Source organism: Molossus molossus, unplaced genomic scaffold, assembly GCF_014108415.1.
Source record: "Molossus molossus isolate mMolMol1 unplaced genomic scaffold, mMolMol1.p scaffold_m16_p_30, whole genome shotgun sequence".
Lineage (NCBI taxonomy): Eukaryota > Metazoa > Chordata > Mammalia > Chiroptera > Molossidae > Molossus > Molossus molossus.
Window position 1 is genome coordinate 2,424,172 of NW_023425367.1, and position 144,179 is coordinate 2,568,350.

The 144,179-nt window shown below is 38.8% G+C and overlaps 2 protein-coding genes and 1 non-coding gene across 4 annotated transcripts in view; 2 read left to right on the forward strand and 1 right to left on the reverse strand.

The window, feature by feature from the left end:
* Nucleotides 1–12,655: 12,655 nt before the first annotated feature.
* Nucleotides 12,656–85,297, reverse strand: LOC118643109 (eukaryotic translation initiation factor 2 subunit 3, X-linked-like). Of its 2 annotated transcripts, none has more exons than XM_036281014.1 (12): nt 85,214–85,297; nt 84,623–84,686; nt 82,974–83,101; nt 82,762–82,883; nt 77,735–77,829; nt 74,886–75,044; nt 73,542–73,676; nt 66,744–66,838; nt 66,269–66,413; nt 44,470–44,639; nt 42,083–42,255; nt 12,656–12,752 (listed from the first exon to the last, which is right to left on the reverse strand). In XM_036281014.1, the coding sequence occupies exons 1-12, from the start codon at nt 85,280–85,282 to the stop codon at nt 12,668–12,670; spliced, it is 1,440 nt and encodes a 479-aa protein (XP_036136907.1). In that variant the 5' UTR covers nt 85,283–85,297; the 3' UTR covers nt 12,656–12,667. The 2 variants fall into 2 exon arrangements, with proteins under 2 accessions (XP_036136907.1, XP_036136908.1); XM_036281015.1 differs by lacking the exon at nt 12,656–12,752 and adding an exon at nt 27,240–27,355.
* Nucleotides 74,300–74,407, forward strand: LOC118643116. Its single transcript, XR_004961961.1, has one exon. It is a non-coding gene; the product is annotated as a U6 spliceosomal RNA (small nuclear RNA).
* A 58,009-nt stretch (nt 85,298–143,306) lies between the features above and the next one.
* The window catches only part of LOC118643106 (eukaryotic translation initiation factor 1A, Y-chromosomal-like), a 44,797-nt gene continuing 43,924 nt past the window's right edge, over nt 143,307–144,179 (forward strand). Inside the window, exon 1 of the mRNA XM_036280998.1 lies at nt 143,307–143,463. Within this exon, the coding sequence (XP_036136891.1) occupies nt 143,448–143,463 (16 nt within the window). The 5' untranslated portion in view covers nt 143,307–143,447. The remainder of the gene's footprint in view (nt 143,464–144,179) is intronic.

Here is a 144,179-nt window from a genome sequence, read left to right on the forward strand (position 1 = left end):
ACTCATGAATCCATAAAAATCCTAGAAGAAAATGTAGGCAACCAAATTTCAGACATCATACGCAACAGAAGTTTTAACGATACATCTCCTAAGGCCACAGAAACACAGGAGAAAATGAACACATTGGACTATATCAAACTCAAAATCTTTTGCACAGCAAAAGATACAATCCTCAAAATAAAAAGGCAACCCACTGTATGGGAGAGCATAGATTCCAATGATATATCAGATAAGGGGTTAATTTCCAATATATATGAGTGCTTATGCAACTCAACAAAAAGAAGACAAAGAACCCAATTAAAATATAGTCAGAGGAACTAAATAGACACCTCTCCAAACAGGACATACAAATGGCTAAGGGACATATGAAGAAATGCTCAACATGACTAATCATCAGAGAGATGCAAGTTAAAACAACGAGGTGTCACTTCAAACCTGTCAGAATGGCCACCATCAACAAATCATCAAACAACAAGTGTTGTTGAAGGTGTGGAGAAAAGGGGACTCTAGTGCACTGCTGGTGGGAATGCAGACTGGTTCAGCCACTATGGAAGACAATATGGTGTTACCTCAAAAAATTAAAAATTGAACTTCCATTTGACCCAGTGATCCCACTTCTAGGAATATATCCTAAGAAGCCTGAAACACCAACCAGAAAGAATACATGTACCCCCATGTTTGTAGCAGCACTATTTACAATAGCTAAGATCTGGAAACAGCCCAAGTGTCCATTAATAGACGAATGAATAAAAAAGCTGTGGTACATATACACAATGGAGTACTATGCAGGTATAGAAAGAAGGATCTCCTATTCTTTGAGACAACACGGAGGGACCTGGAAAGTGTTATCCTAAGTGACACAAGCCAAACAGACAAAGACAATTATCATATGATCTCACTTATTTGTGGAATATAATGAACATAACACTCTGAGAAATAGGGTATACCCAGAGATGTGGAAGTGGGGTATAGACTGACAACACTCAGAAGAGAGAGTGGTGTGAAGAGAAAAGAGATAAACCACAGAACTTATATGCATGTATGCATAACCAATGGACATGGACAACAAAGCTGGGGAAGGGGCGGGAGAGATGTGGAGGAGGGTGTCAATGGGGTAAAAAAGGAGAAATATCTGTTACAAAAATAAAATTAAAAATAAAAATAAATAAATAAATAAATAAATAAATAAATAAATAAATAAATAAATAAAAGCTAAGGCTTGTGTGATCTGGGCGATGAATGCCAGGCCATTGTCACACCTCATGGCTAAAAGGAGGCCAAATTGGTAAACAATTTTTTTCTTTTTTTAAAATCCTCACCCAAGGACATTTTTCCATTTTTTTGTTCAGATAAAGTGGGAGGGAAAGAGAAGAAGAGAGAGAGAGAAAAACATCAATGAGAATGGGACACATCGAGTGATCCTACGTCTAGGAATATATCCTATACCACACGACCAACAAGGGTTGGGAACAAACTGCAAAGTACATGCCCTTAGAGGGAGCTGAACCCAGGTGTCTCTGGACTGCAGGTCAACACTCTAATGGCTGAGCCAAACTGGCCAGGGCAGAAAACTCTTTCTAATGTTAGTTTCTTAGCTATTGTCTGAGCTGTCTCAGATTCAGTCAGGAAGTCTTCTGTCCAACCTGAAAAAGTGTCAATAAAACAAGGAGGTATTTGTAGCCAAACTTTCCTGGAACTATTTCAGTAGTCTATTTCCTAATGTTCCCCTGGGTTCAGTTTGTGTCATCAAATCTCCAATTGAGCATTTCCTTGTGGTTTTGTATTTATTTGAGCATAAATAGGAGGGCAGGCCACAGTTTGCTTGGCCTAATAGTAAAGTTGGAATGTAATAATCTTGATGAAGAAGTTCAATGTATTTAGTTCCCCCTAGGAGGGTACTCTACTGAGTCTTAAAAATAAGTCTCATCATAGTGCCTCAGGTAATACAATTTGCTGGAAGTATATACCAACCAGAAGAGTTTATGTTCCCTTCTAGCTTAATTCTGAGTTCCTTTTTCCTCTGCTGTATAAGAGTGAACTTTAGGGAGATTTAGTGGCGTTAGCACAGGTAAAATCTGGAGAAGTCCCACTGGTTTTGGTCAGTCTCTCTTGCGGTCCAATCTGCAAAAACAGTTCCCTGGGCCATCGGGTCATTGGTTATCTGATGTCCTTTATAGTAAATAATGGCAACCGTTTGAGGCAACCAGATTACAGCTTTGTTTTTAATTTCTATTCCCTCTGAGGTGAGGAGTCCCCATTCCTGATACAGGGCCGCATGTACATGAGCAGAAGCAAATGCATATCTACTGTCAGTATAAATGTTTGTAGTCTTTTCCCTAATGTAAGGTTTATATTAAGGCTATAAATTCAGCCATCTGTGCAGAAGTCCCATGTCTCAAACTCTGTGCCCAGGGTACCTTATCTGGTGTTATCACATTAGCTCCTGAATATCTGGTGCTGTTTGACATGAAGCTGTTCCCGTCTGTGTAGAGATCAGCATCTGGGTCCAGCCAGGGTGTGTCTCTGAGATCCATTTGAAGACTAGTTAAGGAGTTCAGGACCTCGAGGCAGTTTTTAATAGGTTCTGCTGAGTCATCATCAGGCAGCAAGATGGCAGGGTTTAGGGCAGTATTCTTTAGAAATTTAATTTTGGGGGGTTTAATAAGACTACTTAATTTGGACAGTTCTGGCATCGGACATCCATTGTTCAGGGGGACTCCTGAGTAGGGTTTCAAAAGCATCGGGTGCTACAACTTGTAAATCTTGTCTTAGGGTCAGCATAGAGGCTTCCTTAGTGAGCAGGGCTATAGATGCTATGGCCCTTAAGCAGTGTGGCCACCAGAAGCCACTGGGTCTAGTCTCTTAGATAGATAGGCCACTGGACTTTTCCAGGGACCAAGGGCCTGTGTGAGTACTCCTTTAGCAATTCCCCTAGTTCTCAGAGACAAATACCTGGAACAGCTTATTGAGGTTAGGTAGGGTTAGGGCTGGGGCACTTTTAGTTCTTGGAAAGCTTAAGTTTCAGTTTCAAACCATATTAAATTGTCTGTTTTTCCCCCTGTACTGATGTATAGGAGCTTTGCAATTTCTGCAAATTGAGGTATCCAGAGGCGGCAGTACCCAATTGCTCCTAGAAATTCCCAGACCTATTTCTTTGTCTGTGGTCAAGTTATTTTCAGAATGGCCTCAAAGCAGCTTGTAGAAAGGAACCATTTTCCTCCTCGCAGTTCACAGCCTAGACAGGTGGCATTCTCAGTACATAACTGAGTTTTCTCTCAAAACTCTCAAACTTCTGTAATTTCCTACTAAGTCTGGGGCCAATTGGGTAATAGAAGCAATATTAATAGTTTTCCTATTATCAGTGGCTGCTGGTAACCAGCCAGTAAGCTTCCATCAAACACTCTAAGAGAAGTGGAGGGGGATTCCTCCTACTGCTGGACAGTTTTGCTTACCTTAAACAAGTTGTTAGTGTTTTTTTTGTTTGTTTCTGGGTTTTTTTCAGTTGTTCCCCAGATGCCCTATAATAGAGTCAGGAAATATTGTTTGAGAGACTCCTTGTCTTGGGGATGAGGGTAGCTAGTGACAGAGATGGTCAGGATCAGAGGTGTGTTCTCCATCTGACCTGAGAACAGCCCTTAGGCATCTAAATGCTTCTCGATAGATTCTATCCCTTTCTTCAGAGGTGAAAAGGACATGCAGAAGCTGCTGACAATTATCTCAAGTAGGCTGGTGGGTGTGAAACACAGTTTCTAACAGAGAATAATCCTTGGGGTTAGTCAGAGAAAGAGTGGTTTTGTTGTTTCCAATTATATAGGTCTTAGTAGAGAAGGGGACATTTATTATAAAAGGCCACTAGACAACAGAGTAATAAGTAATTCAGAGGCCAGCACATCAATAGTCAAACAGCTTTCCTGGGAGAATGTTAAAAGCCTTGCAGAGAGGTGTTCAGCCCTCACTGCCAAAAAGCCAATACATTCAAATACATCCACATCCATTCATATATTCCATACATAGACCCTTTCATACATAGGGGGCTGCAACAGCTGAGGCTTTGAGAGAAGCCTTTTTCACTGGCAAGGAAGGAGAAAGTGGCAAAGAATCATCTTTTTAAATTCTTATATGTCAATTTACCTACCTTCTATCATTCATATGTCTTAAATCTTTATTATTTCTATAATTGCCTTTCATAATCCTTTCTCAGGTGGAGACCCAAAGTACATCAGAGGTATCATTTAAGCTATGCTATAGTAACTATAGCTCAAATCCATTTTTCCCTTATTACATGTGAGTAAATTGTAGCACCATGAAAGAAAAAACTTTCTGTTAAACCAAAAGGAGCTTGATCTTCAGGCTTCTGGGGCTTAATCATGTTATTTCTTTAAATAATCCAATATGAGTTTACCAAATATCTTATATTATATTCCCCTTGAGAGTGAGGACGGTGTTTGTATAAGCCATAGCATTAGCAGAGACCTACATATAAGAGGCATTTATGCATCTCCTAAGGAAACAAATAATCATTCTTAGTAGTGTGTATGTTCTTGCATTTGGAGTTTGTTTTCCCCTTACCCATATTCCCGTGGGGAAATAAACAGACTTGTATTAAGCAATCTGCATTGATTTGGTTTCCTTTCATAAGAAGAGAAAACAAATCTTTGAGGAATTCCAGGTCCTAGTGGAATGACTCAAAGATAATTACAGGTCAAAAAAAAGTTTCTTAAAATTCTAATCCTGGGAAGGCTGTCAAACATATTTGACCAAAAGATTATATAGTACTATTATAAAACCGTATTTAATTATTTATTCATTTAAAGTGATAACAAGAGATGTTAAACATAAACATAGGTCAGTGAAACTTTAGGTTTTATGATTAAGAAAATGTCTCTTTAATGAATCAAGTATCTGATTAAAATAATATGGAATCATTTTAATAATATACATAACTTTTGCTTCCCAGGCAAATGTTGGGGGAAAAAACTTTTTTCCTTTTAACAGGCTAAAAAAAGAACCAAATAAATTCTATATTAATATACTTTAGGTTCATGTATCTTATTAAATTTATTATTTATCTTATTTGTGATTTCTTTCTAAGATTTCTCTTAACAAATCTTTTAACTTTTATTAACCTTTTTATCCATCCAGAAATAACCAGTTTTAGAATAATTTTCTTTCAAAGAATATATATATATATATATATATATATATATATATATATATTATATCTTCTCTCTTCAAAACCATATAATTTCTTTCTAACTTAATCTGAACTTTTAAATCTTAGCAATGTTGATTTTTGTTTTTTCTTCTTCTGTGCCAAGGAATTAACATTCCTCAAATTGGCAAATAAACTCATAGTTTCAATAGACATTTTTGAATCAACAGATTATTAACAGATCCAAATCCATCCTCTAGCTTTTCTGTAATAACAACCCAAAGTAGGCAAACTCGGGTCAATTAACATTTTAGTATATCCTCAAGGGGGTCCTGAAGGACAAAATATAATTTCCTCAGCGGACTGGGAGGAGTTACTGCTTTTCAGGGCAGACTGAGGCATTGTTAACAAAACTGTTTTTTCTTTCTTTTGAACTTCTGGACACTGACATTTCTTAATATGATTGGGTTTGTCTGTAGTTATATCAATCCAAATATCAATATATAGCATTTGATCCAGGTGTCCAGGGCTCCTGTACATTTTCTGATGGACCGTAAAAGCCAACTGCAAATTGAAACTAACTTTGGGTGGCCAATTAACCCCATAGGAAGGTCATTCCAGTTCACATAGGGTCTGTAAGGTCCCAGAGCTTACCAGGACATTATAGCTTTTTGTCCAAGCTTTGAAATCTTTAAAATTATGCAGTAGGCATTGCAATGAAGTTTTTGTACCGGTTGGCTTTGGCCCATGACAACAAAGGGAAGTGCAATCAAACCACAGCAGACAATCAGGAGGGCCAATAAACAAACAGAAAAACAAACAAACACAGCTAAAACCAAAGTTACTGAAACCAAAAAACAGAACTGACAACTGACTGAAGTTACAGAACTGACTGAAGTTCCCTGCAACCCCTCACTAAGAAACGTTGCTGAAGAAGTAATGCTGCATCCAGCCTTCCTCCTTGCCATTGAAAGGTGCCCAACAGAATAGAAAACAGTACTCACCGGTGAGATTCCAGATAATTTCAGACACTCTCTCAGAATTCAATTTAGAGCAGAACTTGAGATCAGGCTAGGGAAACTGGGAGGGCAGGCTTAGTCCTGAGGCAGAGGAAACATCCCTCAGAGGCTTTCCCCCAAACCAGCCCCCCTTGCAGTTTTAATTGCTGGCCTAGTTGTCTGGTCTGGGGCTTCCCTATAAGGGAAGAATTTCACTGGGGCCTCCAAATGTTGTACTGTAAGAGAACCAAGAGACCACCAGAGCCAAATTAAAACCAAATAGAGAGCAAAGCCAACTGGCAACTGATCCCAAGTTCTCAGAGATCAGCCTCGACTTTCAGCTACTTTTTATTTTATAGGGAGCTTGTTACAAACTTCTGCAACTGTCATTTCTTGGTGGCCTTGAAGGAGAGCAAGCAAGCAAGTACAAAAAGACAAAGGCAGTTAGTAAAAAGCAGGAGGGAACAAAGGTGGGAGGGAGCTGAGGTAGAAGGGAACTAGGTAAATTGGGTCATCATACATCTATCCTGCTATTCATTCTATTTTCTAAGTTCAAAAACTAACAAATTGGCTTAGAGGACCAATTCATTGAGTACCAGGTAAGCTGGTACTTCCTCGTTTAACTCTGAGAGCTTCATAGTTGGCCTTTTGTATTGTTTAATGAGGGCGAGGTGATATGAGCAGGCCAGTACACTGTATAGGGAACTTAATATAAAGAGTGCATGACTGGAAGCTTCTTTGAGTGTCAGGGAGTGAATAGGGAGTGACTACAAAAGTCCAGAACACTACTGTAGACTATAATACTGTATGCTTACCTACATTCAATTTATATGTTCCCTTTTTTCCTACTTTTCTGAGAGTTTTTATCATAAATGCATTCTTGATTTTGTCTAATGCTTCTTCTACATCTCTTGATGTGATCATGTGATTTTTAGTCATTTGACAAGGTATATAATCTTTTTTCTTTTTTACTTAATTATAATTAATTAACTTTTGTTACAGATGTTTCTCCTTTTCCCCCCACTGATTCCCCCCTTCCTCTCCCTCCCCACCCTGTCCTCACTTTGTTGTCCATGTCCACTGTTCATGCATACATGCATATACATTCTGTGGTTTATCTCTCCCCTCCACCTCCTCTTCTGGGGATTGTCAGTCTGTAGCCCACTTCCACGTCTCTGGGACTACCCTGTTCCTCAGACTGTAATGTTCATTATATTCCACAATAAGTGAGATCATGTGATATTTGTCTTTCTCTGCTTGGCTTGCTTCACTTAGGATGGTACTCTCCAGGTCCCTCCATGTCATCTCAAAGCATAAGAGATCTTTTTTTCTTACAGCTGCATAGTACTCCATTGTGTATATGTACCACAGCTTTTTTATCCATTTGTCTACTGATGGACACTTGGGTTGTGTCCAGATCTTAGCTATTGTAAATAGTGCTGCTACAAACATGGGGGTACATATATTCTTTCTGATTAGTGTTTCAGGCTTCTTAGGGAAGGTATATAATCTTTTTGATGTTTTGCTGAATTTGGCTTGCAAATTATTTTGTTGAGGGCTTTTGCATTTATGTTCATCAGAAATATTCACCTATAATTTTTTCTGTAATGTCTTTGTCTGATTTTAAAATCAAGGTAAGGCTGGCATCCTGAAAGGCACTTAGGAGTGTTCCCCTCCCTTCAACTCTTTGAAATATTTTGAGGATAGGTGTTACTTCTTGTTTTGGTAAAATTCACCTGTGAAGCCATCTAGTTGAGGATTATGCTTTCTTGAGAGTATTTATCATTTTTTTTTTACTACTGAATTTCATTAGTAGTTACCTGTGATTGAATTTGTTTTCTCTCTATTTGTCTCTATTATAGACTTTATTTGAAAATCTACTTTGCCTAGTATAAGTATTGCTACCCAGCTTTTTCTATTTGTTTGCATGAAATATCTTTTTTACTTTTAGTCTCCGTGGGTTTTTTTTGTTTGTTACATTCTAGGTGGGACTCTCATTCACTGAATGTATACAAGTATTGTTTATACATTCAGCTACCATATGCCTTTTGATTAGAACATTTAATACATTTAAATTTGAAGTTATTATTGATAAGTACATATTTATTGGTATTTTATTTTTTATATTTATATTTCTCTTTTCTTCTTTTTTTTTAAACTTTGTTAAGATTGCAAAGGTGAAAGAGGGAGGCTGGGAGCCCAGGGACAGCAATGGTCTTAGCTGTGAGCAGTGCTTTCAAGGCCTAAACTGGCTCCACAGCCCAGAGAGCTGGGACAGAGGCTAAAATAGCAACTCACCATGGGCTTTGGCAGAGGGAGGCAGACTGAACTGGAACTGTGTGGGGACAGTTGAGATTTGGAGGGTGCTTAGAACTTTTGATGAGTTGCAGCCACACAGGACGGTGGCCATCTTACTCCTTCCCAGGGCTCTGGGGAGAGAGGGCAGCCCCTCCCAAGGAGATGCAGCCCCAGCCAGGTGAGCCATTGAAATGAAAATTGAGGCTTGTTAACAACCAGCATTTGCCTCACCCTCCAGAAATCCCTTACACTGAAGGAGGGAGTTTTTCATTCAACTGAAAACCCAGTCTCCTCAAGTAACCTGACTAATAGTCTCCAGATAAAAAGCTAGAGGATAACTAAACCTGGGCTTGCAATTCTACTCAGGAAAGTAAGACTTGACAGTGGTATTTAATGTGGGTCCTCCCACGCGTATCCAACCTAGTAGAGGGAGCCACAAACAGCAGAACACCAACACCCACAGGGAAAATTTGGCAGGCTCCCAAACCCACTGAGATAGCCAAAATGGTGAAACAGAGAAACAAATCTCAAGTGAAAGAACAAGAGACCTCTTCTTCTTCTTAAAGAAGTCTCTTTAACATTTCTTATAGTACTGGTTTGGTGGTGATGAACCCCTTTAGCTACTCTTTATCTGGAAAGCTCTTTATTTATTCTTCATTTCTATGTATTTATTTAGCTATTTTAAGTGTTATTTGATTTTTAAAATTGATTTTAGAGAAATGGGGAGGGAGGGAGGGAGGGATGGAGGGAGGGAGGGAGGGAGGGAGAGAGAGAATAGAAAAACCTGACTGGTTGCCTTCAATATACATCCTGACTAGGGTTTGAATATGTACCTTGGTATGTGCCCTAACAAGGAATCAAACCTGCCTCCTTTCAGTGTACAAGATGATGATTCAACTAACTGAGTCACACTGCCTAGGACTCTTCTTCAATTTTAAGAAAAAATTGCTACTTGCTGGGTAGTTTTGGCTGTAAATTTTTGCTTTTCATCACTCTGCATATCTTGTGCTAATCTCTTTCATTCTGGAATATTTCTGATGAGAGATCAGTTGATAGTCTTATGGGAGGATCTCCTTTGTAGTTAACCATCTCTTGCCATTTCCAATATTCTCTCCTTTTAACCATTTGTATTTAATTGTGATACGTCTTGATGTGGGGCTCTTTGGGTTCATCTTGATAAGGGCTCTCTGCACTTTCTGGACTTTTTCCTTTTTCCACAAGGCTATAAAAGTTTTGTCATTATTTTTTCAAACAAGTTTACAACCCCTTGTTCTTTCTCTTCTCCTGTGGAACCCCTAAGATGAGGATGTTGTTACACAGCCAGAATTATGGAAAGTTTTCTTTAGCACTGGAACCCTAGGCTGGGCTTGACATTGACCCAGGGTGCCCTTAAACTATTTTTCTTTAAACACAATTTTTTTTTTCTGTTGCTGCTCTAGGTTTCGCTTCCTTAGATTTCAAAATATTGATTTTATGTTCTGCTTCATCTCCTCTACTGTTTTTTTTTCTAGTAAATTCTTCATTTCAGGCACTGTTTTCTTCATTTCTGACTGATCAATTTTTATGTTCTCTATTTCCTTTTTGTTGTTAATCCTCATCTGAAGAATTTTTCCCATTGATTTTTTAGATAGAGTGGGAGAAAAGGAGGGAGGGAGAGACAGAGATGTGAGACACATTGATTGGTTGCCACTCTCATGACCCCAAGCAGGCTGGGGATCAAACATGAACCCAGGTACATTTGATTCAAAATCAAACCTGAGAACCCTTTTGTTTGGTGGGCTGATGATCTAACTGCTGAGCAAAAACTGTCCAGGGTTCTATATCCTTTTTAAGTTTTCAATCTCGTTGTGAAGATCTTACTAAGCCACTCTATTTTCTCCTAAGTGACTGAGCATGCTTATAACCAGTATTCTGAAACTCTACATGTAGTAGATTGCTTGTTTCCATTTTATTTAGTTCTTTTTGTGGAGTTTTGCTATGTCCTTTCACCTGGGAACCTGTTTTATGACTTCTCATTTCAGTTGCCTCCCTATGCTTGTTTTCTGTGTTGTAGGTATAGCTGAGATGTCTATTGGTTTTTGTAGAGAAGTCTTAAATTGTATTTGTCTTATGTAGCCCAGGGTTTCAGCCTCCCAGTCACCCCAGGCACATGCTTCCAGGTGCAGCCCCCACCACATTGGCTGTGTTCATCCTCGTGATGTAGTTGAAACTTTATTGCTGTTGGCATGTCAGTGGGAGGGATTTATACCCAAGCCAGTTGGCTGTGAGAATGGCTGAAACACCATTGAGGACCTACTGTATAGGGGATAAACCCACAGAGCAGGACTTACTTTAGCGAGGTTTCTGGTGCCTGCTGAGTCCACCTCTTTTTTTTTTTTTTTATCCTCACCCGGAGGACATTTTTCCATTTTTTTGCTCAGGTAAAGTGGGAGGGAGAGAGAGGAACAGAGAGAGAGAGAGAGAAACATCGATGTGAAAGGAACACATCGAGTGGCTGCCACCCCGCACAACTGACCAGGGCCGGGGACAAACTGCAACAAGGTACATGCCCTTAGCGGGAACAGAACCCGGGTCTCTCAGGACCACAGGCCGATGCTCCTAACCGCTGAGCCAAACCGGCCAGGGCGAGTCCACCTCTTGAATGTGTCAAGTTGTGTTGGTGGTTCGTGTTTTGGTGTGTTCTGAATCTGTTTCAACGTTGCACTGGCTCCAGATGTCTGAGGAGGTGCAGGCCAAAATCAGCCATGACATGTGTTCTGCCCTATGACACACAGTATGAGCTACAGAGTAACTGTGATGTCTTGTACTTATGCTGAGCTTGGAGGTGCCTGGGAGAGGCCAAGATGCAATCCAAGGCTGACTGCCATCAATGCAGGACCTGGGGACACGTAAAAGAGATATGGGCATAGCAATGCCAGATGCTGCTTGTTTGGAGGTTTTGAACCTTGAAGTATTTAGAAAAGTCCAAAGAATGAGTCAAGACTTGTATGGAAGTGCCACTGGAAATGGCTTGGGTGAGCTGACAAGTTGGGTGGAGCAGGATTTCATGAAATCACCAGGAAGCTTCAAATAGTGTTAGCTAAGTTGATAGAAACCAATATGATGCCTACCAGTAGGCTTTCAGGCATTGATCTCAGCAAAAAAACTATGCCAGCACCCTCATCTGGGAGAAGATAATTCTTCAGCTTTTGCCCTGAAGCCAGACAATTCATCTCTTCTATATAAGACCATGGATGCTTTGGAGCTCCTGCCCCACCACTGGAGCTCAAGGAGGTGAATCTGAGTAGGTCCATGTGTGAGCCCTTCAAGAGGAATGCCTGGGACTCTAGAGGCTCCGTGTCTCACTCAGTCAGAAGTTATGGGGACCTCTCTTTCCTGGCATTGGAACCTTGGGTTTGGGGGCCAAGAGAGGTTTGAGACCTCTTCTACACAAGGGCACATCAATAGCAAAGATCTCTGTCAGTGTGTAACTCCCCACAACTGTGTGTGGGCCTAGGCCTTTTGACATCTTTTCCTTTCCTATATTCTTAATTATAAACTTTCTGTGCAGCTACATTCTCAGGCAATTCATAGGTAATTTCAAAACCCCACAGAAAATCAATAAAATTAGAGGACTTGAACAAAAATAAAACTGAAAAGTTATACACAAAATACTCCACTCCAAACAATATGATAGATATTCTTCTCAATAGTGCATACAACATCCTCTAGGATAGACTACAAATATTAAACATTTAAAATTATTGAAACTATTGAACTATAATAGTTTACTTATTTATTTTTTTTACCCTCACCCAAGTACATTTTTCCATTTTTTGTTCAGATAGAGTGGGAGGGAGAGAAAGGAAGAGAGTGAGAAACATCAACATGAAAGGGACACATCGAGTGTTGCCACCTGCATGACCCATCCAGGCTGGGGACAAACTGCAACCGGGGTATGCGCCCTTAGCAGAAACCAAACCCGGATCTCTCTGGACTGCAGGCTGACTATAACCGCTGAGTCAAACCTGGCCAGGGCAGAATTACACGTCGTTAATTTTTATCCTTTTAAAACATTTTGAGCGTGTGTTTGTTTATTTAAAGATCATAGCTTAAGACCTGTCCTTGTGCAATCTGCAAGAATGCATATTCTATTTTTGGGTGGTATGTTGCAGAGATATCTGTTAAATCTAGTTGGTTTATGGAATTATACACATTTTCTACTTACCAGTTCTAGTCATTACTTGAAGAGATAGCGAAGTCTCCAAATGTGGAACAATTTCTTACCTAGGTTTCGTCCATTTTGCTGCCTGTATTTTTGTTTCCTGTAGTTAGGGCCTATATATATAATACTTATTATATAGAATTTAGCAAAGCCATTGATTAGAGAACATTTTCTAGCTTTAAAGGCCTACATTATTTATTTATTTATGAATTTTTTATTTATTTTTTTTGTTACACATATTATACCTTTTTACCCATTGTACCACAACCCCACCCAACCTCCATCCCATCCCCGACTTAGTTGTCAGTCCATTGGTAATGCATACATGCATATAGTTCTGTGGTTTATCTCTTCCCACCCCCCCCACCCCCCTCTTATGAGGGAGTCATGCTGTGCCATACTTCCATGTTCTGGGTCTACTGTATTCCTCAGACTGTGTATGTCATATATTCCGTATATAAGTGAGATCATGTGGTATTTGTCTTTTTTCTGCTTGGCTTTCTTTCACTTAGGATAATACTTTCCAGGTCCCTCCATGTTGTCTCAAAGGATAAGAGATCTTTCTTTCTTACCGCTGCATCGTACTACATTGTGTATATGTACCCAGCTTTTTATCCATTCGTCTCCTGGTGGCACTTGGGCGGGTTCCAGACCTTAGCTATTGTAAATAGTGCTGCTATGAACATGGGGGTACATATTCTTCCTGATTGGTGTTTCAGGATTCTTCGGGTATATTCCCAGCAGTGGGATCACTGGGTCAAATGGAAGTTCAATTTTAATTTTGAGGTAACACCATTGTTTTCCATAGCGGCTGCACCAGTCTGCATTCCCACCAGCAGTGTACTAGAGTCCCCTTTTCTCCACACCCTCGCTAACACTGTGTTTAATGATTTGTTGATGGCGGCCATTCTGACAGGTGTGAGGTGATACCTCATTGTTGTTTTAATTTGCACTCTCTGATGATTAGTGATGTTGAGCATTTCTTCATATGTCCTTTGGTAAAGGCTAAGTTATAAATTCCTCAAAGCATAACTTAAATTTATACCTTCATGGTATAAAAAGAGCAAATCTATCCCTAGGATGTCAGAGCAAAGAAAATAACAAAGTAGAGCAGAAATATTATAAAGAGAATAAAACAAGAGAAACCAGTTAAATAAAAGTGTCTCTCTGAGAGATCAATATATCAAGTCCTGGCTGTGTGGCTCAGAGAGTTGGAGCATTGTCTGTTACACCAAAAAGGGTCATATTTGATATCCGGCACATACCTAGGTTTCATGTTAGATGCCCAGTCAGGGTTGTATATGAGAGGCAACTGGTATGTCTTTCTCACATTGATATTTCTCTCTATCTTTCTACCTTCTCTGTCTCTAAAAAATCAGTAAAAAATAAATAAATAAACTCAGGTGAGGATTTAAAAAAATTAACAAAGCTTTAGGTAGACTCACTGAAATAAAAAAAAAGTTCAACTGATGAAAACAGAAATGAAAAGGGGGACATCATACAACCTTCTCAAAATTTTTCAATAATGGGAGAAGGAAACACTTCATAATTTATAACATAATGATATACCATAAAACCAAAGACAAGCAAAGATACAAAAAAATCACTTATCCCTGATAAATACAGATGCAAAATCCTCCATAATTACACTCATGATAACTTATATTCATCCAAGGAACTTAAGACTGAAACAAGATATGGAACCAATCTATGGTACAAACCACACAGTTCTTGGTCTGAAATATGTTCCTGATAAAATTCATGTTAAAAGTCATAATATAACCTCAGAATATAACTGTATTTTGATGAGGGTATTTAAAGAGGCAATGTGCGCATAATTAGTCATTGGGTGGGACCTAATCCAATGAATGGTGCCCTTATAAGAAGGAAAACTTGGACACGAAATACCAGAGACACACACATAGAGGAAAGATCTTGGAGAAAGTAATCATGTGGCCTCAGGAGAAACCAATCTGCCAATGTCTGGATCTTGGACTTTCAGCTACTGGAACGATAAAGAAATAAATTGTGTTGCTAAGACACTGATTGTGGTGCTTATATGGCAGCCTCAGAAAACTAATACAGTATTAAATCAATTACACACCAACTATATCACATTAACAGAATAAAAAAATACAAGATCATCTGAATATATGCAGAAACACAAAATTCAACACCCTTTCATCGTAGAAACATTCAAGAAAGAAAATACTTAACTTCATAAAGAAAAATTTTAAAAACAAAAACACTAACATATTTAGTGGCAAAAAATGGGGGTAAAATCCTTATAAGATTAAGCATAGAAAAAGAATTTACTCTTATAATTTATATTTAACAATGTACGGGAATTTCTACTTAATTAATACAAAGCTCTAATAATTAGATAATAATAAATAAATGACATCTAGATTAAAAAATGTAAACTTTATTAGAAGATGACATAACTTTATACTCAGAAAATCATAAGAAATCCTTTACAAATCTATTATAGTTCTGAAGTTAGTTGAGGAAGACCAATACAAAAAATCTATTATACTTCTACTGGCTAGTAATAAAATACCCAAATATAGAATTAAGAAAAACAATTCCATTTACAATAACCACTGGAACTATTTTACAGAAATTTAATAAAAGAGTCATAAAGATTATATCCTGAACACTGCAAATCATTTTTGAATAAAATTAAGATCTAGATAACTTAAAAATCATCTCAAAATTACATTCATGAATTAGAACTTAACATTGTTAAAATAATACTTAAATGGATCTACACACTGAATGTAATGCTTATCACAATCCAATTCCAATTTCTTTGAAGAAATTGACAAGTTGTAGTCTAAAATTTTATGGAACTACAGGGACCCAGAGTAGCTATACAATATTGAAGAAAAATGAGGCAGAACAGTCTTGGTTTCAAAACTTACTACAAGCAATGGTAAGTAGGCAGTGGGGTACAGGCACAAGAAAAACATAAAATGTCAGGCAGGTATGTTTTATATGTGTAATCTGGAGGAATGATAACTACTACTGAGTACAGCAATAATGCCATGTATCTATGGGAGTACAGGATCACACAATAGAGAAAGAAAAGACTTTTAGGAAATGATGCAGAGCCCAGCCAGTGTGGCTCAGTGGTTTGAGCGTCGACCCATGCACCAAGAGGTAGCCGGTTCGATTCCTGGTCAGGACATATGCCAGGTAGTGGGCCTGGTTCCAGTAGGGGGGATGCAAGAGATGGCCAATCAATGTTCTCTCTCATCAATGTTTTTATCTCTCTCTCCCTCTCCTTTCTTCTGGCTCTAAAAATAAAGGGAAAAATAGTAAAACAAATGATACTGAGACCCTGATATCCAAAAGAAAAGGAATTGTTCGAGTCTTATATCACATTACATCTAAAAAAATCAACTCAGATGAATAACAACCTTAGATGTAGGCACTAAAACTTAAGTTTTCAAAACTTTGTCTTTTTGTAGAGGATTCTCAGACCTGACCCCAAAAGCATATTACAAAAACAGTATTTAGACCTTCATTCAATCAAAACCTTTGTGTGTCCAAAACACTGAGAAAGTGAAAGTATTCAAATATATAAAGAATTTATAAACTCAGTAATAATATTAATTAATGATAAAGGAAAAAATGATCTAAATTTACATTTTTCCAAAGAAGACAATCATGTGGCCAATAAGCACATCAAAAGATACTAACATCATAAATATATGATAGAAATGGAAGTCAGAAACCACAATAAAGCATAACATATAAAAGCCAGACTAAAGTGTGTGCGAGCATTAGGGACGATAAAGTCTGCAGTTCCTCAAATGATTAAAATAGTATTGTATGACCAAACAATTCCCCTGCTAGATATATAGCTAAAAAAATTAAACATAGCCACCTAAAAAAATGTTATGTAAATATATAAAGCAGCATTATTTAAAATTGTCAAAGGCGGGAAACAATCCAAATGTCTAACAATGGCAAATGGATAAATATAACATTTTGTATCTATATCATGAACTATTTGGCCATAAAAAAAAAAAAAAAAGGAAGCATGACATATGCTACAATATAGATGAAGAACAAAAATATCTGAGTGACCCTGGCCGGTTGGGCTCAGCAGTTAGAGCATCAGTTTACGGTCCTGAGAGACCAGGTTTATTATCCACTAGGGCACGTACCTCAGTTGCAGTTTGTTCCTGACCCTGGTTGGATCGTGTGGGTGGCAACCAGTCCCTTTCATATCAATGTTTTCTCTCTCTCTCTCTCACTCTCTCCCCCACTCTGTCTGACAAAAAATAAAAATGTCTCTGGGAGGAAAAAATAGACTTTAAAAACAATATGAATAGGAAGACGGTGGCGGGCAGGACCAGAAGGAGTGTGTGAGAGAGTGTGAGTGCATGTAAAGGTGGATGACCAAACCCCAGCAATGCAGAGACATGGAGCAGAAAGTTCGTGTCCGCTGTACGAAGCCTTTCAGGGTGGTTCTTGATGCATTGCCAGGGAGGTCCTACCATTTTGGAAGATACCAGGTCTTCCCTGGGAGGAGGGCAGTGGGAGCGACTAGGGCCCAGCACCACGAGCCTTCCCATCACACCTGGCACCACTGAACCAGTAAACACTGTGTCAAGACAAACTGGTGCATAGTAGTGGAGTTCCCAAGGTGACAGTCATGGGAGCTATGGACAGCCAGGAGCCCAGTACCGTCCCCCATAGTTAGCAGCTCGAACAGAGTCCAGATACACCCCCTGCAACAAAGGCTGGGGAGCAGAATTCCATCCCAGGCAACAGAAGCACAGACCAGCAGCTGAGACTCATCCCCCAAAACTACAGCAAAAGCTGAGCTTGGAGTTGAGCCCCATGGGGCATGCAGCACTCCCCAGCCGCCAGCAGCGGGACCTGGGGCTCCACCAGAGGTCCAAGTAGCCCACAAGAGCAGTGGGGAAGCCGGAGCCCAAGAAAGACTGGTGTGATCTAGCTGCCCGCCCGCGGGAACTGCAGGGTGCGGGGGGTTACCAGAGAGGTTCTGTGCATCCCAGCAGGGACTGTGCTATACAGTTACTCATGGGACGTGCAGGGTGCTGAAGCACCAGAGTGTTAAGAATGAGGTGGAACGGGCGGTGCAAGGTCTCTAGAAGTGCAGGTTTATTGGGAATCAGCCCTACCGAACTACCTCTAAGGAGAGTAGCAACCGCTTTTACAGATTAGGGCTTTTTAAACTCAGGGTTGGGGGAGTGGTCGTTTAGCCAAGGAGACATCGTCATCTTTGATTGGTCGGGCCTGGGGTCTCACCAGTTCTTGATTGGTCAGAGGCTGGGGTCTCCTGAAACTTGTTTTCTTGTCGAGCCACTGTTTGCAGTTTTGGGTGGGTTAGGGTGGCTCCATCATTCTGTTCCGCCTGACTGAAGTGATCTGTTTTGGTTTTCTGGAATGAGAGACTTAGGGAAGGTTTTAAACGATAAGAGTGATGGGTTTGGTTTCTTGGAATGAGAGGTTTAGGGCAGTATATATGGAAGTTAAGAGCTAACACAGAGAGGGCCTGTGCGACCACAGCAGGAACTGTGAGATCTAGTTACTCAGGAACTGTGAGATCTAGTTACTCGCGGGACCTGTGAGGTGCTGAAGCACCATAGAGGTTCAATGTGCACTGCCAACCAACTTGGTGAATTTGGATTTACCAGTCTAAATACAAAGCTGGTAAACCAACAGTTATCCTGAACTGCAAACATACCTCGCACAATAATCTGGCCCAAAACAACCTTGTTAAGGGGCCCAAAAACATTGGCAAATTCTTGGTCCAGAGTGGGAGCCAAGGCACGAGAGGAAGGAGGGCAGAGGTCTATGGTTGTGTCCCAATGATCCCAGCAGCTTCTTTAATGCACATTCTAGCCAGCAAGCACAGACTATTGATGGGTCTTGGACTTTCTTGTGGGCTTTGTGTGAGGGTCAATGGTATATGGGAGACAGGAAATGCGATTTTTTGCAAAGGTGGGTGTTTGTGAATCAATGTAGTTATATTCAAATATTAAATACAGAGTGTTTTTGCCTTGGCCAGTTTGGCTCAGTGGTTAGAGAGCCTGCGGTCCAGAGAGACCCGGGTTCGGTTCCAGCTAAAGGCATGTACCTCGGTTGCAGTTTGTCCCCAGCCCTGGTTGGGTGGTGTGGGTGGCAGCCATTCCATGTGTGCCTTTCATGTCCATGTTTCTCTCCTCTGTCTCTTCCTCTCTCTCCCTCCCACTCTATCTGAACAAAAACAACAACAAACAAAAAAAAATGGACAAATGTCTTTGGGTGAGGATAAAAAATGGTGAGTGGCTCTGGCCATGTAGCTCAGTTGTTTAGAGCATCATCCCATACGTCAATGTTGTGATTTGATCTCCAGAAAGGACACATAAGAATACATTATGTGTACTCTTTCATACATTAAGTGGAACAACCCTTCTTCTCTCTCTCTAAAGAATCATAATAATTTTTTTTAAATGCTGGGAACATGGTCGCAGGCAGAACCAGAGCAAGGAGGAGTGTGTGAGAGGGTGAGCGAATATTAGTGGGTGTGAGTGTGGGTGAGCAACTGTGCAACAGTGTGGGAACTTAAGGGCAGTAAGTTCTGGTGGTGTGAACGTGGAAGCACCCAGCTGCCACTATATGCTGCTTGACAGAGTACTTCTCCTGATCTGGGCTGGAAGACTCTGGCATTTTGGAAGATTCCCTGGGTTCCTTTCTAGATGAAGGCAGAGGGGAGCCGCTAGGGTCCAGGACCTAGTGTGGCCTAAAAGCCACCAGTATGCCTTGCACCATCAGACCCGTGACCCCAGCTGTGCCAATGATGGCCAGTGCACAGTAGCAATGCGGTCAAGGCACCTGCTCCCAGAAGCAACAGCAGGGCCTGGAGGCCCCAGCAGCTATAGCAGTGAGACCAGGAGCCAAGCACCATCCCCAACAGCAACAGCAGTGGCTGGCTGGAGATTGGAGTCCCATCCCCAACAGCAGCGGAGCTCAGGAGATGAGACCTGCCCAGGGGAGTGGCAGCAGTAACATGAATACAGAAAAAAACAGCACAAGGCAACAGCAGGACCTGGAGACGTGCACACCCCAGCAGTGCACCAGCTGGACCCACACACGCCAGAAGTGCCTATGATGACAGATGAATATGAGCCACTAAAGGTCAATCCTCCAAGACCCTCAGTAGTTGAGAGGTGCCATGTATCAGAACAGACTGGAGGCATATCAGTCTTATTTGATACACAATGACCTGCCTACACATCCCAACACACCCTACCTGGCCCAAAACCATCAGACTGCTTAAATGATGAGATAAAGAAAACAGCCCTTCTCCCCCCAAAATAAGAAGGAATCATCAGAAAATGAATTACGTGAAATGGTGGAAAGCAGTTTGTCAGAAAAAGAATTCAAAGTAGCCCGGCTACATTCCCACTCAGGGCACATGCCCGGGCTGTGGGCTCAATTCCCAACAGAGGGCATGCAGGAGGCAGCTAATTGATATTTCTATCTCACATCAATGTTTCTCTATTCTTTCCCCTTCTCTCTGTAAAAAATCAATAAAAACATAATTCAAAAAAAAAAAATTCAAACAATGGTTTTAAGGGTTGCTCAAAGAACTTAATGAGAAACAAGAAACTGAATGAGAACTTATATCAACTTTAAAAGAGAAGCTAGGAATAAAAATCAAGTGGAAATAAAGAATGACATAGCGGATATAAAAAATACCTTGGAAGGAATCAATAATAAATTAGAAAAAGCTGAAGACTGAATCAGTGAGTTAGAAGAAAAAGTAGAAAAACATAACCAATTAGAGCAGCAAATGAAAAAAAGTAGAAAGCAAGAGGAGAGCTTATGGAAGCTTTGGGAAAACACAAAATGTAACAATATTTGCATCACAGGAGTACCAGAAGGAGAAGAATCAAAGAGTTAAGCCCTGGCCGGTTTGGCTCAGCTGTTAGAGCATCAGCCTGCGGTCCCGAGAGACCCAGGTTCGGTTCCCACTAAGGGCATGTACCTTGGTTGCAGTTTGTCCCCGGCCCTGGTCGGTCGTGCGGGTGGCAGCCACTCAATGTGTCCCTTTCACATCGATGTTTCTCTCCCTCTCTCTCTCCCTCTCTCTCTCTTCCTCTCTCTTCCTCCCAATCTCTACCTGAACAAAAAAATGTCTTCGGGTGAGGATTAAAAAAAAAAGAGTTAAGAGAACCTGTTTGAAGAAATGAGAAAACTTCTCTGTCCTGGTGAAAGAACAAGTCATACAAGTCCAGGAAACACAGAGAGTTTCACTCAAGATGAACCTCAAAAACCCAAATCTAGACACACCATAATTATAATGACAAAGAAAGAATCTTAGGGCATCGGCAGCAAGATAGAAAGTTACCCACAAGGGAGATCCCACTGAACTGTGAGCTGATTTCTTAAGAGACAATGCAAGCCAGAAGGGAGTAGCATGAACTATAAAAAGTAAATTCAAAGAAAGAGTCAGAATCCAAGACTACTCTATTTCAGCAAGGCTATCATTCAAATTGAAGGTGAAATAAAGAGCTTTGCAAACAAAAAGGCTAAAGGAATTTACTACCACCAAACCAGCACTGAAAGAAATGCTAATGGGACTGTTTATAAGGAAAGAAGAAACCAGGAGCAAGAGAGGAACACAGGCATGAATAAAATGGCAACCAGTAACTACCTATTAATAATAACTTTAAATGTAAATGGCTCAAATGCTCCAATCAAAAGACTTAGAGACGCTGATTGAATAAGAAAACATGACCCATTTATATGCTGTCTACAAGAGACCAAACTCAGAACAAAGATTCACAAGATAAAAGTGAAGGGATGGAATAAAATTTTCCACAGAAATGAGAATGAAAAGAAAGCAATACACATATTTGATGACTAGATTTCAAAATGAAGTCCATAATGAGACAAAGGACATCATATATTAAAAAATTATTCCAAAAAGAGAATGTAACCTGGCTAAACATATATGCACTGAATACAGGAGCACCAAGATATATTTAAAAACCTCTGGGGACTTCAAAGTAGAGATCAACAGCAATACAATCATAGGAGGGGACTTGAACACCCTAGTGGCATCATGGGATAGATCTTACAGACAAAAAATTAACAAGGAAACCATGGCCCAAAATGGCATACTAGTTCAGCTGGATTTAATTGGTATTAACAGAAATTTCACCCTAAAGCTACAGGAATATACATTTTTCTTAAGTGCACATGGGACATTTTCAAAGAGAGACCACATTAGGACACAAACTAAGTCTCTACGGGTTTAAGAAGAATTAAATCATATCAAGCATCTTCTCGAATCACAATGGCATGAAACTAGAAGTCAATTACAATAAAAACACTCAAAACCATTCAAACACGGAGGCTAAGTACTATGTTGTTAAAGAATGAATAGGTTACCAAGTCAAGGAAAAAAAAAAATTTCCTCAAAACTAGTGTAAATGAACACAAAGAACAACATCTATGGAACACAATGAAAGCAGTCCTGAGAGGGAAGATAATAGCCATATAGGCCTATCTCAAGAAACAAAAATTCTAACAAACTATCTGAACTGCCCAGCCGAGGTGGCTCAGTGGTTGAGTGTAGACCCATGCAACAAGGTCACCAGTTTGATTCCTGGTCAGGGCACATGCCCATGTTGTGGGCCCAATACCCGGGGGGGCGCGCGCATGTAAGAGATGGCCAGTTGATGTTCTCTTCATTGATGTTTCTCTCTCTCCTATCCTCTCCCAGAAATCAATAAAGAAAAATAAAAACATAAAAAATAAATAATACAAGGATGTGGAGAAAAGGGGACTCTAGTACACTGCTGAAGGGGATGCACACTGGTGCAGCCACTGTGGAAAACAATGTGTTTCCTTTAAAAATTAAATTGAGCTGCCATTTGACCACTCAGTGATCCCACTTCTAGGAATGTACCCTAAGAAGCTTAAACACCAGTCAGAAAGAATGTATGCACTCCTATGTTCACAGCAGAGCTCTTTAGCGAAGATTTGTAAACCGCCCGAGTGCCCATCAGCAGATGAGTGGATGGAACACTATTCAGCTGTAAGAAAAATCTCTTATTCTTTGAGAAGACATGGAGAGACCTGAAGAGTATTATGATAAGCAAAACAAGCCAATGAGAGAAAGACAAAAACATATGATTTCATTTGTGGACTATAAAGTATAAAATAAGCTGATGAACAAAACAGACCCAGATACATAGAAGTAGGGTACGGACTGACAAACCTCACAAGAGAGGGTAATTTGTGGGAGCGAGATAAACTTCAGAACTTATATGCATATATGCATAACCAAAGGACACAGACAACAGTATAAATACAGGGGGGTGGGGCTGGAGTGGGGAGGTTGGTGTCAAAGGAGGGTATCTATAATGAAAAAATATGAATAAATTTATTAGAAATAAAATACAATAAAATAAATGCTGTCTTGGCAGGTGTGGCTCAGTTGATTGGAGCATTTTTTGTTACATCAAGGGGTTGCAGGTTCGATTGCCATTGAGGTTGTGGATTTGATCCCCAGTTCAGGTACCTACAGGAGACAACTGATCCATGTTTCTGTCTCACATCAATTTTCTCTTTGTTTCTCCCTTCCTCTCTCTCTAAAATCAATAAAAAATATATGTATTTTAAAAAATACTACCATTTCTACACAAACTTGCCCAAAATGCTGAACACAGTACACTCCTCAACGAATTTTAAGAAGTCAACATAACTCAGATTAAAACAAGATTGTCACAGAAAAAGCAAACTACAGACCCTCAACATTTTTTTTAGCAAAACAAAGCCAACAATATATTTACATCAAATGGTCTCTTCCAGGAAAAACAAAAATAAAAGTAAAAAAGAAAGAAAAGGGAAATCAGTACAAGGGCTAGATTAATAGTAAACAAAAATCAATCAACATAATTTAATAACTAACAAACTAAAACAAAATCCTCTGAATAGATGAAAATTCTCAGCAAACTGGAATTAAAGCAAACTTAACCTAAGTTTACTCTAAACAATTATTTGACTTACAAACACTATTCCTCATCCCACTTCTCCTCTCAATACTTCAAATTCCACATGGAGTAGATTTAGTTTTCCATTAAAAAGAGCACATTTTCTAAGATCTTGCTTTTTGAACAATTAATGGACACTCAATACATAAACAGATGGTTACGCTGTTTAAATAAAATCACTTTCTGTAAAAGGAGCAGAAATATTACCTCTAGTTTAGATACATATAGTATAAGAACAAGCACATTTTAAACAAATTTTTTTTTTTTTTTTTGTACATGTCCTTAGCAGAAACCAAATCTGGGACTCTCTGGTCCACCAGCCAATACTCCAACCGCATAGCAACCAAGCACAATTTAAACTGCCACTCCTGATGTAGAAAGGTCAATGACAGTATAACTTATCTTTACTTTTCTACTATTACAACTAATTCTAGTTTTAGATTTCTTTGCAACATTTAAAAGAAAAATAAAATAAGTCTCTACTTGGTGAAATTTAATCAACTTCCATGCTTAAATCCAAATAATTATCACCGCTCTTGCTACTACCAAAAATAGTTTCCATTAACCTTCTGTTTTGGGATCTTTTGTTCACTTCTTTACCCATATGAGCCCTAAAGATGGTCACATAGTATATGTCAGAAACAAGCCAACAGTGACATACTGTACAGAAAACATCATCCAAAGTACTATTTGAAGTACATGCATGCTTTTCCTTTTTTATTCTCACCCGAGGATATTTTTCCATTGATTTTCAGATAGAGTGGGAGGGAGGAAGAGAGGAAGAGAAAGAAACATCCACGTGAGAGAGACACATCTATTGGTTGTCTCCCGCATAATGCCAACAAGGGGCTGGGATAGAAAATCACAACCAAAGTTTGTGCCCTTGACTAAACTGAACCTGTGACTCTTTGGTCTGATGTATGATTTTTTCAGTGAGAAAGTATTAATAAAATAAAAGCTGGTGTTTTTTGTTTTGTTTTGTTTTTTTAACCCCATCTACTTAGCCTTTAAAATTACTCCCTTCTGACAGCCCATTCAATTTTCAAGATTTAGACCCTTAGATGGCTATAAAAACATCACAAAATTGTTCCAAAGATTTTTACATAAAACTAAATTTAGAAGAATTACATTTTCTTCAATGCTTCTCTCCCTCCTACATCAATGGAAGAATGTTAAAAGATTTAAGGCCTGGCTAGTTTGGCTCAGTGTTTAGAGTGTCAGCCTGCATACCAGAGTTGCCAATTTGGTTCTGATCAGGAGGCAAGTACCTCAGTTGAGCTGTGATTCCCAGGCCCTGACTGGGGTCATGTGGGAAGCAACCAATCAATGTTGTCTCTTTCCCATGGATGTTTCTCTCTCTCTCACTCCCTCCCTCTCTGAGGTTAAATGGGAAAATATCCTAGGGTGAGGATTAAAAAAAAAAAAAAAAAAAATATTTAAAAATGTTTTAAATGTTCTCCAATTACATTATTTTGGTCTAAGTTCTACTTCAAATAAAGTTTATGATCTATAGAATCATATCTGACTTACTGATAAAGAACCAATGACATATATCCTGTGGAAACCAAACAACTTTCCACACAAAAAAGAATGAATTGTGGCTAAGATTACAGGTGTAACCAAAGGCCAAAGATCAAAAGATATGCTAGGCAGGTAATAACCAGTAACGCTAGTTTAGCTATATCAATAGTAGATATTGTTTACTAGTCAAAAACAAACATTTTTCAGACAAACATTTCTTCATGACAATAGTGAGTTTGTCCAACTCACTCTGTGCTTACTCTCAATTTTATAGCAAAGACTGATATAACTAGAGGAAAATTTATGGAGGAAGACCTTAACAGTATTAGAACAGACAGTAATACAATAAACAGAAAAAATAATAAAAGGCCAGGAAAACACAAGCAAAAAAGGTCAGGAAGAATCTTTTGAATGACACATTTATGAAGCTGTATCTCATTGGCATGAAACACCTAGAAAATAGACTCTCCAAGAGAGGCAGTGTAACTTCATGGTTTAGGGTACAAACTATGGACCAGATTACCTAGGTTTAAATTTAAGCTGTTACTTATTAGCTGTAAGACTTGGGCAAGTTTAACTTCTTTGTACCTCAGTTCCTTCAAAGGTAAAGTGGTGATAACAGTATCTAGCTCAGTGAGATTTTGTGACTAACTATAAATAACATTTAACAGTGTGAAGCACAAGATCTCAATAAGTACTAAATAGGTGTTTTGTTTTTTTGTTTTTTTTTCCCGGGCACAGGTAGTTTTCATATGAAATTTATGGAAGTGCTCTACTGACTGAAAATTTGTTTAAATTGTTTAAATGCATTTTTCTGGGACAATAAAACCATGTTTTTGTTCTTATATTTATGAACCACACATGCCCAATAGCCCAGATGTTAACATGTCTTTGCGCCTTATGGTATTAAAAACTGGCTAGTTAATGAGCAAGTCAGGTGTGAGTGGATTCAATATATGAGGGCTAAGAAAAAAAACATCATTAAATACAATTATAATTTAGTTCCCTTGGCAAATGGTTATAACATCAGTACCTTGGTCTTCTGCTAGCTCCTATTTTCTCCAGATGCAAATTAATATAATATGCCAATACTGACAATTATTAATAACAACAAGTAATTAAGAACAAAGACAAAAGTATTTGCAACTTGACAGTAGAAAACATTACTAGTACTAGAATCTACATTACAACCATATCAATTAAACAGTTAAGATACAACATAAAATAAGGCTCAGAAAGATGCTCATTGCTTTTCTAGAATTTTTTTTTGGTAAATTATATTCTTCAAAGGGAAAACTGCTGCGTTTCAGGAAAATCCAGTAAAAAATAAGGATAGCCCTGGCCTGTGTAGCTCTGTTGGTTGGGTGTCATCCTGTGCAACAGAAGATGGCCGGTTCAATTCCTGGTCAGGGCACGTGCAGGATTTGCGGGTTTAGCACCTGGTTGAATCAACCAATTGATATAAAAAAGAAATATAGTGAAGGTAAAGTAAAACTGTTCTGAGCTTCCTATGATCCAGTCTAGGAAAGAGAGAAGTTTGTCCATGTAAGTGAATTCTCATGTTCTAAAGGATAATTTAATTTAAGCCTATTCATTTTTGTCCTAGATTTTAGAGAAGGCAACCTAATATATGCAGTAAAAGGAAGCTGGTTTTCAGGATATTTTGTGTCAAGTTTATACAGATTCAAGAGACCTTTATGTCTGAAAAAACTCAAAGACAAATCATGAAAAAATAAGAAGAAAACTTTATTTTAAACAAGTTCAGTTGTATGTGTGCTATGAACAGAGGATGTTTGTAATATGGTTTATTTCAAACCTGAATTAATGTACAAATTTTATACTGTTTAGCAATGATTAATTTCTGCTAAAATGTGGGTTAAATCCATCAACATACCAATTTTAATATTTATTGTAGATCTTAGATTTATTCTAATAATATAAACTAAATTTTCTCACACACACAAAAAGGAACAAACTTATAGCTTCTAAAGTAATAATATGTAAATATATTCTCCAGTATTGGTTTGCTACATCCCTAGTTTGGTAAGAAAAACTTGACTTCACCCAAATGTATTTTTTAACTGATATCCTTCAGTCATCATCTACTGTTGGCTTCATGGTTATTCCTCTTCTTATCTGACCCCAACCAATTAAACTGCAATATGAAAATAAAAGAAACAATAAATTTTAAATCAATCTAATTAGTATTACCACAAAATGTTGATATAACTGATTTTACTGAGGTATTGTTTAAATTAAAACTTTTCCCCATAACACATTCCTCTATAAAGACAAGTTCATATTCTCTCCTTAAATGATAGAGATTTTGGCCAGAATGAATAACAAGAAAAGTAAACAAAAAGTTGTGGTCATACATGTGCTCCTCTTTAAAAAATATACCTACCCAATTTAGAATCAACAATTAAGAACACTTTAGGTCACCCATTTCAACAGATTATAAAGCTTCAAAGTGAAATACGTAAAGGACTAGAACATATAGACTAGAAAAAGCTTACCTGAATAGAAATAATAATGTCCATTCTATACAATGACCAGAGTAGACTGCTACCTTAGCTTCTATAATAAAACCCATCTAAATATGTGGGGGGAGGGGAACCCCCAAAACTGTGATTCTAAACTATATAACAGGAGAAGGAAAATTAGCAACAATGAGGTACTTGCAGGTTACTGGCCCTTATTTTCCCACAGATACATCAAGTAACATATTGACAAAAGTAGTTTGGTTGATCTGTAGCAACTAAACAAATGCCAATCAAGAAGAAGCCACACTCAAATGAGAAGGAAATTCTGTGGCATTTTGCATACCCAGTATAGCATAGCCAAGAGGAAGCCAACCAATTCTCAATTCCTCCCATGATATAGAGCAAAAAAGTAAAATTTATTTTCAAAATTCTGGCTCGTCTGTGAGCTGCTCTACAGATTAGTTTCAGTCTTGCCTGACTCAGAGTGCTGAGAGAGTCATGCCATAGTTGCATATTGGGATGCAGACTATTAAAAGTAGTGGTGCACTTCCATGATAAGGGAAAGCTTCAGAGGGACTGAAGACCACCAGACAAAATAGATTATGAACAGAGAAATACAGTACAACCGGTTCAAAAAATAAGCAAGGTGACACTTATGGAAATTAAGAGATTTAAAGCATCTGAGTATATCAAAATTGAAAGACAGACCATACAACTCCAGGGAAGACAGAACTGGATGGAGAAGACCGATAAACCTTCATTCTTTGATTAGTGAAGGTCTCTTCCTGCATACAGTCAGTCTACAAAGGCTGCAAAACATGGCTGTTTCATGGCTGAGTTGAAATATTCAATTCAAAGTAAAATATCATAAGGCATACAAAATTAAGGAGAAATATGTTCCATTCAAAATAACACATAAGTCTCCAAAAACTAAACTTAAAGAAAATACAAAGGCTTTGGACTCATTTCAGAAATACTTTACAGCAACTGCTTTAAACATACTCAAAGAGTTAAAGGAGAATACGGATACCTAAAGAAAATGAGAAAAGCAATATATAATCAAAATGAGAATTAAACATATAAGTTATAAAAAACTAAAGAGACATTCTGGAGCTAAAAATAGAGGTACATTTAAAAATCTTACAAGAATAAAAGGGCAGACTGAAACAATATTAGAAAATAACAGACCCTAAATACAGATCACTTGAGTCTTAGAAGCAAAAGAAAAGAGAATGAAGAAAGGTGAATATCAACTGAAAAACTTATAGACACCTCCTTTGAAGAAATAATGATACATTTCCCCAAAGTGAAGAAATGAGTAAGTTCAAGAAGCTCATAAAACTCCAACTAGATAACCCCCACAGAAAAACTCATTAAGTCATGGCTGGTGTTGCTCCATGGTTAGTGTTGGTCAGCACACCAAAAGGTTGTGGGTTTGATTCCCAGCCAGCCCCTGTTAAAGGCAACCAGTCCAATCGATGTCTTTCTAACATCCATGTCTCTCTCATTCTCTCTCTCCCTCCATTTTACTCTCTAAAAATCAATGGAAAAAATATCCCTCAGCAAGGGTTAACAAAAAAAATAACTATATCAAAACACATTCTGATCTGTCTAAAGTCAAAGACAAATAGAGACTTTGAAATAGTATGAAAAAATATCAGTATATACTAACAGTCTAAGTCATAAGTTTTGAAAAAAAACCCAGAAAAATGTATTTTCATCCAATATTTAAAAATTGCCAATAGTTCAACTGCTTAATATAAGGTAGCCAGGCACCGCCAGTGTGAGGTGGAAAGAAACCGAAGAGCCAAACAGCCGAATACGTAGAAATCAGGCTTTATGGGTACACTCTGGGCGGGTTCACAGACTCCGGGGGTCGAGTCCTAGAAGCCGCGCCCAATGCTGGGGTCTGTGATTTTTATATCTGCGCCTAAGGCAGCAGGAATTTGTTGTTAGGACTAGGTCCTGAGGGGCTACACATGAGAGTCCCTGGAATGTGAATCTATTATCCCAGGGCAAACAGTTCCTGGACTAGGACAGGAGAATGGGACAGGAATTGATCTATGAGTTCGGGGCAAACAGTTCCTGAAACAGGGTGGGAGTTTAGGTTGGGTATGCGAGGTAATGGCTGAACAGTTTGCCTGGTGCCAGTTCCCAGGCTATCGGACCGTTAGAAAACTAAATATACAAGGTAAAGGAGTTTCAATAAGATTCTCAATAATACCTTACAGGAAAAAGTACAGTGAACATTATATTCAAAGTGTTGAAAGAAATAATACCTGTCAATCAAGAACCCTATATCTAGAAAAAGTATTTTCAAAATTGGAGACAAAAAACCCCACAAAACAAAACGTTTTTGCTCAGTGCTTAACATCGTCAGCGCACTAACCAAAGGGTCACAGGTTTGATTCCGGTCATGGGAACATACCTGAATTGTAGGTATAATCCCCAGTCCGTCAAGCTTGTGCAAGAGGCAAGCATTCCATATGTCTTTCTCACATCTCTCTTCCCTTCTACTCTATCTAAAGAATTAATAAATAAATGAATAATAAATGAATAAATAAATAAATGAATAGATAAATAAATAAATAAACAAACATATCCTCAAATGAGAAATAAAAATAAGGATAATTAGAGAATCTACAAATACAAGCATATCTCATTTTACTATATTTCAGATGCTGTGTTTTTCACAATTTAAAGTTGTGTAGCAGTCCTGCACTGAGCAAGTATCTCAGCACTGCTCATTTATCTATGTCACATTTTGGTAATCCTGACATTATTTCACACTTCTTTATAATTATCATATATGTGTCTGGCCGGTGTGGCCCAGTGGATTGAGCATCGTCCCATGGATTGAGACATCCTGGTTAGATTCCTGTCAAGGCACATGGTTGGGTTTTGGGGAAGTGCAAGAGGTAGCCAATTAATGTTTCTCTCTCTTGCTCAAAAAAAAAAAAAAAAATCAATGTAATTATCATGTATGTTATGGTGATTTGTATGACCAGTTGTTTTAATGTTAATATTGTAACTGTTTTGGGCACCATAAACTGCACCAACATAAGACAATGAGCTTTTTGTATAAATGCTGTGTGTGTGTTTGACCAACCCACCCTTCCACACAGTCTCTCTCCCTCTTCTCAAATCTCTACATTACTTAAAAAACAACGATATTAAAATTAGGCCACTTACTAACTCTACATTGACTTTTAAGTGTTCAAGAAAAAAAGTGAATTGCTGCAGCAAATTTACTAATGCCTTATATTAAGAAATTGCCACAGCTCACCAACTTCAGCACCCACCATCCTGATCAGTCAGGAGTCATAACTTAGAGGCAGGACCCTCTACCCTCAAAAGACATTATAACTCACTTAAGCCTCACATGATCGTTACCAATGAATTATCTTTAAATAAGGCACACACATTATGTATTTAAGACACAATTCTACTGCACACTTAACAGTCTACAGTAGAGTATAAACACTGAGACACCAAAAATTCATGTGACTCACTTTACTCTGATATTTGCTTTATTGTAGTGGTCAGTATTGAACTGAACCCTCAGTAACTCCAAAGTATGTTTGCATAGGGGAATTAAACATAATTGTTAATAAACAAGAAGGCCAAAGAAAACCCCAGAAAAATTAGAAAACATCTTGAGAGAAATGAAAAAAGAAAAAAAAAAACTAAATGTACCAAAATGCATGGGTAGCTTGTGTGGAAAACAGTATATGTGTAATTCTGAATGAATTATAAACAGAATTATGTTATGACCCAAATCTGGGTATATAACCACCTCCAAAATTGAGAATAGCAATATGAGCTGATACAGATATTTGTACACCCGTATTCATAGCAGCATCAAGCACAATAGCCAAAAGTGGAAGAAATTAAGAGAACATAAAAATGGGGGATTCCAAAATGGCGGCAGAGTCAGTGGAAGCTCTACAGACCATCTCCCAGGACCAAACTGGAATTACAATAAAAATGAAAACAAATTGTCAAGAAAAAGCAACAGAAAAGCAGCTTGGGAGGACCAAATAACCAGGGACACTGAATCAACCCTGGGAAAATTGTGGAGTTGCGAGAGGTGGGCTGGGAGCACGGGGACATCAGTGGCCTTAGCTGTCAGCAATGCCACTGGGGTTAAACTCCCAAGCCCGCTCCACTGCGCAGAGGGCTGGGACAGAGTGATAAAATATCCACAGCCACTCACCATGGGCTCTTGCAGAGGGAGGGTGGACTGAACTGGAACTGTGTGGGGACACTCAGGATTTGGAGGGTGCTCCAACTATTGCTGAGTGTTGGCCAGGCAGGATGGTAGCCGTCTTACTCCTTCCCAAGGCTCTATGGAGAGGTGGAAGGTTCTCCCTTTAAGATTCAACCCAACTTAGTGGGCAATTGAAATGCAAATTGAACTGTAATAACAACCAGCATCAGTCTCACCTTTAAGAAATCCCTGTATCATGAAGGAGGGTGTTTATCATTCAACTGTGAACCCAAGGCTCTTCAAGTAACTGCGACTAACAGCCTCCAGGCAAAAAGCTAGAGGATAACTGAACCCTTCCTGGGCTTGCGTAAGACTTCACAGTGATGTTTAACGTGGACACACTCAGGCTCATCCAAAACCAGTAGAGGGAGCCATATACAGCAGAACACCAACACATACAGAAAAAACTTAGCAAACTCCAAAACCCATTGAGATAGCTAAAATAGTGGAAAAAAAGGAAAAAATCAAAATGAAAGAGCAAGAGACCTCCACCGAAGATGAAATAGATAAAATGCAGTTGAGCAAGTTAATGGAACTAGAATTCAGAGCCATGATCTTCAGGAAGCTCAACAGCATGAGTAAAGACATCAACATCATAAGTTAAGACAGAAATATTGACAATCAATCAACTGGAAATTAAATACCACCCAGAAGAAACAAAGAATAAGAGCAGAAATAAAGAACACATTAAAAGGACTAAAAAGTAGAGTAGAAGTAGCAGAGGACCGCATCAGTGAATTAGAAGACAGGGTAGAAAAAAACGACCAGAAAACCAAAAAGAAAAAACAATTAGAATATAGGAGGACAGCTTAAGAGAAGTGTAGGACAACTGAAAAACGTAATAATATCTGCATCACAGGAATCCATAGAAAAGAAGAAAATGAGCAAGGGTTAGAGAATATATTTGAAGAAATAGTGACAGAAAACTTCCCCAATTTGGTAGAGAAAGAAGGCATTCAAGTTCAAGAAGCACAGAGAGCCCCAACAAAGGAGAACCCAAACAGGCCCACACCAAGACACATAGTAATTAAAATGCCAAGAATTAAAGACAGAGAGAATCCTAAAGGTAGCAAGAGATAAGCTACAGGTTACCTACAAAGGAAACCCCATAAGACCATCAGCTGCCTTCTCACAAGAAACACTACAGGCCAGAAGGGAGTAGCATGAAGTAATCAAGGTCATGAAAAACAAGCATTTCAATCAACCCCATAAGACTATCAGCTGACTTCTCACAAGAAACATTACAGGACAGAAGAGAGTGGCCGGAAGTAATCAAGGTCATGAAAAACAAGCATTTGAATCCAAGACTACTCTACCCAGCAAGGCTGTCATTCAAAATAGAAGGTCAAATAAAGAGCTTCCCAGACAAAAAAAGGCTAAGGGAATGCATTAGCACCAAACCAGCACTGCAAGAAATGTTAAAAGGACTACTGTAATTAGAAGAAATAGGAAAAATATATATAACCACACTAAAGAAAAATGGCAATAAATAAGTATATATCAATAATTACCTTAAATATAAATGGATTGAATGCTCCAATAAATAGACATAGAGTAGCTGATTGGTTAAGAATGCATGACTCGTCTATATGTTGTTTACAAGAGACCCACTTCACAACAAAAGACTCACATAGGTTGAAAGTGAAGTGATAAAAAAAAATTTGCAAGCAAAGAGAAATGAAAAAAAGCTGGGGTAGCAATACTCATATCTGATAAAATAGATTTCAAAATGAAGGCCATAAGTAGACATGGTACTACATGGTACTGAAAGAATCTATGCAACAGGAAGGTATAACCTTGGTAAACAATATAGGAGCATCAATATATATTAAAAGTCTTTTGAAGGAATTCATAGGATAAATTGATAGCAATACAATCTAAGGGGAATTCAGTACCCCACTGACATCACTGGATAGATCTTCTAGACAAAAAATTAACAAGGAAACAGAGACTCTAAATAAAGAGCTAGATCAAATGGATTTAATAAATATCTATAATTACATCCCAAAACTGCAGAATTCACATTCTTCTCAAGTGCCCATGGGACATTCTTAAAGATAGACCACATGTTAGGACACAAACTAAGTCTCTACAAGTTCAAGATGATTGAAATCATATCAAGCATCTTGTCTGATCACAATGGCATGCAAGTAGAAATCAACAGCAACAAGAACATGAAGAGACATTCAAACACATGGAGGGTAAATAGCATGTTATTGAACAATGAATGGGTTATCGAGTAGATTATGAAAGAAATTTAAAAGTTCCTGGAAATCAATAAAAATGAACACACAACAACATCTATGGGATGCAGCGAACGCAATTCTGAGAGGAAATATCATAGAACTATAGGCCCACCTTAAGAAACAAAAATAGAAAAAAAATGGCGGCAGAGTGAATGGAGCTACACAGACCATCTCCCAGGACCAAACTGGATTCACAAGGAAAATAAAGGCAAATCGTCAGTAAGGGGCAACCGAAAGACACTATGGAGGACCACATAAACAGGGACACCGACTCAATCCTGGTAGGCTTGCAAGGACACGAGACGGGGCCGGGGGCCCACTGTCCGCAGAGGCCTGGGTGGAGACCGGGGGATTCAGTGGCGGGAATTGATGCTAAAGACTCCTCTGCGACCCTGCACAAGTCCTGCGAACTCTCCTGCCTCCCAAACCCTCGGCTGGTGCCACACGGACGTGCTGGGGCCAGGGAACTCGGAGGCAGCAGCAGAAGTTGCTGATAAAGCCTCCGCTGTGATCCCGCCCAGTCCTGCGAACCCTGCTGCCTGCTAAGCCCTCGGCCGGTGCCGCAGGGGCTGGCACGGACTGTCTCCGACTAGGGGACATGGCGGGACGCTGCTACCCAGGCTGACTCCTGTGAACTCTGCGTGCTAAGCCCTCGGCTGGTGCCGCAGAGGCTCGAGGGGACCAGGGGACTCTGCTGGAAGCTGCTGCCACCCCGGCAGTATCCCGATACAGCGGCTCAGTCCTGGGGATTCTGCTGAGTGCAAAACCCTCTGCTGGTGCCACAGCCGTGGCCGCCCTTGGCAGGAAGCAGCGCTCTCGGGTTAAAAGTCCCAGGTGGCTCCATGACGCAGAGTCTAGACAGAGGCTAAATTGGCAGCAGCCACTCACCTTGAGCTTCAGCAGAGGGAAGGCAGGACTGCAACTGTGTGGGGACACTCTGATTTTGGAGGGTGCTAAGAGATTTCCCTGAGTGCAGCCACACAGGACTGTGGTCATTTTACTCCTTCCCAGGGCCCTAGGGAGAGGCCAGGCGGAGGCCCCTCCCTCAGAGATTCAATCCCACCTGGTGGCCATTTAAATGCTAATTGAGGCCCATTAACAACCAACAGCAGACCCAACCTCTTACACTGAGCACCTGAGGGAGTTTACCAGGCAACTCAGAAACCAAGGGTCCTCAGGTAAACTCTACTAATAGCCTCCAGGCAAAAAAAAAAAAAAAAAAAAAAAAAGCTAGAGGATAACTACTATTCCCTGGGCCAGCAACACTAACCAGAAAAACTAAGACTTGAAGGTGGTGTTTAAAGTGGGTCCTCCCTGGCTCATCCAAACCCAGGGGAGGGAACCACAAACAGCAGAACACCAACACCCACAGGGAAAATTTGGCAGACTCCAAAGCCCACTGTGATAGCCAAAATGGTGAAAAACAGAAACAAAAGCGAAATGAAAGAACATGAGACCCCTACGGAAGATGAGATAAATGAGGTGCAGTTAAGCAAGTTAACAGAACTAGAATTTAGAGCCATGATGTTGAGGAAGCACAATAGCATGTGTAAGGATATGAGCACATGAGTAAAGACATAGAAATGTTGAAAATCAAGCAGTTACAAAAACAAACAGGAAGAAATGAAGAATGACATATCAGAAATGAACAACACATTGGAAAGTCTAAAAAAGCAGAATAGGGGAAGCTAAGGACCAGATCAGTGAATTAGAAGACAGGCTAGAAAATATCAACCAATCAAAACCAAAAGAAAAAAACGCTTAAAAACCAGGAAGACAGCTTAAGAGGACTGTGGGACAGCTGGATACAGAATAATATTTGCATCATAGGAGTCCCCGAAGAAGAAGAAAATGAGCAAGGGTTAGAGAATATATTCAAAGAAATAGTGACAGAAAACTTCCCTAATTTGGTGAAGGAAGGAGGCATTCAAGTTCAAGAAGCACAGAGAGCCCCAAGTAAGAACAACCCAAACAGGCCCACACCAAGACACATAGTAATCAAACTGCCACAAATTAAAGACAAAGAGAGAATCCTAAAGTAGCAAGAGATAAGCAACAGGTTATCTACAAAGTAAACCCCATAAGACTCTCACCTGACGTCTCACAAGAAACACTACAGGCAAGAAGGGAATGGCATGAAGTAATCAAGGTCATGAAAAACAAGAATCTGAATCCAAGACTACTCTACCCAGCAAGGCTATCATTCAAAATAGAAGGTCAAATAAAGAGCTTCCCAGACAAAAAAAGGCTAAGGGAATACACTAGCACCAAACCAGCACTGCAAGAAATGTTAAAAGGACTGCTGTAATTACCAGGAGAAATAGGAAGAAAAATAGAACCACACTAAACAAGTACATATCAATAATAACCTTAAATGTAAATGGACTGAATGCTCCCATAAAAAGACACAGAGTAGCTGATAGGATAAGTAAGCATGACTCACCTATATGTTGTTTACAAGAGACCCACAACACAACAAAAGACTCACAAAGATTGAAAGTGAATGGATGGAAAAAAATCTTTCAAGCAAACGAAAAAGAAAAAAAAGCTGGGGTAGCAATAATCATATCTGATAAAATAGATTTCAGAATGAAGTCCATAATTAGAGACAAAGAAGGCCACTACTTAATATTGAAAGGATCTATCCAACAAGAAGATATAACCTTGATTAACATATATGCACCTAATATAGGAGCACCAAAATATATTAAAAAACTTCTGGAGGACTTCAAAGGAGAAATCGATAGCAATACAATCATAGCAGGAGACTTCAACACCCGACTGACATCGCTGGAAAGATCCTCTAGACAAAAAATTAGCAAGGAAATAGAGACTCTAAATGACGCACTAGAACAAATGGATTTAATAGATATCTACAGAGAACTACACCCCAAAACTACAGAATTCACATTCTTCTCAAGTGTACATGCAACATTCTCAAAGGTAGACCACATGTTAGGGCACAAACTAAGTCTCTACAAGTTCAAGAAGATAGAAATTATATCAAGCATCTTCTCAGATTACAATGGCATGAAACTAGAAATCAATTGCAAGAAGAACATACAAAGACATTTGAACACATGGACGCTAAATAGTATGTTATTAAACAATGAATAGGTCACTGAGGAGATCGAGGAAGAAATCAAAAACTTCCTGGAAACCAATGAAAATGAACACACGACAACACAAAAACTATGGGATGCAGCGAAAGCAGTTCTGAGAGGGAAGTTCATAGCACTACAGGCCTACCTCAAAAAAAGAAGAAAAATCTCTAATAGACTATCTAACCTCACAACTTAAAGAACTAGAGTGCAAACAAAAAGAAAACCCCAGAGCAAGTAGAAGGAAGGAAATAGTAAGGATAAGAGCAGAAATAAATGACATAGAGACCAAAAAACAATTCAAAGGATCAATGAAACAAACAGCTGGTTATTCGAAAAGATAAACAAGATTGATGGACCCTTAGCTAGACTCATCAAGAAACAAAGAGAGAGAATCCAAATACACAGAATCAGAAATGAAGGAGGAGAGATAATAACTGAAACCACAGAAATACAAAAGATCGTTAACAACTACTATGAACAATTATATGGCAACAAATTCGACAATCTAAGCAAAATGGACAAATTTCTAGACACACTGTCTCCCAAAACTGGATCAGGAAGAGATAGAAAACTTGAACAGACAAATAACAACAGAAAAAATTGAAGATGTAATCATGACTCTCCCAGCAAACAAATGCCCAAGCCCGGATGGCTTCACGGGGGAGTTTTACCGAACATTCAAAGAAGAACTAATACCCATCTCCTCAAACTATTTCAAAAAATTCAAGAAGAAGGAAGACTTCCAAACTCGGTTTATGAAGCCAGCATAATTCTAATTCCACAACCATAAAAAGACACAACAAAGAAAGAACACTCCAGGCCAATATCCCTGATGAACACAGATGCCAAAATCCTGAACAAAATACTAGCAAATCGGATCCAGCAGTACACCAAAAAAATTATCCACCATGACCAAGTGGGGTTCATACCAGGGATGCAAGGCTGGCACACTATGCGCAAATCCATAAATGTGATACACCACTTAAATAAAATGAAGAAAAAAACCACATGATAATATCAATAGATGCTGAAAAAGCCTTTGACAAAAATCCAGCATCCATTTCTGATAAAAACGCTCAGCAGTGTGGGAATAGAGGGATCATATCTAGACAAAATAAAGGCCATATATGAAAGACATACAGCCAACATCATACTCAATGAGCTAAAACTAAAAGCATTTCCCTTAAGACAGGAACAAGACAGGGATGCCCACTTTCACCACTCCTATTTAACATAGTACAGGAAGTCTTAGCCACAGCAATCAGACAGGAAGAAAAAATAAAAGGGATCCAAACTGGAAAGGAGGAAGTAAAATTGTCATTATTTGCAGATGACATGATACTATACATAGAAAATACCAAAGACTCCATCAAAAGTTTACTAGACTTAATAAATGAATTTGGCAAAGTAGCAGGATACAAAATTAACGTCAAGAAATCAATGGCATTCTTATACACCAATGATGAACTCACAGAAAGAGAAACTAAGAAAAAAATCCCATTTACCATTGCGGCAAAAAAATTAAGATACCTAGGAATAAACTTAACCAAAGAAATAAAAGACCTATTCGCAGAAAATTACAGGTCATTGAAAAAAGAAATAAAGGAAGATATAAAAGAGTGCAAGCACATACCCTGTTCATGGATTGGGAGAATTAACATCATTAAAATGTCCATATTATAGATTCAACGCAATCCCCATCAAAATACCAACAGCATACTTCACAGAATTAGAACAATTATTTCAAAAGTTCATATGGAACCAAAAAAGGCCTCGAAGAGCCACAGAAATCTTGAAAAGGAAGAACAAAGTTGGAGGGATCACAATACCAGATTTCAGGTTATACTCCAAGGCCACTGTAATCAAAACAGCATGGTACTGGCACAAGAACAGGCATATAGACCAGTGGAACAAAACAGAGAACCCAGAAATGGACCCAAGGCAATATGCTCAATTAATATTTGACAACGGTGGCAAGAGCATACAGTGGAGTAAGGACAGCCTCTTTAATAAATGGTGCTGGGAAAATTGGACAGCTACTTGCCGAAAAATGAAACTAGACCATCAACTTACACCCTACACGAGAATAAACTCAAAATGCATAAAAGACTTAAATGTAACTCATGAATCCATAAAAATCCTAGAAGAGACTGTAGGCAACAAAATTTCAGACTTCATACGCAGCAGAATTTTTACTGGCACATCACCTAAGGCAATATAAAGAAAGGAGAAAATGAACACATGGGCTTACATCAAACTCAAAATCTTCTGCACAGCAAAAGATACAATCATCAAAACAGAAAGGCTACCCACTGTATGGGAGAGCATCATTGCCAATGATATATCAGATAAGGGGTAATTTGCAATATATATAAAGTGCTCATATAATTCCACAAAAGGAAGACAAAGAATCCACTTAAAAAATGGGCAGAGAAACTGAATAGACACCTCTCCAAACAGGACATACAAATGGCTAAGAAACATATGAAGAAATACTCATCATCACTAATCATCAGAGAGATGCAAATTAAAACAACAATGAGGTATCACCTCACACCTGTCAGCATGGCCGCCATCAACAAATCATCAAACAGCCCTGGCCAGTTTGGCTCAGCGGTTAAAGCGTTGGCCTGCGGTCCGGAGAGACCTGGGTTTGGTTCCCGCTAAGGGCACGTATTTCGGTTGCCATTCGTCCCCGGCCCTGGTTGGTCGTGCGGGTGGCAGCCACTCGATGTGTCCCTTCACGTTGATGTTTCTCTCTCTCTCTCCCTTCCTCTTTCTCCCTCCCACTCTATCTGTACAAAACAAATGGAAAAATATCCTCGGATGAGGATAATAAAACAAAAAAAAAACAACAACAAGTGTTGGCGAGGGTGTGGAGAAAAGGGGACTCTAGTACACTGCTGGTGGGAATGCAGACTGGTGCAGCCACTATGGAAAACAATATGGTGTTACTTCAAAAAATTAAAAATTGAACTTCCATTTGACCCAGTGATCCCACTTCTAGGAATATACCCTAAGAAGGCTGAATCACCAATCAGAAAGAATATATGTATCCCCGTGTTTGTAGCAGCACTATTTACAACAGCTAAGATCTGGAAACAGCCCAAATGTCCAAAAGTAGACTAATGAATAAACAAGCTGTGGTACATACACCTAATGGAGTACTATGCAGGTGTAGAAAGACGACATGAAGGGACCTGGAGAATATTATTTTAAGTCAAAAATGCCGTGCAGAGAAAGTATCATATTATCTCACTTATTTGTAGACTATTATGAACATAAAAGTCTGAAGAATGGGGCAGTCCCAGAGATGTGGAAGCGGGGTACAGACTGATAATCTCCAGAAGAGGGGGTTGTGGGGGAGAGATAAAATACAAAACTCATATGCATGAACAATGAAAATGGACAACAAAGCTGGGGACAGGGCGGGGAAGGATGGGGAGGGGGGAATCAGTAGAGGAAAAAGGAGAAACATCTGTAACAGAAAATAAAGAAATAAATAAACAGAAATAAAACAAACAAAAAAAATAAGTAAATAAATAAGGCAAAGGGAATATCAAATGATAAATGTTGAGAAGTGGCAGAATTAGAAGTAAATCAATATTTTGCTATCCTAGTCAGTTCAGGCAAGAATAATCAAGTAAAAAATAGAGAAACAGTTTGGTAAGATGCAGACCATTTATACAGTACAAAGGGTTGTTGCTATAGATTGCTTTTTTTTTAAATTTATCCTCACCCGAAGACATTTTTTTCCATTTTTTGCACAGATAGAGTGGGAGGGAGAGAGAGGAAGAGAGAGAGAGAGAGAGAAACATCGATGTGAAAGGGACACATCAAGTGGCTGCCACCCGCACGACCAACCAGGGCTGGGGACAAACTGCAACCGAGGCACATGACCTTATCAGGAACCGAACCCAGGTCTCTCCGGACCGCAGGCCGATGCTCTAACCGCTGAGCCAAACCGGCCTGGGCTAGATTGCTTTTTTAAGTGTATAAATGTAACCTTAAAACAACAGAGGAAACAGATCGAATGTATAAACAAAATTAACCTAACCAGTTAGGTTCAGCCTGTTACTGTATGCCTCTGAATGTGATTCCAGATATGAACACAATATGTATCACTAAAATAGCATCTCTGCCCTAGAATACATAGCCTCAATGAATATGAGAGAATATCAGACAAACTAATTGAGAAACATTCCACAAATTAACTGGCTTGTATTGTTTAAATGTCAATTCATTTTAAAGAAATGAAAGAAAACTTAAGGAAGTACAATTTTAAAAAAGAGAGCACAGAAATATAAAAAAAAAAATGAAATGGATGATCTGTGGCTAAGGCAAAAGAAACCAGGACAATATAAAGATTAAACAACAAGCCTAGGATATAGAGCATAGGTTTTACTATTTTATCAATGTTAATGTAACCCACTCAGTGGTTTAACAACAAAAAACCCTAATATTTTATACTTAGTTATGTGTATATGGACGAAAATATAGTAAGTCAAACAAAACTAAAATATTATTTTGAATAGACTATGTCTGAGATTAAAGAAAGGACAAAGCAATAGGTGAAGAAAAAGTAAACTGTGGCTTAATCAGGGTTTGAAATATAGATTTCAGTTATCCAAATATACAACTGAGAGTTAAACCATGAAAACTGTAATTCAAAGAAAAGTGTGTGAGTGCACACATGCACATACACCATCAAGACCTAGTACACTACAAGAACATATGTTGTTTTTCTTGATTAAACGCTGGCAAAGCTGACAAACTTACCGCCAATGTTTCTCAACTCTTCGGCTAAGGGCAATTTTCTCTCCCACTTCGGTGCACACAGGATTAGTGAGTACTATTTTGCCCAAATCGGCCTTAACTGCGCTAACTCTGCCTCCTGTTGACAGGGATCCTACGTTCATCATAAGCACTTCATTCTTACACAGCTTTTGCACCTAGGGAAATAAATTAGAAAAAAATAAACCCAAAATGGAGACAATCTTTCCAATATAAACTAAGAATTTAACAAATACTCCTGGATTTAAGTAATCTATAAAGAAACAAAATAAAATTCTGCAGAAGTTACATTGTAATGGGATTTGAAGTATAATTATTTTGCAGGTGTCAAAACAAAAGGTTTAACACTCAATGAATATATCAAGGTATATGTGTACTTTGTAGGTCTTACTCTACGATAAGTCCCAAAATATAAAATACATCAAAATATAAAATACGTTAATCAATGAAACTTAAATTTTTGAAGGGTTTACAAAATTTGCTCAAAGATAATACTTCATTAATTAAGTGGTTCTAGAGCTCTAATTTCATTCATGTGACATAAATAAAGTACTTAAACTTTCTGACCTCTATAAATTAGGGTAACACCTACTACTAAATAATTACTAACTGCTATACTGCTTCAGATACCTCAGTGTTTTCACTACAAGTCAGACTAAGAAAAATAAATCTTCCTTAAAGAAACTCCAGAAAACAGGGGAGATAAATTTAAGTTTTAAAAACACACTTAACTCATATTCAAAACAATTTCTTTGTTATTGTTTTTTTGTTATTCTTCACCCAAGGTTATGTTTTTTCCATCGATTAAATTTTAAAGTGGAAAAGAGGAAGGGGGAAACAGAGGGGGTATTGGTTGCCTCCTGGGACACACCTTGGCATTAAGCTGTAAGTGTAGACAAAAGTAATAATCAGTACAGCAGTTAATTATTTAGTAGTAGGTGTTACCCTATTTTAGAGACCAGAAAGTTTAAGTACCTTGTTTATGACACATGAACGGAATTAGAGCTCTAGAACCACTTAATTATTTAATTACTGTCTTTGAGGAAATCTTTTAAACCTTTCAAAAATTTAAGTTTCTTGATTAATGTATTCTGTATCTCGGAGCTTATTTAAGAATACAATCTTGAGTAAATCACTGATTAATCTATGCTATACTTAGTAGCTTATTTTACAGTAAGACCTTAAGTATTCATTGTGTATTAAACCTTTTGCTTTGACACCTGCAGAATATTTATATTTCAAATTCCATTACAACACTGATGTGTCTTTCTCACATCAGGATTTCTCTCTCTCTCTCCCCCCACCCTGCTTCCCTTCTACTCTGTCTAAAAAAGTCAATTAAAAAATATCCTCCACTAACATTAACAATAAATGATGATGATGATGATGAACTACTTTGAAAACTGATAAAATGGTGTTTGCACATCTAAAATGTTGGTTAACTGTCACCGAATTGATATATAAAAATGTTACACATCTATACTGTCAATACGGGTGCTTATTTCCATTTATGTTTATCAACAAATTCTTAAGTCTTTTCTAAAAATCACATGTATGCTAGAAATAGTGTTTATAATATATACCCCAAACACATATAAATTCATTTTTCACCAAAAAATATCAAATTCACCTAAAACCACAAAAGACCTTGAATAGCCAACACAATCTTGAGACCAAAAAACAGTGAAGCCAGAGGTATCAACCTCTGACTTCAAAGTATACTACAAAGTGACAATAATCAAAACAGTATAGTATAGGCAGAAAAAATGACACACAAACCAATGAAACAGAATTAAGCATAGAAACAAACCCACATGTATAAGGAAAAATACAATTTGTAACAAAGGAGCCCAAAACACACAATGGAGAAAACAAAGCCTCTTCACTAAATGGAGCTGGGAAAATTAGGAAATGACATGCACAGGATGACACTTGACTACTGTTTGTCTCCATATACGTTATGCTATATGAAGTAAGTCAGATGAAAAAGAACAAAAATTATTTCACTTATGTGTTGAATATAAAACAAAAAATAACATATGAACAAACAAATTAGAAATGGTGGTTACAAGAGGGCAGAAGGGAAGGGAAGTGAGAGGGAGACAAAGAGTAAAAGATATCAAATGTGGTGACTGAAGGAGATTTACACTCAGGGTTGTGAGCACATGATAGTACAGATATTTTGTAATAATAAAGCTATACACCCCAAATTTATGTTACTCCAATAAGTTTAGTAAGAAAACTCTGACTTTAAGCCTGGTTGCCATATAGAAAATTTCAAATTATTCACCTTGTCCTTTAATTTTAAGAGAATGAAACAAAACTGATTAAAACATCATACTTTGGGTTTTTGAATGATAAAAAGCACTTACCTTTGCTGCTTTTTTGTCCCCTTCTGTGCGCACACCAAGAAGCCGTCTAAGTAGAAAATATGAGATTTCCAATTCTGTGAAGATCTCTGGTAAAGTTCCAACTGCACCAACCACCTGCCCCACCATTCTGTCAGCACGGCACAAAGTGGGGTCAATTTTTGTTCCAACTCCTGATTATAAATAAGATATATTTCTAAGTTTTTATTTCTTAAAATACTGTATTGATTTGACTGACTTTACCTTTGCAAAGATTCTCTTGATTACACTAGAAGTGCAAATGAGATGAGATGTCTGTCTCACTCTAAATGAATTTCATTTAGTAAGATATTCTATCTTAATACAGGTTGAAAGACATAAATTTCATGATTAATTTGCAGAAATAAACTGGTTACTGTTATTGGTCATTGGCAGTATACAAGTGTCAACCAAGAAAAATAACTACCAAGGACTCCTGGACACAAAATTGAAACATAAAGTCTAGCAGCCATTCTAAAGAGGGACCTCACATGAAAACTGCATTTCAAGAAGCCTGAACTAAACTGCTTGCCTATACTGTGTTGCTGCCATCTAAGCCAGTTCTTACAAAGGAGTTCCTGTTTCAAATAACAGGATTGGGCGTTCCCTGTCCAACTGGAGCACAGTTATATCCCAATTAGGATTTTCACCAACCAATCAGGACAAGTGCTTTTTAGACCAATAAAACACAACAAGAATTTCAAGTCCTCATTTCCATAAGGACAAATCAATGAGGTACAGGGCGTTTTCCTTCTATACAAGTCACTTCCCTTTAGCTCAGCAACTGCATTTTTCTTGTTCAGCTGTCTACCCAGCTGGGAACAATGAAGGTGTGTCACCAGAGCAGAACAGAAGAGCAAGGTGGAGCTGTCTAGATAGAGAAGGGCCCTGACTGTGGGAAGCTAGCAGAAGCCAAGCAGTACAATTGAGAGGTAACTACTGATCTTCCACAGCCAACTAAATAAAGTATCCTTCTTTACCTCACCCATATTTGGAATTCTAATTTGTGTAGCACTGGTACCAACAATATCATGACACAGTGTTGGCATTACATTATTCTACTTACCTGTTTGTATAATGGTACAATAAAGAGTTGCATAAACATATTTCCTGTTTTCTTTGAATTTTTTATTTATTAATTTGTTTCTATTACAGATGTTCCTCATTTTCCCCCATTGACACCCTCCTCCCCTTCCTACCCACCCCACCCCCAGGTTTGTTGTCCATGTTCACTGGTCTGCTTACATTCATGTAATTTTGTGGTTTATCTCTCCCCACCTAAACCACCTCCTCTGAGGCTTGTCAGTCTGTACCCCACCTCTACATCTCTGGGTTAATTTTGTTCAACAGTTTGTTTAGTTCACTATATTCCACAAATAAGAGAGATCATGTGATATTTGTGTTTCTCTGCTTGGCTTGTTTCTCTTAGGAGAATATTCTCCAGGTCCTTCCATGCCATCTCAAATGATAAGAGACTTTTCTTTCTTACAGCTGCATAGTATTCCATTGTGTACAAGTACCACAGCTTTTTAATCTACTGATGGATACTTGGTCTGTTTCCAAATCTTAGCTATTGTAAATAACACTGCTGTGAACATAGGGGTACATATATTCTTTCTGACTGGCGTTTCAGGTTTCTCAGAGTATATTCCTACAAATGGGATCACTGGGTCAAATGGCAGTTCAATTTTTAATTTTTTGAGGTAACATCATATTGTTTTCCATAGTGGTTGCGCCAGTCTGCCTTCCCACCAGCAGTGTACTACAGTCCCCTTATCTTCATACCCTTGTCAACACCTGTTGTTTGATTTGTTGATGGCAGCCATTCTGACAGGTGTGAGGTGCTACCTCACTGTTGTTTTAATTTGGATGTTTCTGATGATTAGTGATGTTGAGCATTTCTTCATGTCTCTTAGCCATTTGTGCTTTTTGGTATTTCCTAAATTTCTTAATTAAAAAACAAAACAAAACACCTAGGCATGGTGGCTCAGTTGCTTGGAGCATCATGCCATACACCAAAAGGTTGCGAGTCTGATTTCTGGCCAGGACACATACCTAGGATTGTTCATTCCATCCCCAGTAAGGGTGTGTACGAGAGGCAACAGACTGATATATCTCTCACATCGATGATTTTTTTCTCTCTCTCCCTCGCTCACTCTCTAAAATCAACAAATAGCCCTGGCCGGTTTGGCTCAGCGGTTAGAGCATCGGTCTGCGGTCCAGAGAGACACGGGTTCGGTTCCTGCTAAGGGCATGTACCTCAGCAGTTGCAGTTTGTCCCTGGCCCTGATTGGGTCATGCAGGTGGCAACTACTCAATGTGTCTCTTTCACGTTGATGTTTCTCTCTCTCTCCTGCCTCTATCTGAACAAAAAATGGAAAAAATGTCCTTGGGTGAGGATAAATAAATAAATAAATAAATAAATAAAATCAACAAATATATCCTCAGGTGAGGGTAAAAAAATCAGATTCCAAAAATAAAAGCAAATTGTGTACAGGAAAGTCTTATGATAAAATATAATAGATGATGTAAACATAGATCAAAAAGATGATGTTAGTAAAACAGCAGAGTTAAAAGCCCTCCATAACTCCTTGCTCCGGAAAAACAAACTGTCAAAATCACTTTCAAAGCTCTGAAATTTATCCAAAGACTTGCAGCAGTATGTGGCGTATTTATTTAAATTTTTAAAAAAAGGCCCTGGCCAGTCTGGCTCAGCGGTTAGAGCGTCGGTCTGCGGTCCGGAGAGACCCGGGTTTGGTTCCCGCTAAGGGCATGTACTTCGGTTGCAGTTTGTCCCCGGCCCTGGTTGGTCGTGCGGGTGGCAGCCACTCAATGTGTCCCTTCACGTCGACGTTTCTCTCTCTCTCTCCTTCCTCTCTCCCCCTCCCACTCTATCTGTACAAAAAATGGAAAATATCCTTGGGTGAGGATTAAAAAAAAAAAAAAAAAGGAAGGTATTAGATCTCCAGTAAGAACAGCAAGTTTTGTTACTTTTTAACTTGCCGCAGTCCCATTCCTTTTTACCAGCTCTGTGGTAGTTTTGTATATAACATAAATTTATGGTAAAAACCAACAGGCTGGCAGTCACTATAGTGGGCAGAATAGGAGTAGAGTTTTTTTTGTTTTTTTTTTTTATCCTTACCCAAGGAGATTTTTATTTTCAGACAGAGCAGAAGGGAAAAGAGGGGAGAAGAGAGAGAGACACATTGACTGGCTGCCACCCACATGACCCCAACCAGGCTGGGAACAAACTGCAACTGAGGTACATACCCTTAGAGGGAACCAAATCCTTGTCTACGGGCTGATTCTCTAACTACTGAGACAAACCGGTCAGGGTGGGATAGAGGTTCTTTAAAGTATTCCATGAGAATTACCATTTGATTTTTCTGATGTTCTCTAGAAGATTTCACTTTGAAAGCTGTCTGAATCCGCAGTGTGAAAAGTCTTTAACTCCGAGAATTAAAGGATAATAGCTAGAGAAAACAAGAAACTAATCAAAATTCTTTTAAAAGAGAGATTCCAAAATGGCGGCGGAGTGAATGGAGCTACACAGACCATCTCACAGGACCAAACTGGAATTACAAATAAATTAAAGACAAATCATCAGGAAAAAGCAACAGAAAAGCAGCTTGAGAGGACCATGTGTACCATGGACACTGACTCGATCATGGTAAAATTGAGGAGGCACGAGAGGTGGGCTGGGAGCCCACTCTACTCCTATTCTGCCCACTATAGTGACTGCCCACTATAGTGACTGCCAAAATGGTGAAACAAAGAAACAAATCCCAAATGAAATAACAAGAGATGAGATAAATAAAATGCAGTTAGGCAAGTTAACAGAGGTAGAATTCAGAGCCATGATCTTGAGAAAGATCAACAGCATGTGTGAGGACATGAGCACCATGAGTAAAGACATAAAAACACTTAAAATCAACCAACTGGAAATTAAAAATGGAGGAGGAGGAGGAGGAGGAGGAGGAGGAAGAGGAGGAGATGATAGCAGAAATTAACACATTGGAAAGACTAAACATCAGAATAGAGGAAGCAGAGGACCTGATCAGTGAATCAGAAGACAGGGTAGAAAAAAATCAATCAAGCAGAAAAAAACGATTAAAAAACAAGAAAAAGCATCATAAAAGTATCCAAATTAGAAGAAAAGGAACAAGGGTTAGAGAACATATTTGAAGAAATAGTGACAGAAAACTTTCCTAATTTGGTGAAGGAAGACATTCAAGTTCAAGAAGCACAGAGAGCCCAAAGTAAGAAGAACCCAAAACAGACCCACACCAAAACACAATGAAGCACTAGACCAAATGAATTTAATAGGTATCTACCGAGAATTACACCCCAAAACTACAGAATTCACATTCTTCTCAAGTGTACATGGGACATTCTCAAAAACAGACCAGATGTTAGGACACAAGGCAAGTTCATTAAAGTTCAAGAAGACTGAAATCATATCAAGCATCTTGTCAGATCACAATGGCATGAAACTAGAAATCAACTGCAACAAGAACATGCAAAGACATGGAGGCTAAATAGCATGTTATTAAACAATAAATGGGTTACTGAGGAGATCAAGGAAGATATTAAAAAATTATAAAAAGAAAAAATTTAAAAAAAAATCTTTGGATGTCCATGGGAGCTTTGAAAAGCCTGATACTTTTCTACAAATATGGAAGATAATATGCATTTGTAGGGCTGAACATACGCTCAGAAAAAAACTTAGCTTTAAGATGTCACTTCTAATTGGCCTTAAGCTGGAACAGCAGGAGAAAGTAGAGTTGTTTACTGTCTGGGTGAGTGTTGAATACATGCATCAAAATACACATAGAGTAATGACTGGAAGACTTATTATTTCTAGACATTAAATAAATCTCTTTCTATTCAATCACTAGCTGAGCACTAGGCTAACCAAGCATACCCTACAGTGGGCACATACACAAAAGGGACTTTACTGAATTGATTCACAAACTCACTAAATAAAGAATAACTAGTAGAAAAAGTACCAAAAACCTTTAGGAGAGAAGAAAATCAAGTTTCCAAAATAGCCATACCGTATAATTTAAAAAGATGTTTTCAACAAAATTTTTGAGACACCCAAGGTAGTAAGTATGGCCATTTATAATAGTGGTTCTCAACTTTCCTAATGTTGTTACCCTTTATAATACAGTACCTCATGTTGTGGTGACCCCCAACCATAAAATTATTTCTTTGCTACTTAATAACTGTAATTTTGCTACTGTTATAAATTGTCCTTGGAAATACGTGTTTTTTGTTGGTCTTAAACAATCCCTGTGAAAGAGTTGTTCGACACCCAAAGGGGTTGCAACCACAGGTTGAGAACCGCTGCTTTATAGAAACAAAAGTAATTCAAAAATTTCTGTCCAAGAGATACTAGAGACACTTACTAAACAAACACTTTATGCCAGCATATTTTAAATGTGTTCTAAGGATTAAAGAAAACTATTTCAGAAGAACCAAAAGGAAGTATTAGAATGATTTTTCTACCATAAATGTCCATATAGAAAGTATAAGAGAATCAAATAAAAACATTCCAGAGTAAAAGAGTATAATTAAAATAAATACTTTAGTTAAAATAAAATAGTTGAAATAAATGCTCAATAGCAGATTGGAGAGCAGAAACATTCAAGGTGCAAGACTCCATTTAAAATAATGTATTTTCTTTGCTTTTTGCTTTGTTTTTTTATCCTTACCAGAGAACATTTTTGCATTTATCCTCAGGTAAGAGTGGGAGGGAGAGAGAGGGGAAGAGAGAGAGACATCAATGTGAGAGAGACACATCAACCGGTTTCCATCAACAGAACCCCAAACGGGGCCAGGGACAAACTGCAACCGAGGTGCATGCCCTTTGTGGAAACCAAACCAGGTCTCTCAAAACCACACCAGGTCTCTCGAAACCACAGGCCGACACTCTATCTGCTGAGCCAAACCAGCCAGGGCTCTCTTATTTTTCTTTCTGGTTCATCTGTGTGTTTTTTTTCCCGTTTTCAGTTTTAAACTTTTTTTTTCTTTTCCTATTCTATATTTTATTTCATTCATTATTACTTCTTAAAAATTGATATTGTGCCCTGGCCGGTTTGGCTCAGAGGTTAGAGCGTCGGCCTGCGGTCCAGAGAGACCCGGGTTCGGTTCCCGCTAAGGGCGCGTACTTCGGTTGCAGTTTGTCCCCGGCCCTGGTTGGTCGTGCGGGTGGCAGCCACTCGATGTGTCCCTTCACATCGATGTTTCTCTCTCTCCTTCCTCTCTCTCCCTCCCACTCTATCTGTACAAAAAATGGAAAATATCCTCGGGTGAGGATAAAAAAAAAAAAAAAAAAAAAAATTGATATTGTGCCGAGACTGGTCTGGCTTGTGATCAGCGTGCTGCCCACAGATCAGAATACGGCTTCAATTCCCAGTGAAGGGCACATACTCCAAATGCCGGTTTGATGCCTTTTCAGGTTGAGTCATGCAGGTAATAATCAACAAACACTATCTCTCTCCCTTTTCCCCTCCCTCCCACGCTATCTAAAAATCAACGGAAAAATATCCTCAGATGAAAAATAAAAAAATGTCCGTTTCATTTTATTATATTTTTCTTTCCTTTCTAATGATAGTTTTCTCTTTTCTCTTCTGTCTTTTCTTTCACAGTCTATTCATAATCTCATTATCTTCTTTAACTCATTTAGTTTTTGTTTTTTAGCATCCTTTTTATTTTCTTATTCTTTTTTGGTTACTGGTTTGTTTTTATCCTCATGTTGTTTATCATTTGGTCATGTTTTGCTCTATCAATACCTGTATAATAGCTGAAATGATCGGTTGAGCCTCATAGTCAACTGGCAAAAGGGTTGAGCGCACCCACAAATGGGACAAGAGCAACCAAGACCCAATTAAAGCAGTACAGTCCACACAACACACAGAAGGGACATCCTTCAACATCCACCTCAAGAGATTAAGGAGAGTTAACCACTAGGTGCCACAGGACACCTACTACAAAAGTCCACTTACTAAGACTGGGAGTCACAGAAGTGCAATGAAAAACATAGAGACAAACACAAAAAGACAATTGAAACTGGGAAACAAAAAAGTCTCAAATAAAAATACTGGAGGAATCTCAAGAAAAAGAGCTAAATGAAATGGAGGCAATTTACCAGAAATAGAACATAAAGTAACAGTTTTAAGACTGCTCAATACCATGAGAAAAGAACAACTGAAATGAAGTAAAACATATCTGAAATAAAAAATACTGGAAAGGTCCAGCCAGTTTGGCTCAGTGGTTTAGTGTCATCCCACGCACCAAGAGGTCACCGATTCAATTCCTGGTCAGGACACATGCCCAGGTTGTGGGCCTGATCCCCAATGGGGGGGCTTGTAGGAGGCAGCCAGTCGATGTTCTCTTTCATGCCTCAGTTTTTTCTCCTGCTCACTTCTCTCTGCAAAATCAGTGAAGAAAAAAAAAATTCAAAAATACTGGAAAGAATAATCAGTAGGTTAGAGGAAGCAGAATTTTAAAGCTGCAAATTATAAGAAAAGGTGTGAAAAAAAATCATTTAGAGTCCTGGCTGGACTGGCTCAGTGGTCAGAACGTCGGCCTGTGGTCCAGAGACCCGGATTTGTTTCCCACTAAGAGAACATACCTCGGGTGCAGTTTGTCCCTGACCCTGGCTGGGTCGTGAGGGAGGCAGCCACTCGATGTGTCCCTTTCATGTTGATGTTTCTCTCTCCCTCTCTTCCTCTCTCTCCCTCCCACTCTATCTGAACAGAAAATGAAAAAATGTCCTCGACTAAGGATAAAAAAAAGTCAATTAGAGAATCAAAAAGAAAAAGGATGAAAAAGCAGGAAAGTCTAAGGGAACTTTGGAATAACAAATAAACAAACAAACAAAAAAACCCGTAACAACACCCACATCATAGGGGTACCAAAAGGAGAAGAAATTGAGCAAGGGCTAGAAATCATGTTTGAAGAAATAATAGCAGAAAAACTTCCCTAACCTAGTGAAGACAAAAGTCACAGTAGTTCAGGAAGCAGAAGAGAATCCCAATCAAGATGAACACAAAGTGACCTACAGCAAGGCACATCATAATTAAAATGGCAGAGGTTAAAGACACTGACAGAATCTTAAAGGCAGCAAATGAAAGAGACAGTCAGTTTCAAGGGAGTTCCCATAAGGCTGTCAGTGTCAAGAAAAACACTACAGTATAGAAGGGAGGTGCATGAAAATTAATTTCTTTCCAAAGTAGTGAAAAGAAGGAACCAAAACCAAGACTACTCTGTCTCGCAGGGCTATCATTAAAAGTTAAAGGTGAGCCCTGGACGATTTGGTTCAGCAGTTAAAGCGTTGGCCCATGGATCAGAGAGATCTGCAGTTTGTCCCCGGACCCAGGTGGGGTCCTTTCGGTAGCAGCCACTCAATGTGTCTCTCTCACACTGATGTTTCTCTCTCTCTCTCTTTCTCCCTCTCTCACTCCCACTCTATATGAAGATAGATGCAAAAAAAAAAAGGTGAAATGAACTTTTCAAACAAAAAAAGCTAAAGGGGCTTACTACCCCCAAACCTGCATTACAGATGTTTAAGGGACTGCTTTAAAAATAAGAAATAGAGCATAACATAGATACAAAGACAAACATATCAATAAATAGGTACCTATCAATAGTAACCTTAAATGTAAATGGATGAAATTATACAAACAAAAAGCACGAGGTGACTGAAAGGAAAATAAATTATGTATATATGCTGTCTATAAGAGATTCACCAAAGAACAAACACAGGATGAAAATAAAAGGACGGAATACAATTTTCCATGCAAATATGAAACAAACAAAAATAACTGGGTAGCAATACTTTTATCTGACCAAACAGACTACAAAACAGAGGCTATAATAAGAGGTAAATATGTCACTACATATTATTAAAGGGACTGATGTGAAAAGAAGATACAACCCTGGTAAACACCCAATATAGGGGCACCTAAATATATAGAAACACCATGGAGTGTTTGGACAATCGATGGGAGAAATTAACACAATAACTGTCATAGTAGGGGAGTTTAAACCCCACTGTTACTAACAGATAGACCTTCCAAACAAAAAATATTCAACAAAAAACTGAGACCTTAAGTAACACACTAGATCAGATGGATTTAATTGATATTTACAAAACATTTCTTCCCAAAGCAGCATGTGGAACATTCTCAAAGGTAGACCACATACTAGGAAACAAAATAAAACTTAACAAATTCATGAAGATTGAAATCTTATCAAGGATCTTCTCAGATCATAGAGCCATAAGAACAGAAATCAACTCTAATAGAAAAACTCAAGAATATTCAAACACATGGAGACTAAATAGCATTTAACTAAAAAATGAATGTGTTGACAATGAGATCAGTGGGGAATAAAAAACATCCTGGAAAAACATAAAAATAATCACACAACAACCCAAAATCTATGGAACACAGTGAAGTACTCTATGAGAAAAGTTCATAGCATTATAGGCCTACCTCAAGAAACAAAATATCTCTAATGAACAATCAAATCCTATACCTAAAACAACTAGAAAAAACAATAAGAAAAGCCCAGAATATGCAGCAGGAAGAAAATAATAAAGACCAGAGTAAAAATAAAAAACACAGCACAAAGGATCAATGAAATCAAGAGCTGGTTCTTTGTTTGATTCACGATTGATGAATCTTTAGCTGTATTCATCAAGAAACAAAGAAAGAGAACCAAAATAAATAAAATCAGCAATGAAACAAGTAACAACTGACACCACAGAAATACAAAGGACTGTAATAAAATAACTGTAAATTATATACCAACTAAATAAACAACCTGGGTGAAATGAATAAATTCCTAAAAAATATACAATCTTACAAAACTAAATGAGGAAGAATCAGAAAACCTGAGATCTTCAGATAAAGATCGCAGCGGGCAGGACCGAAGGGAGAGTGAGTGTGTGAGAGAGTGAGCGAGAGTGTGAGTGGACGCAAAGGTGGATGACCAAACCCGAGCAGTGCAGAGCTACGGAGCAGAAGGTTCCTGTGCTGTAGACAGGAGCAGCCGGCTACCACGGTAAGCAGCCCTTCAGGGCGCTTCTCCCTGCACGGAGGGATGAGAGGGGGACGACCCACCATTTTGAAAGATCGCGGGTCTTCCCTGGGAGGAAGCAGTGGGAGCGGCTACGGCCCAGAAACCTAAGCCCACCATTGCACCTGGCACCATCAGACCAGTGGACACCCTGTCAACACAGACCGGCACACAGCAGCGGAGCTCCCAAGGCACTGGTTGTGGAAGCTGCAGACAACCCGCAGCCCAGCACATCCCCCATAGTACCAGCCTGATCAGAGTTGAGATGTACCCCAAGCAACAGAGGCTGGGGAACAGACATCCATCCCTAGGCAACAGAAGCACAGAACAGCTGATGTAACCCATCCCCCAAAACTAAAGGCAAAGCTGAGCAGGAGTTGGGTCCCACGGGGCAGCAGCACTTCCCAGCTGCCAGCGGCAGGACCTGGGGCTCCACAGAGGCCTGTGCGGTCCAGTAGCTCACAAGTGCAGAAGGAAGCCCAAGCCCTAGAGAGACTGGTGCGATCCAGCTGCCCGCTCTCTGGAACTGCAGGGTGCAGGAGACCAGAGAGGCCTGTGCCACCCAGCAGAAACTCTGCAATCCAGTTTCCCCTGGGACCTGCAGGGTGCTAAAGCAGCAGAGAGGCCTGTGATACTCAGCAGGGACTGCGCGATCTAGTTACCCAGAGGACCTGTGGGGTGCTGAAGCACCAGAGAGGCCTGAGCAACCCAGCAGAGACTGTGCCACCCAGTTTCCTGCGGGACCTGCGAAGTGCTGAAGCACCAGAGAGGCCTGTGCCAACCAGCAGGGACTGCATGATGTAGTTACACGAGGCATGTGGGGTGCAAAAGCAACACAGAGGACTGTGTGACCTAACAGGGACTGTGTGATCCAGTTACCTGGGATCTGCTCGGTGCAGGGGCACCAGAAAGGCCTGTGCAACCCAGCTGCACACAAGATAGGCTTAGAGGATATGCAAAGGAGGTGAAGTGAATAGAAGCCACACAGATGATCTCCCAAGACCAAACTGGAATTACAACTAAAATAAAGACAAATCCTCAGAAAAAAGCAACAGAATAACAAAAGGACAGGACCATATAAACAGGGATACTGGCAGAACACCGGGGCTACATTCCAAGGCACTGAGTGAGACTACAAGCACCAGGAAAAAGCTAGAGGCTAACTGAACCTTTCCTGGGCTTGCAAATCTACCCAGAAAAGTAAGACTTGACAGTGGTGTTTAATTTGCCCCCGCCCCCTGCCCTGTCTCATCCAAACCCATTAGAGGAAGCCACCAACACCGCAGGAAAAATTTGGCAGGCTCCAAATGTGATAGCCAAAATGGTGAGACACAGAAACAAAAGTCAAATGAAAGAACAAGAGACCTCTACTGAAGATGAGATAAATGTGGAGCAGTTAAGCAAGTTAACATAACTAGAATTCAGAGCCATGATCTTGAGGAAGCTCAACAGCATGTGTAAGGACATAAGCTCAATGAGTAAAGACATAGAAATGTTGAAAATCAACCAGCTGGAAATTAAAAACCACCATGAAGAAATGAAGAATGACATAGCACAAATAAAGAATACATGGGATGGACTAATCAGCAGAGTAGGGGAAGATGAGGACCAGATCAGTGAATTAAAAGACAGAGTAGAAAAAAAATCAACCAATCAGAAAACTAAAAGGAAAAAATAATTAAAAAACAAGAAGTTAGGCCCTGGCCAGTTTGGCTCAGCGGTTAGAGCGTCGGCCTGCGGTCCTTAGAGACCCGGGTTCAGTTCCCGCAGAGGGCGCGTACCTCGGTTGCAGTTTGTCCCCGGCCCTGGTCGGTTGTGCGGGTGGCAGCCACTCGATGTGTTCCTTTCACATTGATGTTTCTCTCTCTCTCTCTCTCTCTTCCTCTCTCTCCCTCCCACTCTACCTGAACAAAAAATGGAAAAATGTCCTCGGTGAGGATAAAAAAAAAAAGAAAAGAAAAGAAAAAATACAAGAAGTTAGGTTAAGAGAACTGTGGGACAACTGGAAACATACTAATATTTGAATCACATAAGTCCCTGAAGAGTAAGAAAATGGGCAAAGGTTAGAGAATATATTTGAAGAAATAATGATAAGAAACTTTCCTAACTTAGTGAAGGAAGAAGGCATTCAAATTCAAGAAGCACAGAGAGGCCCAAGTAAGAAGAACCCAAACAGGCCCACACCAAGACACATAGTAACTAAAATGCCAAAAATTAATGACAAAGAGAAAATTCTAAAGGCAGAAAGAGGTAAGGAACAGGTGACCTGCAAAGGAAACACCATAACACTCTTAGCTTACTTCTCAACAGAAACACTACAGGCCAGAAGGGAGTGGCATGAAGTAATCATGGTCATGAAAAACAAGGATCTGAATCCAAGACTACTCTATTCAGCAAGGCTATCATTCAAAATAGAATGTCAAATAAACAGGTTTCCACACAAAAAAAGGCTAAGGGTATATATTAACACCCAAGCAGCACTGCAAGATATGCGAAAAGGACTGCTGTAATTAGAAGAAATAGGAAGAAAAATAGAACCACACTAAAAACAAAAATGGGAATACATAAGTATATATAAATTATCACCTTAAATGTGAATGGTTTGAATGCTCCGATAAAAAGACACAGAGTACCTGACTGCATAAGAGAGCATGACTCATCTATATGTTGTTTACAAGAGATCCACTTCACAACAAAAGACACACATAGGTTGAAAGTGAAGGGATGGGAAAAACTCTTTCAAGCAAACGAAAAGCAAAAAAAAGTTGCAGTAGTAATACTCATATTTGATAGAGTAGTTTTCAAAATGAAGACCATAACTAGAGACAAACAAGGCCACTACATAATATTGAAAGAATGTATCCAACAGAAAGATATAACTTTGGGAAACATATGCACCCAACATGGGAGCACCAACATATATTAAAAATCTTTTGGAGGACTTCAAAGGAGATATTGACAGGAATACAATCATAGTAGGGGACTTCAACACCCCGCTGACATCACTGGATAGATATTTTGGACAAAAAATTAACAAGGAAACACAGACCACAAATGAAGAGCTAGAGCAAATGGATGTAATAGATGTCTACAGAGAATTACACCCCAAAACTGCAGAATCAACATTCCTCTCAAGTGCACATGGCACATTCTCAAAGATAGACCACATGTTAGGACACAACCTAAGTCTCCACAAGTTCAAGAAGACTGAAATCATATCAAGCATCTTCTCAGATCACAATGGCATGAAACTAGAAATCAACTGTAACAAGAACATAAAAAACATCTGAAAACATGGAGGCTAAATAGCATGTTATTGAACAATTAACGGGTTACCATGAAGATCAAGAAAGAAATTAAAAACTTCCATTAAAATGAACACACAACACAAAATCTATGGGATGCAGTGGAAGCAGATCTGAGAAAAAGTTCATAGCATCGCCCTGGCCAGTTTGGCTCAGCGGTTAGAGCGTCCACTTGCGGTCCGGAGAGACCCGGGTTCGGTTCCCACTAAGGGCATGTACCTCGGTTGCAGTTTGTCCCTGGCCCTATTTGGTCGTGCGGGTGGCAGCCATTCGATGTGTCCCTTTCACATCGATGTTTCCCTCTCTGTCTCTTCCTCTCTCTCACTCCCACTCTTTCTGTACAAAAAAAAAAAAAAAAGTTCATAGCATCAAAGGCCTACATCAAGAAGCAAGAAAAATTTCTAACAGGATATCTAACCTCACAATGTAAAGAACTAGAAAGCAAAGAAAAAAAAACCAAAACCCCAGAGCAAGTAGAAGAAAGGAAATAGTAAAGATCAGAGCAGAAATGAATGACATGGAGACCAAAAAACAATTCAAAGGATCAATAAAAAAAGAGCTGGTTTTTCGAAAAGATAAGCAAGATTGAGAGAACCCAAATACACAAAATCAAAAAAGGAAAGAGAAATAACTGATACCACAAAAATACAACAGATTGTTGTTTTTGGTTTTTTTTTATCCTCACCCGAGGACATTTTTCCATTTTTTGTTCAGGTAGAGTGGGAGGAAGAGAGAGGAACAGAGAGAGAGAGAGAAACATCGATGTGAAAGGAACACATCGAGTGGCTGCCACCCGCACAACCAACCAGGGCCGGGGACAAACTGCAACCGAGGTACGAGCCCTTAGCGGGAACCGAACCCGGGTCCCTCAGGACCGCAGGCCGACGCTCTAACCACTGAGCCAAACTGGCCAGGGCAGATTGTTAACAAATATTATAAACAATTATACGGCAAAAAATTCGACTAAGAAAATGGACAAATTTCTATAAACACATAGTCTCCCAAAACTGAACCGGAAAGAGACAGAAAATATGAACAGACCAATAACAAGAGAAGAAATTTAAAATGCATTCAAGACTCTCCCAGCAAACAAAAGCCCAGGCCTAGACCGCTTCACTGGGGAATTTTACCAAACATTCAGAGAACTAAGACCCATTCTCCTCAAACTATTTCAAACAATTCAACAAGAAGGAAGACTTCCAAACTCGTTTTATGAAGCCAGCATAATTCTAATTCCAAAACCAGAAAAAGACATGTAGGAAGAAAACTACAGGCTGATGTCCCTGATGAACATAGAGGCCAATATCCTGAACAAAATACTAGCAAATTGGATCCAACAATACATCAAAAAATTATCCACCATGACCAAGTAGGAGTCATCCCAGGGATGCAAGGCAGGTACAATATTCGCAAATCAATAAATGTGATACACCACATAAATAAAATGAAGAATAAAAACCACATGATCACATCAACAGATGCCGAAACAGCCTTCGACAAAATCCAGCATCCATTTCTGATAACAACGCTCACCAATGTGGGAATAGAGGGATCATATCTTGACATAATAAAGGCCATATATGAAAGACCTACAGCCAACATCATACTCAATGAGCTAAAACTAAAAGCATTTCCCTTAAGAACAGGAACAAGGCAAGGATGCCCACTTTCGCCACTCTTATTTAACATAGTACAGGAAGTCTTAGCCACAGCAATCAGACAGGAAGAAAAAATAAAAGGGATCCCAACTGGAAAGGAGGAAGTGAAACTGTCATTATTTGCAGATGACATGATACTATACATAGAAAATCCCAAAGACTCCATCAAAAGTTTACTAGACTTAACAAATGAATTTGGCAAAGTAGCAGGATACAAAATTAACATGAAGAAATCTATGGCATTCTTATACACCAATGAATAACTACTTAAAGAAAAACTAAAAAAAAATCCCATTTACCATTGCAGCAAAAAATTAAGATACCTAAGAATAAACTTAACCAAAGAAATAAAGGACCTATTCACAGAAAACTATAGGTCACTGAAGAAAAAGAGAGAGAGATCTAAAAAAGTGGAAGCACATACCTTGTTCATGAATTACAAGAATCAATATTATTGAAATGTCCATACTACCCAAAGCAATCTATAGATTCAATGCAATCCCCATCAAAATACCAACAACATCCTTCATAGAACTAGAACAAATACTTCAAGTTCATTTGGAACCAAAAAGGACCTTGAATAGTCACAGCAATCAGGTACTGGCAAGAGAACAGACATATAGACCAGTGGAATAGAACAGAGAACCCGGAAATGGACACAAAGCAATATGCTAATATTTGACAAAGGTCGCAAGAGCATACAGTGGAGTAAAGACAGCCTCTTTAATAAATGGTGTTGGGAAAACTGGACAGCTACATGCAAAAAAATGAAACTAGACCATCAACTTACACCATACACAAGAATAAACTCAAAATGAATAAAAGACTTAAATGTGACTCATGAATCCATAAAAATCCTGGAAGAAAATGTAGGCAACATAATTTTCACTGATACGCAGAATTTTCACTGACACATCACCGAATGCAACAGAAACAAAGGAGAAGATGGACACATGGAACTACATCAAACTCTAAAGCTTCTGCACAGCAGAAGATACAATCATCAAAATGGAAAGGCTACCCACTGTATGGGAGAGCATAATTGCCAATGATATATCAGATAAAGGGTAATTTCCAATTTATATAGAGTGCTCATACAACTCAACAGAAGGGAGACAAAGAACACAATTAAAAAATGGGCAGAGGAACTAAATAGACACCTCTCCAAACAGGACATACAAATGGCCAAGAGACATAAAGAATTGCTCAATATCACTAATCATCAGAGAGATGCAAATTAAAACAACCTCATGCCTGTCAGAATGGCTGCCATCAACAAATCATCAAACCGGCTGCCATCAACAAATCATCAAACAACAAATGTTGGCAAAGGTGTAGAGAAAAGGGGACTGTAGGACATTGCTGGTGGGAATGCAGACTGGTGCAGCCACTATGGAAAACACTATGGTGTTACCCCAAAAAATTAAAAATTGAACTTCCATTTGACCCAGTGATCTCACCTCTAGGAATATACCCTACAAAGCCTGAAACACCAATCAGAAAGAATTTATGTACCCCCATATTCATAGCAGCACTATTTACAATAAGATCTGAAAACAGCCCAAATGTCCATCAGTAGACGAATGGATAAAGAAGCTGTGGTACATATACACAATGGAATACTATGCAGTGGTAAGAAAGATCTCTTATCCTTTGAGATGACGTGCAGGGACCTGGAAAGTATTATCCTAAGAGAAACAAGCCAAGCAGAGAAAGACAAATATCACATGATCTCACTTATTTGTGCAATATAACAAACATAACAGTCTGAGGAATGGGGCAGTGTGGAAGTGGGGTACAGACTGACAATCTCCTGAAGGGGAGATTGGGGGGGGAGAGATAAACCACAGAACTTATGTGCATGTATGTATGAACAATGGACATGGATAAGAAAGGTAGGGACAGGGTGGTGGAGGGGGGAATCAGAGAGTGAAAAGGGAAACATCTGTAACAAAAATAAATTAATTAATTAAAAAAAAAACCTGAATAGAGAGATAATAAGAAAATTAAAACAATATAATAATAATAATAATCATCATCATCAAACATCCTGGACCCAAATGGCTTCCTAGGTGAATTTTACCGAACAGTCAAAGAAGGACTAATATCAATCCGTTTCCAAGTATTCCGAAAAATTCAAAAGGAAGAAAGACTTTTTTTTTTAATCCTCATCCGAACACATTTTTTTATTCAGATATAGTGGGAGGGAGAGAGAGAGAGAGATAGAGAAACATTGATGTGAAAGGGACACATCTAGTGGTTGCCACCTGCACAACCCAACCAGAGCCGGGGACAAACTGCAACTGAGGTACGTGCCCTTAGCGGAAACTGAACCCAGGTCTCTCTGGACTGCAGGCTGACGCTCTAACCACTGAGCAAAACTGGCCAGGGCAAGACTTCTGTTTTTTAATGAAATCAGCATTTTTCTTCTAAAACCAGATGAAGAACAAGAAAGAAAGAAAATTATAGATCAATATCTCTGATGAACATAGATGTTAAAGTCCTAAACAAATATTAACTAACCAGATCCAGCAATGCATTAAGAATGATGGTACACCATGACCAAGTGGGATGTATTCCGGGAATGCAAGTCTGGTACAATACCCATATATCAATAAACATGAAACACTGCAAAAACAAAATTAAGAAATCACATTAACCCAGAAAGCATTTGACAAAATTCAGCACCCATTTAAGATAAAAACTCTCAACAAAGTAAAAATGGAGGGATCATACTTCAACATAAAAAAGGCCATATGTGAAAAATCTACAGCCAACATCATACTCAAAGGGCAAAAACTAAAAGTGTTTCCTTAAAGGTCAGGAACAAGACAGGGATTCTGCACTCTTTCTCACTACAATTCTGGAAGTTCTGGTCTGAGTCAACTCAAGCCAAGTGATGTGATATGACGTGACAAGACAAGAAAATAAAATAAAATGTATCAAAATTGTCCTGGCTAGTTTGGCTCAGTGATAGTGTTGGCCTGTGAACCAATGAGTCCTGGGTTCAGTTTCAGCCACAGGCATGTACCTAGGTTGCAGTTCATCCCTGGCCCTGGTCAGGGTCATGAGGGAGGCAACCAGCTGAGGTGTCCCTCTCACGTTGATGTTTATCTCTTTCTCCCTTTCTTTCTCTCTCTCTACCTGAAGATAAATAGAAAAATATCTTCAGTTGAGGATAAAAAATATATATATATCAAAATTGTAAAGGTAAAAGTAAAACTGTCCTCCTAAATGACATACTATTGTACACAGAAAAGCCTTAAGACTTTACCAAAGAACTACTAGATTTAATAAATGAATATGGCAAAGTTTCAGGCTACAAAATTAACATCCAGACATAGAAGGCAAAGGTTTTATACACTAATAATGAAGTCTTGGAAAGAAAAAGTAAAAACACAATCCATTTACCAATTGCCACAATAATAAAGAAGATACCTAGGAATAAACTTAATTGAGGAGGAAAAAGACCTATACTCGGAAAACTGTAAGACATTGAAGAAAGAAAACAGGAAAATACAAACAAGTGGACAAATATACCATGTCAAGGACTAGAAGAATTAACATCATTAAATTGTGTATACTACTCAAACAAATCTATAGATTCAATGCAATCCTTATTAAAATACCAATAGCATATTTAAAGATGTAAAAGAAATAATCCAAAAATTTGTATGTAACTATAAAAGAGACTGAATAGCCTTAGCAATCATGAGAAATAAAAGAGCAAAGTTGAAAGGATGACAATACCATATATGAAACTAACTATAAAGCCACTACAATCTTAGCCTGGTATTGGCACAAGCGGCAAGAGCATAAAATAGAGTAAAAAGAGTTCCTTCAATAAATGGTGTAGGTAAAATTGGACAGGTACATGCAAAATAATGAAATTAGATCACCAGCCCTGGCCGGTTTGGCTCAGCGGTTGGAGCGTCGAACTGCGGTACAGAGAGACCCGGGTTCGGTTCCCGCTAAGGGCACGTACCTCGGCTGCAGTTTATCCCCGGCCCTGGTTGGTCGTGCGGGTGGCAGCCACTCGATGTGTCCCTTTCACATTGATGTTTCTCTCTTTCTCTCTTCCTCTCTCTCCCTCCCACTCTATCTGAACAAAAAATGGAGAAATGTCCTCGGGTGAGGATAAAAAAAAGAAAAAAGAAAAAAAGAAATTAGATCACCAACTCACACCATATACAAGAATAAACTAAAAATGGAAAGTAGACATATATAAGTCACAAAACCATAAAGTCCTAGAATAAAAATAGGCAGTAAAATCTCAGACATTTCATGTAGTATTTCTTTCCGTATAACCTGGGGCAAGGGAAACAAAGGAAAAAATAAACAAAAGGGACTATATCAAACTAAAAAGCTTCTCTCTATGGCAGCAGAAACCTGGCTGTTTTGGCTCATTGGGTTGGAGTATTATTCTGTATACAAACTGCAGCAGGTTCAATTTCTGGTCAGGGCACATACACTGGTTGTGGGTTCCAAGACCAGTCAGGGTGAGTGCAGGAGGCAACCAATTGATGCCTCTCTTTGTCTCCCCACTTATCTTCTCAAAAATCAATAAGAAAAAACAAAAAAGTGCCCTGGCCGGTTTGGCTCAGCGGTTAGAGCGTCGGCCTGCGGTCCGGAGAGACACGGGTTCGGTTCCCGCTAAGGGCACATTCTCCAGTTGCAGTGTGTCCCCGGCCCTGGTTGGTCGTGTGGGTGGCAGCCACTCGATGTGTCCCTTCACATTGATGTTTCTCTCTCTCTCTCCCTTCCTCTCTCTCCCTCCCACTCTATCTGTACAAAAAATGGAAAAATATCCTCGGGTGAGGATAAAAAAACAAAACAAAACAAACAAACAAAAAAAAAAACAAAAAAGAAACCCACTGTATGGGAGAACATATCTGCCAATGATAATATGTGATAAGGGATTAATTTCCAGAATAACTTATACAACTCAACACTAGAAAGACAAAAAATCCAATTTAAAAAAGTGGGCAAAGGACCTCATTAGACACTTCTTCAAAGAGGATATGCAGATGGCCAACAGACATGTAAAAGTGTTCAAACTCACTAATAATCAGGAGATGCAAATTAAAACGACAATGAGGTATTACCTCACATGTACTCTATTGGCTGCCATCAATAAATCAAACAAGTGTAGTCAAAGATGTGATGTAGCCTCCATAAAAAACAGTATGGAGATTCCTCAAAAAATTAAAAATGTAACTGTCTTTTGATCCAGTGATCCCACTTCTGGGAATATACCCTAAGAATCCTGAAACACCAATCAGAAAGAAATGTATACACATTCATAGCAGCATTATTTATAACAGCCAAGAAGTGGAAACAGTCCAAGTGCCCATCAGAAGATGAATGAATAAAAAAGATGTGGCACACATTTATGCAATGGAATACTATGCCATTATAATAGAGAAGGAACCCTTAGTCTTTGTGACAGCATGGATGGATCTGGAGATTATTTCGTTAAATAAAATAAGCCAGTCAGAGAATGATAAATATCACATGATCCCACTTATATGTAGAGTATAATCAACAAAACAGGTCCAGAGGCTTGGATGCATGGAACAGATGAATAGATTTCGAGGGAAAAGCATTGGAGAGGACAGGAAGAGAGTAACCAAATAACTTATATGCATCTTTGCATAGCCCATGGACACACACAATAATGTGGTAAAGGCCTGAGGTGGGTAAGGGTAGAAAAGTGGGGGATACCTCTAATATTGTCAACCAAAAAGAAAACCACAACCAAATTGTTAAAAAACAGGAGAGATACCATTAAAAATGCACAAAGGGGGCCTCATTATTATTTACAACTGTGGGCCTCACAAAATGAGATAACATTTCAAAATACTCTAAAATATGGCTTAAAAAAAAAAAAATTTTTCTTTACCTAACATTTTCTTCTTTAATCTTAAGGAAAAGGATAACCGAACCTCTCACAAAATCTTAACTTTTCCTGAATATTGATAGTAAACTTAATAGTAAGAAAAAATCCATTTTATTGATATAAGTAGTATTTTGGGGTAACTTAACATTTGTAAAAATTTACATAAAATGGAAACAAAAATAATGTAAATAAAAGTACAGTGACAGCGCTGGCAGGTGTGACTCAGTTGTTTGGGCACTGTCCTGTGCACCAGAAGGTTGTTGCTTAGATTCCCAGTTGGGAACCTGGGCTCAGTATGTATTGTATGGAAAAGGCAGTTGACTGATGCTTCACTCTCACATCAATGTTTCTCTCTCTCCCTTTTCCTTCCTCTTTAAAAAAAAAATCAATAAAAACATTTAAAAAAAAAGAGTACAGTGATATACATTAAATCCTAAATCATAAAACTTAGTTATTGCTGAACTTACTCTATATGAGAAAACAAAACATTCCTTATACATAAAAGTATTTCTCTTTCTTTCTTTCTTTCTTTCTTTTTTTTTTTTTTGTGGTGGTACATGTCCCTAGTGGAAACTGAACCCGGGACTCTCTGGTCCACAGGGCGCTGCTCAACCTCTGAGCCAAACTGGCCAGGGGAATAACAGTATTTCTTAGACAAACTTATAAAGTCACTTAGTACTTTAAAATTAAAAAGTTACCTATATACATCTATCTGTACATCATACTCCTCCATACTGAATTAAAATAACTAACTAGAGACAGTCTTAGATAATATTTTTCAAACAAAAAGATGACCAGACACCAATAAAAGTTTATGGATGAAAGTTTCGTACCAATTAGACCCCCTGGAGCAGCATATTGAAGATCATTTTGTTCTGCAAAGAGTGATACAATTTTGGAAAAGATTGGTCTACACATAAGGTTTCCTTCACTATCTTTGGAAACAATACCAGGTCTCACTTCTATCTCCTGGCCCACCTGAAACATATAAGTAAGTAATTAAAATACTTGGAACAATACAATTACTATTTATGGATAAATAGTTGTAATCGGTAGATTGTTACAGGGAAAAGAAATTTCTACTTGAAACAGTAATTTCAAGCATTACTTTAAAAAGGATGAAAATAGAAAGACAGTATAAAGTGACAACCACTCGAATATTAACCAATCACCTTAAAAAATCTACAACTTTGATGAGACATACTGAACTATAAAATAGTAAACAAAACTATATATACACAAAAGCTAGTTTTTAATCTTACTTTATTATACTTTTGTTCTGGTTAAAGAGTTTAAAAATCAGTTTACCTTTAATACTCCTTTTAAAATACTGCCACCAGCCACACCACCATTAAGGTCATCAACCTCACAGCCAGGCTTATTGACATCAAAAGACCTAATAACTGAGAAGGGAATAGGGAAAAAGGGGAGGAAACCATGAAGCTCATCCTGTTATTTTAATTAGAGAAATATTTATTCAATTATATTTTCTACAAGAGTAACCACTTAAGATCTATATCTTAGAGCTGAGTTTTTGGGGAAATATTCCAATGCTTATTGTAGTCTTAATTAGAGAGGAAAATTGAAAACAGTAATCATTACATGATATGGTTATGCTCTACTTATACTATGAAGTACAATGTAATTATTATAAAAAAACATAAATACTGTATGCATGTAATCATGTGAAGGGATGACTGTTCTAGTCCAAGCTATTCCGGCTCTATTCATGTTGAGTTCTCACCCATAGCCTCAGATAACTCAGAATATGACAATTTGAAGGCAGGGCCTTTAAAAGATAATTGAGTCCTGACCATTGTGGTTCAGTGGTTAGAGCATCAGCCTGTGCACTAAAGGGTCACTGATCTGATTCGCAGTTAAGGGCATGTACCTGGGTTGCAGGTTCGATCCAAGTCCCAATCAGTGAGTGTGTGGGAAGCAACCAATGTGTCTCTCTCACATCAATGTTTCTCTCTCTCTGTCTCTCTTTCCATCTCCCTCCCTCTCTTTTACTCTAAAAATCAATGAAAAAAAAGGTCCTTGGGTGAGGATTCACTCACATACACACACACGTGCGCAAGAAATACCATGTAAAGACAAAACATCACATGGCCTCCTGCAAGCCAAAAGAGGCCTCTGGAGAAATCCAATCTGCCAACACCCTGATCTTAAGTTTCCATAACTGTAATGAAATAAAGTTGTTGTTTAAAATACCCATAATGTGGTATTTTATGGCAAACAAATGCAGTGACTCTAAATACTATTAAGAAAAAAATTATTTTCCAGGGTACAATACAACTTTCATTTAAAATGCAATGTACAGATAAATATATGTTTATATAATTACATAAACAAAAAGAGCTACAGGAAAACATGTTTGCAACAGTGTTGTAGGACAAAAATTTTTCTTTATAAACATCTAATGTGACTTCTGTATTAAAAATTTATTTTGGCCCTGGCCACTTTGGCTCAGAGGTTAGAGCGTCGGCCTGCGGTCCGGAGAGACCCGGGTTCGGTTCCCACTAAGGGCGCATACTTCGGTTGCAGTTTGTCCCTGGTCCTGGTTGGTCGTGCGGGTGGCAGCCACTCGATGTGTCCCTTCACGTCGATGTTTCTCTCTCTCTCTCCCTTCCTCTCTCTCTCCCTCCCACTCTAGCTGTACAAAAAATGGAAAAATATCCTCGGGTGAAGATAAAAAAAAAAAAATTTATTTTGAAAACTACAAAATAATTCAAGGACTATGTAACCTTAAGGAAAACAGTGATTCTTAAGAGATTTGCATCATAATCATCCAATAAAACATTTCCCATAAAAACACACAGTAGTCCCACCCTGACCAGTGGGTTCAGCAATTAGAATGGACCAAAGAGTCTTGGGTTCGATTCCAGTCAAGGGCACGTACCTCAGTTGTGGTTCCAGCCCCGGCTAGAAGGGTTGTGCAAGAGGCAACCAATCAGTGTGTCTTTCTCATAGCTCTCTCTCTCCTTCCCTCCCTCCTACTCTATCTGAAGATGAATGCAAAAATATCCTCAGGTGAGATTTAAAAACAGAAAATAAAAAACACAGTACTCTTAGATGAAAATCTAAAAAAACTGAAGGTTGGTTTGAAAAAGGCTCTGACAAACTTGCTTTTAAGAATCCCAAAATAAGGATAATGAAACAAAGAGCTGGTTTTTCTAAAAGATAAACAAGATTAATGGACACTTAGACAGACTCACCAAGAAACAAAGAGAGAGAACCCACATACACAAAATCAGAAATGAAAGAGAAGTAACAACTGACACCACAAAAATACAAAAGATCGTTAACAACTACTATGAACAATTATATGCCAACAAATTCACCAATCTAAGCGAAAATTGCTAGAAACACAGTCTCCCAAAATTGGACCCGGAAAAGAGAGAAAACTTGAACAGACCAGTAATAACTAAGGAAGATGTAATCAAGACTCTCCCAGCATATAAAAGCCCAGGCCCAGATGGCTTCACGGGGGAGTTTTACCGAACATTCAAAGAAGAACTAATACCCATTCTCCTCAAACTATTTCAAAAAATTCAAGAAGGAAGAAGACTTCCAAACTTGTTTTAGGAAGCCAGCATAATTCTAATTCCAAAACCAGAAAAAGATATGTAGAAAGAAAACTACAGGCCGATATCCCTGATGAACACAGATGCCAAAATCCTGAACAAAATACTAGCAAATCGGATCCAGCAATACACTAAAAAAATTATCCTCCATGACCAAGTGGGATTCATCCCAGGGGTGGCAAGGCAGGTACAATATTTGCAAATCAATAAGAGTGATACACCACATAAATAAAATGAAGAATAAAAACCACACGATCAGATCAACAGATGCCGAAAAAGCCTCTGACAAAATCTAGCATCCATTTTTGATAACAACGCTCACCAATGTGGGAATAGAGAAATCATATCTTGACATAATAAAAGCCATAATATATTAAAGATCTACAGCCAACATCATACTCAATGAGTTAAAACTAAAAGCATTTCCCTTAAGAACAGGAACAAGGCAAGGATGCCCACTTTCGCCACTCTTATTTAACATAGTAATGGAAGTCTTAGCCACAGCAATCAGACAGGAAGAAAAAATAAAAGGGATCCCAATTGGAAAGGAGGAAGTGAAACTGTCATTATTTGCAGATGACATGATACTATACAGAGAAAATACCAAAGAGTCCATCAAAAGTTTACTAGACTTAACAAATGAATTTGGCAAAGTAGCAGAATACAAAATTAACATCAAGAAATCGATGGCATTCTTATACACCAATGATGAACTCACAGAAAGAGAAACTAAAAAAACAATCCCACTTACCACTGCGGCAAAAAAAATTACGATACCTAGGAATAAACTTAACCAAAGAAATAAAGGACCTATTCGCAGAAAACTACTGGGCAATGAAAAAAGAAATAGAGAAAGATATAAAAAGTGGAAACACAAAACTTGTTCATGGATCACAAGAATCAATATCATTAAAATGTCCATACTACCCAAAGCAATCTATAGCAATCCTCATCAAAATTCCAACGATATACTTCACAGAACTAGAACAAATACATCAAAAGTTCCTATGAAACCCAAAAAGACCTTAAATAGCCACAGCATTATTGAAAAAGAGGAACAAAATAGGAGGGATCGCATGACAAGATTTCAGGTTATAGTACAAAGCCACTGTAATCAAAACAGCCTGGTACTGGCACAAGAACAGGCATATGGACCAATGGAACAGAACACAGAACCCATAAATGGACCAGGCAATATGCTCATTTAATATTTAACAGTGGAGTAAAGACAGCCTCTTTAATAAATGGTGTTGGGAAAATTGGACAGCTACATGCAAAAAAAAAAAAAAAATGAAACCATCAATTTACACCATATACAAGAATAAACTCAAAATGAATAAAATGTGACTCAAGAATACATTAAAACCCTAGAAGAAACTGTAGGCAACAGAATTTCAGACATTATACACAGCAGAACTTTCACTGACACATCACCTAAGGCAACAGAAACAAAGGAGAAAATGAACACATGGGACTACATCAAATTCAAAAGCTTCTGCACAGCAAAACGTACAATCATCAAAATGGAAAGGCAACACACTGTATGGGAGAGCATCATTGCCAATGATATAACAGATAAAGGGCTAATTTCCAATATATAGAGAGTGCTCATACAACTCAACAGAAGGGAGACAAAGAATACAATTAATAAATGGGCAGAGGAACGAAATAGACATCTCTCCAAACAGGACATACAAATGGCTAAGAGACATATGAAGAAATGCTCAACATCACTAATCATCAGAGAAATGCAAACAACGAGGTATCACCCCATACCTGTCAAAATGACCGCCATCATCAAATCATCAAACAAGTGTTGGCGAGGGTGTGGAGAAAAGGGGACTCTAGTACACTGTTGGTGGGAATGCAGACTGATGCAGCCACTATGGAAAACAATATAGTGTTACCTCAAAAAAGTAAAAATTGAACTTCCATTTGACCCAGTGATCCCACTTCTAGGAAGGAATATACCCTAAGAAGCCTGAAACACCAATCAGAAAGAATTTATGTACCCCCATATTCATAGCAGCACTATTTACAATAAGATCTGGAAACAGCCCAAATGTCCATCAGTAGACGAATGGATAAAAAAGCTGTGGTACATACACACAATAGAGTATTATGCAGCTGTAAGAAAGACAGATCCTCATATCCTCTGAGACAACATGGAGGGATTTGGAAAGTGTCATCCTAAGCAAAACAAGCCAAAGAGAGAAAGACAAGTATCATATGATGTCACTTATTTGTGGAATATAATGAACATAACAGTCTGAGTAATGGGTTAGTCCCAGAGACTTGGAAGTGGGGTACAGACTGACAATCCCCAGAAGAGGGGGTGGTGGGGGAAAAGATAAACCACAGAACTTATATGCATGTATGTATGAACAATGGACAAGGACAACAAAGCTGGGGATAGGGTGAGGAGGAAGAGGGAAGGGGAAAAAAAAAGAAACATCTGTAACAAAAATAAATATATTAATTTAAAAAAAAAATAAAGAATCCCAAAGCAGTCTCAAAGTAGTCTGGCCGGTGTGGCTCAAAGGTTAAGCATCGACCCATGCAGCAAGAGGTCACTGGTTCAATTCCTGGCCAGGACATATGCCCAAATTTTGGGCTCAATCACCTCTAGGAGGCAGCAGCCAATTGATGTTCTCTCTTATTGATGTTTCTCACTCTCTCTCTCTCTCTCCCTCCCTTTCATTTCCTCTCTCTCTAAAATCAATAAAGAAAAAAAAAAAAGAAGAATTTCAAACTAGCTTGGCCGGTGTGGCTCAGTGGCTGAGTGTCAACCCATGCACCAAGAGGTCGCTATTTGGTTCGATTCCGGATCAGGGCACATGCCCAGGTTGTGGGCCAGATCCCCAGTAGGGGGCATGCAGGAGGCAGCCCATTGATGTTCTCTCTCATCCATGTTTCTCTCTCTCTTTCTCCTTCTCTCTAAAATCAATACAGATGGTGGGACCTGGAGAGTATTACCGTTAAGTGAAATAAGAGAAAGACAAATATCACATGGTCTCACTTATTTGTGGAATATAATGAACAAAACAAGCTGATGAACAAAACAGACCAAGAGACACAGAAGCAGGGTACAAACTGACAAATCTAGATGAGGAGGGTTGAAGGGAGAGAAGGAAGAGATAAACCAAAAAACTTATATGCATGTATGTGTAACCATGAACAAAGACAATGCCAGGGGTGGGAGACTGGATTGGGAGGAGGGTGTCAATGGGGAAAAAGAAGAAACATTTGTAACAAAAATATTGGTACTGAAAAATTAGGATAAAAGAAACATAAAAATCATTTGCATATTAGTCCTAAAATTCTGTTTCTGATTAAAACATTCTCTCTCATTAAGAATATTTTATGCTGATTCACTCTGCCTCCACTTTCAAATCCTCGGTAGGCAGCTGCTCCTGTCCCAGTGCAGGAACCTTCTGCTCCCCGTTGTCCCTGCACTGCTCGGGTTTGGTCATCCACCTTCATGTCCACTCACACTCTCTCACACACTAACCCTCCCTCTGGTCCTGCCCGCTGCCATCTTCTCAATATTAATTTCTTGATTTTATTTCTTCCTTGTATGTCCTTGGTTATATTTAGCATTCACTAGTAAAAATGTAAAATTCTTAGTAAAAAGAGGGAAAGGGAAAATAAAAAGAATACTTTATGCCTTTCCAGCGGTTGACAACCTTGCCACGACAATATGCCTCTTACTAAGGATTTCCTTTATCCCTCTCCAGAAGAGAAGAGGAAACACAAGAAAATGATCCAAGTGCAGAGCCCCGATTCCTACTTCATGGATGTGAGATGCCCAGGGTGCTACAAAATCACCACCGTCTTCAGCCATGCACAAATAGTTTGTTCCACTGTTCCACTGTTCTCTCTCAGCCAAAAGGAGGAAAAGCAAGGCTTACAGAAGGATGGTCCTTCCCAATAAACACATTTTGGATAACATAAATAAAAAATACTTTATTACTGCAATCTTGATCACACAGTATATCATAAACAACAAAAAAAAGTTAATGTTCATATTTTATTCAGGATTCTGTTTCTCATCCAATTTTCCACTGCCAAAACAACCCTGAAATTTATCTTTTTTTTTATCCTCTCCTGAGGACATTTTTCCATTTTTCATTCAGATAGAGTTGGGAAGAGAGAGAGAGAGAGAGAGAGATATTTGCGTGAAAGGGAGTGGCTGCCTCCCGCAGGACCCAACCAGGGCTGGGGACACACTGCAACCAATGTCAGCTCCCTGGACCATAAGCTGACACTTTTAACTGATGAGCCAAACCGGCCAGGGCGAATTTATCTTAATATACACAATTTCATTTTTCACTAGGTTCAAAATGACATGTTCATGTTGTGCTTGGTTTTCATAAACTCATTCTCTATTTTAAAATTTAAAAAGGTATCTTAAGATTGTAGTATATATTATCACCTAAGTGCAAAGATACACCTTTATAAGTAAATCAACAATGTGGGAAGAGTCAACAACTGAAAGTCAGTACGTTAAAGAACTTACCAATTAGTCGTGGTTCTGAGGTAAAGTCTCTTAAAGGTACTGGAATTTTCTTTACAATATACTCACAGACAACTTCAATATTATATTTCAACTGAGCTGAAATTGGAATAATGGAAGCTCCTTCTGCCACTGTTCCTATACAACAAAATTCAGAAAAATAAAAATTCTACAAATTGTGCTGCACATGTTACATAAAATAACTTAAGACTATTAAAACAGCAACATATAAAAAGTAATTGTTCTGTTTCGAAAGATTACAATATTTTGTGTTTCCTTCTAAAATTGAACACTCTAAAGTTAGATTAATATTTATAATAAAATAAAACTGTTAAAAAAATAAATATTTGCATTACTAGGAAAAAATTTTGATAGCTCAAAAGATTTCCAATAAAGTACCTGATACCCCAATACACATCAAGAGAAAATTACAGACCCACTGCTAATCAAAAATTCCTACCAAACACAAATTTGCTTTTTATGAATTAAAAGTCAAACAAGTTAGTCCACGAAGTTGACCAAACTGAAAAAAAGATCTTATGTTGTACACTTTCTTTTCTACACCATGTAATGTAGCGAACAGAGCCAGTATTTCTAACAACTAAAATAAAAAAACAAGACACTGTATACATGAAAGAACTCATCGCTGGTTTCAGTTCTGGAAATAGGCAGACATTGAGAAGATTCAAAATAATTAGAAAGCAAAAAATATGTCGTATTCACTTCACTATCATTGGTAAGATATTATAAACATCTAATTGGCACTCGCTTTGGTAGTACATATACTAAAAATGAAACAGTAAAGAGAAGATTAGCGTGCACACTATGAAAAGGATGAAATGCACATTTGTGACGTTTTCCACATATTTATTATCTGATAAAAAATTTGTTATATTGTACTTTTAAAAAGCAATGTTTTTAAAAACCAATGCAACTGTTAATGTTAGTAGAATATAACTTTTCTAGGTAATATGGTTTTTGTGTTCAGAAACATTTCACTCCTATCAAATGGCTAAAAGCAAGAAAGCTGTTAAGTAGTTCAGAGAAATAATAGGGTTTACAACTCATAAATCCAGTCTAACGTTTTCTGGATTAACTCTGACCAGTTTGTCTCAGTGGTAGAGCGATGGAGCAAATAGAAGGGTCTCAGGCTTGATTACCAGTCAAGGGCATGTACCTGGGTTGCCAATCATTGTGTCCCTCTCACATCCATGTTTCTCTCTCTTTCCCTCCTTCCCTCCCTCACTATCTAAAAATCAATGGTAAAATATCTACATTAACAAAACAAAAAAGATTAAATGCCTCTCAAAGTGATTCTTACATTTATTAAATATTATACCTTCTTACCTTGTACAAATGCAAGAATCTGTTCATCCTGTTCTTTAGCCTGACTTTCTTTTACTAAATCTATTTTATTTTGTAGAATCAAAATATGTTTCAGTTTCATAATTTCTATGGCAGCCAGGTGTTCAGAAGTCTGAGGTTGAGGACAAGATTCATTACCAGCTATATCGATGATGAAAAATAAAAAATAAATTAAATAAGACGTGTAATAAAAATTAGCTGGTATCTATTTAATAGAATTTTTTTTGGCTTTTAAAAAAAAATCTTTACAGTTGAAAGTATTTCAGATGTTTCTTCTGTTTTCACCATTGACACCCTACTCCCCACTCCTGTTCTCTCTGCCTTCACCACACTGTTGTCTTGTGCCCATTGGTTATGCATATATTCATATAAGTTCTTTGTTTTATCTTTCACCTCCTAGCCCCTTTCCCTCTGAGGTTTGTCAATCCGTTCCCTACTTTCATGTCTCTGGATCTATTCTGTTCATCAGCTTATTTTTGTTCATTATATTCCACAAAGAAGTAATTTCATGTGATACTTGTCTTCTCTGCCTGGCTCTAATAAATTTTGGATGTCTTTCTCAAAGCCCTGGTTACCACTACCAAGTGTTGTTTTTTTTTATGTCCTTTATACTCCATCTTGGTGGATTCTCCCAGTCTTTTAAACTCCTATTCCTAGTCCTGAGCACAATGCTAAGAATAATGAAATGTGGCCTCTTTCAAGTCTACTCACAGCTTTTATTCAGGCATAACACATATTCTTCTGGTTTATCCAGTCTTTAGGATTCAATGTCACTTCATTATCATTGGTAATGATTCTGGCCCTGTCCAGCTCCACAATATTTCTGGCACTGTCCAGCTCCACAATATTTCAGAGGGAAAGTTGCTTAATATAATCTAATTTATAATTACTCAAGCCTAAGAATGTAGATCACAAAGATGGCCCCTAATGATCCCCATTCACATCCTTGTGAAATGCTTCCCTTTAATATGGAATAGGTCTAATAATTTAATTTCAAAGAAAAAAATACTGCAAAGTGATGAGATGTCATTTCTCAAGTTACAGAGGCTCTGGGTTCCAACTTGAAAGCTCTTTGTCTCTGTTAAAACAGGTGTTATGACAAAAGGACAGTTGGGCAATTTATGGAGGCCCATATGAGGACGAATAAATGTTTAAGCCTCCAAAGTGGAGGGACCTTTCTTCTCTCAAGTGAATATTTATAATATCATTTGTGGGCCATACAAAACTAGCAAGTTAAAAATTAGCCTGCTATATTTGGTCAGGCTAATTTGGTGAGGCATGTAATGTTAGCCAGTACAGATATTATAAGCCTTATAGGGTCCACCTGTATAAAAGCAGATTCTTCAATCCCAGATAAATCCTGACAAAACTACTGTCTGATTACTGTAACCTAAGTCCTTCGGCCAGATACAAGAAAACTCCCGTGTCACAGAAATAGTAATTAAATGTTAGCTATTCTACGTTATTAGTTTCTGCCATTCCTTGTTTTACAGTTATTTACTAACAAAGGGGAAAAACACTATCTTAAAAAAGAGTTATATAAAGAAGTATGTTTTATTTAGTACCCCAATGATTATTTTCCCCAAGTTGTAATTTGTACCATGTACAATCAAAAAAGTACAATCTGTGTAGTAAAGCATCTGGCCTGGCTCAAAAAGGATCTAGCAGTTGGCCTTGGGGTTCTTAAAGATAAACCATATACTCTCTGATAGGAAAGTCTTTACTCAGGGCAAGGCTGACTACACCAGAGTTAGTATGGCTATCATACTTGTCTTTGAATAGAGGCTAGCCGAAATAGAAAGAGCAATATGATTTTAGAGGGAGAGATTGGGAACATGAGGTCTTAGTCCTTTAGGGACCAAACCTATCAATCGAACACTCTCTCACCTATGACTATATAATGCAACCTCAATTAAAACTCTGCATACTGACACTCAGGTGAGATTCCCTGATTGGCAATGTCTAATGTGTAATGTTACATACTGAAACTGAGAGTAATCCCTGCCTCCCCAGAGAGAGGACAATAAAAAACTACATGTTTTTAACTCCTGGACTCTACCCTTTGCATCTCTTCCCTTAGCTGACTTTAACCTGCATCCTTTTTCTGTAATAAATCGTAACTGTGAGCATTCAGCTTTCAGTGAGGTCAGTCAAATGATCAAACCTAATGATGATTTGAAGAACTCACTGAACTTGTAGTGGGTGTCAGAGGTACAGGTAATCTTGTTTGAAGACAGCACCTCTAATTTTACATTTAACCCCAAACTCCATGTAACCTCCAATAACAAAATCTCTTAACTTAAATATAGCAGAAAACATAACCCTAGCTTTGAAAGCATCCATGCAGGCTTTGACTTTAGTTTTTCATACAAATGAGATCTGTATCTAGAGAAAACCACGATGTGGGTATTGCTGTGGATAGCCCAGAGATATTAAAAATTAACTACCCTCCCATACTTCTATATTAAAAATTCTGGCCCTGGCCGGTTTGGCTCAGCAGTTGGAGCATCAGACTGCGGACTAGAGAGTCCCAGATTCAGTTCCCAATAGGGGCATGTACCAAAAAAAAAAAAAAAAAAATTCTAAAGAGAAACAATAGTAAATATGCACTGTTGAATATATAACTATATATACTGCATACTACATTTGAATTCTCAAGATATCAGCTCAAGGTTCACCTGCCTTATTAGTATTTTATAGGCAGATACAGATGTTAATTTGGATGACCTGTTACTTCCCATGTATGACCAGTAAAAACCCTAGTTATCTTTAAATATTTCATCTTAGATTGACTTTGCACTGAGTTTTCAAACAAGTCTGATATTATTTACCTATCAACAGAAGAGCTGCATCCATCACTGCTGCACCATTCAGCATAGTAGCCATCAAAATATCATGGCCAGGACAATCAACAAAGGAAACATGTCTAACAATCAAGATATAACAGATTTCAGGACAATTATACTTAAATATATAGACTTCTTAAAGTTAAACCACCACAGAAGTAATTAATCTTGCTCTAAAGTAGCTATAAAGCTTGATGGTTCAAAAATTTTGAAGTCAGATTACCAGTTAAAATTAAATTATTTCAAAACCATTACAAAGCAGATAAAAATTTGCTATGAGAAAAGACTGTAAAATTATCTAAAGATAAGACTCTAGTCAACTTGGGAAAACACTCAAATCCAAGGAAAATTAAATATAAACTTTATAAAATGTATACTAATTAACTAGAGAACTGTTTAGTTTCTTACCATATTATGCTCTTCATGTATTTTTGTCCATGTTCTAGTTGGAACATTTCTTTTCTTTTTATTTATTTTATTGATTTTTAGAGAGAAAGGGAGAGGGAGAAACATTAATGAGAGAAAACATTGACTGGCCACCTCCTGCTTTCCCCTCACTGGGGATTTGGCCCACAATCTGGGCATGTGCCCTGACCGGGAATCTAACTGGCGACCTCTTGATGCACGAGTCAACGCTCAACCACTGAGCCACACTGGCTGAACAGAACATTTATTTTTTAACTGTTGGATTTTTCTGTGTTCTTTAAATATTTCAGTCCTTTATTGGAGATGTGATTTGCAACTATTGCCTATTCCTCTGTAGATTATTTTTAGAACTTTTCCCCCCACAAATATGCTTTTATTGATTTTAGGAAGAAAGAAATAGAAACATTGATGAGAGAGAAATCGACTGGCTGCCTCCTGCATGCCCCCCACTGGGGTTGTGGCCCACAAGCTGAGTATCTGCCTTGACAGGGAATCAAATCAGTGACCTCTTGGTGCATGGGTTGATGCTCAACCACTGAGCAATACCAGCTGGGTGCATTTTCTTCTAAAAGATAGCTTTAATTGATCCATTTAATACTGAAATGTGTGTATATTTTAATTATGCACTCAAAATGTATGAGAATACACAAATATCGAATAAAAAGTGTATTTTTTAAATATAAGATGCCAGGTTTAAACCTATATTTTTTTTGCCCTGGCCGTTTTGGCTCAGTGGTTACAGTCATCAGCTCTCAGACCATAGGCCAGGTTTAATTCCCAGTCAAGGGCACATACCTGGATTGCAGGTTTAATCCCTGACCCCTGTTGGGTCATGTGGGAGGCAACTAATCAATGTGTCTCTCTCATATCAATGTCTCTCTCTTTCTCCCTCCCTTCCACCCTATCTAAAAACTAACTAAAAAATATACTTGGGTGAGGATTAATAAATGTATACTATTTTTTCTTTTTGCCTATGAACATTCAATTGCTGTAGTACTGTTTGCTGAACAAAAACACCTATGCTCCACAAAACTGATTTGTTTTGTTTGTAATCAGTGGACATATATAAACAAGTCTATTTCTGAATTCTCTTAGTCTGTTGCACTGATGGAGCCATCCCATCGCCAGCCATTATTGCTGTAGCTACGTAAGTTTTCAGGTAAACCAATTTTTGCTACTTATTTTTTATATAAAATTGTTGTAGATCTAGCTCCTTCTTCCAAATAAGTTTTAATTTTATCAATACAAATAAAAAACCTTGCTGTGATTTTGATAGGTATTGCATTAAACCTATATATCAATTTGAGGAGAATAAGCCTCTTTACTACGTCGATTTTTCCAGCCTATGAACACAGTATCTCTAGATCTTCGACTTCTTTCTGAGCTGTGTAATTTTCAGAGAACAAGTTCTCTATGTGTTTTACATCTAGTATTTTATCTTTTTGAGAGATTTAATTAAGAGTATAAAATATTTTGGTGTGTATGTGTTCTCTGCTAGTATAAAGAAATGCAATTAATTTTGGTATACTGACCTGGTACCCTACAATCCAGATAAACTTAAGATTGCTGTAGGTACCTTGGAAATTCCTACGTAATCATACCATCTACAAATGCAGGTTTCTCTTTCAATTTGGAAAGACTACCTTCTTCTGTCCTATGACAGAACTTCTAGTACTAAGTGTAAGTGGGGAGAGAAGATCTTCTTTCTTTCTTTCTGAGCTTAAGACAAAACATTTATTCTTTCACCATTTTCAGTTTAGGTGAAGTTTTGTTTAACAGTTTTTTTTCAAGTTGAAAAAATTCACCTGTATTCCTAGTTATCATAGTAAAATTTTTTCGTTTACAAAAATATGGAATGTTTTTTCTATAGGAGAATAAAAATAAACAATGTGAAAGTACTAAATGTGTAGACAATACTGACTTCATCTAAAAGGCCGAGTTCATTAAAAAACAAATCCACCTAAACCACTGTACTTCCCCATCTCCATGGACTATGGAATGTTCAGAGGTTTCAGATTAATCACAAACCACCATCAACACTTCTTACACTGTTTAGCTCTTCTTCTGGGTCAAGGCATCCTCAATGTTTAACTCACCCTGGAGCAAGACTCATGGTTATATGGTCTCTCTAGTTCCCATCATTAGCCTTGCATTCCTTTCTGAATACATAGGTCTTAGAGGGATATATAACACATGGTCTGTGTGGGTGAAAGGCATGAGGAACTCATTTTGTCTTGCTGCCTTCCAGGGCTGAGTCTCTGAAAATAAATTCCCTATTAAAACTCTTTAAATCAACAAGCTGAACTTCTCTGTATCATTCTTTGGCTTCTCAGCTCCTTTGACATTTGGATGTTACTTTGCATTTTACATCCTATTTAATATTGTCAGGATATATGCATACAGAGCCCTTTCATAAAACACTAAATCAATCTTGTATCCCTATAATAAATTCCTGTTTGTTCGATACACACACACACACGTATAAACAACTTTTAGACATTGTTAAATTCTATGTGCTAACATTTTGGAGTCTATATTCATTCAAGATACTAGGCTGTAGTTTTTTCCTATTCTTTTTTTTAGGAGGAGGGGATGTTTGCTTTTGCAAACAGCGCAGATTATTTGCTCCATAAGATGAGTTGTTAACTACTTTCTCCTTTTCTATTGTTTCTGATCCACATTAGCTCTTATTTAATGTTTAAGAGCAGTCCATGTTGAAACCATCTGGGCCTGGGAGATTTCTTTCTCAAAAATTTTAAAAATACAAAATCAATTACTTTAATACAGTGGTTCTCAACCTTCCTAATGCCCCAACCCTTTAATACAGTTCCTCATGCTGTATGTGGTTGTATCTGCATGTGAGCGTACCTGCCTGGAGATGGACAGAGGAGTGGTGTCTCAGTTCTTAAGACCATCAGAAATAAGTGTTTTCCAATGGTCTTAGACGACCCCTGTGAAAAGGGTCGACCCACAAAGGGGTCGCGACCCACAGGTTGAGAACCACTGTTTTAATAGCTATAGGGCTACTTAAATTAGGTTATCTGTATTGGGATAGTTGTGGTATTATAGATTTTTGAGGAATCAGTGCATTTATCTGTGCTGTATACTTACTTGTGCAGTATTCCCTCTATTCCACTTGATATTGTCAGGGCATATACTACCTTTGCAATTCCTGTGAGTCTATAATTATTTCAAACTAAAAATGCAAAAATATAGCCTGGACAGTGTGGCTCAGTGGTTGAGCATCAACCCATGCACCAAGAGGTTGCCAGATCGATTCCCAGTCGGCACATGCCCAGTTTGTGGGCCTAATCCCCAGTGGGGAGCAAGAAGGAGGTAGTCAATTGATGTTCTCTCTCATTGATGTTTCTCTCTCTTCCTCTCCCTTTAAAATCAATAAAAAAAAGAAAAAAAGAAAAAAGATAGAACAAGAGTTGTATATAGAAAGATAGTATTACATGTGAAAATATTTATAAATTTAGGTATATTTAAAATAAAAAATTATTATGCAGCCAGGCCAGTGTGGCTCAGTGGATGGAGAGTCATCCATCACATGGACTGAGAGGTAAGGACACATATTCAGGTTTCAGGCTCCATCTCCAGTAGCAGGCATGCAGGAGGTAGCCCATGGACAATTCTCTCTCACTTCGAGGTTTCTCTCTCCCTCTCTTCCTCTTTCTTTAAAAAAAATCAATAGAAACATATTTTTAAAAATTATTATGCAACACAAAATGAATAAAATAAATTCTGAGTGATTTTGGTTTTTAAGGCTTTAAAACTTATAGAAAATAAAGTAGCTGAAGAAATTTTAGATACACTTTCATGGGAGTTAAGAGTGTGATCAGTTGAAGTAAATTAGATTACTTTAGGGAGAAAAAAAAAAAGCACACAACTATACTATCAGAATGGTAACTGTCATAACAAAGGATTTGCTAAAGAATTTCTAGCATCTTAAAAAACTAGTTGAAATGCTAACCCAGTGCACAGAAGGCAGCACTTAAAATCAAGAAAATGAAAAGACAATATGTATCAATCACCTTTTCAAAAGTTATATGTTGGTGTCCCACATGTTCTAAACCTTCCTTGGCAAATCCTAACACCCACTTATATCATATGGTGTAAGTCAGTGATCTCTTATGAAAATCAAGACATGTAATGACATACCAAAATCCAAAGTATTAAAAAGAATTAAGAATGCCTATACTTTCCTACTACCTAAGAAACAAGAAGCAATATTGCAAACAAAAGAAACCTGAAAAAACAAAACTACCAAATGTAATGACTTCATTCAGAATTTATGGCAAATCTTTATAGAAAACCTGTACATCTATATTTTAGCCTAGGTTTAAATAATTGGCTTTTAAATTTATCTTTATTATAAATATAATAATACACACCTAAAAAAGTTATTAAGCAAGTATTGCAAACTAAATTTCTTAGTCAGGAAGTGTTCTTCAAAGTGTCTTACCCATATTTAGGCAAAATGCATCTCCAACAAGCTTAGGTTTAAATTACCATTTAACAGCTCCATTAAATAGTTCAACAAGCACAAGACAAAAAAGTATGTTTAGCACAAAAATAATCACCTGACTAATTTGAAGTTTCCTTTGGTCCCGGGAATGTCTGTAGGAAACTCATCAGGTGTACTGCTTCCACAGGATCTATAGCATTCTGGCCGAGGACAACTTGTATCATCAAGTTTATAAATCTAAAAGTTTCAATGAAAAGACTGAATTTATCATCTGCATCTCTGACAATGAAAGTAAACTAGTCTCAACTTCCATAGTATATTCTGTACCTTGGCATTAGCATACCCAAGTTTGATTGTGATATTTCTTTCCAATTCATTTTTGAACCTGACAGTGTGAACTCCAGAAATAGCTTTGACAACTGTAGATTTTCCATGAGCAACATGACCAATTGTTCCTACAAAGAACAAAAATATTAATAATATGTATGTATCTAATTCTATTATTTCAGTAGTTAAAAAAAAAAAAAGCCATAACACTCTGTAAATATTGAGAAATTCACCAATCTATCATTCAGTAGACGCTACTGTTCCCAAATATCTAAACTATGTCACAAGCATGCTTGCTTACAGGAACTAAAGAGAACTGCTAATGGTTCGCCACAGTATATAAAGACAGCTCAAGCACAGAACCAGCTGGCTCTGAATTGCTCCTCCAAACCCCTCTTGAAAATTTGTCTTAATTAATATACTAAAAATCATACCCAGAAAGGAAAATGTGCATTACTAGCCACAATTTGTGTTTTGTGGCAAATGCTGGCAAGAGTGTGTGTACACCAAATCTTCTCTTTCTTAGAACTCCCCACCTGTTAATCCCACCCACCCAACTAGTTGCTTTAAAACTTCCCCAAATCCTAACTGAGGAGAGAAGATGCTTTTAGAAAATAAGGTCACCCCTTTTCATTCGCTGACCTAAAGTCTGTTCCGCTTTAGTCTTATACTACTGGTAGAAATGAATGGACAGAATCTATAACCAATAATAGTATTTTTTTGGTCTTTATAAAATTTCATCATGAACATGCATGAGCTTTCAAACATAAAAACAGAAGTTCCCAATTTTGGGGAGTCACGCTGTGGAAATGATTCCCTGTGGATTCTTATGTACTGCAAATAAATTTCACTTTGTGACCACTCTTGGTGTAAGGTCTGGTAACATGTTATTCAACTTGCTGTTAAACTCAAAAAAGATCACCTTCCTGTGAAATAAACACTAACTTAAAAATACAAAACATTTTGTATACTAAGAAACTTTCAAGTATTTTGAATGAGGTAAATATGTATGTAAATCTGACACAAAAATAAAAAGGAAATCCATGAAAATGACAAAACAATCCCATTTATAATACAGAAACTTAAATACTTTAAGGGTAGTATATGGTTTATAATTTTTTGTAAGTTCTATTGTTTGTAGAGACCCTAAAATAATGTCCAAAGTTTACATTCAATGCACTATCTTCTCTTCTAAATTACAAAGGCGCCAATTAAGAAAAATGTGTATGTAGTTAAAGCTTACACGTGAGACAAGAATTTTACAAACCCCATTTTTAGGATAATTCTAGATAGTTTATAGACCAGAACGTAAAACAAAATACTGAACATTAACTGTAATAAAAAATAAAAGAAAAAATAGTCTTGTGAAACAAGCATTTTCACCACCTAACTTTCTGCTACATGCACACCCAACATACTGCCTTTTCATTTATCTATGTCTTTGTGTCACACATATTGCATAAAAGAATGGAGCACAATGGTTTCCCAGAGAATGTAGCAGGTGTTCATCAGTGCTCCAATGTATTCATTACTTATCTGTGTCCTGCTGTAATTTTGTTACTATCTCAAGAGATTAACAATAATTGTTAGGGGGGGTACCAAGTAGGGCTTCAAGAACAGTAAAACTCTACGCGATCATTTGCTCTTACCTATGTTAATTGTGGCTTGCCTGCTGATAATTTCCTGTGAGAGAGCAGTCAACTTGGTAACATCCTGCAATAAAATATTTTAAACTACCACCAGTCAAAGAAACTAGGACTTTGCTTTCACGTTTAGCCTATCTATTAAGCTCTTCAAAACAACAAACAAACAAACAACCTTTTGTGTATCAATAGTCTTTATTCCAGAAACAATTGTAGGAGTAATCGGTCCGAAAAGGCCCCTTTATACTTACTTGCAAAGGATACACCATCACTTCCATTATAGATTTGGAACGATCAGGCCCCAAATTTTTTAATTTGCTTTGATAACAGTGTAAAACAGTCCCTTCAGGATCTTAAAGATACAAACCCTAACATATATAATTAATGTTTCTCCCAGAACTTTACAAATAAAGACCTTAAGCACATTTAACAACATTACTTTCGAGCCGACTCCTGTGGGAACTCCAGGTCATACGATTTCACACACAAATACCAAACTCGCGACAGCACTACTCTACCTCATTTCAACGCCTCCCGGGAAAACCTGTAAGCCTCAACCTGGAAAACACACCGCCTTTTCTCAGATCAAAACCTTACCAAGTTGGCCAGATCCTGATGAGAAAGATGCGGTTGCGCCAGAATCACACTAGACTCGCTCCCCGCCATCTTGCCCAGAGAGGAAGGCAGTCTTCTGGGATTGCGCCTGACCCTCCGCAGGTCCCCTAGTACTGGGAGAAAAGAGCAACAAGGCTAAAAGATGTCCAGTGCAGCAGGGCCTCAATGCTTGAACTTCTTTCGCCTTGAGTTTGTTTAGTAACTGCAGGTAGCATGACTAACAAATACGAGGCAAATTTTCGGGATTTGTTGTAAGAAACATGTTGATTATCTGTGCAGGCAACATAAGGGCAGCCCCACAAAAGGCCCCTTGCTAGGCGGATGACGTAACTGTTGCGTACTTGTGGAGGGACAGGCCAATTTCTGTTCCGGAGGGGATGACGGGAACCTGACAGTTTGGAGATTTGAGAGCCCAATGACGGGTTTATATGTTCTTCACTGATTTACATAATTTAGTAAGGAGTGGTCAGCTCACAGGCCCCTCTGTGTTAGATATTCTGACCGGAAGGGGGCTAGCTAGGCCGGCTAACCGGGCCTTAAGTATCTCGGTTGGCGACTGCCGGCTTGTAGAGCGCACTCTACAAGGTTACCCAGCTCAAGTCCCTAGTCTATGTTCCCAGAAATTTAGTGCAAGGGAAGTATTCCTGGAGGTTTTTCTACTCCGAGTGTATTTAGTATATGTCATAAGAGCACCCATAAAAAGTTTTTTTTAAAAAGCAGATCCAATAAAACCTACCCTTTTGAGGGGAGAGGGGTTAATTCTCACCCCAGGATATTTTTCCATTGATATTTTTTTTAGAGTGGGAGGGACGGAGAAACAAAGTGAGAGAAACAGCAAATGTGTCACCTCCTTTGTTTTACTTCTTGCCAGGGTTGAAACAGGACAAACCTGCAACCCTGGTACATGCCCTTGAGGGGAAATTCAACCCTCCACCCATCCCTCTGTAGGTCAACACTAACCACTAAGCCACACTGGCTGGGGCAAGAAAGCACACTTTAAATTTTAAGATTGCCAGGAAGTTGTTTTTTGTTTATTTGTGTAAATTTAGACCTTTTCAGAGTGTGTTTAGAAGTGGAGATGAAATAATTCTGAAAGTATCTATGCTGGATGGTAAAGTTGTGATTGATTTTTGTTTCCTGGCATCTTTTCCAAATTAAAAAAAAAATACTTTTAGTAGACCGAAACTGAGTTAATTCAGTCGATATCTCACAATTGGCATGATCCAATTTCCCCCATCTCCTAAATTATACCTCTCTTGCATGTTCACTTCTCTCTCAGGAAATGACAACTCCATTTTTCCAGTTGCTCCACCAGAAACCTTACTGCAAATCATTGAGTCCGTCCTTATACCTACATCCAAAAAAATCCTGATGGTTCTACCATCAAAATACATCTTCTCACTATTTTCAGTATAGACACTATGAACAAAAAAGGAGGCTGTGATGCAGGCCTTTTAAGTGCAGAGGTTTACGTGGCAGACCTGATTCACTTACACCAAAAGAAACCACACAGGATGGCATCATCATTATCTTCTAACTGGACAGGTCATGGAGGTAGACATGTCCTAGGCCTATAGTTTCCCTAGTAAAAGGTTAAGATGTATTTTGATGGTAGAACCATCAGGATTTTTTTGGATGTAGGTTTAAGGACGGACTCAATGATTTGCAGTAAGGTTTCTGGTGGAGCAACTGGAAAAATGGAGTTGTCATTTCCTGAGAGAGAAGTGAACATGCAAGAGAGGTATAATTTAGGAGACGGGGGAAATTGGATCATGCCAATATATAGTTTCCCTAGTAAAAGAATCTTTACTTTAAGTGAGTCCTATTTATTGTACTCGTGTATCTAAGATAACATACCTTTAAAATAGACTTATTTTCTTTTCCAGGCACCTTAAAAACACCCTCTGGGAACATAAAACTCATTGTTATCTTGTTGCACACATACTGTTTTTATGTACTATAAATGTTAGTATCCTGTACTAACGTAGAAATTTTTCTCCATTTTACTTTTATCCAACAATAGAGATTTCTGTACTTCACCTTTTTAATTTACCACCAGTGGATTTCATGTAATCATCCTTACATTTTCAACTTTGATTTTATTTATTTGTTTTTTAATATATTTTTTAATTAATTTTAGAGAGAGAGGAAGGGAGTGGGAAAGAGAGTTAGAAACATCGATAAGAGAGAACATCAATTGGTCACCTTCTGCAAGTCCCTCACTGGGGATTAGGCCCACCACCTGGGCAGATGCCCCAAACAGGAATCAAACTGATGACCTCTTGGTGCATGTGTCAACACTAAACCAGTGAGCCACACTGCACAGGCTGATTTTAAATATATACAAAAATTGTAAGAATACCTTTCTACAGAGCATTTTCTCCTTTTACATTTTCTTCTAGGCCAGGTTCTCAGCCCAAGGCCAAAATAAACTTTGGCCTTCCTTTAGGTTTGCACTTTGCTTTGTCTACACCACCATTGTCTATTCTGCATTATTGCTGCAGTCTTCTTACCCATGTTGTTTCTACCCTTGTTTGTCTAAATTCCATTATTGATCCAGCAGTTTAACTGTTAAATTATATGGTAGCTCTTTTCTGTTTCTCGGTCAAACTTATAAGGGTCTACAAGGCTTTCTTTAGTCTAGTTCCTCTTCTTTGAGTAAATACTCCAATTACATCTACTCTGATTATTCCAATTAAAATGAAAGTAGTCTTTCCTTCTAATCCTATTGTTAACAGTGAGCAGCCCCCAATGTTAGAATTCACACCTCAGTCCTTAAGTTTGGCTTGAAAAAAATTCAGAATCAAGAACTCTAATTATAAGAGAAAATTTACTTAGAAAGTCACAGAGGTAAAGCAAGTGAATCACCTGGGCTGTGTGAACTCATGAAACCAGTTACAGAGGCAAAAAAGGGCTGCTGGAGGGGGAAACGGGAGGAAATGTAAGGGTGTTCTCTATAGAGAGAGCATGCCTGAGAGATAAAAGGTGGGGAAAGGCTTGGATGCGTCACAGAGAAAAAGAGCACCTGGATCCTTCATCTTAAGTGTTTTTATTTGGAGATCTCAGTAGAATATTCATCAGCTTTCCAGGTAAGTCCTTTGGTCTACTGAATGTGTTGTAACCCAGGAGATCGACCACACTCAGACTCAATCCTTTAGGTTTGAAAATGCTTTATTAAGCTAAAGCCTGCATGCAGGGTCTGCCGTCTACAGACGCAGCCGAGAGCAGCAACCCCGAGAAACTAAAATGGCTGAGTTTTATAGGGGGCTTGTGGTGCAAATTGCAAGCAAGCAGGATGTACAGAAGCGGATATCAGCGGTTAGCTGGCCTTGCAGAAGCATTCTTGGCATGTACACCCTGCAGATGGTTTTCTCAAGGCTCAAGATGCTCTCAGGATGTCCTTGTAAGATTGCTAGGAAAGGGAGGAAGTTTAACTAGGAGACAAGTGGAAAATTTTCTTTGGCCCTTTGTTTGGCTGTGAGGGCCTCTGGGAGACTCGGGGCCCTCTCAGACTCTAAGACTCTAACAATTGGTCAGCAATCAGATAAGGGGGTCATAGTCATTGTGGCCATGTTAGCCATAGGGATACTTCATTTGGCGTTACTGTTTGCCGAGCATGGAGCTGAATCACAACTGAGGCCTAGATGTTCTATCTCTGGTTTGACCAAAACTGTCTATTTGGTCAGTAGACCCATGACTTTGTTTGTTTGTTTTTTTATCCTCACCCGAGGACATTTTTCCGTTTTTTGTTCAGGTAGAGTGGGAGGGAGAGAGAGGAACAGAGAGAGAGAGAGAGAGAGAGAGAGAAACATCGATGTGAAAGGAACACATCAAGTGGCTGCCATCCGCACGACCAACCAGGGTGGGGGACAAACTGCAACCGAGGTATGCGCCCTGAGCGGGATCCGAACCCGGGTCTCTCAGGACCGCAGGCCGACGCTCTAACCGCTGAGCCAAACCGGCCAGGGTGATGACTTTGTAAGATTATTTGATGTGGACCTTAACCTCATTGTCCAGAGGGTTTAATGCTTGAGGCAGTGGTTGTGTAAGGTCTTGTATGGGAGTCATGAAGCTATTCTCAGGCCCACTTATTTCTTCTTTAAGGGGCTCTACCATATGACTAGGATCATGCTAGGGGAGGAAATGTCATGGAGGGTCTGAAACATATAATCAGGGATATGGTCCTGGCTGGTTTGGCTCAGTGATTAGAGCATCGGCCCGCAGACGAGAGAGGCCTGGGTTTGGTTCTTGCTAAGGGCATGTACCTTGGTTCCGGCCCCCGGTTGGGGTCATGTGGTTGGCAGCCATTTGATGTGTCTCTCTCATATTGATGTTTCTCTCTCTCCCTCCCGCTCTGTCTCAAGCAAAAAAATGTCCTCAGGTGAGGATAAAAAAACACACACAAAAAAAACAGGGATGTAAAACTCGGGGAAAAACATGGTCAGCAATTTACTAGGGAAGGCAAGGTCACCCTTGGTGCAAGATTTCAACCTACAATACTTCTTTTCCCCATTGCTAGTCATCTGGGACTTTCCACCCTGGAAACCTATACCTCGCCTATTGTTACGTACTCCTGTCTACCTGCTTATTATGTCATTATCCCTTTCAGGGATTTTTGGCTCTGAATTCTTTAAGGGGTAGGGGGGTAGGTTTTCTTCTTTACCTACTTCCAACTCAAGAAGGGCAGAATTTTCTTTGAGATTCAAATGATCCTTGCTGTCTCTCAGAGAAACAATGTGGCCTGGGCACAGAAGGAAATTGCAGTGGTGTCTAGAGTAAGTAAGGCACTATTCCTGGAATACTAATAGGGCTTGTAATCTGGTAGAGTTAAGTTGTATTATAAACCTTAATATCACGGGTATAAGGTTTCTGGCTGAGGAAGAAAGAGAAATGGAGCTGCAAAAGCGGGCAAGAAAGTTTTACTGGAGTACTCCCAGGCGAGGTTCACTGGTCCAGGGGTTCAGGCCAGGGAAGTCGTGCTGTTATGGCCACCCAGGAAAGTTTTATAGGGAAGGTTAAGGAACAAAGAGGGGAGGTACTTGATTGGTCGGGGAGTAAAGTGGGGTGATTCTGCATAACGAGGGGAGTTATTTGATTGGTGGTTTCTATTTCTCCTTGGGCCTTCTCTCTCCCTGAAAGTCATGTGACTCCTTGAAGCCCGCTGACCTTACAAGGTGGTGGTGGTGGGGGGGGGTTGCTCAAAAGCTACAATGACAATTATGATGAATGGGAGTATTCAGGTAAGGTTACAGGGTGTGTGTGTGTGTGTGTGTGTGTGTGTGTGGTGTGTGTGGGTGGGGGAGCTCAAACTGGTTGGCCTACACTTTGGATATTGTTTGCCCCAACCAACAAGTAACATTTCTGGTGATGTCATCAAGTGCTCAGGCAAATTCTGTATCATTTACACGGCATCAGTCATTATGATTCTTTAAATTATATAAGGTCTTTTAACTGTAATTTTCTGTGGTAAAGCTCAGAAAAAATTTTCATTCTCAGTAATTCCAAGTCAAAGGATTGGAGAAAAGTGAAGCATTAAGTTGGATTGTTGCAGCCAAATATTTAAGAAAACTAGAAAAATTCAGGATTTGTTTTAGTTTTTAGGTAAAAAAAATAAAACTTTGAAGATAATTAACTGAATGAGAGTCTGATATCCATAGTTGTATATTATAGATTCTACTGAAATACAATTTCTCTTCCTAAAATCACCCACATTTTCATCCAAAGGCCAAATTAACACCAATTTATTTACTGCATTAAGTCAAGTTTCAATTTGACCTGCATAAACACAATAAGAATAGTAATTGATCATACAGGCTTTTGAAAATCTGCTTGCTGGAATCGCATAAGAAATATTGAGTTTGAGCTTTAATTAGTCTTTCAGCAGGAAGATGCCAAGATACATAGGTGCCATCAGACTTTGCCTGCAATACCTATAGGTTTGGGTAAATTCCTCAAGTTCTTGAGGTATTCTCTAAAATGTTCTGAGGTTCTTTCTTGCATTCTTCAAAAAAAAAAGCAACCTTTGTTTCATACCTGGAAAAACTGCTCTGAATCATATGAATAAGCAAAGTACCAGGCAATTTTCCTAGGGGCTTTTACTAGGTTCCCAAGGGGATCTTAATTTCTTAGAGCTTTCTGGTGATATCTAGAGTCTAGGCACAGCTGTCTCAAACATGACATTCTAGTTAAAGTCTTGCTTAATAACCAGTTTCCAACTGAGTCCATTATAAAGAGATCTGATTCTTATTGGAGTTATGCAAACAATTGTATTGCCATGGTAATAATAATACTATAAGAGTTTCCAAATTTTGGGGGATCAGGTAGGGAGAAAATTATAAATGCTTTAATGTTGCTTACAAAGGTATATTTTATCAAATTGCCTTAAGAAAAATAAGTTTTCTTACATTTGGAAAGCAAAAGGAAAATCCTTGTCTTTATAAGAGTTAAAAATAAGTAGACTCTAACTCTGTATTAGCTTACTCTTGATATTTAAATTTGCTTGCTTAATTAAATTCATTATTCAGCTTATTTATGTAATTTCTGTTATAGAGACACCAGAGAGGTGTTATCTGACAGCCCCAAGTCTGAAGGATACAACTGTCCTCGGTTCTTCTCATATGAATGAATTCAAACAAGTGATTCCAAGTGATTATATTGTTTACTAAAAATTTAAAGCAAGAAAATGTATTAAAGAAGTAAAGCAAACAAATCTATAAGACGACATATAAGCTCGGGCTCAGATGGGCTTTGCCAACTAGTTTGGAAAAGTGGGTCTGGTGGGAGTTCAAGGGGTTATATATATATTGTCTTGTCTATAGGTTTCAGAATCCCTTTACTGAATATTTTGGGATAAATTAATGATATTCAGGGTCCCCTCTTTTACTTTATTGTAGCCTTTCCTGAATTTATGAGGAGCACCTGAGAATTTTATCTTGCCAAGGCCCGATGTAAAGGACAAATGAAGTTTTCTGACACTAGTGGGAGTGAGGCGCCTGTGATATCATGAGAACATGAATTTTCTAAGACTCACACAGGAGGATCAAAAGATTTTATTGGCAAGAAGTTATATTCCTAGGATTGTTAAGTCCCAGGTCTTTAATCTAGTCCTCAAAGAGGGGTAGCTGGGGGTTCAGCAGAGCTAGAGAAGTAGGGCCAGTGTCCAAAGTTTCCATTCCATGGTGAAGCTGAGTCTGATTTAACATCAGGCATTCCGCTAGATTAAATCCATCAGACTATTGTGTGGAGTCCACATGGCCTTGGGCCACATGGGTGAATTCAGGGGAACCCCTCTGCCCTCCACAATAGGAGTCCCAAGAGGAGGGCCAAAAGAAGAAACTTTTTTTGTTGTTGTTCAGGAGATTGTTTATCTCGGGTTTCATGCCTTGCAGTGTCCATGCTTAATCTGGCCAATGACTGACCTGGGCCCCAAGGCTAAGGCAACTAGATTTCATTCTTTTTTTTAATCCTCACCCGAGGACATTTTTCTATTTTTGGTTCAGATAGAGTGGGAGGGATATGGGGGGGAGAGAGAGAAAGAGAGAAACATGGACGTGAAAGGGACACATTGAGTGGCTGCCACCTGCACGACCCAACCAGGACCGGTCACAAACTGCAACTGAGGTACATGCCCTTAGCAGGAACCAAACCCGGGTCTCCCTGGACTGCAGGCCAATGCTCTAACCTGCCAGGGCTAGATTCCAATCTTATGTAGGCCTCTTGGCTAAGGCTACTAAATAACTCCATTTTTGTCATCAGTGGACCTTCCTTGATATTTTTTCAATAATAGGTTAATTACCCCTAGAAGTAATGGAATTTTGCCTAAGATTATAGTTGCCCCACGTGTTGGGAGGCATTTTCAGTTTCCAGTATTGGTATTTGCAAGTAGCAGTGAATAATGCTAATTTTGACATCTGTAATCACTGCCACTTCCACTGTTGTACCAGTCACCTGAGGGGTTGTGGGGGCTTTTGTCTTTAAACTGGGCTACTGATCTGAGGAGAGACTATGCCCTCTACAGCCCACTGGTGAGAATGAAGTCTCATTTACAATTTGGCTGTGCATCTCTGGTTATCTCGCTGACACATTATAACATGACTTGTTCCCAAGTGTGACTGTCAGGCAAGTACCTTTCTGTGTCATCCAAACCTTACCGGGCAGGTATCTATTGTCTAGTTCCTTCCCCTAGAAATCTATGGGGAATAGACCTGGAGAGCTTCTGGGAAAACTGTATAAATGGCATTCCTGTATTATCTAATTTCCCCTTTTGTTTCTTTCTGTTATTTAATAACTAGGTTATTAATGATATCACTGAGACTTCTGGCATCTCTGTTCAGGGAGAGAAATAAAACTGACCCCCCGCCCCCTTCCTCTCTCCTGCATTTTCCTATTGGAAAGCTTTATGCAATTGCTTTTAAGTGCCCTTGGGTTGGGGAAAATGATGGCTTATTATTTATAAGAAGCCAGCCACAAGCTGTCCAAACTGTTTGGCCTTATTTAATGTTCTTGTCTTATTTCTCTATTCTACTTGCTTAGGAATTTTCCTAGCTTCTCACTATCCTGTAACATTCCCTCTCAAGATTTCTCTTCACAGACTTTTTCTTGTTTCTCTTCATTTGTTTCTTCTTTCCCATTAATAAAAAAACAGCTTTAGGACAACTCTCTTCAAAATATATGTCTGCATTTTATACCTTCTATTGCCCGAACCATACAGATTCTTTAACTTAATAAAAGTTGGGAAATAGATTTTATAACTTTAGAAATATAGGCTCCAAGGCTAAGGCAACTAAATTGCCTTATATTGGCAAACATACACTTTCAAAAGATGTATTTCTAATAACTATATGATCTTCATTAACAGCTTCAAATCTATTTTCTAGCTACTTTGTAAAAAAAGCCAAAAGTAAGTGAACTTAAGACTTGTCTACCAATTGGTGTCTTAGTATTTTGTTTCAAAATATCTAAATATTTAATAATGTTTATTTTCCTCTGGTGGCTGAGGTTTTTTCCTTTTAATAATTACCTCTCAGAAAAAGATGACCCAGATAAGAGTTCTTTAAAAAGACCAGGTATTTACATCTCAAAGGTACAGGAAAAGAAGTGCAAGCTTCTAGAAGGATTTTTGTTTCATAATGTTAATTATTTACATACCTTTTGAGATGAATACTACGTGAGGTTTTGAAAAGGTAAAAGGATTCAGTAGGCTTTAAATTGTTTCTGGAGCCACACCCCTGGCCCTCTAAAGACTTTATTTGTAAAACAAGGACAGTTGTTTTTATTTTTTAAAAATCTTCACCACAGGATATTTTCAGACAGAGTGGGAGAAAGGGAGAGAGGGAAAAAGAAAGAAACATTGATATGAGAGAGACACATTGACTGGTTGCCTCCCACATGACCCTGACCAGGTCTGGGGACCTAACTACAAGCAAACTGGTCCACCAGCCAATGCCCTAACCCCTGAGCTAACAGGCCAAAGCAAAGAAAGTTGTATTTGTTTTGCTTTTGTTTATTCTTACCCGAGTATTGTAATGGGTCCATGAGATGAGACGCACAGCCGAATTATAATGGAGCACTTTATTTTTGCTTGTGGGCTGCAGGGAGCATGGTCTCTCCTCAGATCAGCAGCCCTGATTCTCTGTGCTGACCATTTTATTTTTTTTATTTATTTATTTTATTATTATTATTTTTATATATATTTAAATCTTTATTGTTGGATGTAAAATGTATTACAGATGTTCCACATTTTTCCCCCATTGACCCCCTCCTCCCCACTCCCGCTCCCCCTCCAGCTTTTTCCCACACTATTGTCTGTGTCCATTGGTTATGCATATAAATTCTTTGGTTTATTTCTTCCCAGTCCCCAACCCCTTTCCCTTTGAGGTTTGTCAGTCTAGCAGTGAATTTGTGCTTCTTAAACCCTTCACTTTTTCACCCATTCCCCCAACCCCCTCCCAACTGGCAACCAACAAAATGTTCTCTGTATCTATGAGAATGTTTCTGCTCTACCTGTTCATTTTGGTTGTAGATTCCATTGTTGATAGATATGTATTCATTGCCATTTTGTTCATATATTTTATCTTTTTCTTCAAAAAGACCCTTCATCATTTCATATAATGACAGTTTGGTGGTGAGGAACTCCTTTTTTTCTTGTCTAGGAAAGTCTTTATATGGCCATAGATTCTAAATGACAGCTTTGCAGTAATCTTGGTTGTAGGATCTTGCTTTTCATCACTGTGAATATTTCTTGCCACTCCCTTCTGGCCTGCAAAGTTTCTTTTGAGAAATCAGCTGACAGCCTTATGGGAACCCCCTTGTAGGTAACTAGCTGCCTTTCTCTTGCTGCTTTTAAGATTCTCTCTTTGTCTTGAACCTTTTGCATTTTGATGATGATGTGTCTTGGTGTGGGCCTCTTGGGGTTCATCTTGTTTGGGACTCTCTGTACTTCCTGGACTTGTGTGTCTGTTTCCTTCACCAACTTAGGAAAGTTTTCTGTCATCATTGTTTCAAACAGGTTTTTGATTTTTGGTTCTCGCTCTTCTCCTTCTGGCACCCCCAAGATGCAAATGTTGGCATGCTTGAAGTTGTCCCAGAGGCTCCTTACACTATCTTCATTTTTTTGGATTCTTTTTTCTTTTTGCTGTTCTGATTGGGGATTTTTTGCTTCTTTATATTCCAAATCGATGGTTTGCTCCTTGGATTTACATACTCTATTATTGAAGCTGTGTAAATTATTCTTTATTTCAGTTAATGCCTCCTTCAATTCTAACTGTGCATCCATGATTTCTAACTGGTCCTTTTTTATGCTCTTGAGGCCCTCCCTAAGTTCACTGAGGTTCTCACTAAGTTCATTGAGCATCCTTATAAGCAGTATTTTGAACTCAGTATCTGTTAGGTTGCTTATCTCCATTTCACTTACTTGTTTTCTTGGGGTTTTGTTGTGTTCTTTTATTTGGGATCTGTTTCTTTGTCTCCTCATTTTGGCTGCCTCCCTGTGTTTGTTTCAGTGTATTACTTAATGAGAGGTATGGGACTCGCGGAGACCAGATGCTGCTCGTTTGAAAGAATTTAGGAAAAACCTGAAGCAGGATCCAAGACAGGCTAATCCTATGGTTAAGCAAGAGGCAACAGCTTGGGTGGGCTTGAAAGTTGTGTGGGGTGGGGCGGGGCTTTATGGAGTTACCAGGGCGGGGCTACCAGTGTGAGCCAGGTTGCTGGAGTCCCAGACAAGGAGACTGTCTGCGGCCCCAGGGAAGGGCTCACCAAAGGAACAAAGGCCTCTGACAGCACATTTGTCCTGGAGAAAGCCCCCTCTCCAGCCCTCGCTCCAGTGCCAAACAGCTCAGTTCTTCCCTGTGTGTCTCTGGCGCCCCTTGAGCTGCCTCCCCTCTAAGCTTAGAGGTTGAGAGTCTGATAAGTTCGTGCGCCGGCCCTTTAAGGAGCTGCCTGGGGCTCCAGCTGCTTCAGCTTCCCTGAGCCTCAGTTTCCGCTGATTTTTCCAGTCAGAAGTTATCGGGACTTCTCTTCCTGGCACTGGAACCCTGAGCGGGGCACCTAGTGTGGGACGGGGAACCCCTCAGTCCTCAGGTAGGACCTTCACAGCTGAGGTATCCTCCTGATTTTTATCTGTCACACTTAGGTGTGGGACCAGCCCCTTGCGCCGCCCTTGGCACACCTCTGCCTCTCGTAACAGTCTCAGTGTGGCTGCTGCTTTAATTTCGTAGTTGTAGGACTTCCATTTAGCTTGATTTCAGGCGGTTTTGAATGATGGTTGTTCTGTAGTTTAGTTGTAACTTTGATGTGGTTGTGGGAGGACGCGATACTGTGTTTACCTACGCTGCCATCTTGACTGGAAGTCTGTACACAGCTTTTAGATCCATTCGTCTACTGATGGACACTTGGGCTGTTTCCAGATCTTAGCTATTGTAAATAGTGCTGCTACAAACATGGGGGTACATATATTCTTTCTGATTGGTGTGTCAGTTTTCTTAGGATTATTCCTAGAAATGGGATCACTGGGTCAAATGGAAGTTCAATTTTTATTTTTTTGAGGTAACATCATAATGTTTTCCACAGTGGCTGCTACAGTCTGCATTCCCACCAGCAGTGCACTAGAGTCCCCTTTTCTCCACACCCTCGCCAACACTTGTTTGATGATTTGTTGTTGGTGGCCATTCTGACAGGTGTGAGGTGATACCTCATTGTTGTTTTAATTTGCATCTCTCTGATGATTAGTGATGTTCAGCATTTCTTTATGTCTCTTGGCCACTTGTATGTCCTTTTTGGAGAGGTATCTATTTAGTTCCTCTGCCCATTTAATTGTGTTCTTTGTCTTCCTTTAGTTGAGTTGTTTTAGCACTCTATATATTTTGGAAATTAACTGATTATCTGTGTATCATTGGCAGTTATGCTCTCCTGTACACTGGGTTGCCTTTCCATTTTGATGGTTGTTTCTTTTGCTGTGTAGAAACTTTTTAGTTTGATGTAATCCCATGTGTTCATTTTTACCTTTGTTCCTGTTGACTTCGGTGATGTATCAGTAAAAATTCTGCTGCATATGATGGCTGAAATTTTGTGACCTACCTTTTGTTCTAGGATTTTTATGAATTCACGTGTCACATTTAAGTCTTTTATTCATTTTGGTTTATCTCTTCACAATAATGTCGAAGATTTCCATACCCCAATCTCAATAACGGATATATCCAGACAAGAAGACTTATCTGTGTCTAGTGTAAGTTGATGGTCTAGTTTCATTTTTTTGCATGTAGCTGTCCAATTTTCCCAACACCATTTATTAAAGAGGCTGACTTTACTCTATTGTATGCTCTTCCCACCTTTATCAAATATTAATTTAGCATAATGTCTTGGGTCCACTTCTGGGTTTTCTGTTCTGTTCTAGTGGTCTATATGCCTGTTCTAGTGCCAGTACCAGACTGTTTTGATTACAGTAGACTTGTAGTATAACCTGATATTTGCTATTGTGATCCAACCTACTTTGTCATTCTTTTTAAGGTTGCTGTGGCTATTTGTTTTTTGTTGTTGTTCCATATGAACTTCTGAAGTATTTGTTGTATGTGATTAATTTCTAACTTTCCATCTTGTTGAACAACATACTTTGTATGGTATCAATCCTTTTGAATCGATTAAGACTTAATTTGTCTCCTAACTTATAAGTTACCTGAAAAATGTTTTGTGTGAACTAGAAAGGAATGTGCATGCTGTTGTTGGAAACAGTGTTCTATATATGTACATTAGATTCAGTTTTTAAATCCTCATTTCCTAATTTATCTTCTGTCTGGAGATATCCATTATTGAGATTGGGGTATTGAAATCTTCAACATTATTGTGAGACTATTTCTCTATTTTGGACAATTTTGCTTCATATATTTTATTGCTCTGATATTGGATGCATGAATACTGATAATTGGTTTATATTTTTGCTTTATTGAGCTTTTTATTTATATATAATATCTTTCTTTGTCTTTTGTAATCCCATTTAGAAAAGTCTATTTTGCCTGATATTACAATATGCTCTTTTTCAGTTACTATTTGTATGAAAACCAATTCCCATCTTTTCTCATTCAATCTCCTTTATCTTTGGACCTAAACTGAGTGTCTTATAGACAGGCTATAATTGTATAATTTAAAATATCTATCTGGCAATCTCTGTCTTGTTTGGAGAGTTCAATCTATATTAAGATTAGTTATTGAAAAGGAGGGGCTAGTTGTGACATTTTGTTACTTGTTTTTCATGTAATTATAGTATTTTAAAATAATAAAAATAAATAATTGATATATAATCTTATATAAGTTTATTTATTTATTTATTTTTATCCTCACCTGAGGACATATTTCCATTTTTTGTTCAGGTAGAATGGGAGAGAGAGAGAGAAACATCGACGTGAAAGGAACACATCAAGTGGCTGCCACCTGCACGACCAACCAGGGCCAGGGACAAACTGCAACCGAGGCACATGCCCTTAGTGGGAACCGAACCCGGGTCTCTGTGGACCACAGGCTGACCCTCTACCGCTGAGCCAAACAGGCCAGGGCGCTTATGTAAGTTTAAAATGTTGATTTACTCTAGTATGTATACAGTATTTTACCACAGGTGCCTAACAGTCAGCTTTTTAAAATTATTATAAGCTATTCGTTGCTGACAAATATATTTCAAATACATCTGGAATAAATATATTGTCAGCTACACCTACCAGAAGACTCAAGCTGCCCCATTAATGACTTTCCTGTTTTAGAAAGCTCTGGGTAACCTAAAAAATAGCCATTGAGTGACTGATTCTGTGTTCCCATTCCCACACTTCAATTTCTATTTATGTTTTAAATTCATTAATAAAAAATGTCCATTTATGTTTTAAATTCACTAATAAAAAATGAACTCACCAAACACTAGGTACCTCGCTAATGATCTCAAAAAAGGCATTAATAATCCCAGGTTTGCTTTTCCTCTCTCTACTTGTTACTTTGCATTTTGGTTTTAGGTATACACTTTACCTTCCAGAAAGTGTATGTAATTAAGATTGTTTTTCTAAAGTTCCCTGATTGTTTTTCTGGAGTATGTTCTACAGTCATAATCAGAACCACAAGGGCTGATCCTTCCATAACATTGTGGTTGTTGAAATTGACTCTGGTGGGAAAAAATCTGGGGGTTTGCCAAAGAAGTACAAAACCAAAACTAGATGAATGCCACTAGGCATTTCTAGTTGAGAGTATCACTAATGAAGGGCTGAAGGTAAACAAAAATAGATTCCCTCTTAAAATAGTTTTGCAGTATCCCAGAGGATTTTTTTTTTCACATTTTCATGTTTCTGTAGGTATATTTATGCTTAGCTTTTAATTTCTTTATTAACTCACCTTTCACTTAGTGCGTTGCTTAATTTCCACTTATTTTTGATAATCTAGCTTTCCATTTGTTTATTTCTTATTGCATGCCTTTTGATAAGAAAACATACTAGCATAAATCGAATTTTCTTAAATTCACTAATACTTGTTTTGTGTTACATAATCTATCTGGAAAAATGTTCTGTGCATATTTGAGAAGAATGTGTATTCTGCTTCTGATGGATGCTTTTGGTCTAATATGTGGTTCAGGTACATTATTTTCTTGATTGCTTGTATAAAGACAGAAAACAGCCCTGGCCAGTTTGGCTCAGCGGTTAGAGCGTCGGCCTGCGGTCTGGAGAGACCCGGGTTCGGTTCCCGCTAAGGGCATGTACTTCGGTTGCAGTTTGTCCCCGGCCCTGGTTGGGGCCCACCCGATGTGTTCCTTTCACATCGATTTTTCTTTCTCTCTGTTCCCCTCTCTCCCTCCCACTCTACCTGAACAAAAAATGGAAAAATGTCCTCGGGTGAGGATAAAAAAAAAAGACAGAAAACAGGCTTTTCTTTTTATTATGATTTTTCCACAATATATAAGAAACACCTAGTAATTAAATGTGAAGATTGCTGATGTCTGCAACTTTCAATTGCCTTTCTGTCTAAACAGCAAAATAGGTAAGGGCTGGGCCCTTTCCAGCTATTAATAGCATCTCAAAAGTAATTCACACCAAAGAGCCTCTAATAAATAAAAACTTCCCTGCCTACTTCAAACAAATCTTCCAAATTCTTTATAACCCCTTCAGGTAAAACTCCCCCTTTACACTCTAACTTTTTACTTAAGAGGATATTTTACAGGCTAAAGAAGATATGGTAAGAACAACCCCCAGACACTATTATCCCAGACGTCTCCTGAAAAACCAACTGCAGTTCCTCAAGGCAAAGCCAGAGACATCTGCTTAACTTCAATAAGATCCCATCCCTAAAGCCCCCAATAAAAGAGTAACTCTTTCTTTCCTGCCCACATATTGTCAGTCAGTGCACAGTGCCTGTGGGAAAAGAAAAATAAATGTCCTCCCTTTTTCTGTCTTCTCTCAGTTGTGAATTCTTTCACAGGCCTGAATTATTAGCTCAACAAAACCCTAACAGGTTGTGTGGATGATGTGTTCATTGCTGAAAGTTGGATATAAAGTCCCCTACTATTATTTCATTATTGTCAGTTTCTCCCTTCAGATCTGTTAGTATTTGCTAAGTTTATTTAGTTGCTCCAATGCTGGTTAAGTTTATTCCTAGGTACCTTATTGTTATTATTAATTTTTGGTAGTAGTAAAGGGGATTATCTTCTTAGTTCCTTTTTTTTAATAGTTCATTCTTGGTGTATAAAAATGCCACTAAATTCTGGGTATTAATTTTGTATTCTGTGCCTTGACTGAATTCATTTATCAGATCTAGTAGGGTGTTTTTATTTTTGATGGAGTCTTTAGAGTTTTCTATGTACATTTTTATGTCATCTGTAAATAGTGACAGTTTTATTTCCTTTTGAATTTTCATGCCTTTTTTTCTTGTCTGATCACTGTGGCTATGACTTTCAGAAATATGTTGAATAAGAGAGGTGAAAGATATCCTTGTCTTGTTGCTGTTCTTAAGGAAAATGCTTTTAGTCATGTTCCCTTCCCCCCACCATTGAATATGATGTTGGCTGTAGGTTTGTCATATATATATATATGGGCTTTATTATTTTGAGATATGATGTCTCTATTCTCACTTTGCTAAGAGTTTTTATTATCAGCGGGTGCTGCATTTTATCAAATGCTTTTCTGCATGTATTGTTTTGCTAATATTGTACCAACTTTGCATCCTCAGAATGAATTCCACTTGGTCATGGTATATAATCTTTTTAATGTATCACGTTATCTGATTTGCTAGTATTTTATTGAGGTTGTTAGCATCAATGTTCATCAGATATACTGACCTGTAATTTTTTTTCTTTGTAGTGTCATTATCTTGTTTTGAAGTTAGGTAATACTGTCCTCGTAAAAAGACCAAACAGATTTGCCTTTTTCTTGAATTATTTGGAATAATTTGAGGAGAATAGGGATTAGTTTGCCTGTGAATGTTTGGTAAAACTCACCTGTGAAACCATCTGGTCCTAGACTTCTGTTTTTAGGTCTTTTTAAATTACTGCTTCAATTTCATTAGTTATCGGCATATCAAGGTATTCTTTGAAGATTGTATGGTTCTGTAATTTTCCCATTTTGCATAGGTTGTCCAAATTTTGGCATATAGTTTTTCATAGTACTTTCATACTATCTTTGGCTTACTTTTTTTTGTTTCTGATTTTATTTTCAAGAGCCCTCTCTCTTTGTTTCTTAGTGAGTATAACTAAAGGCTTTTAAATCTTATTTATCTTTTTGTGAGAACCAGCCCTTGGTTTTACTGATCTTTTGCCCTTTTTTTTTAAGTCTTTATGTGATTTATTTGTACATTCATCTTTATTGCCTTCCTTTTACTTAGTCTGGGCTTTATTTGCTGTTATATGTTAAGTAATCTTAGGCTTACAATTAGATTGTTTATTAGAGATTTTTATTGTCTCTTGAGGTAGGTCTGTAATGCTGTGAACTTTTCTTCTCAGGATACTTTCATTGTGCCAATAGATTTTGGGCTGTTGTATGCTTATTTTCACTTGTTTCCAGGTAATTTTTTTATTTCGCCTTTGATCTCATTGTTTTTTTTTAAATTCTCACTGGAGGATATTTTTTCATTTATCTTTAGGTAGAACCGGAGTGAGGAAGGAAGGAATAGAGAGAGAGAGAGAGAGAGAAACATCGATGTGAGAGAGACACATCAATTGGTTACCTCCCACATGACCCCAACCAAAGCCAGGGATAAACCACAACTGAGGTATGTGCCATTGGCCAGAATCAAACCCGGGATTGATTGGTCCTCAGGCCAATGCTCTAACCGCTGAGCAAACTGTCCAGGGCTCTCCTTTGATCTTATTGTTAACCCAATAATTCTTTAATGACTTGCTATTTAGTCTCTATGTGTTTGATTCATTTTTTAGTTTTTGCATTGTGCTAATTTCCATTTTCCACTGAGCCAAAACAAGCCAGGGCAATTGGTTTCTATTTGCATGACATTGTGTTCTGAGAAGATGCTTGATATGATTTCAATCTTCATGTCTTGATAAGACTAATATGTCTCTTAATGTGTGGTCTGTCTTTAAGTATGTTTCATGTGCACTTGAGAAGAATGTATATTCAGCAGCTTTGGGATAATATGTTTTCTAAACATCAATTAAATTCAGCTGAGCTAGTGTGTCATTTAAGGTAACTGTTTATTTTTCATGTGGAAGATCTGTTCAATGATGACAGTGGGGAGTTAAAGCCCCTTATTGTGACTGTATTGTAGTCGATCTGTCCCTTAATGTCTATAAAGTTTATATATATATATATATATATATATATATATATATATATAATGCTTTTATTATTATTTTTTAATCCTCACCTGAGACATTTTTTCATTTTTTGTTCAGATAGAGTGGGAGAGAGAGAGAGGAAGAGAGAGAGAGAGAGAAACATCAATGTGAAAGGGACACATTGAGTGGCTGCCAGCCGCACGACCAACCAGGGCCAGGGCCAAACTGCAACCAAGACACATGCCCTTAGTGGGAACCGAACTTGGGTCTCTCTGGACCACAGGCCAGTGCTCTAACCGCTGAACCAAACCAGCCAGGGCTTAAGTGCTTTTATATTGGCTGCATATATTTTTACTGGGATTATGTCCTCTTGTTGGATTGATCCTTTTAATTTTATGTAGTGACCTATGTTGTTGTCTTTTTTTTTTTAAGTCAATTTTGTCATTTATAAGTATTGCTACCCTAGCTTTTCTTTGTTTCCATTTACATAGTATAAAAGTCTCTTTTTTTGCCCTGGCCGGTTTGGATCAGCGGTTAGAGCGTCGGCCTGTGGTCCAGAGAGACCCAGGTTCGGTTCCTGCTAAGGGCATGTACCCCCCTTGCAGTTTGTCCCCAGCCCTGGTAGGGTTGTGTGGGTGGCAACCACTCCATGTGTCTTTCTCATGTTAATGTTTCTCTCTCTCTCCCCCTCCCACTCTATCTATACAAAAAATGAAAAAATACCCTCGGGTGAGAATAAAAAAAAAGACACTTTTCTCTTGACCATATTAGGGAAATTTTCTGTCATTGTTTCTTCAGTTTATTTTTTTAATCCCTTGTTTATTTTTTTTTCCCTTTGGTACTCCTATAATGTGAGTATTGTTATGCTTCATGTAGTAAAGTTCTCTTAAAATGTCCTCATTCTTATAATTTTTTTTTTTTTAAATCCTAATTGTATGTTTGTAATTTACCCTGTTTTCTAAATCACTCATTTGGTCCTCTGTTTCATCCAACGTACTTTTAATTTCTTAAGCATACTATAAAAAATTTTATTTTTGTTGTTGAAAGTATTACAGAAATCCCCTTATTTTTTCATTGACCCCCTCATTTCTGCTCCCACCACCCTCCTGCCTTCCCCAGCCTAGTGTCCATGTAGATTGGTAGTGCGGATATGCATAAAAGTTGTTTGGTTTATCTCTTCCCACCCCTCCATCCCTCTGAGGTTTGTCAGTCTGTTCCCCACTTCCATGATTCTGGATCTTTTTTGGTTGACAACTTATTTTGTTCATTGTGTTCCACAAATAAATGAGATCATGTAGTACTTATTTTTCTTTGACTGAATTATTTTGCTTAGCATAATACTCTCCAGGACCCTCAATATCATCTGAAAGGGTAAGAGATCTCTTTTTCTTACAGCTGCATAGTATTTTCTATTGTGTATATGTACCATAGGTTTTTTATCCACTCATCTACTGTTGGGCACTTGGGCTGTTTCTAGGTCTTAGCTATTGTATATAGCACTGCTATGACCATAGGGGTGCATATATTCTTTATGATTGGTGTTTCATAAGATATATTCCAAGAAGTGGGATCGCTGGGTCAAATGGCAGTACCATTTTCAATTTTTTCAGGTAACACCACATTGCTTTACATAGTGACTGCTTTAGTATGCATTCCCACTAGGAGTGTACTAGAGTCTCCTTTCTCCACATTCTTGTCAGCACTTATTATTTGAGGATTTGTTGAAGGCAGCCATTCTGGCAGGTGTAAGGTGATGTCTCATAATCACTGAAATTTTTATCTGATGATTAGAGATGTTGAACATTTTTTCATATGTCTCCTGGCCATTTGTAATTCCTGTTTGGAGAAGTATTTATTCAGGTTCTTTGCCTATTTTTAATTGGATTGTTTGTCTTTTTTTTTTTTTTTTTGAGTTGTATGAGTACTCTATATATTTTGGATATTGCCATCTCTTGGCCTTCTGGGATTGTTGCAACTCAATGAAACTATAAGTGCATGCTGTTTGGAGTGAGAGGGAGTTTTGCAAGGGAGCAAATGCTTCAGATCTCTGGACATAGTCCTATTTATTTGCAGACTGTTACCCTAAATCCAAGTTACAAGTAGATTTATGTAAATTATTTTTTGAGATGGCATTACTATAAGCCATACACCCTAGCTTTGTCTCTTGCTTTTTATGGCTAGAGACCTTTAAGTCAAAATATAACAAACCGTTATTCACAGGTTTGCCTCCAGGCCAGGATTCTGAGAATGCATTAACACAAGGTCGGGAGTGTTTAACACAAGGTCACAAAACATTCACCTTCCAACCCCCACAACCCTATATCTCCCCTCTTTTTGTTTTCTTGAAATTGCGGGATTGCCATTGCTTTGGTAGTCAGGAATGACATCACTCATTTTTTGGTTTTCTGCATAGAGGACACCATTCGCCAGAGTCCTCAGAGAACCATATTGAATCCCTGGGCTGGAAAGAAAGCATAAGGTCTGAGGTTGGCACAGGCAGGGTGTCACAGACAAGTTTATGGACAGCTTTCTGGGTGGACTGCAGGGCCTGCAGGAACTGTAAGAGGGTGAGGGGGAGTAAAGTGGTTCAGTTTTCACTGGTTTCTAAAGTAAATTTGGTTAAGGTTTTAAGGTCCTATCTTAATCTTCCTTTAACTTGCATAGATCCTCTATGATTTTCCTAGTGCTTTTTCTGACATAACCTGAGAGCTTGCTTAGTCTATCTACTGTCTGCACATGGCCCAGTTTTCCTTCTCTTTCTCACTACTCAGACCCACACATTCCTGCTTGTCTCTGCCTTTTCCTTTCCCCTGTGAGTTTACTGGACACAACCTGTCTCTAAGGAGTTTAGTAATCTTGGAGTAAACGAAGTGGGTAGTCTGGTGCAGCTGGTTGACTAAAGTTTGACCTAAAGCCTCTGGGACTAACAAACTCCCATCAGGCTGCGTCCATCACCCATTGATTCTTGGGTGACTTGCTTCTGTTCAGCCAGGTCATTTTCTGACCTAGTAGGAGAGGTTCCACTTGTTTTAGAACTGCCTTTCTAGCTTTCTGGTCTGTAGCATTTTTTCCCCATTGGAGAGCCTGGATTAGGGCTATGAGTTTAGGCTATTAGGCTGAAGTTCCCCTACTTAATGACTGAGACTAAATGACATAGTCAAGAGATATTGCTGCTGCCTCAGCATACCTGATTTCTTCCTGAACATAGCTGCTCCTGTCCATGAACAATACCTCTTCTCATGATGGCCATGGAACATTTTTGAGGTCTGGGCAGGCCACCTGCACTATGTTGATTACCTCCAGGTAGTCCTGTAAAGAGGTTTCTCTGGGTCATTATGCAGGAGGCAGGCTGGCAGGATTGATGGCCAACATCTTATAGAACTTGATGTGGACCTGGCCTGGAGTTGCAGTGGCCAGCAATTGAAGTCATTGAAGAAGATCATGTTTGAATAGAGAATAAGGCCACTCCAGCATGGCCAGAAATGAATGAATCAGTATTTCTCCCAAGGTCCGTAGTACTTTTTGAAGTCCAGGGGTAGGTTAGGGGCCATTGGCTTGGTCAGGACTGAGTCTGCTACACCAGTATTCTCTACACCTGACTTAGTCTTAGTCTTTTCTATCCCTAATCAGGACCTAGGCCTGCCATCCAGACCTTTCCTTGGGTGATTCTTCCAAGAGGGCTCTGTTTCCCTTAAGGCTGCTATTACCACCTTTGCTATTTCAGCCAATTGGGCTAATAGGTCTAATAGAAGAACATGGTGAAAAGTGTCCAAGGAATCCCTCCTCCCAGCAGTATTTGGGTCCCACCATGAGCAGAGGGATGGAAATATATTCTCTGACACCAGGTTTACAAAAGGATACAAGAAAGGGGAGCATCATTTATGTGGGGCAGAGTGTTTTTAACTCTCCAAGAGCACTTTGCGCCCATGCCTGGAATCCCTATATTCAACTCCCCAAAGTTAAGAGAAGCCTGTTGGAAACTAACTGCTGCCAAACCTGGGGCAGCCTACCCTACCCTGGGCTGGCACTGAGGAACATGCCCATTCTGTGGCCTGACCACCCTCCTGAGGAACACTGTGGCCTCCAGGTGAATGCCTGTGTGCCTACCTGCCTACTGCCCCATTTTCCAAGATGAGGGGCTCTCCACACTGACCCCAGTCCCAAAGCACAGTGCCAGGCAGGACTCACAGAGCAGCCCACCAGCAGGGACCGCCCCTGAAACAAATTATTCTGTTAACTGCCTGTAGCAACCGAGCTACAAAATCTAGATATGGCATTTCAGGTTCTTGTCTGATGGATGTAAGATCCTGAAATTTTTTTTATTTTGTTTGGAGCTCTTTTCAGGCCTACAAACACAAATATTAATCACAGCTGTAGTGGAAAATGGTGGGGTAAGTTTTTAAGGACTTATAGCCTTTCTCGGCTTTCCTCGAGTCTTTTACTGTACCTTGCTTTCTCACAGAAACAAGGCAATCTCTAATTAGGGCTCAAAGAGTATATGTTTAGGATGGAAACTTGTTTGGGCCTTCAGCTGTAATTCTGCCTCATAGACACTGCCCTGTCTTTGCCCAGGTTTCTCTTGGGGCCCATTTTGGGGCCTACAATCAGTATATGTGCCCTAATCAGAACCTTTTTTAAATCCTTCTCTAAGAATGTTTCAAAATGCAAACCAATGAGGTCTTCCGGACACTAGGACTGCTATCTATTATGCTGACATGTTTATTATCTCATAATTGATGATTGGTAAATGATTGTGCTAACTTGTTTATAGCTCCATAATTGGGAAAGTCATTGTGTGTCCTCTAGCTGAACCTGTTTTGTAAAGAATGTAATCAACAGAATAGAGAACAAAATAACCTCAGGAAATTGGAATACTCTCTAGACAAAGAAATGTCCAAGAAAGGTCAGAACATGACTAAGATATGTCCAAGAAAAGTCAGGTTCCCAGATTAGCCAGGTTAGGCAACTGCCTAACTGCGTATTTTTACTTCTGTATGTGTTTTCTTGCTATGCCCCAGTGCATACCAGAATGCAGTTTTAAGCTTTAAAAGGTGTGTGTGTAAGGAGGTTGGGGCTGATCTCCAAAGATTGTCATAGGGGCGTTTGGAATCTGATGCCGGTTAGCTAATAAACAACTCTTACTTTGTACTTCAGTTCTCTAGTGGTCTCTCTTCGACTGTCGCACCACAATACTATGATTAGACTAATGGTAACAAAGTTGAGGGGGGCACAGTAGGGAGGCAGATGAGGACAAAAACAAGGGAAGAAACCCAAGACAGAAACTTCTGCTTACAAACGTTGTGGAGCATGGTCACTCACACTCACAATTACATTCACAGAGTCACATTCACACACTGTTTAAGTTTTCTTCCAGAAATTTTTTATCCTGAGCCACACCTATGCCACTTGGGAGGTGTAGGAGATAAAACACAAGCATACCTTTGCCCCAAGCCAGTAACTCTACAAGGCCTTGCCATTTAGGCCCTTGTTGTGGATCTCTGTGCTGGACTAAAGGCTTGGGCCCTGTGGTGGAAGCCTTTTCTTGAAAATGTCACTCCACAGCTGTAGTGCCAAAGCAAACTTGATTTTAAAAATGTAAGGTATAGATTGCCAGGGAAAGCTGATTTACAGAGGATTCACCCATACTTCCCCCTTTTTGTTTTGTAATTTTAATTACAAGAGAAACTAAGAAAACAACCCCATTTACCATTGCGGCAAAAAAAATTAAGATGCCTAGGAATAAACTTAACCAAAGAAATAAAGGACTTATTCACAGAAAACTACTGGCCATTGAAAAAAGAAATAGAGGAAGATATAAAAAGTGGAAGCACATACCTTATTCATGAATCACAAGAATCAATATTATTAAAATGTCCATACTGTTCAAAGCAATCTATAGATTTGATGCAATCCCCATCAAAATACCAATAACATACTTCACAGAACTAGAACAAATACTTCAAAAGTTCATATGGAACCAAAAAAAGACCTCAAATAGCCACAGCAATCTTGAAAAAGAAGAACAAAGTAGGAGGGATCACATTACCAGATTTCAGGTTATACTACAAAGCCACTGTAATCAAAACAGCCTGGTACTGGCACAAGAACAGGCATATGGACCAGTAGAACAGAACACAGAACCCATAAATAGACCCAAGGCAATATGCTCAATTGATATTTGACAAAGGTGGCAAGAGCATACAGTAGAGTCAAGACAGCCTCTTTAATAAATGATGTTGGGAAAATTGGACAGCTACATGCAAAAAAATGAAACTAGATCATCAACTTACACCATACACAAGAATAAACTTGAAATGGGTAAAATACATAAATGTGACTCATGAATCCATAAACATTCTAGAAGAAACTGTAGACAACAGAATTTCAGACATCATACACAGCAGAATTTTCACTGATACATCACGTAAGGCAACAGAAACAAAGGAGAAAATGTACACATGGGACTACGTCAAATTCAAAAGCTTCTGCACAGCAAAAGATACAATCATCAAAATGGAAAGGCAACGCATTGTATGGGAGAGCATCATTGCCAATGATATAACAGATAAGGGGCTAATTTCCAAAATATATAGAGTGCTCATACAACTCAACTAAAGGAAAACAAAGAACCCAATTAAGAAATGGGCAGAGGAACTAAATAGACACCTCTCTAAACACGACATACAAATGGCTAAGAGACATATGAAGAAATGCTCATCATCACTAATCATCAGAGAGATGCAAATTAAAACAACTATGAGGTATCACCTTACGCCTGTCAGAATGACTGCCATCAACAAATCATCAAACAACAAGTGTTGGCAAGGGTGTGGAGAAACTAGTACACTGCTGGTGGGAATGCAGACTGGTGCAGCCAGTATGGAAAACAAGATGGTGTTACCTCAAAAAATTAAAAATTGGACTTCCATTTGACCCAGTGATCCCACTTCTAGTAATATATTCTAAAAAGCCTGAAATACCAATCGGAAAGAATATATGTACCCCCATGTTTATAGGAGCATTATTTATAAAGCTAAGATCTGGAAACAGCCCAAATGTCTATCAGTAGATGAATGGATAAAGAAGCTGTGGTACATATATACAATGGAGTACTAAGCAGCAATAAGTAAGAAAGATCTTTTATCCTTTGAGATGACATGCAGGGACTTGGAAAGTATCATCCTAAGCAAAACAAGCCAAACAGACAAAGACAAGTATCATATAATTTTACTTATTTGTGGAATATAATGAACATAACAGTCTGAGGAATAGGGTAGTCCTAGAGACATAGAAGTGGGGTACAGACTGACAATACCCAAAAGAGCGGGCATGGGGGAGATATAAACCACAGAACTTTAATGCATGTATGAATGAACAATGGACATGGACAACAGAGCTGGGACAGGGCAGGGAGGGTGGGGGAGGGGGAACCAGTGGGGGGGAAAAGGAGAAACATTGAAACAAAAGTAAATAATTAATTAAAAAATTTTTAAAGTAGCATGAATAAGTTCAACAATAGCTTGTCCTGTAGGGTTATGGGGGATGCCAGTTTTATGCTAATGCTCCATTATTGGAAAAATAATTTAATGCTTTGAGATGTATAGGCTGGTCTATTACCTTTGAATTTTCAGTGGCACCCCCATAGGTGCAAAACAGGACAGCCAGTGACGCTTAAGATTTTGGGCTTTTTCTCTGGTAATGGCGGTTGCACGTAGGTAATTGCAATGGGTATCTGTAGTAACAAGTACCCATTGAAATCGACCAAATAATGGAATATGTGTTACACCTGTTTGCCATAAGATATTAGAGGATAAATCTGAAGGATTGACTCCTGCTGTTGGAGTCCCTCTGGAAAGTTGGCAATCTGGGCAAGCCTTAATTATATCTTGAGCTTGTGAGAGGGACAAACGAAAGGTTTTCATGAGTGCTCAAGCATTTTGGTGAAAAAAGGCATGCAAGTTGTGCTTGCTGTAATACAAGAGGTTTTGCTATGATGGCAACTGCCTGTTGATTTTCTTGGGTTAAAGATCTGGGGAGTGTGGAATGAGATTAAATGTGGGTTATAAAAATAGGATGACTTTGTTGGTCTATTAAAGCTTGGAGAGACAAAAATAAGGTTAATAGATGTTGACCAGTTAAAAGCTTGATAAAGCCTTGTTTTGTTCTTTGTATCACTTTAACTACATACTGTGAATTACTAACTATACTTAAAGGCTCTCCTGTAAAATGTTGAAGAGCTAATATTGTAGCCCATAATTAAGCATGCTGTGTTGACCCAGGCTTAAGGCTGCTGATATTTTTCTATTTCTCATCTTTCTTCCAGGCCACTCCTGCTTTGTGAGAGATTTACCTGATCCATCAGTGAATATACTTTTTGCCTCAGGTAGTGGGGTATTACTGATTTTTTGCACCACTTTAAGGTGTAACTGAGGAATATTTTGCAATAATTTATTTGCTGGAAGAGAGTAATTAATTTCTCCAATGAAATCTGGTAGAGTAATTGGTGTCAGGGCTGATACAAATTGCCTCAGAGGTAAGGAATCTGCTCCAGCAGAGGTCTGAGCCATCATTAATCTCCCTTTTTATGGTCCTTTCAAGTTTCCCAAGGCCATCATTAATTCCTTATCTTTATGGTTTCTCTAGGGGTCAGTCACAGGTTTTTAGAAAACGGCTCGGGTGTTTACGTGTAGGAATAACTGGTCAGTATGGAGTTTACTTTTATTATTATTCTTCTTTTTGGTATGTGCCTAGGAACCAAACCCAGGACTCTCTGGTCCACAGGCTGTTGAGCAAAACTAGCCAGGGCATGGAGTTTAATTTTGTTAAAACATTAACCCTTTCATTCCCAACTTATAATGATTAAAAAATGGGAAAAGGGGCAAAGTTTCTATTTGTCTACTTCCTGCAGGTATGGGGTTGTCATGAACTCCTAAAAAGCCTATCCCTTGCAATCCTCATTTTGCAGCAGATGTTCCACAGTTCCATGCTGGGATGTTTTCTAATTGGGGGCTAATACCTTTATATATGACCCAGACATCAGAGACCTTTGTGACCCTCATGGTCCCCCTTAAGCAGTCACATAGATCAAGGTTGAAGACAGATTTTTCTATTCCATTTGTAGTAACATTTCTTAAGACCTCCCCCAATACTCCATTTCTGAGTTCCTAGTTCTTTTGGGGCCAGGTCTATAAGGATTTCTCTGAACAGTCATAATCAGAAAAATCAAAATTCTGATAAATGCAAGAATCTTATCTGGAGAGGCCTGACCGTCTATTTTGCTTTTCCTCCTCAGCCAGGAATGGTGCTGCCAGATCAGGATGCCATTGACCTTGAGAGCCGTTGGTGTAGTCAGGATGACAGTGTATAGTCTCTTCCAGGCTAGAGTTAGTCCCTGGGTGGTGAATTTCTTTACCCACACAAAGTCCCTGGGCTGGAAAGGGTGCACAGGGTCCAAGGTGGGCACAGGCAGGGTTTCACAGATGTGTTTATGGACAGCTTTCTGGGCAGACTGCAGGACCTGCAAGAACTGTAAGAGGGCAAGGGGGAGCAAATGGTCCAGTTTTCACCAATTTCTAAAGTAAATTTGGTTAAGGTTTACTTTAAGGACCTGTTTTTATGCTCTATCTGCCCAGAACTCTTTGGGTAGTAAGCACAATTGAGCTTTTAATTTATATCTAATCCATTGGAGGTATATTCTATAATATATTTGCTATAAAGGTGGGGCCATTTTCTGATCCAAGGGTCAGGAGTAGCCTGAACCTGTTACTCCCTTTAATACATCTCAGACTGTTATATTCCATTACCATGGGCAAACTCTCCCTCTCTCAGTGTCCTATTTTATTTTCTTGAGTATTCCTTCAATGTCCTGTCTTCCTGTAATATGTAGGTCCCTTTCTTTTATCCTTCTTGTTTCCTCTACATAATTCTTCTTTAACTTGCATCGACCCTCTGTGACTTTTCTAGTCCTTCCACTGACTTTAGCCTGAGAGCTTTCTCAGTCTATCTGCAGTCTGCACATCCCCCAGTTTTTCTTTTTCTCCTCTCTATTCAGATCCAGATATTTCTGCTTCCCTCTGCATTCTCCCTTTTCCTGTGAGCTTACTGGATAGTATCTGCCTCTCAGAAATTCAGTAAGCTTGGTGTAACTTAAGTGGGTAGTCTGGTCATAATCATAAGTCTAATGCCATCTCCTGTTCAATATCGTTTTTCTAATTATCTTGGTCTGAGTGTTTTCAAACTTTATTGTTTATTTTGGCATAAAGAGCTCCCACCCCCACTGTCTCCCTTCCCAGAGTGGAGGATGGTGTTGACATGCAGGTTAGGTGGGTACACAGGCAGCAAGACAGCTGTGGTCTGAAGATCCCCTCCAAACAAATTAGGTACTACACACAAGTAAATCAAAGACTGGATCAAGGCAGAGGCTCCTTATTTAGCTAGTAAGAAATCTAGTGCAACGCAATTATCTATTACCATGCAGGCAAGAGAGTCAAGGGATTTTTAAAGAAGCTTGAAATTTTCACCTGTATTTTATTTATATTTGCCATGTTGACAGTTATATTTTGTGCTGTTATGGCATTATAAACAACTCCTATTATGAGATGTCTCACTTTTCCTTTTGGATGGCTTCTGGGCTCAGGGCCTGATGAAGTTGAATTAGGGATGAAGGAATAGATTAGGGTATTGGCTGGGGTGACATATCCTATTATCCATAACCCATCCTGTTTTTCTGGGTTTAGGCATTGAATAATAATTCCTCTCCTGGGCTGAAATGTTTAGTGTACCTAAAAACATCATTCATGCTGGTAGTCAAGGTCATATTTGGGCCTATGGAAGTGTTTGATAGACCCATAGTAAAGCTTGAAATGATCAAACCATGATAGAGGGAGGAGAGGGTTAGTGCCACCACAGAAATACACCCTGGATGGTGACTAATTTTTTTGGATACTTTTTTTTTTGGTATTGCATCAAGTCCCTCTGAGCTTGCATATATAAATTTTCATTGTAGGGGCTAGGCATATTATGAATAGTTAGTTTACAGACCCCCTTATAAAGTTATAGTGAGAGATAGTATACATGGTGTCTATTTTTATGGTCTTTATTCATACTGAGAATCAAGATCAAGAAAGTTTTTATTTTTCTGTTCTGTAGGAGGTTTCTGTCCTCCCTGAGATTGCCTTAGGACACCTACATCTACTGATTAACAGGTGTATTGCCCCAGTCAAACTCCCCACCTAGCACTTTTTCCAGAGCAGGCCAAGCCCAGCTGGCACAGCTTTAGTGCTTGGCGCCAGAAGCAAGCGCCCCTCAGGGCTCACCCCCCTCTCCCTGCCTCACTGGGTCATTGAAAAAACCAGTAAGAGTAGTGGTATTTCAGTGGTGGCCCACAAGGGGAAAGGAGGGCTGGGAGTTTTTGTTAGGAGAGAAAGCAGATTCTTGGAGGAGACAAAGTAAAGAATGAGAGAGGTTTGTGGGGAGAGGAGTAAAGGTTAAAGTAGCATGAAGTATACAAAAAATGCCTCACCCTAACAAGGGAGTGGAGGAAGCTGGTAATGTAAAAGAGTGGTGGAGAAAGATATAAGAGCCTAAAGAACACATGAGTTGGTTACCTTGGGTTGTAATGTTTGGCCATCAGTTCCCACAACTTAAATCCCAGAGTGTAGAAGAGGTCCCCTGAACTTTAGGAGAGCAGAGTAGGTTGCTCTAGTATTAATAAAAAATAAAATTGGCCTCCCTGCTACCATCAGAGTTACCCAAGGTTTGAAGCTTTTTTTTTTCTAAATCTTTATAATTGAATGTAGAATGTATTACAGATGTTCCTCATTTTTCCCCATTGACCCCCCACCTCCCCACTCCCACCTCCCTTCCCGCCTTTTCCCACACTATTGTCTGTGTCCATTGATTATGCATATAAATTCTTTGGTTTATTTTTTCCCACCCCCCAACCCCTTTCCCTTTGAGGTTTGTCAGTCTAGCAATGAATTTGTACTTCTTGATCCCTTCACCCTTTTCACCCATTCCCCCAACCCCATTCCCATCTGTCAACCAACACAATGCTCTCTGTATCTATGAGAATGTTTCTGTTCTGCCTGTTCATTTTGGTTGTAGATTCCATTGTTGATAGATATGTATTCATTGCCATTTTGTTTGTTCATATATTTTATCTTTTTCTTCAAAAAGACCCTTCATCATTTCATATAATAACGGTTTGGTGGTGATGAACTCCTTTAACTTTTTCTTGTCTGTGAAAGTCTTTATATGGCCATTGATTCTAAATGACAGCTTTGCAGGATAGAGTAATTTTGGTTGTAGGTTCTTGCTTTTCATCACTGTGAATATTTCTTGCCACTCCCTTCTGGCCTGCAAAGTTTCTTTTGAGAAATCAGCTGACAGCCTAATGGGAACTCCCTTGTAGGTAACCAGCAGCCTTTCTCTTGCTGCTTTTAAGATTCTCTCTTTGTCTTGAACCTTTTGCACTTTGATGATGATGTGTCTTGGTGTGGGTCTCTTGGAGTTCATCTTGTTTGGGACCCTCTGTGCTTCCTGGACTTGTATGTCTGTTTACTTCACTAAGTTAGGAAAGTTTTCTGCCATTATTGTTTCAAACAGGTTTTCAATTTCTTGTTCTCTCTCTTCTCTTTCTGGCACCCCCAAGATGTGAATGTTGGCATGCTTGAAGTTGTCCCAGAGGCTCCTTACACTATCCTCATTTTTTTGGATTCTTTTTTCTCTTTGCTGTTCTGATTGGGCATTTTTTGCTTCCTTGTATTCCAAATCGATGGTTTGCTTCTTGGATTTACGTACTCTACTATTGAATCTGTATAAATTATTTTTTGTTTCAGTTAATGCCTCCTTCTTTTCTGACTGTGCATCCATCATTTTTGAGTGGTCCTTTTTTATGCTCTTGAGGCCCTCCCTAAGTTCACTGAGGTTCTCACTAAGTTTATTAAACATCCTTATAAGCAGTATTTTGAACTCAGTATCTGTTAGGTTGCTTATCTCCATTTTTCTTAGTTCTTTTCTTGGGGTTTTGTTCTGTTTTTTCATTTGGGACCCATTTCTTTGTCCTCATTTTGGCTGCCTCCCTGTGTTTGTTTCTGTGTATTACTTAATAAACTGTATGGGGCTATGTGAGACCAGATGCTGCTCGTTTGAAAGAATTTAGGAAAAACCTGAAGCAGAATGCAAGACAGGCCAATCCTATGATTAAGTAAGTTGCAACAGCGTGGGTGGGCCTAAAAGGTGGGTGGGGTGGGGCCTCAGGAAGTCACCAGGGCGGGGCTACCAGTGTGAGCCAGGTTGCTGGAGTCCCTGATATGGTGGCTGTCTGCTGCCCCAGGGAAGGGCTCACCAAGGGAACGAAGGCCTCTGACTGCACGCACGTTTGTCCTGGAGAAAGCCCCCTCTCCAGGACTCGCTTCAATGCCAAACAGCTCAATTCTTCCCTGTATGTCCCTGGTGCCCCTCAAGCTGCCTCCACTTTGAGCTTAGAGGGAGTGAGTCTTATAAGTTTTGTGTAGGCCCTTTAAGGAGCTGCCTGGGGCTCCAGCCACATCAGCTTCCCTGAGCCCCATTTCCTGCTGGTTTTTCCAGCCAGAAGTTATGGAGACTTCTCTTCCTGGCACTGGAATCCTGAGTGGAGCACCTGGTGTGATACGGGGACCCCTCAGTCCTCAGAAAGAACCTTCCTAGCTGAGGTGTCCTCCTGATTTTTATCCGCCACACGTGGGTGTGGGACCAGTCTATCCCCTCCGCCCCTCCTGCCAGTCTGGATGTGGCTACTGCTTTAATTTCGTAGTTGTAGGACTTCCATTCAGCTTGATTTCAGGAGGTTTTGAATGATGGTTGTTCTGTAGTTTAGTTGTAACTTTGATGTGGTTGTGGGAGGACGTGATACCATGTTTACCTACCCGCCATCTTGACCAGAAGTCCAAGGTTTAGAGTTTGAGATGATAGTCAGGGAATCTGTTACTGAGCACTTTTAGTCTTCAGCTGCCAGGCCATTCAGATCAAGGCCTGGATTGCCTGATTTGCCAGCCTGAGGAAGGGAGGAGGACTGGCTCTGTGTAATCTATCCTCAGTCTGACTTTCAGTGGGACCCTCTACACTGAGGACATGGCTTAGGCCGTGATTGAGGGTTGGGGCATTGTCTTTGCCAATGGCCAGTCTGATTACCTTTAAAGCAGGGACCTGGGGGTCCAATCTGCTGATCCTGGTGGGGGTCCTTTTTCTGTCCCCTGAGGGACTCTGATGGCAGAGGCAAGCATTTGGAATTCTGTTATTTGCTGTTTAGCCTCTTCATCACCATTATTGAACACCTTAAAAGTTAGATTTAGAAGTTTCTGTTGAGGGATTTGAGGGCCATTTTTAAGTTTGTGTTCAGGGCCAACTGAGAAAAATATCAGGTTTAAAATGACAGTCCTTTCTGGGCTAGTGGGATCTAAGTTAACATCTAGCTTGCGTAAGGTGGGATTGAAAGGTTTTAGGGTTTTCATTTTTTTTTTTTTCTGGATTACTTCAGAGTAAAGGATCCTAGTTTTTTTTATTTATTTGGGAAAATTTGAGAGAGAGAGGAGACATAACTTTGACAGTCCCTTCAGTTTTTGCTACTTCCCTTGGGGGGCATTCTAAAACGGGGGCTGTGGTAGGAAACTGATAAGGACCAGAGATGGTCCCTGATCACGTGTGTGAGAGAATTGAAACCAGAATAGGAGGTTCAGGGTGGCTTGGGGATCCACTGAAGGGGCTGGAGGAGGAGGTCCTGCTGGAGGGCTAAGGGAGGAGGTAGATCAAAGGAAGAAATAGGACAAGTTAGTGTGCTGTTTTCAGAGGGAGGTTTGGGAGGATTAGAGTGCAGCAAGAATATTTGAGAGAGGGAGCAAGAGCTGCATAAAGAGGGGTGTGATGTGAGTGCAAAGTGGTCTGGATATAAGGAGCCTTAGATTATTTTTTTGCCTTCGACAGAAATTGTCTAGATCAGTGAGAAAGTTGTTCAGGCCATTGTGAACCATTGTTTTGAGGCCACACAGTGTTGCAGTAAAAAATGAGTCACTTGGGACATAGGTCCTGAGCCAGCCCTAGGGTCTATAGATTTTTAGGAGACATCCTAGAGGTGTTGTTGAGTGTTTCCCATGTTGGGGTGTGATATGTCTTGGCCTAGCAGTACTACAGATACACTACAGGAAGAAGAAGGACTCCCCGCTTCTCACCTATATCATGCAACTCACCTATATCAGGTGTCCCTAGATATAAGATGAGTTGAAGAAACCTGGTTCTTGAGGAGCCTGTCCCGACCAGTGCTGGATTTTCGGAGGAACCATCACAGTGGAATAACTGAGAGATGTGGCTCTCATTCCCAGATGTGGGATAATGAGACAGCCCAGAGAATCAGACTGGTAGGCAAATAAACACTTACCAGTGAATAGTGGCCAGTGTTGATGCTGGATTGGCAGGAAAGGTTTGATGTCCAAGATCTGGCTGAGATCATGATCCCAGTCCACAGGAGGCCTAGAGGACTCCAGGGGCCCATGGGTGCCCTCTTTGTGGGATCCTAACAGACATCTCAGGTTTCAGCACCAAATAAAAGGTCTGAGCTAGTGGGAGATGACACCCACCATGCAAGGCCAGCGTAGAGCCAAATTGCTTTATTGCATATGCCTGGGTGTGGGCAGGCTGACTCCTTAAAAGAGTCCAGTTTTAAAATCTCTTTATTCTCTGGTTTCTAGAGGCCCAAACTACAGAAACCAAAAAATAAAAATAAAAATAAAAAACTACATTCAAAACACAAAAAGACCCACATTCTCTTGGCACCATGTAACTGGTGTCAAGGCTAATACAAGTTGCCTCACAGATAAGGAGTCTGCTCCAGCAGAGGTCTGGGCCATTATTAATCTCCTTCTTTTTTATGGTCCCTTCAAGTTTCCCAAGGCCATCATTAACCCCTTATCTTTATGGTTTCTCTAGGTGTCAGTTCCAGGTTTTTTAAGAAAACTGCTCAGGTGTTTATGTGCAGGAATAACTAGTCAGAAAGGAGTTCAATTTTGTTAAAACATTATCAACCCTTTCAGTCTACAAATGGAGTTGTTTTTAGATGAGTAGCTGGGAGAAAGATCCACTCAAGATATTTTATTTCAGGTGTTAATTGTCCTATTAATACTATAGGGTATGGCTCAGTTGGATAAACAAATAGTTTAATAGGGTCTTATAGTGACCAATGATGAACTTGTCTGGTTTGTATTTAAGTAGTTATTTCTTTAAGTTTCTATTGTGCCTCTATAGATAGAGCGCTGGGTAAATTTAGTGCTGGATTTAATACTTTGAGACTATTAAATAAATGAGTTAACTGTTGAGTAGTGATACCAAGCATAGGTTGAAGCTAATTGATGGCTTCCAGTAATATTTTTTTATGGGCCCAGGATGTTTCTGCTGCATGATTCTGTTCACCAAGTAATTTTTTTTTTTAATAATTAAATCTGAACACTTATTCTGAAAAACCACATATTTGAGATCAAAGTAGTTTTATTTAAAATATTTCTCTAGCTTCTGACTTTATCAAAATGTTCTCTTCAAAGATTTACCCAAATGCTAAACTCTTTAGGAGAGAATATATATAAACGTTATATGCTCATAGAAAATGCAATCACATTAAGAATATAGCATGCTTCAATTTCATTTTTCAAAGGAAGAAAAACAATACCCTAATAATCATCTCTTTAAAATAGATGAATCAGCTACAATAATAAGATTCTTGATAATTTTGTCCTAGAATAATATTTCTATTAAATTTAATATGAAGGATATTGTCACCTTATCTAATGGTTGTTTAAGGGAAACAGTGACAGTATAAGAACATGACAGTGCTGAGTAATCAGGAACTGCAAGTTTACTGAGGCAGCAAGGCTGCCTCCAAGTAGAGCACAGCAGCCAGTTTGTACAGACTAAGGGTTTTTAAACTTAGGGCTGGGGTCAATGGTCACGGTCATCCTTGATTGGTCAGGACTGCGAGAGTTGTTCTTCTCGTCCAGCAGCTGTTTAGGCTTGGGTGGGGGTTTCAGGATACTGTTCTGCCTGGCCAGAGTGATAAGCTTTGGTTTCCTGAAATAAGGGGCTTGGGGTGAGGTTAAACAATAAGAAGATGGGGGTAGTAATATGGAAGTTAAACTTAGCAGTCAGTAAATAAATAAAATCCAGAAAATTAGTTTATACTTTCAATATATTATATGTTACTATAGCCTAAATCACAATAGCCAACATAATGTCAAGTCCTTCTACCCAGCTGTTGATAAATAAAATCCAGAAACTTAGTTTATACTTTCAATATATTATATGTTACTATAGCCTAAATCACAATAGCCAACATAAAGTAAAGTACTTCTACCCAGCTGTTGATAATACCTATATCTTGCAGTAAATTTTGGAATTTATTTAAAGTTGTCACTTTGACTGGAATGGTAAGTTTCTGGGGGTGAATAGTTCTTATTTATTTATTTATTTTTAAATCTTTATTGTTGGATGTAAAATGTATTACAGATGTTCCTCATTTTTCCCCCATTGACCCCCCCTTCCCACCTTTTCCCACACTATTGTCTGTGTCCATTGGTTATGCATATAAGTTCTTTGGTTTATTTCTTCCCACCCTCCCAACCCCTTTCCCTTTGAGGTTTGTCAGTCTAGCAATGAATTTGTGCTTCTTAATCTCTTCACCTTTTTCACCCATTCCCCCAACCCCCCTCTCAACTGGCAACCAACAAAATGTTCTCTGTGTCTATGACAATGTTTCTGTTCTACTTGTTCATTTTGTTTGTAGATTCCATTGTCGATAGATGTGTGTTCATTGCCATTTTGTTTCTTCATATATTTTATCTTTCTCTTCCAAAAGACCCTTCATCATTTCATATAATGACAGTTTGGTGGTGATGAACTCCTTTAACTTTTTCTTGTCTGGGAAAGTTTTTATATGTCCGTCGATTCTAAATGACAGCTTTGCAGGATAGAGTAATTTTGGTTGTAGGTTCTTGCTTTTCATCACTGTGAATATTTCTTGCCACTCCCTTCTGGCCTGCAAAGTTTCTTTTGAGAAATCAGCTGACAGCCTTATGGGAACCCCCTTGTAGGTAACTAGCTGCCTTTCTCTTGCTGCTTTTAAGATTCTCTCTTTGTCTTGAACCTTTTGCACTTTGATGATGATGTGTCTTGGTGTGGGCCTCTTGGGGTTCATCTTGTTTGGAACTCTCTGTGCTTCCTGGACTTGTATGTCTGTTTCCTTCACCAAGTTAGGAAAGTTTTCTGCCATTATTGTTTCAAACAGGTTTTCAATTTCTTGTTCTCTCTCTTCTCCTTCTGGCACCCCCAAGATGTGAATGTTGGCATGCTTGAAGTTGTCCCAGAGGCTCCTTACACTATCCTCATTTTTTTGGATTCTTTTTTCTTTTTGCTGTTCTGATTGGGGATTTTTGCTTCCTTATATTCCAAATCGATGGTTTGCTCCTTGAATTTACATATGCTATTATTGAAGCTGTGTAAATTATTCTTTATTTCAGTTAATGCCTCCTTCAATTCGAACTGTGCATCCATGATTTCTAACTGGTCATTTTTTTATGCTCTTGAGGCCCTCCCTAAGTTCACTGAGGTTCTCACTAAGTTCATTGAGCATCCTTATAAGCAATATTTTGAACTCAGTATCTGTTAGGTTTCTTATCTCTATTTTTCTTAGTTATTTTCTTGGGGTTTTGTTCTGTTCTTTCACTTGGGACCTGTTTCTTTGTCTCCTCATTTTGGCTGCCTCTCTGTGTTTGTTTCTATGTATTACTTAATGAGAGGTATGGAACTAACTGAGACAAGATGCTGCTCATTTGAAAGAATTTAGGAAAAACCTGAAGCAGGATCCAAGACAGGCCAATCCTATGGTTAAGCAAGTGGCAATAGCTTGGTTGGGCCTAAAAGTTGGGTGGGCTGGGGCGGGGCCTCAGGGAGTCACCAGGGCAGGGCTACCAGTGTGAGCCAGGTTGCTGGAGTCTCAGATATGGCAGCTGTCTGCTGCCCACGGGAAGGGCTCACCAAAGAAACAAAGGCCTCTGACAGCACGTTTGTCCCTGAGGAAGCCCCCTCTCCAGCCCTTGCTCCTGTGCCAAACAGCTCAGTTCTTCCCTGTATGTCTCTGGCGCACCTCGAGCTGCCTCCCCTCCGAACTTAGAGGGAGAGAGTCCCATAAGTTCGTGCACGGGCCCTTTAACGAGCTGCCTGGGGCTCCAGCCGCTTCAGCTTCCCTGAGCCTCAGTTTCTGCTGGTTTTTCCAGCCAGAATTATGGGGACTTCTCTTCCTGGCACTGGAACCCTGAGTGGGGCACCTGGTGTGGGACGAGGACCCCTCAGTCCTCAGGAAAGACCTTCCCAGCTGAGGTATCCTCCTGATTTTTATCCGCCACACTTGGGTGTGGGACCAGCCTGTTCCCTCTGACCTCCTCCTAGTCTTGATGTGGCTGCTGCTTTAATTCAGTAGTTGTAGGACTTCCATTCAGCTTGATTTCAGGCAGTTTTGAATGATGCTTGTTCTGTAGTATAGTTGTAACTTTGTTGTGGTTGTATGAGGACGCGATACCGCGTTTATCTATGCCGCCATCTTCTCCCCTGTTATCATTTTACTTTTTATACAATTCCAGAGATTTAAATCCTTTTTTTTTCTCACCTTCCAAACCTGTAATCAGACAATGGATTCCACTCATGCCTTCTCTTTTGATTGTAATATATAAATTATGTTGTAAAACTGCTATTCTTCTAGCATTATCTTAGTTTACTGAGATTTTGCTTTCTGGTATGTGTCAATAGTTTGACTCAAATAAATTAATAAACTCACAAAATTCTTCACAGGCTTTTACATTTCACACATTGACAGTAACTTAAGCTTTGGAGGCTTGCTGGGTTAAATGATTAAAATGTTAATTATTTAGGTATTTTAAAACAACAGGATATTGAAATGTTAAATGATCTAAATTTGCCTACATTTTAGTGTCTTTTTCTTTTTATCCTCACCCGAGGACATTTTTGCATTTATCTTCAGATAGAGCCGGAGGAAGGGAGAAAGAGAGAGAGAGAGAAACATGAATGTGAGAGAGACACATTGACTGGTTGCCACCCACACAGCCCCAATCAGGTCCAGGGACAAACTGCAACTGATATATGTGTCCTTAGCGGGAACTAAACCCAGGTCTCTCTGGTCCATGGGCTGATAATCTAACCACTTAGGCAAATTGGCCACAGCTACTTTTTAGTGTCTTATTACAGAAAAGCTAGAAGATGGATTTAGATCTGTTAATGAAAATCTTATATTTTATTTGAAAAATGTTTTTTGAAAATTTGTATTTACTGATCTGAGGAAAATTAATCATTAACTTGTCATACACAAAAAGAAAAAAGGAAAAAAAAAAGATCAAGGCTTCTAAGATTTAAAAGTTCAAATTAAATTGGAAAGATAGTATATGGTTTTAGTGGATAAAAAATATTGTAAAAAATTTGAGCCAGTAAAAAAGTATATCCACAATACAAGGCCAATGTAGAGCAAAATGATTTCATTGCATTCATCTGGTGGTGTAATGTGTCAGCGAGATAACCAGAGACAAACAGTTGAATTATAAAGGAGCACTTCATTGAACCAGCAGGCTGGAGGGATACTGCTTCCCCAGATCTTCTGCCCTGATTCTTCTTGCTCTTCCACTTTTAAAGACAGAAATTCCATGTCCCTTCTGCCCCCCCTCCCCAACGGACCAGGAAAATAGTGTGTGTGACAGTGATTACAGGAGTCAAAATTAGCATTATTCACTGGGTTCATGATTTGTAATTTCTGATACTTGGAAACTGCAAATACCTTCCAACATATGGGGCAACTGTAACCTTAGGCAAAATTTCTTTACTTCTAGGGGCATTAACCTGTTACTTGAAGAATACCAAGGACAGTTTATTGATAAAAATGGAATCATTTAGTCACCTTAGCCAAGATGCCTACATAAGAATGGAATACAGTCTTCTTAGCCTCGGGGTCCAGGTCAACTGGTTGCAGGTGTGCTGAGCCCAAAAAGGGGTTAGCCTAGAATAACAGTTGAGGTATAGTTTATATACTTTATTTCTAGCTTCTGTCAGTTCCTGCTGACAAACTCTGCCTGTCTTGTTGACCACTTTGCAGTTGGACTTGTCTGATACACATCCTGCATCTGCTGGATGATTCATTGTCCTGCAGATAATCCAATAATCCTTACTCAACAGAAGGCAAAGCAAAAGTCATGCAAACCCTGGCTGGTTTAGCTCAGTGGTTAGAGTGTCAGCCTGTGGTCCAGAGAGACTGGGTTTGCTTCCCACTAAGGGCAAATACCTCAGTTTCAATTTGTCCCCAGCCCAGGTTGGGTCGTGCCAGTGGCAGCCACTTGATGTGTCCCTTTTATGTCAATGTTTCTGTCTCTCTCTCTCTCTCTCTCTCCCTCTTGCTCCCTTACACTCTATCTGAACAAAAAATGAAAAAGTTTCCTTGAATGAGGATTAAAAAAAAGTAATGCAAGCAATACATTTTTCACAGTTTCTGCCTTTTGCAAGCTTTTGCCTTTACCCATTGAAGTGTTATTAATCCTTTAATTTCCATCTTATGATGATAAAAAGGGAAAAGAGCAAAGTTTCTCTTTGTCTACTTTATGCAGGTGTCGGGTCATTGTGGATGCCTAAAAAGAATTTGTTAGATAACTTCCTGGGGAATGGGTCAGTAGGGCCCTTTTACCTGTGCTAGAACAAATTTTTCAACTGTCTGGTTGACTAAAATTTGCAGTTGATTTTATACAAATCTAGTAATTAGGTACAAAATGGAGAGTCTGAAAAATAAGAAGGCTAATACTAGGGGCCCTATAAAAAAGAGCAGCCAGTTTAGTTTAGACAAGGATGCTTCTATACTTGTTCTAATAGATTGGGCTAGGTGATTCTGACTGAATTCTTTCAGCCACTGGGCATTATCTAGAATTAGTTGTGTCCTCTCCTTGACCTGGTGGATTGAGTTAACATAGAAGCAACAAGTTGTATTTGCTATCATATACGCACCTCCTTTAGCTAGTAAATAGTCTAGTGCAATGCAGTTATCTATTACCATGCAGTCAAGGGATTTTGAAAGAAGTTTGAAATTTTCACTTGTGTCTCTACCTGTATTAGCCATGGTGGCAGTTATGTTTTTTGCTGTTATGGTTTTATAAATAATTCTTCCCCAAGGCTTGCAGTGATAATTTGACTCCTCTATGAGGAGTCTGACTCCCTTGTTTGTCCTATGATGGCTCTGGGCTCCCTTGATGATGTTGAATTATGGATGAAGGACTGAATTAAGGTATTGGCTGGGGTAACATATCATACTGCCCTTAAGTCACCTTGTTTGCTCAATTTAAGCATTAAATAGCAATTCCTCTCCTGGGGACAGAAATGTTTACTGCACCTAAAAACATTATTCCTGCTGGTAAGGAAGTCCAGTCATATTTGGTCTTAGGGAAGTATATGATAGACCCTCAGTAAGGCTCGAATGATTAAACCATAACAGGAAGAGTGCTACTGGTAGAACTGCACCCTGAATAGTGACTAATTTTTCTGGTATGATTTTTTTTTTAATATATTGCATCAATTCCCTCTGATCTTGCACATATATATTCTCATTGCAGGGATTAGTAGCATCATGAATGGTTAGATTACAGGTACCCCTTGTAAGGTTATAGTGAAAAATAGACATGGTGCCTACTTTCACAATCTGTATTTGTACTGATAATCAAGGGCAAGTGAGTTTTTACATTCTATTCTATAGGAGGTAGAATGAGTTTGCCTTAGAACACCTGCATTACCATTTGACAAGAGTATCACCCCAGTGAAACTTCCCATTTGGCACTATTCCCAAAGAAGGTCATAGCCAGGCACTTGGCACCAGAAGTTAGAGCCCCTTAGGACTTATGCCACCCAAACTTCCCACCTCACCAAGTCAGTAAAAAAAACTATAAGAGTAGTGGTATTTTACCAGAAGCCCGCAAGGTCTGCAGACCTCACCCTACTCTGTCAAGGGGTCAGAGGGGCATTGGGGGTTTATTAGGAGAAGAAGCAGATTCTTGGAGGAAACAAAATAAAGGATGAGAGGGGCTGGTGGGGAGGATAGAAACAAAGGTTTAAAGGAGCATGGAGTTTAGATAGAATGTCCTACCCTAACAAGGGAGTAGGGCAGGCTGGTAACACTAAAGCAGAGTGGAGAATGATACAAGAGCCTAAAGAACAAGTGAGTGTCTGAGTTGCTCAGGGTAGCAATACTTGGCCATCAATTTCCACAACTGAAACCCCAGAGCATCAAAGAGGTACCTTGAGCTCAGGGAGGGCAGAGTATCAATTAAAAATAAAATTGGCCTACCTGCTGCTATCAGAGTTACCTGAGGTTCAGAGTTTAAGATGATGGTTGGCATGTTGGATCCTGAGCACCTTCAGTCTTCAGCCACAAAGCCAATCACATTGAGGCCTGGATTGCCCATTTTGCCAGCCTGGGATGAGGTCCAACTCTGCACAGTCTGTCCACAGTCTAACTTCCAGTGGAGTCCTTCACATTGAGGATACGGCTTAGGTGCTGGTCAGGGATTGAGACATTGTCTTGCTCAATGGCCAGTCTGATTGCATTTAAAGCAGGGACCTGGGGGTCAGCACTGCTGATTCTGGTGGTGCTTTTCTTCTCCTTGAAGAAGGTCTGTTGATTCTTTGATTAGTGGGGACTCTGAGGGCAGAGGCAAGCTTTTGGAATTCTGCTATTCTTTGACTTTTAGCCTCTTCATCACAATTATTGAACACCTTTAAGGCTATATTTAGAAGTTCTCATTGAGCAGTTTGAAGGCCATTTCCCAGTTTTTATAACTTACTTTTTATGTCTGGGCCAACTGAGAGATAAATCTCAGGTTTAAAATGATAGTCCCTTCTGGGTTAGTGGGATCTAACTTAGTACATCTCATAGCCTGTGTAAGGTGGGATAGAAAGTTTGCAGGATTTTCACTCTTTCCTGGATTATTTCAGACAATTTTTCATGGTTAAAAAGCCATGTGTGAGGCTTTCTTAAGTCGCTCAATGAGACATATCACCATGTGGTCCCTGACTTTCCTACCTGCCCCATTGTCCTGATAATTCCACCTGGGGTTCTGGCTAGGGACTGCTTTGACCCCTACTGGGTCAGATGTGACCTGTCATCTCAGATTTTTGGCATGGCCCTGGGTGTTAACCCAGACTCAAATTTTATCTTTCAGATTAAGGGTGGAAGAGAGAATAACATAAATAACATTCTAAGTTATATCATAGGACTGGGTAAGGTACTCAAGTTCCTGAGTATAATTGCTGGGATCCTCAGTAAAGAATTATAGTCTTTTATTTATTTGGGACAAATCTGAGAGAGAGAAGGAGAAATGAGCTCTGACAAACCCTTTTACTCCTACTACTTCCCTCAGGGGGCCAAGGTAGGAAATGGATAAGGATCAAACCTGGTTCCCAATCACATGTGTGAAGGAGTTGTTTGTGGTGGTAGAAAAGTTGGAGCCAAAGTAGGAATTTCACGTTAGGGTGGGGGGCCTGCAGAAGGGCCTGGAGGAGAAGGCACGGCTAGAGGGGCTGAGGGAGGGGCTGAGGGAGGAGGAGGCAGAGCAAGATTAGCTGGGTCAAAGGAGGAAACAGAAGTTAGAACCTTGTTTTCAGAAGAAGGTTTGGGCAGGTTAGAATGGAATAAGATTTGGGAGAGGAACAAGAATTACATAAGGTGGGGTGTCATCTGAATGCAAAGGATTTAAGGAACCTTGAACCATTTCTCTTTCCTCTGACAGAAATTGTCTAGGTTGGTGAAAATGGCAAAAGTGCAGTTCTCAGGCTATTGTGACCCATTATCTAACTTGTATTTAGTTCACACAGTGTTGCAGTAAAAATGAGACACTTGGGACATAGTCCTGAGCAAGTTCTAGGGTCTAGATTTTTTAGGAGACATCCTATGGCTGTTGTATGAGGAATAGCAGATTGAGCGTTTCCCGTGTTACGGCGTGAGATGTGGTGGCCTAGTAGACCGACAGACACAGTAGTGAAAGAAGTCATACCCCTTTCTCCAATAGAGTAGAGAGATGTGCAACTCACCTATATCAGGTGTCCCTAGATTTATGGTGAGCTGAGGTAACCTGGTTTTGAAGGAGCATGTCCTGACCAACGCTTTTCTTAAATAAATTTGGTACATTATATTAAGTAATTTCTTGGTATTTATAGTTTTCTCCCTATTGAATACCTCTGGAATTTGGAAGTTTTAATGAGTGAGTATTATTATTTTCATGGCAATGTTTACTTATATGAATCCAATTTTTTTATAACAGGACACATAAAGACATATTCCAGTTGTGGTTTTAACAACCAAATCTTTGACTGGAATATCATGTCTGAGAGAGAGATGCCAGGACTTTGGATGTCAACAGAAAATTTTAAGAAATAAAGATTGATTATTTATTTATTTATTTATATTTATTGTTATAGACATTTCTTCCTTTTTCCTCATTGATTCTCTCCTCCAATCCTGCTCCACCCCCAGCATTATTGTCTATGTCCATGGTTATGCATACATGCATGTAAGTTCTGTGATTTATCTCTTTCATCGCTGGTCATCTCCCACTTCTGAGGTTTATCAGTCTGTAACCTACTTTTATTTCTCTGGGTCTGTTTTGTTCATTTGCTTGTTTTGTTCTTTATATTCCACAGATAAGTGCGATCATATGGTATTTGTCTTTCTCAGATTGTCTTGTGTCATTTAGTATAATACTCTCCAGGTTGCTATATGTCATCTCAAATGATAAGAGACCTCCTTTCTATGTTAGCATAGTATTCCATTGTGTATATGTACCAGAGCTTTTTTTTTTTTTTTTAATCCTCACCCGAGGATATTTTTCCATTTTTTGTACAGATAGAGTGGGAGGGAGAGAGAGGAAGGGAGAGAGAGAGAAACATCGATGCGAAAGGGACACATCGAGTGGCTGCCACCCGCACGACCAACCAGGGCCAGGGACAAACTGCAACCGAGGTACGCGCCCTTAGCGGGAACCGAACCTGGGTCTCTAAGGACCGCAGGCCGACGCTCTAACCGCTGAGCCAAACCGGCCAGGGCCAGTCTGCATTTTCACCAGCAGAATACCAGAGTCCTGTTTATTCACACCCTTGCCAGCACTTGTTGTTTGATCTTTTGTTGATGGCAACTATTCTGACAGGTGTGAGGTGATTCCTCATTGTTGTTTTGATTTGCATTTGTTTGTGTCTTCTGTTTGAAGAGGTGTCTTTTTAGGTCCTCTCCACATTTCTTTTTTTTTTTTTCTTATCCTCACCCAAGGACATTTTTTGTTGTTGTTGTTCAGATAGAGTGGGAGGGAGAGAGAGGAAGAGAGAGAAAGAGAAAGAAACATTGATATGAAAGAAACGTGTCGTGTGGTTGCCACCCGCACAACCCAACCAGGGCCGTGGACAAACTGCAACTGAGGTACATGCCCTTAGCAGGAATTAAACTCGGATCTCTCTGGACCACAGGCCGATACTCTAACTGCTGAGCCAAACTGGCCAGGGCTCTCCCCATTTCTTAATTGGGTTCTTTGTCATATATATATATATATATATAAATATATATATATATATATATAATATATATATATATATATATTTTTTATCCTCACCCGAGGACATTTTTTTTTTTCCCATTTTTTGTTCAGATAGAGTGGGAGGGAGAGGAAGAGAGAGAGAGAGAGTAACATCAACGTGAAAAGGACACATTGAGTGGTTGCCACCCATATGACCAACCATGCCTGGGGACAAACTGCAACTGAGATACGTGCCCTTAGTGTAAACCAAACCTGGGTCACTCTGGACCGCAGGCTGACGCTCCAACCGCTGAGCGAAACTGGCCAGGGCTTTGTCATATTTTTGTTGAGTTACATTTAGTACTCTTAGTGTTTTGGACATTAACCTCTTATCTGATGTATGGTTTGCAATTATGCTCTTCCATACAGTGGATTCTCTTTCCATTTTGATGATTGTTTCTTTTGCTGTGCAGGAGCATTTTAGTTTGATGTAGTTACATGTGTTTATTTTTTCTTTGTTTCTCTTGCCTCAGGAATTGTTTTTATGAAAATTTTGTTGCTTGTGATGTCTGAAATTTTGTTGCCTACATTTTCTTCTAGAATCATTATGGATTACAAGTTACATTTAAGTCTTTTATCTATTTTGAGTTTATTCTTGTGTATGGTGTAAGTTGGTGGTCTAGCTTCATTTTTTTTTTTTTTTTTTGACGAGTAGCTGTCTAATATTCTAAACACCATTTATTTAAAAAGGCTATCTTTACTCCTTTGTATGCTCTTGCCATCTTTGTAAATATTAATTGAGCATAATGACTTTGGTCAATTTCTGGATTCTCTGTTCTAGTCCATTGATATGCATGCCTGTTCTTGTGCCAATACCAGGTTGTTTTGAGTACAGTGGCTTTGTTGTATAAACTGATATCAGTAATGTGATCCCTTCTACTTTGTTCTTCTTTTTCAAGCTGAACTATTCGGGATATTTTTTGTTTCATATAAACTTTTGAATGATTTATTCTAGTTCTGTGAAATATTGGTATTCTAATGGGGATTGCATTAAATCTATAATATGCTTTGGGTAGTATGGATATTTTAATGACATTAATTCTTCCAATCCATAAACATGGTATACATTTTCACTTTTTTATATTTTTTCTCTATTTTTTTTTTTAATGACCTGTAGTTTTTTGTGACTAGGTTCTTTACTTATTTAGTTAAGTTTGTTTCTAGATATCTTAATTTTTTTTTTTTTTGCCATAATGGTAAATGGGATTGCTTATTTAGTTTCTCTTCCTGTGAGTTCATTGTTGGTGTATAAGAATGCCATCAATTTTTTGACAATACTTTTGTATCCTTTTACATTGCCAAATTCATTTATTAGCTCTAATAGATTTTTATGGAGTCTTTATGGTTTTCTATGTACAGTGTCATTTCATCTACAGCTAATGACTGTTTTACTTTCTTCTTTCCAATTTGGACTTCTTTTATGTTTTCTTCATATCTAATTGCTGTGGCTAAAACTTCCAGTACCATTTTAAATAACAGGGGTGAAAGGGGGCATCCCTGTATTCTTCTTCTTAAGGGAAATGCTTTTAGTTTTTGCTTATTGACTGTGATGTTGACTACAGGTTTTTTCATATATGGTCTTTACTATGTCAAAATTTGATCCCTCTATTCCCACATTTCTGAGCATTTTTATCAAAAATGGGTGCTGGATTTTGTCAACTGCTTTTTCAGCATCTATTGATATGATTCATATGGTTTTTAATCTTTTATTTTCTTTATGTTGTATATCATATTTAATGACTTGTGGATATTGTACCATCCTTGCATCCCTGGGATGAATCCCACTTGGTCATGATGACTAATTTTTTTGATGTATTGCTGGATTCTATTTGCTAATGTTTTATTAAGGATTTTTACCCCTGTAGTTTTCTTTTTTTAATAGTGTCTTTATCTGGTTTTGGAATTAGAATTATGCTGGCATCATATTGAGTTTGAAAGTCTTTCATCTTCTTGGATTTTTTTGGAAGAGTGTGAAGAGAATGGGTATTAGCTATTCCTTGAATGTTTGGTAAAACCCCTGTGAGGCTGTCTGGGCCTGGACTTTTGTTTGTTGAGAGTTTCTTGATTACATCTTTAATTTTCATAGTTGTTATTTATCTGTTCACATTTTCTAGTTCAGTTTTAGGAGACTGTGTTTCTAGAGATGTATCCATTTTGCCTAGATTGTTCAATTTGTTGGTATAAAACTGTAGTATGTTTCTTTTTCATTTTTATTTTGTTCAGATACAGTGGGAGGGAGAGGAAGAGAGAGAGAGAGAAGGAGAGAGAGAGAGAGAGAGAGAGAGAGAGAGAGAGAGAGAGAGAGAGAGAGATCAAGTGGCTGCCACCCACATGGCCAATCAGGGCCAGGGACAAACTGCAACCGAGGTATGTGCCCCCAGTGGGAACCACACCCGGGTCTCTCTGGACTGCAGGCTGACACTCTTAACTGCTGAGCCAAACCAGCCAGGGTGATCTTTTGCATGTCTGTGATGTCAGTTAATTTTCTTCTCTTTTATTTCTGATTATTTTTATTTGAGTCTTCACTTCTTGGCTGATTATTGGTAGGGGGCCGAAGTTTCTTGCCAGGACTCCCATTGTCCTTGCAAACTGGCAGCTGGTTTTCCCCAAACAGGGGATCTGAGAGAGCATGAGGAAGATGCTGCAGTTCCTGATGGGAAAGGCCTCAAAAATCATCCTTCTTGGTGGGTCTGGCTAAGAGTTTATCTATCTTGTTTAATTTTTCAAAGAACCAGTTCTTTCTTTTATTGATCTTTTGAATTTTCTTTAGTCTCTGTGTGATTAATTTCTGCTCTGACCTTTACTATTTCTTTCCCTCTACATGCTCTGGGTTTTTCTTTGTGTTTGCTTTCTATTTCTTTAAGTTGTAGGGTTAGAAAATAAATTAGGATTTTTTCTTGTTTTTTTGAGGTAGCCCTGTTGTGCTATGAACTTTTCTCTCAAGACTGCTTTTGCTGCATCACATAGATTTTGTGTTGTTGTATGTTCATTTTTATTGGTTTCCAGGATTTTAAAAATCTCTTCCTTGATCTTTTTGGTAACTCACTCTGTGTTTAATAACATGCTATTTAGTCTCCATGTGTTTGAATGTCTTTGCCTGTTTTTTTGTTTTTGTTTTTTGTAATTGATTTCTAGTTTTGTGGCACCATGATCTGAGAAGGTACTTGATATGATTTCAATCTTCTTGAATTTGTAGAGACTTACTTTATATCCTAACATGTGGTCTATCTTTGAGAATGTCCTGTGTGCACTTGAGAAAAATATTTATGCTACAACTTTGGAGTGAAATGTTCTGTAAATACCAATAGTGTCCAATTGATCTGGTTCATCATTTAAGAACTCTATGTCCTTGTTAATTTTTTGTCTAGAAGATCTATCCAGTAGTATCAGTGGAGTGCTAAAGTCACCCACTATAATTGTATTGCTATTGTTCTCTCCCTTGAAGTGTTCCAGAAGTTTTCAAATATATTTTTTCTCCTGTATTTGTTGCATGTTTACCAGGATTATATTCTCTTGTTGGATCAATCCCTTTAATATTTTGTAGTAATCTTCTTTGTCTATTATTATGGCTCTTGTTTTTTTGTTTTTGTTTTTGTTTTTATCCTCACCCAAGGACATTTTTTGATATTTTTTTCAGATAGAGTGGGAGGAAGAGAGAGAGAGAGAGTAACATCGACATGAAAGGAACACATCGAGTAGTTGCCACCTGCACAACCCAACCAGGGCCAGGGACAAACTGCAACCGAGGTACATGCCCTTAGGGGGAACCAAACCCAGGTCTCTCAGGACCACAGGCTGACGCTTTAACCGCTGAGCCAAACCGTCCAGGGCATGGCTCTTGTTTTAAAATCTGTCATATCAGATATGAATATTGCTTTTTCATTTTCTTTTTCCTGGACATTTTTGTTTTCATCTCTTCACTTTTATCTTTTGTGAGTCTTATATTTGAGGTGAGTCTCTTGTAGACAGCATGTATATGGGTCATTTATTTTTTATCCAATCAGCTATTCTATGTCTTTTTATTGGGGCATTTATTGGGTCATTTACATTTAAAGTTATTATTGATAGATACTTAGTAGTTGCAATTTTTGTTTCATGCCTGTCTCCCCACCCCCCCACCCCCATTTATTCTTCTCCTTATAGCAGTTTATTTAGCATTTCTTGCAATGCTGGTTTGGTAGTGTTATATTCCTTCAGCTTTTTTTTTTTTTTTTTTCTGTGAAGCTTCTTATTTTACCTGCAATTTTGAATGATAGCCTTGCTATATACAGTAGTCTTAGATTCAGACCCTTGCCTTTCATGACTTTGTATACTTCATACCACTCCCTTGTGGTCTGCAGTGTTTCTATTGAGAAGTCAGCTGACAGGATAATGGGAGCTCCTTTGTATAGGTAACTTTCTGTCTCTCTCTCACTTTTTTTAAGATTCTTTCCTTGTCTTTAATTTTTGCCATTTTAATTATGATGTGTCTAGCTGTGGGTCTTTTGAGGTTTATCTTTCTTGGGACTTTTTGTATTTCCTTGACTTGTGTGACTTTTTCTAAACCAAATTAGGAAGGTTTCAGTCATTATTTCTTCAAACACATTCTGTTTTTCTTTCTCTGATTCTTCTTCTTCTGTTACTCCTATGATGCCAATGTTATTATATTTTGTTTTGTCAAAAGCTTCCTTAAACTTTCCTATTGCTTTTTAATTTTTTTCTCCATTTGTTGATCTATTTGGGCATTGTTTTTTCCCCTTGTCTTCTAATTCACTGATTCAGTCTTCAGCTTTTTCTAATCTACTATTGAATTTTTCTAAGGTATTATTCATTTCAGCTATGTTATTTTTTATTTCCTCTTGATTTTTATTCATAACTTCTTTCTCCTTTTTTAAACTAATGTAGTCCCCACTAAGCTCTTCATAATTCTTATTAAGTTGCTTGTAGTTCTCACTGAATTGTTTGCGCACCCTTAAAATAATTGGTTTGAATTCTTTATCTGACAAATTACTTTCTTCCATATGATTTAGTTTGTTTTTTGATGATTCCTTCTTTTCTTTCATTTGGGTATTATTTCTTTTTATCACCATTTTAGCAATCTGCTAGTTCTAGGCCCAGTGAGGGATGTTGGGATATGTAGGCAGGTGAGTATGTATCAAATAAAGCTGCTGTGCTTCTCTGACTGTTAGAGTGTGTGGCACCTCTTGCCTGCTATGCGTCCTAGAGGAATGACAACAGGCAGCTGGTATTGGTCTGTTGTGATAGGTGCTGCTGGGGCATGCGGGTCTCACTTGGTGAGCGGCTACTGTGGTGCATGGGTCTTCCTTCTGCATTGCTGCCTGTGTTGCTGGGTCCAACCAACATGCTGCTGCTGGGGTACACAGATCCCCCGGTATCCTGCTGCTTGGGCATATGGGTCCTGCCAGTTCACTGCTTCTGGGGTGTGCAGGTCCCATCATGAAGATTGACTTTAAAGCCAATAAGAACTCTTGGAGACAGAGCCTTGTGCCTTGCTTGGCCAGTGACTCATGGCAGTGTTTCCAGGTAAGAAACAAGGTTGCTTTCCTGAAAGATGGCAAGGAAAGAGCCTCAAGACAATTTGGAACCTCAAAAACTTGAGGAATCCATTCAAACCTATAGGTGTTGCAGAAAATGCCAGCTGACAACTATGCTTGTTTTCTTCACACTGAAGACTGTTGACTGCTAACCAGAGCTCAGTCTGAAGGTTCTATAAGAATAAGTAACATTCCAGCAAAGTAAATTGGAGAAAGCCTATGTGATTAATGTGATCTATTGATACTCTTGTGGCTATGTAAATAACCAAGCCATGCTGGAACTAGAGTTAAAACAATTTCTTTAACAGAAGAGTACTCTTAGAGAGAAAAAAATTTATGTCTCAGTGAAAATCATAGTACTCAATTATGACATTAAACTCCAGTGCAGTTAACTGTCTTTAAAATTTAGTTTTAAGGTTGTGATTATGTATGCCATGCATGCCTCAGCACTTGATGACATCACCAGACATGTTCTAACTGCAGACAGTCTATCAGATTGTCTCTGTGTGATTTTATTCCAGCAGAAGCCTATATTTGGAAATCTTCTCAATGGTTTATGATTTACTATATACAGTAACCTTTATATTTTGTATTTTTAAAAAATATGTAATGTGTGTTTATGTCTCCATTTACCTAATGCTTACTCACACAATATAGGCCTTATTATAGTAGTCATCTGCATCATCATCTGAAATGTGAGACTCAATGGTTTGGACTTATGACTGAGTCAGTGAAACATGGATGGTCTTTCAGTTTCACTTAAAGACTGCTTTCCCCTGTTGGCTCTTCCCTTCTTTTGTCAGGTAGGAAGAATCTCAGAACTCTGCCCCACCCCTTCAGCAGAAAGCAGTTATAGAAAATAACTGATGCCTCTCCCTTGAAAGGATTCAGAGCCAAAATTTATAAGGGGAAAATATAATAGGCCAAGGATAATACAATTCATTCAACAAGACATTTTTTATTTAAACTAATCTTATAGATATGAGATGATAAGATCAGTGGGAGGGAATGAAAGGGTTAGGAGAGAATAACAGAGGAATAAGAGAACTAATCATAATAGGGTACTAGCTATAGTTATTCAAAATGTTAAATATCTTTGCTTTGTTAATTATGATTTCTTTGTTCTGATTAAATAAAGCCCATTCTGACCTGGCTGGTAGTTGTTAAACCTGGGAGTTTACCTCAGGAATGCTGTCCATTTGTTTTACTCAAGTGCTTCTCCCGGCCCTAGCCAGTTTGGCTCAGCGGTTGGAATGTTGGCCCATGGACCAGAGACTCCTGGGTTCAGTTCCCGCTAAGGGCACATACCAAAAAAAAAAAAAAGAACTTCCCCCAATTTGCCATGGAAAGACTAACAACTTTGGAGTCTTGGAGGCAGTGTACTGGAGACAGACCACATCGCCAGCCCACATTACTTTCCTAGGACTGTAATTTCTCTTTTACCTATTGCTATTTCCTTTACCTACTTTCCCATGTAATACCCAATGTAGGTTACCAGCTATGAGGGGTGAGAGAGAAGGTTTTTTGCAGGATGATCTGACTGCTCTCCCAAATTGCCAGCAATCAGAATAAATACTCAAATGTGATTCAACCTTTTTTTTTTTCTTAATTGACTCAAGTAGTAACAGTCAGCCTGGACCCATTTGTTGTCTGGTTCCAAAAGGTTGTGAAGGCTATGACAGTTTGTTTTTAAAGGGAGAAGGGGCATGCAAAAACACAGCCCAGCTCTCTTCTGTGGCTTAATTTCTTAGAGTACAGCGAAGATTTTCTTTGTTTCCACTGCTCATTCACCTGGGGATATTTTTTAATTTATTTTCAGATACAGTGGGGAGGGAGGGGAGAAACATCATTGTGAGAGAAACACATTGATTGGTTGCCTCCTGCATAACCCTGACTGAGGACTAAACTGTAACTGAAATTTGTGCCCTAGACTAGAATCAAACCTGAGACTCTTTAGTCTGTGGGCCAACGCTGTAACTGCTGAGCCAAACTGGCCAGGGCAATGGTAATAACTCTAAAAGACATAATCAAACTTAAAACAGGGCAAGCCAAGAGTGATGGCACCCTGTGGGGGTGTCTGTCAGTGGTTCTCTGATGTATGGTCTACACACTGAAAGTTTGTTAATTATTTCCAATGCTTATTGCACACTTCCGATATGCCATGTGCATTGTTTAAAAATCTTTCATGTTCTTTGTTCTTTACATATTGAAATTGTGTATTAATTGAAAAAAAAATATATATACTTTACATTATTCTCTGTCATTTTATAGTATTATTACTTACCAAGAAATTGTTGTCTTGAAATGTTATAGCTTTTTAAAACCAAAAGATTTTCTTTCTTATTTTTTAAATCCTTACCCAAGGAGATATATATATATATATATATATATATATATATATATATATATATATAAAGTGGAAGGGATGAGGAGAGAGAGAGAGAGAGAGAGAGAGAGAAACACTGATGTGAGAGAGACACACTGATTGGTTGCCTCCTGCATGATCCTGACCAGGGCCAGGGACAAACCCCAACTGAGGTACAAGCCCTTGACCTAAATTGAACCCATAACTCGTTGGTCCACTGCTGACACTATAACTGCTGAGCCAAATCGGCTAGGGCCAAAAATTTTTTGTCTTTTTAATCAACTGTATTGTAATGAAATCTATAACCATGCCACTTTAAATTATATAGACAGTTATTATTTTACTCAAATGCATTTGAAGATATGTTACATCTTCAGAAAAATCCATGGAAACAAGTCTGACATACTCTAAGCTACAGGTTTCTAAGCAGTTCATGTCTTTGAACTGGATGAAGGTTTATGGAACTCTAAGGAATAACTGAATTCATGAAAATACTGGCAAATAAGATAAACACACACAAAAATGATAATGGGACTAAATAAACTGAGGATAATTATTCTTATGAATCTCTTTTAAAATACTGCTGACTTATAAATATTGTTGTTCTCCAAATATAAGAAAAACTAAAAGGAAACATTCTGCATTATTATCAATGACTTATTAACAAGGTTATAGGGACTGTTAAATTAGTATCATTTACTTCACAGTGTACTACAACAAAGACTTCAAAGACCACAACTCACAAAACCATAATTTTGTCTATTGGGCAAGATACTAATTAAAGACTCTCTCTAAAAATGTGGGAAAGGAGCTTACTTTATCAGGTTCATAGTTACACATGGACATTTCCCCTGTCTCTGACACTCCCCTCCATCTACATTAGAAATCAAAGTGTGTTTTAAGAATGAAGGAGCCACGCCCTGGCCAGTTTGGCTCAGCGGTTAAAGCGTCGGCCTGCGGTCTGGAGAGACCCGGGTTCGGTTCCCGCTAAGGGCACGTACTTCGGTTGCAGTTTGTCCCCGGCCCTGGTTGGTCGTGTGGGTGGCAGCCACTCGATGTGTCCCTTCACGTCGATGTTTCTCTCTCTCTCTCCCTTCCTCTCTCTCCCTCCCACTCTATCTGTACAAAAAATGGAAAAATATCCTCGGGTGAGGATAAAAAAAAAGAATGAAGGAGCCATTGACCACAGAGGCAGACAGCTATCTCAAGACATCAACAAGGCCCATATGCTCACAGATTAATGTTGCTCAAATCTTGTTCTTATATCACCTAATTGTTTCTGATTGTACATAAAATGATTTTTTATATTGTTAGTATACTTCTGTGATTTCCTAGTGGAAAAATTATCAGTCTCTTTACTCCTCCCTTATTAAATCCTAATCTGTGATACTGGTTTAATACTGTTACTTTTATTCCTTGTATGTAAATGTTATGCTACATGCAGAAGAAAACAAAACAAAGACAAGCAGCAAAAAGAGTAGGTCACAGTAGGTTAAAAACTAGAAATGATCCAGAATATTTTTTAACAAAGACATATATAGGATCTGATTGCCTCCCATTCACCTGCTTTTATTTTAAATAATAATAATTCAGCCTTAATGCCATCTACTGTTATGGTCTTGCCCCATCATATTCTGTTTAGGAAGACAAATGCTAACACTGAGACTTTCTAGGAATTAGCCTTCACAGTACCATGGGACCCCCATCAGTGCATCCTTTGGATTAATTTATAAACAAAAATGGATGTGTGGACAAAAAGAGGCCATATGCTAAACTGATAAGCTAAGGGAATGCCTACATGGTAGCCTTGTAAACTCAGGGACCTAAAATAACTGCAAAGGATGATCTTAAATTAAAATTTTTTCTTTAAATCCTCCTCTGAGGTTTTTTTTTTTTTTTCATTTATCTCCAGAATGGAAGAGACGGGGGGAGGGAGGGAGGGAGAGAGAGAGAGAGAGAGAGAGAGAGAGAGACATTGATGTGTGAGAGAGAGATTGATTGGCTGTCTCCTGCATGACCCTGACCAGGACTAGGGATCAAACAACAACTGAGGTTTATGCCCTTCACTGGAATTAAACCATGACTTTTTGGTCAATGGGTCAACACTCTACCACTGAGCAGGGCTGAAATTAAAACATTTTAACTAAAAGTAGTTTATGGCAGGTAGTCATGTCCTAGGCTGGCATCTTTCATGGCAAAGGTCAATCTTTAACTGAGACTATTTATTGCATCTACAGTAACATATCTTTGGAATGTCAAAGTAATTTTTTTTATTACTAGACCCTCTTGAAGCACAGGCCCTTTCAGAAGAGCTGCCTGGGGCTTCAACCATGTCAGCATCTCTGAGCCTCATTTCCTGATGGTTTTTCCAGCCAGAAGTTATGGAGGCTTCTCTTCGTGGCACTGAAACCTTGCGCAGGTCGTCTGGTGTGGGACAGAGGCCTCTCAGTCCTCAGGGAGGACCTTCCCAGCCAAGGTATCTTCCTGATTTTTATCCACCACAGGTGGGTGTGGGACCAGCCTGCTGTGCCTCCGCCCCTCCTACCAGTCTTGATGTGGCTGCTGCTTTAATTCCGTAGTTGCAGGACTTCCATTCAGCTTGATTTCAAGTGGTTTTGAATGATGATTGTTCTGTAGTTTAGTTGTAACTTTAATGTGTTAAGATCCTTTTAGAGATATTTTTAAAAAATTATTGTATCATTTAAGAAGCTTGGTATATCAATTAAAATGCATTCCATTGTTCCAGAGAGTTCTAGAATTCTATCTTTAAGGGAATGCCTTTGAAGTGGACTTAAAACAAAGTTCTTTCTTAATGGTTATTAGACTTATTAAACTTATTTTGACTTAACTGGCCCATTTTATTTAAATGGTACAAGAAAAGGGACCAATATGTTTGCATAGTACATAACTAGGCAGAGTTCCCAAAAAAGGAGTGTTTTAGGGACTGTTTAGAGTGTCCCATGTTAAGACAAATTATCCTGAAAGCTAGAGAGCGAGAGCGAGAGAGAGAGAGAGAGAGAGAGATATGTTAAGACTATCTTTGAATAATTTAACTTCTTGAATAATTTAAATACCTATTGAAAAATGCTTCCCCTTCAGCTCATTTAAGAGTTCTAAGATTTTATGATTTTACATGAAACACATAATTTCAGAATTTTGAAAGATCCTTCAGAATGGCCACTGTAACTCCAAATTGTCCTTCAAGTGATAAGTACATTACCCAACTAGTTGACAGAGAATGGAATAGAAATCCAGCTACCTATTGAAGTTGTCCCTCTGTAACAGACTTAGAAAATACGCACCCCATTAAAAAAACAACAACAGTATAAGAGAACCCAAGAATAAAAGCTCTGAACCTTAAAGAAGGGTGGAGTTCTGGAACTCTGAGGACACACCACTGGAACCCTGGAGCCATCAGGGAGAACACAGAGTACAGAAAGCTCAAATGATAGATTGCTTTAATTAACTGGGACATCTAATTGAATCATTGCATTTTTGGAGCCAATGATTAGATACTATGTATTGATACAACTGTAATAGCCTGATTATTAATTAACATGGAGAGAGAAAAGGAAAAGCACATATGGAAATGCTCAGTAGAGTCTGGGTGATGTAGGGAATGTACTTGCCTGTCAGTCACACCTGGGAACAGGTGGTTGGCTGGAGTAGGTAAAGCCACTGCAAGCATTGGAAGAATTGAGATACATAAGCTCCTGAACAAAAAAGTTCCTTATTTTGGTTTGTTTTTGCTTACTAGTGCTTGGCTCCTGGCTTGTCGGACTCATGCTCCCCTGCATTTGCCCACATGGTTCACAGCTATGTGGATCCCACATAATGGACTGAGAGAATATAACTAGCTGAATGCTTTACTTGACCCAGTGCCACTATAGAAAAGAAATGTTGGACTCTATGTTTCTAGCTCTGTTGAATCCCCAGCTGCATTTCTTCAGACTGGATTAAGAGAAATGGGACTTTGTAAACCCAGGGATATAATTGCACAGAAATAAAAATCAGTCATCCTCCCATGAAAGTCTCAGAAAAAATTTTTTTCTCAAGATAATGTAAAGACACATGTCTGAGCACCCAGTGTAGTAGAGGATCCCCCAGTTCCACTAGTACTTCACTTCTGCTGATAACAATATTATCAACAAACTCCAAAGATGTCTGGAGATGATAAAGATTTAGTCTAGGGTCTCAGGGTTTGCGACTGGAAATACAAGTAGGCAATTCCGAGAGTGTTCCTAAGAAGAATGAAAAGCTAAGAATTCTTATAACAGAAATTACATTTTTCAGACTAGTAAATCTTGCATTATTAGCCTATGGATTAGTTTGAGACGGTAATCTGCTAGATGACTGGTGGCCTGAATAATATATATATATGTATATGTATACATATATATTTATAAATGTATATTATATATTATATATGAATAATAATATATATATCTGATGTTGTGGATAATGATTGTCAGGTGATTTTGGAACCTTATTTCAGGATGTAATGTAAGGGTTAGCTGGAGGTTTGATGAATACACAGGCATTGATCCATAGTTGGAAAGTTCAATAGTTTAAGTTACTAAGATATTTACAATTAAAATAGAAAAGTCAATATACTTTATTTTAGTAATGTAATAGCTTGATTATAGTGAGTCTATTTTATCTCTTCACCCTATTTTTCATGTGGTAACTATATCATAGTATGCAAATGTATCAAATTAATATTTTATACCTTAAATTTATACAAGTGGTATTACTTATACAATACTAGAATTATATTTTCACTTTGGAAAAAAAAGAAATCAAAGAAGAAAAAGCAGTAAGAAACACCTTACACATTGGGAGTCTTGCCGTTGCCCAGTATTGCCAGTAGTTGATCATGAGAAATGCCCCGATTAATTTTAGGTAAAAAGCTATACTTAATGAGTGATCAACTTAACATACTAGACAGAACTGTTACAAAGCAGATGTGTGGATTCAGTCACCAATGGTATTCAACCCCTTTGCAACTAGGACGTCAAGGCTTCATGTACTCCGTCGTTCACTGTGTTCTTCTTTTTTTTTTTTTCAGCTCAGCATTTTGAAAGCACTTGACCCCATTTCCACGTTGCAGACTTTTGCCCTAACAGATGTTAGTCCGATACAACCATGCCCTAGATGGGGCGAGATTTGCCGGAAAAGGAAGTAAGGAATGATAGGGGCGGGGCCCAGGTGAAGGCACGCAAAAACGACGTCATTGGCTGCGACACCATTTCCTTCCGCATCACCGTACAGCTCAGTTTCAACGGTGTTCTTGGACACGACATCTGCTATTGTTTCGTCAGGTGGGCGTCTTAAAGGAGTCGCTGTTTCGCCGGCATCACCGGATAAAAGTCGGAAACGCCAGGAAGCGGCCGGCACCATCATGCCTAAGAATAAAGGTAATTCCCTGGCACCACGATCTGTTCAGTCCAGTGCCCACAGGCCTGATTCGGGACCAAACGCATTTACCACTCATTTTTTTTTTTTTACGGTGGCTGGGAGATCCGGCCGTTCCAGTCTTGGGATAAAAGCTGGAGAGATACCAATGTGTTCCAGTTTGCTCACATTGGGGTGCAGCCGACGACATTTTTGTATTACTTCCTGCCGCGAGTCAGGGACACGTGGTGGTACTTGAGCATTAATACTTTCCCAAGACTGTTAATCAATTTTTAGCCTTCAAGGCTAATTCATACTCCTTTTGTTTTTTGTTTTTTATAAGCAGTTAATTATTGTTGTACGTATAATCCATTTTATTTTTTAACAGTACTTTAATTTTTGATACATAGGATAATCTATGGAAGTTTGCTTTCCTCCAGACCTTAACAGATTTTTAACATTCTCTTCTAAAACATGTGTTACACATTTACCAGAGTTTTCAGTCTTCCTGTCCAGTACACGAAACATTGTGGCATAAAGATTTCTACCCGCTCTTATTTTAAAGCAAACTTTGCAGGAAGACTCATACTTCACAACAAAGTTTATTTGGAACTTGTAAACTTGGACACCTCACTTAGATAAAGGAGAACACTTGCCACACACATTTCTGAAAGATATTCTGCTTGTTTTTATAGACCAGAGATGTTCCAATTTTTTATTTTTTTAAAATTACTTTTAT

Coding starts and splice junctions, on each gene's coding strand:
- LOC118643109 (XM_036281014.1), bottom strand. CDS start 85,282: ATGGCGGGGAGCGAGTCTAGTGTGATTCTGGCGCAACCGCATCTTTCT. Junction 77,830..82,761: donor GGAAACTTCAAATTAGTCAG/GTGATTATTTTT, acceptor CTTGATTGTTAG/ACATGTTTCCTTTGTTGATT. Junction 42,256..44,469: donor GGGACAAAAAAGCAGCAAAG/GTAAGTGCTTTT, acceptor TTATTTCCCTAG/GTGCAAAAGCTGTGTAAGAA.